Source organism: Lichenostomus cassidix, chromosome 11 (genome assembly GCF_008360975.1).
Source record: "Lichenostomus cassidix isolate B80296 chromosome 11, HeHo_3.0, whole genome shotgun sequence".
In the NCBI taxonomy this organism is placed as follows: domain Eukaryota; kingdom Metazoa; phylum Chordata; class Aves; order Passeriformes; family Meliphagidae; genus Lichenostomus; species Lichenostomus cassidix.
The window spans coordinates 16,169,024-16,313,202 of NC_139492.1; the positions used below are offsets into that span (position 1 = coordinate 16,169,024).

General features: G+C 41.8%; 1 protein-coding gene across 4 annotated transcripts; it reads left to right on the plus strand.

Annotated features, from left to right (window-relative positions):
• The first annotated feature begins 2,418 nt into the window (after positions 1–2,418).
• Positions 2,419–79,084, plus strand: ADAMTS18 (ADAM metallopeptidase with thrombospondin type 1 motif 18). Of its 4 annotated transcripts, none has more exons than XM_085071996.1 (23): positions 2,419–2,681; positions 2,840–2,918; positions 4,761–5,077; positions 30,451–30,733; positions 34,349–34,548; positions 35,284–35,367; positions 36,234–36,393; positions 36,909–37,014; positions 39,706–39,843; positions 41,142–41,295; positions 42,324–42,419; positions 43,376–43,524; positions 48,876–49,048; positions 51,005–51,135; positions 51,275–51,398; positions 52,472–52,716; positions 62,820–62,961; positions 64,348–64,474; positions 68,947–69,151; positions 71,579–71,770; positions 72,120–72,332; positions 73,332–73,479; positions 77,087–79,084. In XM_085071996.1, the coding sequence occupies exons 1-23, from the start codon at positions 2,580–2,582 to the stop codon at positions 77,200–77,202; spliced, it is 3,684 nt and encodes a 1,227-aa protein (XP_084928122.1). In that variant the 5' UTR covers positions 2,419–2,579; the 3' UTR covers positions 77,203–79,084. The 4 variants fall into 4 exon arrangements, with proteins under 4 accessions (XP_084928122.1, XP_084928125.1, XP_084928123.1 ...); XM_085071997.1 differs by having other exon boundaries at positions 2,559–2,685; XM_085071998.1 differs by lacking the exon at positions 2,419–2,681 and having other exon boundaries at positions 4,958–5,077.
• Positions 79,085–144,179: the final 65,095 nt, after the last annotated feature.

A 144,179-nucleotide genomic window follows, 5' to 3' on the forward strand; every position in this document is an offset into this window, starting at 1 on the left:
AGAGCTTAGGGAGGATAGAGCCCAATGAGACTGCAGTGTGGCAATGGCTGTCTCTGAGGGAATCTGTGCCTGTGCTCATCTGAGGTGGGGCTTGCTCAGGAGAGGGGGGAGGAAAGCTCCCCTCTGACTGCATTGTTTACTCCACTGCTGGCTGTGGAGCTTTGGTTTTCTCTGATGTTTTGCATGGTGTGTTTGCACATGGAACGAGCTGCCTTGCAGGATTCTCTGATGTTTATGACCATCACTGCTGGGATCTTGATTGACTCGGGGAGCAAAGGATGATGTTGTCTGAGCATGTTAACTGATCAGTGTTGCTGCCCACAGGCCAGGAAAGCTTGGGGTCCCCTGCCTAATGCCAACTCAAATTTAGATGCATGTCATTTATAGTCATGCAAAGCAGTGTCACATTTTTTTCTTCTTCTTTGATCATACCCAGGAACTATAAATCCCCAGGATGAAATCTTAACTCTACAGAAACCCAGAGCAAACCTCCTTTTCGTGGTGCAAGGTTTATGGTGAAAGTTGTGTTTTTATTTCTTATACAATTCTTGTAGTTGCTAGAGAATTGTATTTATTTCTCTCCTCTCACAGCAAATTAAATGTCAGTCCATCTGGTCAGATAGTCTACTGAAAACAGTCAGGTCTGTCTGTTCAGGGTGTTGAGGGCTGATAACAAAATTACAGCCCAGTAATTTTATATTTTTCTCCTATTATCTGCCATGCACAGCATGTTTTATGTGTTCTGCTCCACTGGGACCCTCATAAACCTCTGGCCAGCTCTTTCATTGGAATATACTCCGTGGGAGGTGGCAGGTGCACTATTAAAAAAAATCTTGAAACTTTATCATAATATATTCAGCAAGGTGATAATGTAAAACCTGCTGGGAAATAGAGAGAGGTGGAGTAGAAATTCCCCGCCTGGGAACTTTAATTTAATGTTTAAAGACAGGAAATGCTTTCGAAGGGAAAATCTCTCAGATCTGTCTAATCCACTGCCCCAGACTAGTTACCATGAAACCTCTGGTGAAGGAGACAGGTAGAGGGGATGACCTCCATCTCACCTCAGCTTCCATCGTGCTCTGCAAGCTCCTGGGCCAACTGGAGCAAAGAGGCACCTTAAACTGACACAGTTACTGTTTATTTTCACCGTGTGACTGGGACAGGGGAGATTTTGAGTGAGATTGAACTGAGACACATACTGGAAAACTCTGTGGCACAAAAGGGGGATCATGAGGTGAGGGACACTTCTCCAAGTGCAGTCAAAATGATAAGAAAGAAGTTCTGTGTTGATTTCCAGCCTGGACATGTTCCATCCACTTCAATACTTGTTGGTTTTTAGATTATTTAGATCTTTGATCCTTTATTGGCATTTTCTGTAGACGGGAGTGTGTAATAGCACAACTGTATTGGTTGGGACCAGAACCTGGTGCTGTGTTTGACTCAATACTTGTGAACCCCTGTGTGGAAGGCAGCTCCTTGATGGACATCAGTGTTCAGTACCTGCACACAGCTGTGTTTGTTTCACAGGCAACATTTTGTGATTTTTGTAACCGTTAACATTTTTGTGATCTGTTTCTTTGTCTTCCTTAAGATGGGACTTTAAAAAATAATAGAAAATAACAGCACATTCTCTCCAAGTGAGTGGTGGAAGCTGCATAGCTGGTCCTGGACAGGGCTCCTTCTCCCAGCATCCTCACAGAACTGTGGTCTTTGCAAAGAGAGAGGATCTCGTCAGTGTATGAAGGTGTAGTGCCGAGTGTCTGAAGGAGCAGTGCCAAAGGGAGGGAGCCAGGCGCTACCTGGTGGTGCCTGGCAATGGGATAAGAGGCTATGGCCAGAAACTGATGCTCAGAAGTTCCACGTCGGCATGAGGCAGAACCTTTTCCCCAGGCAGTGACTGAGCACGGGAAAAGATTGTCCAGAGAGGATGGACTGTCTCTCACTGGGAGTATTCCAGAACTGTTCCACTGAGACAACTCCGTGCTCTGGGATGACCATGGTTGGATCAGCTGGTCCACCGAGGTCCCTTCCAGCCTGACCATCCTGTGACCACCCCCTGCGGGCGTGGCCCCCCTTCTGCCCCGCAGCGCAGCTCCGCCGCTCCCCGCACACCCCCGCAGGTGCTCCCGCCTTACCGTGCCGTGCCGTGCCGTGCCGTGCCGTGCCGTGCCGTGCCCGGCTCCCCCCGCCCGCCGCTCGCCGTGCCCGGCCCCAGGTGCCTCCCGCCCGCCGTCCCGCCCGGCCCGGCCCCGCTCCGCCCCGTCGGTCCCGCCCGCCCCGCGTCGCCCCCCGGGTGCGGCCGCGCCAGACGCGGCGCCGGAGGCAGCGCTGCCCCGCGGCGGCGGCGGCGGGGCTTAAAGCGCGCTCGGGCGGCCGGGGCCGCGCTCACCTGGGGCCGCGCTCACCTGGGGCCGCTCCCCGCTCCGCCGGCCGGGGCCGCACTCACCTGGGGCCGCTCTCCCGCTCCGCCGGCCGCCGCAGCGGCTGCGGGGAGCGCCCAGGTGACCATGCGGGGCGGGCGGGCGCTGCCGCCGCACGCTCCGGGGAGCAGGTAGCACCCGCCAGGTGCGCGGCGGAACATGGACTGTCTCCTGCTGGCCGTCTGGACTTTACCTGCTGCGATCCTCGGCGGCAGCTCCATGCAATTCCAGACTCTCCCGTGGCTTGGAAGCACTGTAAAGGCAGGTCGAGAGCACTTTCTTTTGCAGTCGCCTAGTGTGCTTTCATACCAGGTTACTGCACTTTCTGGTGCCTTGTCTTTCTGCCTTGCCTTGTCGAGGAAATCTCGCCCAATACTCCTTTTCTCTCTCTCTCTTTTTTATTTTTTTTTCTCTTGCAGACCCTTCAGCTGTGCTGCCTCTGTTGCATGTCTCATGCAGCAACTTTAACCAGTGACAGCATCAGTGAATTGACTCATGGTTTGTATAGCTCTTTCTGTGTCTGTGTATGTGAAGATTTGCATGGATGCTTTTTTTTTTTTTTTTTTTTGGTGGACTGAATGTTTAGAGGGAAGAAGTCACAGTGTTTGGGGAGCATAAAGTGCAAGCAGGCTGGCTACTGTGGGATGGTGAACTATGGGCAGGGATTAACTTGTTAAGCCCTGTGTGCTAAAGCTGAAAGGAACAATATGTAGCAGCAAAGCAAATGAATGAGATGGTAAATACATCCACGTTTCCATGTGCGATTAGAAAGATGAACGTGTGTGTAGCCACAACAGCAAAACCTTATGTGTCTGTTGTGGAAGCAGTGAGACAAAAGTAATGCAAAGATTTGTGTGGGACAGGGGAAAAAACCTGGAGTGAAAGGGCTTGTGTGAGTGGGAGCTCAGGAGCTGTTTGTTCCCAGGTTGCAGGGACTAACACATAGATGCTGATGACTTTGGGACTTTTGAAGTGCAGTGTATGCTGTGTATTGTGTGTGAGTAGAAACAAAGTACAATAGAGAACCACACCAGGGTGCAGAAAGGAAAACCCTCTTGCACCCCATGGTCTGCTCACTGGGGGATTCCCTCTCTCTAGCAGCTGCTTGCATTTTTTGGCCACCAGCCTGCTTAGCGTCCTCAACTTCTGCCGTTGATTAACACCACTCGAGGAAAGTGAAAGTTCTTGATGTATTGTTTCCACTGTCTAAGGAAAAGCAACCTATCAGTGGTTATGTTTTCAGCCTAATGTGTGTTCAATAAAGTCTATTCAGGCATAGAGATTGATTGAGAGTATTTGCAACATCTGTTACAATACAATAAGGAGGGGGTTTCTTTTTGAATGGTGCTCTCTCAATTTAGGAAGAGCAATGAATTGTTTTGTCAAGTGTATGGACACCTATAGGTATCCACAGAGAAACACAGCTCAAATGAAATGGGGTTGGGAAGCAGTTCATGCAGCATAATTACTCAGGTAACCAGGGATAGGTGCAAAGGTCCTAGTTCAGGAAACAGCTAAAATTCAGACCCTGGTTCTGGGACACAGGTAATCCTTGATTAGGTCAACACCAATGGCAAAATACCACAAGTGAAGCACCTGCTTATACAGCCAGATGAATTATGGCTTCTTACCCCGCCTTTTTTAGGTGGTTCTGAGTAGATTTCGGTGTTCTCGTCAAAAATAGTTCTTTAATTTTTTGCATATTTTATCCAAAAGAATAAATTTCTTTGACATGCAATTAGCGATGGCTAAGGAAAGGTTATTAGGTAGGATGTAATCTCTTTCTGCTGAAGGTCAGTTACAATTTGAAACCCAGTCTAATCAAGTCACTACAAAGAGATGAGATCTCACTCAGTTAAGGCATTAATAAATTAATCCTTTAATCCATTTGAACAAGTGGTACAGTTCTGCAAAGTCTCGGTCATGGCTAGCCCTACAGTGATACAATATTTGCTGCATTCTTAGGGAAGGGAAAAACCTCTCAAAGCAGAGCAGCCTTCACATTTGACAGCAATTAATACAGGGGGAGGGGAAAATCTACAGATCTGCTGGTGATGACAAATGTCTTCTGAGGAGCAGTTGTGGGAATGTTCACAGCTATGCTAGTTAGTCTGTGCCTCTCAGTGGGGCACAAAGGAAACAAACACAGGCTCAGAGCCTGTGTGACTTACGGGGCTGAATTTATGCAGGCGAGACAACACACACAGAGCCTGCAGAGCCTGCAGGCCAGCCCCAAAACGAGGGAAAGCTCCATGCCATGGGGAATGAATGCCTGATACCGTGTCAGAGTGCCTTGTTTGTGGGATGCAGGAGCTGATGGCCAACTCTTTATCGTTGCAGATTATGTGTTTGTGACACCTGTCAGAGTGGATGCCAGTGGATCGTACATTTCACATGATGTTTTGCACAGTACTAGGAGAAAGAGATCAACTCAGAGTTCAAAGAGTTCCTTGCACTACAAATTTTCAGCATTTGGACAGGAACTTCACTTAGAGCTTAAACCTTCGACCATTTTAAGCAACAGTTTTATTGTCCAGGTACTCGGGAAAGATGGAGTGTCAAATTCTCAGGAACATGAAATTGAGCAGTGTTTCTACCAGGGATTTATAAGGAATGATAGCACCTCTTCGGTAGCAATATCTACGTGTGTAGGCTTGGTAAGTGTCTATTTAAAACAAATCAGCCTTAAAAGTGTTTTCATATGTGGAATAGTAGCTGAAGGTATGTAATTCCTATGATATTCAGGGTGCTATACACCATTTGCAGATTTTTCTAGTGTCACTAGTTGCTATTGTATTTAACAGAAGAGATTTGGTTACAGCCAATGAACTGCATCAACACCTTTGTACTTTTTGATTACAGTCTTTCAGGAAAAAAACAGAATACTGGCTTGTAGTCCTAGTAATTATCCCATAGCAATTTGTTACAGTTTGTGATAGTTTATACATTTCTGCTTACTCTTAAGTAAAAGTTCTTCCTGCCTTTGTGAACTTCTATGAATAAAGGAAAAAAAAATCAATCCAGAATCTTGTGAAAAAATATTATATCTAGGTTTGTCAGCTACTTTAAGGAAGGGTGAATTTCCTTGCTTGGCAGGAGTTATGAACCAATTTCCCTTTGTTTCCTTTGATAATTCAAGCCTTATTTGGGTTTAAAAGTCTTGATGAGTTGGTCTCTTATGAGTGTGTTAAATATTATCATTGTGCATTTTCCATTTATGGCTGTCAGCAAAGTTCATGAAAAATCATTATTCACAGGTGATTTTTTTTGAAATACGTTTGACAGTGCTCATTGCCTGCAGAGAAGGCTTTACCGATGTAATTTAGGAGAATCATCTACAGAATTAATAGTTAAGGATGTTTTTTGGGCTTAATCCCTTGCACTTGCAAAGCAGTCTGCTGTGGCTGCAGAGGAAGGCAGTGACATTTAGTGGGAAGTATATGAAGTCATCTGTGTGCTTTGTGGTTGACGAAAGGTCCAGAGGATATGTTGGGTCACCCTCTAGAAATCTGTTTTGCAAAGGTACTTGTCTCTAAGGGCTATTAAATTGTGTGACAGGACCAAAGAAGGAGCACTTGAGACAGCCAGTGTTTCCTTTGAAACTGGAATCAGTGACTTGAGAAGCCTGTTCATTAGGAAGGGCTGTTGATAACTGTTTGAAGTAGTCTGGGTTATATTTTGAATGCTGTACTCTTTTTTTTTTTCTTTTTTTTTTTTTTCTTTTCCTCTCAGCAAGTTGGAGGATTTTTACAGTTCATTTGAACAGTTGCAAATGTGAGTTTAGAGCAGGTGCCAGGAACTGGATTGAAGCTTTCTTTTGCTTTTAAAGTTGTGTTTCTAATGCTGAACTGTTAATATCCAAATATTAATATCCAATATGCTTAGTTGTATTCATGGAAGCCTCATGTTCACAATTGCTTGTGAACAATCAAAATCTTCTACCAGATTTACTCAGAAAAATACCCTGTTTTCACTCATTGCAGTGTTTTGTCTTTTTGCTATGGGAAGTGCTCTACCTACACACAGCAGGTACAGTTTGGGAGATCTCCCCTGTTTGGCCATGTCTGGGTTTTTAACATGCTTTCTGAGCTAAGTGAAGTTGGGCTTGTCAAGTCTTGTCTGGAGAAGGAAGGTTCAAGCCTGCCTCAGGTCACAGAGGAACAGAATGTGGTGATCTTAACTGAGAATGAAATGGATCTTTTACCACTGTCTCGACACAGAGGTTGTTATGACTGGTAAGCTTCACTTAGAGAAGATCCAGAAACTGATCAAAAGAGAATAAATATTGTGGTATGAACAAACTTATGGAAGGACCTGGATTATCAATAAGTAGAATCTCTTTAATTAATTCCAAGGTTCAATAGATTTTTACCTTAAATTGTTATTTTAAACTGGTAAATGAAGCAAACCTTTGCTTACAATAATCTCCTGTAGGGTATGTACCCTAAAGTATAATTGTTCCTTTCGTTCCCTATCCATCTATTAATTTCAGTGCACCTAATGAATCCCAGGCAAATTACCAACAGGATCCTGAGTCTTTCAGTTTACAAGGCTGCCCTCTTAAAGATGTCGTCAGCTGTCTGTAATGACACCCACGTCACTTTTCACTGGGATCCAAATTCAGTAATCATATGTTAAGTCTGGACGCTGTGCTCTGATCAAGAGAACCTTGTGAATAGCTTCTATATCCTTTTTCACCAACTACTTTTGTCACTTGGTTGCCCTTCTTTCCTATTTTCTTTGTTCACTGCAATTAAACCGAAAGTGGTGTTTCTTCTATATGGTTGGTAGCACTAATCTTTCCATTGTTCCTTTCATTAGCAATAGCTTCTCTACAATAAAGCTGCAGTGACCCATTCTTTCAAGCCTGGAACACCACAATGTGATTTGGAAGCAATTGCATTTCAATAGACTACGGGGACTCTTTGATCTAATTTTTTGGATGACCTAGAGTATTCAGTCATTCAGCTGTCTGTTATCTGCCAGTGCCTGCAGAGGAGACTTTGGGGAGAGTCTATATGAAATGGTTTGTTAGGCAGGGTGACCTTAACTTAACACTGGAAAGGAGCAAGAATTTGTTGCTTTGGTCTAGATCTGTTAAGAGATGTGTGTATATTACTTTTTAATGGCTTAGTTGACAGGAAGGCCCCACGTTTTTATGCTGATTTGTTGATTTGAGACCAAATGTTTCCATCAGTCAACACAATTTTCTTGGTGTGTCAGAAAGCAGAACTGGATCTTTATCTGAACAAGTCTCTGGGACAGTAAGTGAGCGTTTCAGGAGACTGTGCACAAGTTTTCTGTGAGTACTGCCTCTTTTCATCATCAAAGTGTTTAGGTGCTTTGGCTTTCAGCTGGAAACTTGCCTGTTTCTGTCCTCTCACCTTTTCTGCTTCAGTCAGCAACCTCTGCTTGCTGGAGCATTTGTTATACAGCAAAAAAGTGGTGCTTTTACTTGTTTTTTAAATGAAAACTCTGTTCTGGACCTTCTGTGGAGAACATGATACATTCCTTCCACAGAAGTTATGACAATTTTTTCACCTATTTTGCTAATGCATTCTTACAGGTCATTTTTTAACTCTTAACAACTTTGGGACAGTGAGTTTGGTTAGTAAATGCAAAGCTAGTTTCTCTCTTTAGCATCATCTTAATGTGTCCCAAATGGAAATTAATGCAAAATTTTTTACATTTTTCTCCACTGATATTCAGTATTGTTTTAATAAACCTGCTGTGTTATTCCTGCATGACTTTTTGGAGTTTCCTTCAGTGCCTTGTGCTCTCCCAACTGGTATTTACAGGCTACTCTTATATGTTGCTACTTCATCCCATTTACATTCTCCAGTTTAAACTGTTTGTTCTTTCCAAATTCAACTTTTTTCCCCAAATCCTGATTTGAGCTAATTCTTACTTATTCTATTTTTATTTCTATTATTATTTACTAATTTATTATTACTTATTAGTTATAATTGCTTTTAGCTATCTTATTGGGTGGCAGACTATATCAAATCCACAGAATACGGTGTTATTTTAGTTTTCCTGAATGAGATGATGCTGGCCACTGTTAGAAGAAGAAATTGGTTTTTTTAGAACCTGATCAGTGTGTGTCTATATTCCTTCCTGTTTTCTCTTTCCCTCTTTTCCATTCTCATCCATGTTGTGCTGTTTAATCTGCATTAAAAATGATCTCTTGTAGGTTCACCATTTTTAACTCCACTTCCATGATGACATCAAAGTTTTACTGCTGCCTGCCTAGTCTGTAATGCTGTGTGGTGTTTGTTTCTCTTTATAGGGCAGTTTTTGTCCCCTTCCTGTCTCCTTACCTTAGGTTTATGTGTACAGAATCTCCTGTATAATGTGAGTTGTTTGCAGTCCCACAGTAAATCAGGACAGAATACAAGAGAACCTTAGAGGTCTCCAGTTGTATTGCAGAGACATTCTCAAAAGTAATTTATAACTGTGCTTTGGAGAGCAGAAGTTCATTCTCCTCGTGAACACGAACTCTTGCAAAGTCCACCAAGTTTATAATCCAACACAACAGAGGAATTTGGTGACCATAAGGAATGAGTGGTTTGTTGTGCAGCAAGTGTTGGGTACAGGACACAGGTGAAGGCCTGGAGCAAATACAAAATGTGTGCTCAGAGGAAAGAACTGTTTATACAACACGAGGAACTCCTTCCATTCCATCACAGAGAAGATGTGTTTGTATTTTGGGTCAGAAAAAGCAAGTACAGTTCAGTGGAACAGTTCAGGTCCTTTAAAGCTATATGATACACAGTTTGACCATCCAGGTCAAATTTAGCCCTAGCATGGAGGCCTGAGGGGCTGTGCCTGCTCACAGCAGAGGTGGGTGTGGGCCACTCTCTCCCTTTGATTTACATACCTCAGTTAAAGGAGTAGTGATGCCCTCCTCTGATTTTGGCAAGATGTGCTTCAATGTGTCATTATAAGGAGCCTCTTTCTCTTGTCTCCAGGCTTGTTATGTTTATTAGTGTCTAGTCAAGGGAAGAGAAAGAGGAGGGAAGGATGAATCATGTTACACTCGTGGAGCTGTCAGAGGATTCTAGACAGGAAGGGTTATAGATGTAGCACTGAGAGATAGACAGGAGATGTATTAATTCAGTGGAGGGTGTGTGTGTGTGTGTCTGAGGGCAGGGCTTTGCTCAAAGTATCAAAGAAGCCACAAAATTAAAGCTTTTTAATGCAGTCTGACCACCTAAGAGGCAGGCAGGCCAGGCAACTCATGTACCCCTCTTTGTAGTCATTTAATTGCACCTGGTATTAGCATTATTTAAGGTGATGCTAACAGCAGCCTCCTATTCCTAGAGCTCACACTTTAAGTCCAGTTAAATGTGTTGAGACAAATCCCAAGGTTCTTACACAGACAAACTGCCATCAACTCAGTGAGCCAGGCTGCTGGTGAAAGGACAGAATAATTGCTGTTTGCAATGAGGGTCCTTTAGAAAGCAACAGCTATAAAAATACAACAACATTTGGCTCAGTGGGACCTTGAGGAGAAGCTAAGTACAGAGCTGGTGATTTTTCTCATTCTTAAGGATGTTTTTATTCCACCCAAAAGTCAATGCACCAATCCTGTACTTTCTGCCACTGTACCAGCACAACATGAACAGCATCTTGCATGGGAGTTCTGTGACTTTGTTTATAGTCACAAACCATTGCATCTCTGCTCTTTATAAAACACAAACTGTTAAAACATAAACTTTTGTCCACTGTTTTGATGAATATTTTTCCATTATTATTCCATTACTCCATAATATGGTAGATACGAAAATAAGAAAAATATATACAGGAAAATGAGGTGACAATGGTAAAAAGTCATATTCTTGAGGATATTGAAACTTATACTAGAAAAATACAAGACACTGTGTTTCTGGTGTCTGCACTGACCTGACTGGTGATGACCTGTGTCATTAGGTTATTGATCAACCTTCTCCATATCTATCTGATAAGCTTTCTGTTTAACTCTGCCTTTAGCTCTGCCAGACAAAGGCAGTGTTATCCCAGGTGTTTTGGCACTACTGATTCCTGATAGGTAAGAAGTGGAATTAAAGAGGATTAATGTGAGAAAAAAATCTCCTTCTGCTTGGCAGAACAAGTAATAGAGGTTTTCATTTCTTTCTGGTTTTATATTAAAAAACCTGGAGTGTTAAAAAACATAGAGGAAACTGAACAGAGTTGGCTGTGGCTGCACAAAAGCTCTTGAGTGCCCAAAGGAGCTGTTCCTGTGTCACTTGTGCCTGCCCTGTTATTGCTCAGTTGGCAGCAGAGCATGGAAATGGTTCATTGGTGTATTTCCAGCCAAACTTCAGGCTGCTGTGGGCACCTCTGCTTGCATCCTTGCAGTGGTTTTCCAGAACCAAGGAGCCACCCATTTGTACAGAGACAGGCAGCTCATCCTGGCCCTTCTTGTTAAGCAGCAGTCTTACCATCATTTCCAAAGGAATCAGGGGTCTCTGTCTAAGCTTAAAACAGCAGTGTTTTTCTTGCTCTAGCAAAGCCTTTCCACTAACTCTAGTTCCCACACTTCCCCTAGTCCATTAGAGAGAAGCTTATAGACAAATGCCCTCGTGAGGGTCAGGAGAGGATGACCTGCCTGCACAGACTTGACCCCTTCATAACAGGATGTCTTTGATGTCGTGAGGATTTTTATTTTCAGCGCCACTATTTCCATGTGGGCTGTACCATCTCTGCTGCTGGGAGGCAGTGTATTCTCTTCTGCACAGCTGGGAACTGCTGCACATCAGAAATAGGTCTCTTTTTAGGGGCAGATTTCAATAACTAATGGCAGCTTTAAGTCATTAATTAACCTAAACGAGGTTTTATTTCTGTCTTTCCCCCTTTTCTTCCTCCACTTCAGAAGTGTTTGAGGAAGATACCAGGTTGGCAGACCTGCTGTGTAAAGGCTTTTGTTTACCCAAAACACAATGGCAGTCTGTGAAACTGGAGTTCAAGTCCAGCTCAAGCAGCCCACTCCTGGAGATCTGTACCTGACTCATGGAAGAGGAGTGGGAAGCACAGAAGTGTCTTGGTTGTGCCTTGGCCTCCACACAGTCCACTTAATTTGAGCAAATAGTGGTATCAGAACTGTCCTTAAACATTGCTTTTCCCCCAAGTTTATTCTCTCCTTACCCTCTCTGCAGAACCAGAGCCCTGATCATGATGACAGCTTTGTGATTTGTACACTTCCACTCAGCTGGGAGCTTGACTTTGATTCATTGTGGTCTGCTCAGTGTCTGGATGGTCACTGGGAGTTCTGTCACCAGCTCCATAAGTCCCTCCAATGTTTTGGCACCTAAAGGTTTTGTTTGTTGTGGATATTGTGTTTAAGTCCATGAAATATTTATGATAATATTTTCTAATTTGCATGTTCTTAGGGATGGGTTTGTCTTTCTGCTGTACAGCATGTTCTTTACGCTTTGAAAGAGAGGATCCCTGGGACTGCTGTCTGCTACTGCAAACAGGAGGGAAGACTGGAGGTCTAAAGACCTGTGGTTTGGGAATTCACAGCCCATGGAACCAGATAAATGCTGGAGCTGTGCCAGACAAAGGCATCCAGAGTAGTGATGCCCATAATATATCAGTCAGTTCTCATTTCGGAGCAATTTGCTTCTGATTTCATTCTTTCCTGAGCATGAGCACTGTTGTTGACTTACAGAGATCTAGCCTGCTAGGGATTTTCTAGAAAATACCTGCTTTCCAGGAACTCTGTGTGTCTCACTTTGTCATGGTCTTCTCCCAGTGAGCTGGCAGGAGAGGGGTTAAACTTAGTTATCTCTGCAGTGAGAGCTGGCAGTGGACCTACAGTGAGTTTTAGCAGCTGAAACTCAGGCTTCAATATATTTTTTTTCCTAAAAAACACTCATTTTGTGTTAGGAAGGCTCTGACTAGCCCTTAAGTGGTATCTGAATTGAATTTTAATGGATAATTCCATTGCAAACAAGGTTTTCTCCTGTCTTTTTGATCATGTCACTGGGAGCAGAAATGTTGGTTCTTTCTTGCCTTTTCTTATCCCATTTTAATCCCAATTCTGTTGCTGCAGGTCTACCATAAATTACAGTATGCTAAAGGAATTTCCTATTGATTTGCTCTGACAGTGATTTGACCAGCTATGTGAATAGCTGATGGAAGCAGAACTTATCTTGGGTTCAGACAGTGGAGCATTGACTAAAGCTCTGAGGTAAACATTTACAGAAGAAACCTGAAATCATAATGCCTTGCAGCTCAGCACAGTTTACAAACATGTATTAATTAAGCTTCAGTGCTGGCTCTACTCTGTGTTAGATGAGAACAACATCCTGGCACACAATAGGTTGACATCAGTAACCTTTTATTGTTTATCATGCTCGGAAGTCACCAAGAATGAGGGTGAAGAAATGTCAAATAATCAGGTCAGATGCAAGTGAATGAGTCTTGATGGTTGAAGCTTGGTACCGTGGGAACCATTATTGTCCAGAGTAATTTCTGGAACATGCAAGTTAATTTCTTTTTTTACAATGTTAATTCATAAGCTGGGGAAATCTGCAAACAACTTCGACAGTCAGATGAAAATTCTTTTCCTGAATCTTCTGTGTGGCTGCCTAGCTAGTTCCTGCCAAAAAATGGTAAATACAAGAGTTTGATGGCAAAGTTAATAGGTCTTGAAGTTATTCCTACAGCAATAACAAGGCCCAGCACAAACCTGCTTAATAGAAGAGGAAGCTGAGGCAATAAAGTGATATTTGCTTGCAGAGACAATGGGGTGTTGCCTTTTCACTCCCCTGGGCATTCGCATTTCAGGCTGCCCCACTCTGTACACAGCACACTCAGGGCTTTATTCTTTGAGGGTTGGATCCTTGCTGTTCACAGTGGGATCACTTGAATGCTTGTGCCTGCCTGCCTGCCTAATATATGTTAATTGAAGGACTTTTGTGTCTCAACATCTTTATTAATATTAATGGCATGAGATTTTTAATGGACCTCTACAAAATATGCTTGACCTAGCTTGAGCTCTCACTTTTGTTTTTATACTCTGCAGCACAGTGTGGCTTCCAACTAATTTAAGAACGTAGTATTATATTCTGTGGCAGAGTACACAAACTAATGAAACATGGATTACTCTTCAGACCTGCAGTTTCTTTGCCATGAGATATAGAATTTATAGAACACCAGAATATGATTAGTTCTTTTTAAATAATGAAATTAAAAATAGGTTTTCTTTGTGCAAATTCTTGCACTTCAGTGAAAAGACTGAACGTTTAAAAATAATTCTGTCTTGACCAGGCCTGTCTTGTGCCACACACTCATTCTGTTTTTGTTTTTCAGGAAGAAGTCATCAAATTAGTATGCCTTAAAATTAGGCTAGACTTAACCTCAAGAAATATTTCAAGTTAGTATTGCTGCTAAAGTATAAGCTGGTCATGGTGAGGGATAGGTAAAAATGGTGTAATGCAGCATTGGACAAGAAAGTTTAAACTTCCTTAAACATATGGCTACCCAGTGTCATTTCTTGTTAACACTTGACAGAAGGTTATATTACTTGTTTTGTTAGATGCAGGTACAAATTAAATGTTAAAATTGTAGTCTTGGGCTAGGGCAGAGATGGTTTGTTTTTTTTTTTTGCAGTCCACTGTGGATGATTATGGCATAGAAAAATGCTTCTGTCACATTTGTACTTTCTTGCTGCTTTTTCTGATAAAGGATATTTTTGTAGTCTGCTACACATTTTGTTGTTTGTAATAAACATCTCTGCAACCACGGTAGAGACCAGTCTGCCACCAACAGGAGCTCCAGGCTTTCCCTGTCAGCTGCTTCTCTTCATGCTGGAGGCCATATGGATATTTTTTACACTACTGACATCACATACTGGTGATTGGATTGTTACCCTGCCCCAAGCAGCAAAAGCTTGAGGAAAGGGGCAGGAAAAAGATAATTTCTGGTCTGAGACAGCAGTGAGCTGCTGTTATCTGCTGATTCCTGCAGCCCAGTTTGTCCACTCTCATTGGCAGGTGTTTGCTGGTTTATGGACTTCATCTAAAGCTTCTTTTGGTGAGTAAAAAAGTTTTTTGCTGGCTGCTTCGGATCTGAACCTGGCCTCGGGAGAGGTGTCTTTTCTTCCTCCCTACATCATCTTGGCCCTTGAGCCAATCCCACTCTTTTGGGACGCATTGCTCCAATTGCTGTTTGGTTTAGGAGGATAGTTTGAAAAGGGGAGGCACCACTGGCTCATCGAGACACTGAAGCATGTCTGTTGCTCCTGGCAGATCCCAAAATGCATGTTGGATGTAACCCAGGGTGGTGCTGTATAATCAGATTTCACTGGATCAGAAGTTAGATGGAAGGAAACTGTGTTGAAGGGCAAAACCCAACTGCAGGCTGAGCCTTGCTGCTTTCATGGACTGCTCAGAGCAGCACAGCCAGGAGTGAGATGAGGCAGGAGCTCAGGCAGTATCCCAGAGAAGCAGCTGCTGCTACTGCTGCTAGAAATGCACCCAAGAGCTTGGCATGCAGTGCCTGCAGCTGGCAGATAGGTTTCAGTGCACTGGAGGCAAGGGTTGTCATTCCACTCTGCTGCCAGAGCATCCTCACAATGAAGGAGCAAAGGAAGTGCAATGGCCACCAAAATACAAAGCCACGAGTCAAAGGAAAGGATTTGGTGTAATCCAAATCAAGCCCTGATGAAGTCAGGCCTGGTGAAGGGAATGAAAGAGGATGGTAGCTTTTGAGGCCTGTTGTCCTTGTTAGACAGGAGATGGACCTGGCAGGTTCTGAGCTGTGAAAATGTGCAGGGATGTCATCAGATGGCATCACAGAACACCTGCAGGGGACAAGACCTCCTTCATCTCCTGCTCATGGTAGGAGAGCTGAGTAATGGCAGAAAGGGGAACAGCTTACAGCAATGGTTAATTGATTCCTGTGTTTGCCAGAGAGAGCTGGGTGGTCATTTGAGCTGCCTGAGGCACAGAGCCCTGCAGGTCCTGCTCAATGAAGACTGTGTGATCCCAAGGACAGAACAGGGTGCAGGTGGTGCCATGTGCAGTGAATGTCAGGATAATGCTGTGGTGACAAAGGCTTGTGTTCTCCAGCAGCCTGTGGGACAGATGAAATAGCAAGGAAAGGGCAATTTTAACCAGCAGCTGAATCAGAGAGAGAAGCTGATATATTAGCATATATTACCAGTTGAAGCTAGGAACAAAAATGTGCCAGACTGTGGTCTTGGCCTGGTATTGCATTGGTTCTATTTACAGGTTCTCAGCTTTTGGGTTATAGTGCCATCAGAAGTTTATTTTTGTTGTAATTTCCCAAGCATTTCTTTGAAAATTAGCTTGCACAGAACAGCACCACAACACTTAATTAGTTGCAAATAGCTCGAGGGCTGAGGGAATAGAATATTTCTTTTTTCATGGCTGTTCACACAATTTACTTAGTCATTTGAAAGACTGCAGTTTGGGAAAGTCAGGAACTCACTCTAATGTGAGAAACAAAACAGAAGGGAATGTTATTCACCCAGAATGAAGGTCTGTCTTTTGCAAACTAGCATTTGTGCATAGCCAGGGTTGCTCTGCCTCCACAGCCCTACTCCTGTGTTAGGATTAACAGAAGATGGGGAGTATTTCTCATTGGGAATGTTTCCTGCCCACTATCAGCCTGCTCAGAACAGTGCCCATATACTCCAAAATACCTCCATGGTTATTCCACATCTTTTAAGGACACCTTAGCCCTGACAGCTTAGCCTAATTGCCTGTAAAAAGGAAGAGGAATTTATATATCCATACATACTTTCTATACCAATGCACTGAATTGGTACCTACCTATACTTTTTAAAATCTTTGTCTTGCAAAGAACAGTGCAGTTCAGCCTCCATGGTCTGTGAAATATGAATGTATTTGTATTTCCATAGAGTTTCACAAGGCAATGCCCTTTATGGCTGTAGTCTCTTCTGCTGTTCAGTAACTGCATTGTGATGATTTAAATCAACACCTTCGTACTTCTTCCAGGAGAGGACTTGCATTTTAAAGTGAAGGTTGTTGTAATTTGCCTTTATTTTTTGCAGTAAGTGGAGGGGTATTGGTTTATTGCAAAAAATAATGATGTGGAGGATGTCTACAAATCAGTCTCACATGACTTTATTATTTGTTAAAATATGTTAAAGAAGTAACTAAATCTATAAAGCATTTTATAACATTTATTTGCTATTGAAAACAAAATCAAATTTATTTCAGATTGGTGAAATTTGTAAGAATTCATATAAATAATTTGAAAAACAATGATATTTCAGTGTCCTATTCCAGTCCTTTGGAGGGACTCAGTGGAGGTGTATAAAGAGAATCCCTGGAGAGGGGTGATCAAATGTGAAATCTTGGGCTGAAACTATTCTGACAGGATGGGGAGTGTAGCTTCAACCCTCTTATCTTGCCAGTGTTCTTGTGTGTACTACCTCTCCCCAGCAAGATCCCTGACTGATTCACAGCAACTGATGGGCAGTTTAAAATTACAAAGCTTTCGGTTTCCTTGTTCCTAACAGAGAAAGAGGGTGGGCATTTCCTGATTAGATGGTATACACTCAAAATATTTAAGTTCCCCATGGTGCTGTTTGTGCCTAATTTACTTCCCTAGCACATTAACACTGCTGGTTTTCTGCAGTGGGAGGAGTGTGTGGTGTAACATGCTGTGAAGAGAGGAAATGTTTCACGAGAGCTCCTTCTGGCTTTTCCTCTGTTTGCGTTACCACCTGGAAAGAAGAAAAGGTGGAGGGACTGAGTGATGATCCAGATGGATTGCAGGAACAGTCTCGTCTGGTCAGATGGGTTAAACTGGGCAAATTCACCCTGGGAAGTGGCAGGATTGCACTTCAGCTGCTGAAGCACGTGGAACCTCCTGTAGGAAAGTGTGGAGGCACAGAGAGTGCTGAGCTGCCATCATCCAGTAATCCTGGGGCAGGCAGTGCCCCTTTGGAGGCCACTGAGCAGTCAGATTATTTTGGGGAAAAGTCAGGGATATGCTACTGTGAGGGCTGGGGGTTGAGGACAGGCTCCAGCAGAGCAGATATCATCTGAGTATAATAAATCAGGGGCTGTGCAGGTCACACAGAGCTTCAGAGAGACTTGGAGTGGGAGGACCACATTTATCACTTTTCATGTTCACTTTTCTAGTTCTTGCCTATGAAAGCAGGCAAATTATCTCTTGTTTATGGGAGTTGGTGTTCTTTGATGTACTAATTATTTGACTCATGCAGTAGTTCTCAGCAGCCCAAGTGTGTCCTGATCCCTAGGCAAGGGCTAAGATGTGAGAGCAGCTGAGCTGTGGTGTGGAGCCTGCTGAGGTCCCATGTCCTGTGGTGCCAGGATGGAGCAGAGAGCACTCCCAGGCCCTGGGAGAAGGAGCTGCCTTGGAGACTGCAGTGTCTGTGACTCTCACACACTCCCCTGATATCCCAGAGCCTCTGTGACCCTGGCAGCACATTCCTCTTCTTGGAGCTTTTTTCTTAACCTGTGCTTAACCTGACCTTTGCTTAACCTACTGTTCAGTAGATTCATTGCAGAAAGAAGGTCAGGCTGCTTAGGAAATTTTGCCTCCTAAATCTTCTGCTGGTCTAACTTTTTGCCATCCCTTTATAACTTTGCAGCATGCTGAGCTGTCAGCAAATATCTCCCTTGTCCTATTGCATCTTTATTTCAATAAGAAGGCCTGTAGTGTTTAACATAGTGGCAACATCTGTGCAATAGATATCTGGATATCTTGTACCAATTTAATATAAAGAATATCTCATAGAACACAAAGTTGCTTTCAGACACTACCTGCCTTTTGCTACTTAAATTTTCCTGTTTCCTGAGATCTCAGAGAACATTACAGGGTTACTTTGAGCTGTGCTCCGCAGACTATATTTGAGAGCCTGATATGTAAGGTAGTGTGCTGAAAACACTCTTGTGTACGATGCTTTTATGAAGAAATGCTGTTCACTTGCATGAAAACCATGGCAAATGGTGCTTGCTGACTTAACACTTAATTGAACTGATTTCTTTAATGAAAAGACAAAAGTAAATGCTCCACACTATCTTTTTTTTCTTACTCTTTTATTGACTCATCCCTGCTAAACAGTTGCATAATACAGTTGCCTGTACTAAAATCTGGTGCTGGCAAAATCAGTTTAGCCTTTCATGCCCAGTTTAATTCTGCAGGCCTGTTCAGGGGTACAAGTCAAACATGGGTCTGAATACCTGGAAACCATTGGTTAACACTCCAAATACTGTGTTGGGCTCTGATCTCGTCACAGACAGGATGTCAGGAGATGTAAATTGATGCATTGGGTTGAAGAGTGGATTTACTTCACCTCACCACAACCTGGACCAATATTAAGGTAGTATTTCTGTGTCCACTTTAGACAGTTGTGGCATTATGTTTTATTTTGTACCAAACCAGGACCTCTTTGTGGCAGGTTTTGCATGTCATCACAGTTATTTCTGCCACAGAGATTTAGAAAATAGTACCAACAATTATTTTTCATCAAACTTTTCTTTACAATATTATTAGAAGCAGGAAACCTGTCTGGATTTGTCATAGATTGTAAAAGATTTTAATTTACTCCACTGGATCAGTGGAGCATGCTCACATTTGGGCATCATTCCCTTAAAATAGAAGTTAAGGCTAATTTGTGGCAGAGGAGTGAGTAAGTGTGCACAGCTTTAAAGCAGGACCACGATGGGTGTAGAATGGCTGAGCAGTGCAGGTTGGTGGCATTTGGCTTCCAGGAGGAAAACAAAGACTCTCTGGACTCAGGGTACACCTGCCTATGGTGAAGGCAGACTTTGTTCCTGTAAACAGGGCCTGCAAATATGAGGCTTTTTCGTGACATGGGATGTAGATGTAAGTTATTACATTTATCTTAGTAAATAACTATTCAAATATCCATGTGAAATAAGCTCTAGATGCTGAGGATGTTTGTATGGTCATTGCAGTGTTATGTGGAGTTGCCATTGTACAGGTTTCTTAATGTTATGGAAAACTGAGAAAAGGAGGAGATTTCAGTTCAGCTTGGTGGGATGCTGCTGCTGTATTTTGGGTTTAATCATATGAATTGCAGTCAAGGTTTCACTCTTTTACCTTTTCTTGGGGATGGGGGGGAAGAGATTCAGATACACCTAGGCTGCTGTCCTGCTTCAAAGAGAATAATTACATCAAAATTACATCAAAATTACAGAATAATTACAAAATTATTATTAGTAATAATTACAGCAAAAGAACAGAGGATGACATTTGTTCTTCATTGCTCTGCCTTTCACACTGATGCCACCCCGGTGCAGAGGGGTGGGTGAGGGAGTGGCTGTGTGGTGTTTCATCTCCAGCTGGCCTTAAAACCATGACACCAAGTAACACTCCTTCCCTAAAGGCATGTGAAAAATAGGAATTCTTATAGCACAGGAATTCCCAGTGATGAGCAAACTTGCCAGCCTTCTCCAGCTGGATGCAGTGTGTGTTCCTGGGTCAGTGGTGTTTGCCTGTCAGTGGGGCCACCTGGCACTGGCCAGGGATGTGCTGAGGGACAGAGCCATGTTTGAGCATGGTGGCTTTGAACAGGACCCTGGCCAGCAGGGACCCTGGGTGGTGCCACACACTCTATCCTGAGTCCCTGCTCAGTGCAGCTGCTCGCTGGGTGACAGCTCAGGCTCTGGGGTGGCATCCTCAAGGCTGGGGCTGCAGCATAAAGTGGGGAAGGTGGAAGCACTTTACCACAACAACCCAGCCAGGGTCAGATGTGAGCCTTCACAAGTCTCCCATGAGCATTTTCTGTGTTGATTACAAAATCCTGCCTATAAAACTGAGACCTAAGGAACAGAGAAGCTGTAATGCTGAAGAGCAGGGAGTTTAATCCAGATAACCCGGGCGCCAGCCTGACATTCTCACTCTTGGGCCATCTTTGCTTCTTGTTTTCCATTCCCTTAATGGCCTAAGCTCTTTTGTTCCACTCCCTTTCTCCTTCCCACGTAGATATTTCAACATATGCATATGTCTGTGTATGTGGAGTATCAGCAAAGCTGATACTCTGCTCCCTGCAGAGTTCCTTGTGACCACTCTCTCATGTAACTAATCCACAGCAATGTATACTCCAACAAGGAAAAAATTAAAAGGTTGGGAACCACTGACCTAACTTCTTAGTAAGCAATACAGCTGGCAATCAGATGTAACCCGAGCTCCTCGTTATTGGAGCTGCCTGAGCTATTCATAGCAAAGCAAAATTGCTATGGGAATTGAGCTGGATTTATTTTGTTTGAATGCAAATTACCCCAGGTCAGACAGGCTCAGATCTTCTGCCCCCTCAAATTCATTTGCATCAGCTCTGGCAGGGTGAAGCTCGTATCTGGAGGATCTTCACTGGGGAAATGTGGGTATGGGTAGGGAAGCAGCAGATGTGGAGAGCATTTGCTTGGGGCTGTGATGCAGTTGGCTGTAGGTCACTGTGCAGCCCAGGCTCCTGACCAGAGTGAAGGCTCTGCCATCAGGTAGCTCCAAGTGGAGTCCCAGTGCTTGGGCAAGTGTCTCTCTCTATTGTCTGCAGCCTCAACAGGGTGTCCTGTGAGAGAGTATGAAGCCTCGCCTAATTCTCACTTGCAATATGAAATGTTGAAGGGTCCAGCTGCCAAAGTCCCATCATCACAGGAAAAGCTGTGTTTTCACTAAAAAAAAAAAAAAAAAAAAACACTCAACTGATTCTAGTATATGTGATTATAAAGGGTAAAAAAAGCCTCTTAAAAACTCAGCTGAAAATGGTTCAAGAAATCAAAAAGAAAAGAAAACACTGAAACCCTTTGTCATTATTTTTAAAAATCTCATAATTTATGGTGTTTCCTGCAAGGCCTGATTCATGACTTCTAATGTTTGGAGCTGCCTGTCTGATAGGGAGGAATGCTGCTGATCAGAAACACTCAAGCAAGCATCTGTTAATGCTAAGTACCTATGGAAAAGGAATTTCCAAGCACTGATTTTAGTTATCTATCATCAGTTATTTTTTTCTTAAGCTGTTCATTTTCTGTGTCACTCTGCCCTAATCTTACTGCTTTTGCCTTTATTACCACACTAGGAGCAGCAGCTTCATTAGGAAGGCATGCACTTTCCCTAGAATATTGGTACATCTGAACTGCAGCCACAGAAAATTGATTAGCTGTACACAAAAGGGGAGGAGAATCTTGCCAGAACATTTTTATTTCACCTAATCCTTTCAGCAGCATAAATAATTCATAGCAAACCAACTTCAGGGTGAAACTCTGCCCTGTCTGAAGATCTGGGCACCTTGAAGGCACATTTCAGATATTTTAGAGGGATGTAAATGGTGCTTTTGTTTTGTGATCATACAGACAATGACAGCACAGGGAGAGCTGCCTTTCCTATGCTTTTGGAGGTTTCTGAAGGTACAGCTCCTCTCACTTGTGGTGTTCTCTGAAGCTGTACACCCAGTTACATGGGATGTTAGACCAGGGGACACACAGCTACCCTCTGGTCAGTTTTTCTGTTATTCTTGATGTACCCTAAATAAGTAATCAACTGTCAGCACATGACAAATAGTGGGCTGCCTCTTTTCAGGAAAAGTGAAGCATAAATGCACTCATTAAATAATCCTGCTGTTTCCTGTTTGCTTTGTGATGGATTTCAGAACTGTCATAACTATAAAAGCTCTAGATTTTATCTTACAGTTGCAGGGATTTGCTTAAACAGGCCATACCCAAGTGCTTGTACAGCTACCAAGGCTAAATTGGAGCCGTTGGTTTTAGCTGATTGCCTTCCAGAACCTTTCTAGGGAGCCAAAGAGCCCTACTGATGGAATTGTAAATGAAGTGATCCTGAGTGTAATTTGGTAGACCTCTGGCACTTCACTTAAATATTATTGGTGGTTATGCTGTAGTTGGCATTAGTATTTTTCTTCTATTCATTTATCATGCCTACTTCTGGTTGTTTTGGGGTTTTTTGGTGCTTTTTTTCTTTTTTAAACACAAAACATGAGAAATGGGTGAGCTCACGTACTGACAAGCAAGCATTTAATCTGTGGCAAAGCAATCAACTGTGTGTTAGTTCTAGAATATCTCATTACCCTGCAATAAATACCATTTTAATACATTGAAATACCTATGTGACTGGTTCAATTACCTTAAGTGGAGGAACAAAGAAGAATATTTCCTTATTTGCCATACACTGACAGGGGGTTGCATAAAGATGTTTGAAACAAGCTCAGTCAACTGCAGAAATACAAAGGCACCATTCAGAGATAACTCTGGCTTTGTTCATATAGGAATAATTAAAGACATGCAATTTTGTTACCTTGTTTTAATTGCTGAATGTTCTGCATAACACTTCTTTTGAGCCAGCAGAGTAACCTTTCATGCCTAAGTTAGACTGGCAGTTTGAACCTTGTGCTCTCCTTCTGTCAGATCGTCAGGTAATAAAATGCTATATTGCTAAGAACCCTTAATGTTTTACACTTGCAAGAAATCTATATTATGTTAGGAAACAGAATAATTGAGTTATTTTTCTGAGTCAGATTCTAAATAAAAATGCTATCTGCTGACAATTCTCAAGTCAGAATAGGTAACCATGATTCTAACACTTCTTTCATGATAAAAAATATTTTAGTGTGTATAAAGGCAATTAACTTAACTTAAACATTTGCTGTGGTACAGAGCCAGGTATTCCAGTCTGGTGAACATCAGTAAAGGTCTGCTGAGGTTATTCTTGTCAGCCAAGTACCCAGTCCTATAAAACATCACTTTGTACTTCCCTGGCTCTGGGGTCACTGTCAGGAACTGCCCATTTACAGGCTCGATACTTTTCTGAAGGATGGGTGAATTTTTTGGCAAACATAAAAGCCAGGGAAAAATTTAGTTCACTTAAATTCTCTCTTTCCTTTAGTGTGTTCACATGCCTTTGTGCTGCCTGGTTTGGGATAGGATCAAAAATGAACATGCTCTGAGTTTTACTCGTGGGATTTCTGACTTCAATAATACATGTGTATTATTGGAAACCTCATGAGAGTCCATTCTCACTAGTTTCCCAGAACATTTTCTTTCCCAAATTGGTATAAAAGCACTCTGGAAATGCTTGCACAGACAATGTTCAGCTCAATGGGAGCTCCTGGGTGCTTAACACTCTGTAAAAAGTCTGTCATTAATTTAACAATCTGTGTATGGATTTAGGGCCCAGACTTTTCACTTTTTGTTGGTGGCTCATGGATCGTGTCCCTGTCACGGTGTCTCAAAGCTTCTTCCATTCACCCAGTGCTCCAGCAAGGTGGGTGCAGTGTGCAAGTGTCCTTCTCAGGGGGACAGAAGGAGGCAAAATGCCCCTTAGCCCTGTAGCTGCTGCTGTCCCCTCTGCAGCTTCCTCCCAGAAAAGGGGCTATGGGTCAGAGTGGAGAGGGAAGGAACTCACTCCCTTAATTACCATGATTTACTGCCATTGGCTTGGCTGTTTGCTCCTGATGCTTCCCGAGGGTAAAAATATCTTTCACCTCAGCAACACTTTCTGCAATTCAGCCCCTTTCTCCTTTCCAGATATGCTGCTTGTCTTTTTTTTTTTCCTACTTAATTTCACATCTTAATTTGCTCATTCTGACTATATTTTCCAGAGCATTGACATTTTGACCCTAACTTGAGAGGGGCTCAGTAAGCCATCTCTCAAAAAGTCAGTCAGTGCTATCGGGTATCTGCAGTTCCAGGTCAGGCTGTACTATCCTGCTGGCTATAATTCTTGGAAGTAGTTTTGCTTATGACTGTAGTAAGGTTATAGTCTCACATATTTTTCAGACTACCAACTTAACCCATCCCAAGAGGTGAGTCTACTTCATTACACATTCCCTAAAGAAACAATAATTTATTTAAACTGCTTACATGATGCAGGATTGCTTTGAACGGCCTCGTGATGGTATTGGTTGAATACCCTTGGTTTGGAGGAAAGAGGAGTTTGTAAGATGAATGTTGGCAAACTAAATAGGACTTTATTCTTCCTGGGATTCCTTGGCATGTGTGAGAAAATGATACATTTACCGCATTTTCAAGGCTTAACCCAAAACCCATTCTAAGCAGCTGGCACTTTTCCTGCTGTCTTGGTGGGATTTTGTCTCTGCTGGTGCACAGGGACTGCCACCTCCACACTGGTTTCTGCTAGGGGACATTTGGAATGCCTCTGAAACCTTTGCTACCATGAATTCAGTATTATGAAATGCTGTGCCCACACATGGATGTTGTGATGTGTTTCACATTAATGCCCAGGCTCTGAGCCGACCTGTGGCTTCTGGGCTGGGCTGGCTTGCTCTGGCTGCCTTGGAGTGTGTGTTCCAGGCAGGAACGGAGGGATGGTGCCAAATGGGAAGGTGGTTTCTGTACTTTGTGAGGGCACTGCCATGATTTGCATCTTTGGAAGGGCCTCATCTCCCCTTGGTCTGGGCTGGAGTCTGAGCAGAGGCACAGGAGTTATGGGAGACCTTGCTCCCCCTGCAGCACATTGCTGTATGGTGGTGTTTAAAAATTGACATCTGCCCAGTTCCAGAGCCCAGTCTGGGCCAAAAGGCAGCTCCTGGCTGTAGTAAGGGAGCTCCAAGCTGTGTGAACAGCTTTGTGTTCTCTGGATCTCTATCCTCCCCTCTCCTGGCTTCCCAGCTGCCTGTGGTTCCATGTGGGAAATGGTCAGGCTGGCAGAAGCCCCAGTGGGGCAGCTGGGTGAGGGCAGCCTCTCTCCTCCAGCAAGGGACAGCTTTGGAGCACAGCTGGGTCTCTTGTGCACCAGAGACTTAACAGAGCATTGGCGCAGGAAATACCAGTTTGATGATAATGAACTGTAGATAAGGTAATTTCATGAGCTTTCACTGCAAAGTGAACGAGAAAAGACTGCATTATCCTGTAACATGAGATGGTCCCAACCACACTGTGATGTGCATACTAGATTTCTAGGAATCTTTGGCCTCAGATGATTTTAAACAATCAGCAACTGTAGCTCATAGGTCATCTGTTCTCCTTATTCTTTGTTTTTCAGGGAAGTTCTTAGTTTACATTTATATGTGTTTTAAGTAGAACTAAAAACTTTACTTTGTCTCTGTACTTTATGTTCCATAACTCTTCTTGGGATGTGTTTGAATCAATGATTTGGGGTTTTTTAGGAGCTGAACATTTGGGAAATAACACAGCAGAAGTCTTGGATCAATGTCCACTGAAGTCGGTGGAAAGCTTTATGCCAATTTCAGTTGGCCTTTTGTCAAGTCTTTTAAAACTGTTCACGAATATTTGGAACTATTTTAATGGGTGTGAAATGACATTTAACTCTTCCTTTTTAGTGATTTTTCATCTTGAGCACACTCACACCCACATAATGGTATAGATTTCATTGATTTCTTTGGCCATTGTTTTAGTTAAGACACAGTGGGTTTTTAACACCTTATTTTATGTATATGCTCTTAACACTGAATCAGGCATTCTGGATATAAGTAGTATTCCTTAGGAAATATGTGCATACATTTTAGTACTTCATTTAGCTGAGATACTCTTGTTCTTGTGCAAACTGTAATTTAACTTTATATCAGTCAGAATTAAGTAGTTCTGTTTAGCAGAGACACTGCAGTTCAATTATTCATCTGTTTTAATTCCCAGTTTCATTTTGTTATGCTTCTTACCTCATTATTTACATCTGGTTTCTGAAACTCCTCTGACTTTAATATGCATAAAGCTGTTGCCTTCAGTTTAATTAGCATGTAATGAAAATGCCTTGTATGCAAACAGAGAACCCACAGCCACGAGGCCCTTCTAGCCTAGAGTGAGGATTTGTCTGCTCTCTCAGCACTCAGCTTTGTTAAATTATGGGGGAGAAATGCAAGTTCTGCAAATCCTTCACTCACTGTCACTGCTCTGGTTTTTATGGAGGGTCTGGTTTTTCAGGAGATGCTGAAACCCCAAAATGAATTAGGTTTACAGGCTGGTAAGCTGCCAAAGGCTTCGCTCTAAGAGCACAGGGGAGCAAATGGGAGCAGCCTCTGCTCTTCCATTAAGAAGTCAATGAGACCTGTTAGGAACAGATATATTAGTGTGTTACTCTCAAAATTCTTCTGTGTGAGTTGAAAATCAGTGGAAGGTCTACCTGAATTTGTGTAGTTAAGATGGTCTTTTTTAGTGGTTTAAACAAATTCTCTTATTTTTCAATTTATAATCTACGTTAAATTTAAAAAATCTTGAAGCAGATACCATGTTATCCTTGCACTTGTCCAAATCTCATTTTGAGATTCTTCTTCCTTTTGAAACACACCAAGAAAACAGAACAAGTGCCTTACCTTGGTGATTACATCCAGATCCTGAGGAATTTCACAGAGGCATATTGGATCTGAAAATTCCTTTAAGCCAGAGCTAAGCAAATGCTTTGTAACAAATAATGAGAGGAGAGGAATGTTGCCTTTATATGTCTTCTCAACTTTCCTGCAAACAAACTGCAAGTTCCTCTAATTTATTGATTCAAAATTATTTGCTAACCACACAGGTCAATGCATGTCCTTCCATTTTCTTTCTGATGGTGTGGAATATCCCTTCCAGAAGGATAGCAGATATGTGTTGTGAGAGAAGAAGAAAACAGCACATTCCAGCTGAGCGATCTCTTGGGTGTTCTTTCCCACCATATTCTCACAATTATTGCTATTATTAGTGATAGCCACAGTGGGATACAGAAGGAATAGAGAGGAGTCCCTGGCCTTTTTCATGCTGTTTTGTCTAGACTTACAAGAATGTTAGATTTTGTCATCCTGCTTCCTCTCATGGTGTTACAATTGCAGGGAATCTGAAATAAAAATGGAATTTTGACTTATCTGACCCTCTCCTCATTGTGTCCTAAACCCATCAGGGTTAATGGAAAGACATCATTGATTCAAGGGAAATCACATGTAATACATAAAGCTGTACTGAAGGTAGGAAGCCCCAATGCATAAACTTCCATGACAGTTTTGACAGTATTTGTTCTGAAGTATTTGAGCTGGATAAATACATTGCATCTAACTCACAATTATGGAGATATTTCATGTATTTGTAGAGGAAATTCCCAGTTCACCCAGGACTACACAGTAGCCAAAATCTGGCCTTCAAGAAACTGGAATTCCTTCATGGTGAAAGGTTAGAAAAGATGATTCTGTGCCAGTCTCCTGCCTCTGTGCTGTGGAGTTTCTCAGCTGGAATGTTTGCCAGCCAACACAATGGAGCCATAGGCACTTTGATTTACCCAACACTACAATTCAACAACCTGCAGGAAAAGTACTTGGCAGTTGTTGTCCCACTGCCCCCTTTGCAGTGCTCCAGTTGACTGCAGCTCTTTCTGAAGCCAGGTCAGCATTCTCTGCACTGCTTTGGAATTCCCAAAGCAATTATTTCAATATGAATCCTTGAAACCATCCCATAGCTGGAAGAAATGGAAAATGGTGTGTGATTGAATGAGTGTCCAGACTTCATTGTGGCACTTCCCTTTTCTTCTTGACAACTTCATGAAACTGGATGTTATCAAAAAGAAGGTATCTTTCATTCACACAGCATTTTTCAATTTGGAGGATGAGTCTGATGTAAAATCCAAAGGGAAAAAAGTCTTACTGGAGATTTAGGGTCATTTCTGTTGGAAAAAAGTGACTACATTTGTAAGGCACTCAGCTACAGCCTCTGTAAAGGTGCAGCAAATACATGCAGGGCCCAGAATTCAGTCACTTCTTCCCCCACCATGAATTCTCAATCCACCCTTATAATGTTAAATATAGAAATGATGTTTGGGGCTGAGACTTCATGTACATCAGGGACAGTTTCTTACAGGAAAATGTAGAACCCCCTTTTTTTTTCCATATGGTTTGAATCATTTACAAAATGAATCCTACAGGAATAATTTCAGATGTGGAAACCTTTAAAATGGGGAAATAAGAACCAGATTCACTACATTTCTCTTTTCCAGCTGAAAAAAAAAATCACTGAGCAAGGCCCAATTATCAGTGCATTCTAGATAAAGATTGCCTCTCAGAACCACTTGTAAATTGTGTGATGACACACATCATAAGGATTAAAATATTAGTTATCTTCCCTACAGGAAAGTACTTTGTCATGACCAAATGTGATCTGACATTTGAAATATGCCAATTTATTGCAGTGAACAGGCGAGTTAAATTCCTGTCACTTATTTAAAACCTGTCTTTTATTGATGGAGGCAATTTTAACCTTCTTTTAGGATGTTAAGTTGATACAGGCTGAGATATGTAATTATGAATTCATGTTAAAGAGAGGAGAATGGGCAAATTGTTAATCAGAGTATAATTTGTTTGTATTATTATTATTATTATTATTATTATTATTATTCAGAGGGCAATTAGACCCTCTCAGTTCATAATGTGGAATCTCTTCTATTGCCAAAATTGAGATCACAGTGTGATTTTATGAGCACTGTTATTGGGCCCCTGTGAAAGGTGCTTATATTGGGCAGTACTGCAAAGCTGCCTTTGATTTGGATCAACAGAAGAGAATTTCCATGGAAAGAGCACAGTGTACGACTGTAGACTGTTGAGGACCTGTAGATCTTTGATAAATCTTTCCAGCTGGAATAGACTTAAAATCAATTTCAGCATTAGCTTAGTAAACAGTTAAAGCTGTGAAGATTCATGTGTAACTTTCAATTTTCACTTGCTTTTCACTTTGAGTTTTCCTCACGGGAAACAGTTCTTAAAGCACACAAAATTCCACAGATCCTTAAAAATTACAATACTTACATTAGGCATTCAAACTGCTCTCCTTGTGCTACCCATGGCATTCCGGCCCTGGGAGGTTGTGCTGAAGAAGAACATCCATTTCAGAAGGGAGGAGGTGATATGTGTGTCATGTCTGCATTTTCAAATACTTTTTTGAGGAAGTAGGGGGAATCATGGTCTTGGAGGACTCGAGATGTGGGGCAAGATGGTTTGCAATTGACATTTGTTTGTCTGCACATATTTTTCTGAAGCCTAAAAGATATGTAGTCCTCGTGGGATGTCAGTTTTGGCAGGAGGGTGTTGGCACATGGTAGAGTCTCACTGATCCAAACCAAAAATCTGTATCTAGTATTACGTATATAATGTAATAGAATTACCTGATGAAACTTCTTGGTTTTTGACTTGGTAAAAAGGGGTGTTTATTACAACATGTTTTACAAAACCAAGAAATGAAATAAAATCATAACTGATTAATGAGCTGCATGGAAATACTTCCTCAGTGCCACCCACATTTCCCTGGCCCTGATCCTGGAAACACTTCATCACATGTGCAGTTTTATGCACAGATACTATGTGAAAACTACAGTGTAGTTTTCCCATACTTCTGTCTTTCAGGGATCCAAGAAGGAAACAATCAGATACTTGCTTTCACTGATTAGCTTTGCCTTGTAGGAGGGTATGCATTTTAAACTGTCTTCAAATTATGATTAAAGTGTGAGGAGTTGATTAATGAATGATGGTGCTTAAATGTTCAGATGCTTCACCTTTTTGCTGCTGACCTATAATATAATTTTCTATTTAGAGTGCCCTTAAGTCTGGGATTTCTGTTTGGTAATACCTTGTTCTGAAAAAGCCGTGAACCTTCATTCAAATATTTTATTTTGCTAATGCGTGCACTTAGGAGAAGTTGTATTTTCCAAAAGTGTTTCCTTTGTATGTATGTATAGTCTACAGACACCCACACAAACAAACCTGTGCTGTGGAGAATGGGTTAATATTGCATATTAATTAATACGGAACCATCCATTCTATTGCATGAAGTCCCACAACATTCCTGCTTTTGTGTTTTACCAGATGTGAAAACTGGTCATCTCCAAAGTGAAACGACGTATATTTAAATGGGAAGAATCTCCAGATCGTAATTTGACTAATAACAACTTGACATATAACTTGAGTAATAATAAGTCGAGTAGCTAAGCAGTGTAGAGATGCACATTGCAGCCAGTGTAGCTTTGCAGGAGGTCACTGCACGTTCCAGCTGTGAGCCGCGACAGCCGCGTGTCTAACTCGCGTTGCCCTTTCTTTTTCTAGTCAGGTTTGATAAGGACGCGGCAGATCGAGTTCCTGATCTCTCCACTGCCCCAGCAGCTGGCTCAGCAGCACAACTACACGTCCCCCGCCGGCCACCACCCGCACGTGCTGTACAAGCGGACTGCCGAGGGGAAGGTGCACCCCTACACCCCAGAGCCCCATCCCAAATCCTCCCCTTTTGGCCAGGACAGAATGCACACTTCCCACAAGCACCACGCGCGAGCGGACGCTTACCGCCGGGGAAGGTTTCAAAAGCAGCATTTTTGTGGACGTCGCAAGAAATGTATGTAAGGAAACTTTCTCTCCTTTTTTGAGGCAGTGGCTGTTACAGGCTGTGTGGTGGTCCTGGGGTGTGTTTCACACCTCTTCGCATCCCTTTGGGATGGAGATGTAATAACTTTAAATTATAGATTTCTAACGTGAAGCACGTATGAGAAACTTGAGTTTTCCTCTAAGTTCATAGAATCATCTCTTTTATTAAGCCATCAGAATCACTGTTTAGTTTTCTTGTGCTTTGCCTAGATTAAAAGATCCCAATGGTGATTTTTTTTTACATTGACATAGTTTTCAGTAAGCAGTTCTGCACAGTGATGGATGCCAAGTCCCTGAACCTCGCTCTGTTAGACTGAGGATAAAAAATTAATTAGGCTTGCAGATGGAGAAAAAAAAGCTTCAAAATCATTACTTTCTGAAAGGATAGGGAAAAGTCTTTCAGAACTCACCATTTGATAATGAAATTTTCAGCAACTGAGACCTTCAAAAAGAACCACCCATGTAAATTGTTTAAATAAGATTTTGGAGCCATGTCTTAAAAATATATTGAAATGTATGATCCTGCCAAGATCCATTCTGAGTCCTTCATTAGGCCCTCGAATTGCAGAACATTTTAGAGCCCCCTTGGACCCTATATCTGTACTTTTAGCATTCAGTTGAGTCTTTTTGAAAGCTGATCAGCTTCTGAGCTGAGTTTCTTAATGAGGGTCTCCAGGACTGCAAACAGTATTGAAAACAGTGCCTCAGTCCACTTATATTCTTCCAACTTCCTACTGAAGTTCTGAGAAAATGAGCAGCTTCCTTTCCCAAAGGTGTGTAAGGAAAAAAGAGAAAATAAATAGAAGGGAGGGAATGAGAAAGGAGTTAGTGGGAAAGGTGGCTGGCTGAGACTGAGGCCTGAAAACAAATGGCTTGTTAAAAATTCAAAAATCCTTCCCCCCAGGTTTGAAAGCCAGCCCTCAAATGCCAGATGCATGAGCCTGTGATTCAACCTGTAAATATTTGTCTTCTAGTGCACTCCAAAACTGCCCCACTGCAGCCTCCCTTTCCCTCCTGTCTGGTTTTCCTGCTGCAGAGCAGGGCTGATGGTGCTCTCTTACCTCCTCAGCTCTGCACTACCTCCTTTTGTTTGGATTGTCCACTCTGAGTTTGTGCCTTATTTGCTGTTCCTCCTGTGACTGCTTGTCCAAATTCAGCATTATTCATGTCCTCTTGAGCTTTTACACAGTGCTAATCCCTATAAGAGATGAGAGCACTATTTTGAACACTGTATTTGCATGACCTCCTGGGATGTGAGAAGATGTTGTTACTCCTGTCTAATAAATGGGACTCAGAGACACAGGAGTGGTCAGAAATTACTGTTGCTTCTGGGGACTGAATTGAGAAACTGAATTTTTATTTAAAATACTTTTCAAAGAGGTGGTTTTGTAATTCTACATGTATATCTATTTATTCGATAATTTCACTTACACCTCTGAGCTCTTGGCTGCGTATTCAAGCTGGGTTTATGTTAAGTGAAAAACATGCAATTGGCATCCAACTGTGATGAGTTTAGTTAAAGTGATTTACCCATCATTGTTTAGGAGCTTGATGTCAGATACACGCTTAGGATCCAGTTTAGCAAGATGGCATTTGAATACCTTACCCACAAAAGTCTTCCTTTTCACATCCTGTGGTCTTTCACCTTGTGCAGTTCATACCTGTAACCTTCTAAGAGAAAGGAAGGAGTTAAAAAAAAATAACAACTCATTTCCAAACCCAGCCTTAGTTAACTTATAGAACAAATCAATCTCATGTTCACTGAATGAAATACAAATAAAATCACATGTTTAATTGAGTAGAGGAAAGTACAATATGCAGAAGAAATTACTGCAGTAAAGGGAGCACTTTTTCTGTGAGTATTTGGTACTTTTTCCTTGCTCCCCCCCCTTTTTTTTTTTAAAGTTTTTACATTGTTTTCCTGGTGTTGTTCTGAGATCTGGATTCATATGAGGTGGAAATTTTCAGTGAAATCCAGTTTGGCCACCTGGAATAGAACATTTCAGCTTGAATGACCAAAGGGATGGAGAATTCAGGCTGACGGAAGGCGGTCCTCTGCTATTAACCCTGCCTAGTCAAGGTTAATTTATCCTAACCTAAAAAATGAAACCAAACTTGCTGAGCAGTAAGAGGGAGGACCACATTGCCATAAAAATCTGCTAATTTTGGGTGTCATTAAAATAGCTTGTCCCACTCACCATCTTTTAAAATTTCAAGTGCAGGCAGTTTGTAAGCACTAGAAAAGCCAGTTAATAATCTTCCAAACTCTTCTTCTCAAACTAAATGCTTTTAGATCATGAGAATCAACTGGACTGTAGTTAGTAAAACATGCATGAAACAGTGCTGCTGCTGCTGCTTAGGTTTTATGAGTAGCAGTGAAGTAAATTCAAGAGCAAAACTCATGGATATATGTATGCACTGAAGTTGTATTGCTTTCAGTGCAGTACCTGGGCACTGATGTGCCTTGAACTGAGCACTTCCCTCTGGAATGAGGCCTGTCCTTGTGTCTAGATGTGCTTCCAGAAGAGAAAAGTTCTTTGAGCTTGTGAAGGACAGTTTTGTGTAATGAGTGATACATTTGAAAATTACAGGAAGATGTCCTTTATATGTTAAATGCACTTTGGATTGCTGTGATGTTCTTGATTTCCCAGTTTGGCATGGAAGAAAGTAGGGTCTGTTTTAGCTCTTTGGAATAACTTCCTGATGAGGCACAGGCAGGATTTTTTTCATTACCTGAGGCTCCCTCACTTTTGTTGTTACATCCTGTGTCAAAAAAAATCCCATTGTTATCCAAAGAATTTGTTAAAGTGGCCTTTGAGTTAACTCTTGATGCAAAGGCAGTGCAGGTTTATGCAGAAGAAGCTGTGGACAGCAGGGGCACAGCTGTGGACAACAGGGAGATGGATTTCTTTTCCTGTTTTCTGAGGAACTGGAGTAGAGACCATTGTCCAGCTGTGCCATTGGCTGTGCTTCAGCAGCACAGAGGCAGAAAATGCACCCTGGCACTGGGAAATGCACTGCCTGTTGTCAAGCCCTCCTTGCTGTTGCCTGACATTTCTCTATACCGAATAAATGTATTCCCAGCAGGAATAATCTCAGTGGCAGTTTGGCATGGAAGGCCAATGGCAGTCCCAGCAGCAGGCTGGCAGGAATTTACTTGTGGTGTGTATCTGATTTCTGTCCTGACCATGGACATCTGTTGTGGAAAGGACTTTCTTGCCAACTGCAACGTAAGTAGCACATGCCAAACACCTCAGGAAGTTATCAAAAGGACAGGAAAAATGCAGATACTCTGTTAAAAATTCTGTTGTGTTTTTTTGCACAGATGCTACCATTTTATGAGATTAATTCCTTACTTTAAGCTGCATACAAATGTGGTTCTCCCGTTTCCATCTCTCCCTGTAGCTGTCCTTCCCTCAGGAATGAATCAGGTCTTTTTTAATAAATATGGAAGAACTTAGCCAGAAGTATTAAATCACATGCTATAAAAATAATCTAAGCCTTTAAACCTGTGATACTTCATTTTCTGATGAAACTGTTCATGGGTGATCTGAACTCTTTCCAAAACAGTTTTATTTCCTTCTAGATGCACCCAAGCCACCCACAGAAGAGACCTACATTCGCTCAGATGAATATGGGACTTCTGCGAGGTTCAAAAGATCATCTGCTAAAATCCAGAAAAATGGAAGTCTAAATGTTGAAACCCTTGTTGTGGCAGATAAAAAAATGTTGGAGAAACATGGCAAGGAAAATGTAACAACATACATCTTAACAGTCATGAACATGGTAAGGTGTGGTGTTGCTAAAGTGTCTTTTCTCTGGGGAATGTTGTTGTGGCAGAGTAGGATCTTTCATTAGACAAATACCAATACCAAAAAGAGGAGAGGCACCTTATGCAAGCCTTTCTTCAACCCTCATCTAATGTATTATTTATGTAAAAAAGTCTTTAAATACACATCTTTAGACCATCACAGCTCTGGCAAAAGTACTGTAGAGTAAAAAAAAAATAGAAAGTTCTTAAAATGTTAAACTTTTAAATACTTCCTGTGTAGTACAAAAAAGGCAGATACTCTGAAATTGAAACTTTCATTTAGTATCATGATGCTTTGTCTGTCTTACCTTATGTCTCCTAGAAACAAACATTTATTTGAGAAAGCACAAATCTGTTTCCATAAAATTGATATCATTTGACTAGAAATATGCTATCCTGCATGGCTTTACTCTTTACTTTTGTACTGCAAAACCTGATCTTGAGCTTTGGCCTTGATTACACTTGATCCCGGAGACCAAGGACAGATCAAAGCCCATTGAAGTCAATTCAAGGTTTTCAAGGTTTTGACTGAGTGTAGTGGTTTGGGGCATAATTCTTCTGATTTGAGCTCTTTTGGATTAATCCTAAAAGGTGTATAACTCATTAGTATTGAAAATTGAAGTCCAAGGCAATAACTCGATACATATGTTTAATCTATTAAAAAGGGATTATGCATGTAGGTGATATTTCCTCTCCAATAATCGTTGCAGGTCTCTAGTCTGTTTAAAGATGGAACAATTGGAAGTGATATAAATATTATTGTTGTCAGCCTCCTTCTTTTGGAACAAGAGCCTGTAAGTTGTGTCAGAATTTTTGTCTGAGCTACTTCATTTGCTGCTGCTCAATGGGAGCACTGGGTGCTCCCATCTTACATGCAGGGAGGTTTCTTAAGACACAGAGTGTGAGAAGAAGGTTAAAACTGCAAAAATCTCCAAAATGACACTTTCTGCTTTTCACTGCTTCTTGGGTTTTGAGTCTGAATTCTTAATTTCATACAAATATTCTTTAAAAACATTGAAATTATTCCAGTAAGATAAAACTTAATAATGTCCAGTGTTTCTTTGAGGAGAAATGGCTGGAATGAGAAATTCACTTTCTAAGTACTTAAATAAATAGAGAAATTTTGAATTAGGCTTTCCAGGATGTGATGATCAGAAGTGGTAAGGAGTCAGAAGTCCCAAACTGAAGCAAGCATGTAACAAAAGGTGGGAGTGGAGCCAATTCTTTTGTCTAGGGTGCTGAGACAAAAGAAGACAGAATCTCTTCTGCTGAAAAGAGATTTGGGATGGGTTGATCTCCTTGAATAATACTTTTCCTCCCCAGAAATCACAATACATTTTAATCACAATATTGAATGTGGCTTGGTGTTCAGCATTCTCAGGAATCAAATGTATTTGTACACTGTAATTCCAGCCACCAACTTTGGAAATATCTGTGTGCCTGGGGAGTGGTCCAGTTTTATTTTACAGCTGTGAGAGATTCACTCCTCAGCTGACTCAGTCATCACTGACAGTTAACATGGGAATACACAAGTTGATGTAGAACAAATATGAAATATTAACTCCCTTTTCCCTAAGACTAAGCAACTCTTAGTCTTTCAATCTTCTTTCTCAAGTCCTGATGGAAGCACCTTGTCTGTGTGTGTGTGCACTCCCTGCAGGGTGGGCTACTGATCAACCACCATGCTGATCAGTCCCTGAACAGCTTCTGTCAGTGGCAGTCTGCCCTGGTGGGGAAGAATGGGAAGCGCCACGACCATGCCATCCTCCTGACAGGCTTTGACATCTGCTCTTGGAAGAACGAGCCCTGTGATACTTTAGGTATGACACCAGAACACAGGCTGAGAAACTCAGGGGTGTCCACAGCAGAAACTGAATTATTTTCAGATGAAAAAACCCATTTTTGCACATGCTGTTAATCTTCTTGAAGAGGCTAGGACAGTATTATTTTGGATTGTCACCTCTTCAAGGAGTATTTTTGATTTTGACAATATTTCTGAGCCACTCTGTTTTTATTTTCTTTTTGTGATTGCTTGCCCTTTTTGGATGGGATTCCTCCCTAATTTGAGAGCAGTAGAGGCATGGGGGGTGGGTTGGGGGGAGAATAATCTTCACAAATAAAGTGTGGTTGGAGAGGTTATGTTTGATTTATACTTATATAGGAGTTCCTTTATTGTCAAATAAAAGTCTGCTGTAATTTCTCCATGATAAACCTGATGAGGTAGACAAGTGTCCCCGTGTGCCAAAATAAACTGCCTCATTAAGACCAGTGCAGATGATACGTGTATTTGGAATTCTGTAGAAGAAAAAGCTATTTTACTGCTTCCTTCCTTCAGGATTTGCACCCATCAGTGGCATGTGCAGCAAATACCGCAGTTGCACCATTAATGAAGATACAGGCCTTGGACTGGCTTTTACAATTGCTCATGAATCTGGACACAAGTAAGTTTCTTCTTGTATAAACAAGTATGTAAGTGAATGGAAACATGGCGCATTTAATATAAAATGGTTAAATATAGATCATTTGGATTGGCTAGTTCTAAATATAAGTTATTTGAAGCCAAGAGAGTGGAGGTAGAGAGAGTTCCATCCATCTGATGACCAGTGGTGCTCTGCAGGACTTTGTACTGGCAAGTCCTGTTTAACCCCTTTAAGCTTCCCACACTGTTCCCATCTTCTGGTAGAGAAATTCCTTTTGGTATCTGTGTGGTTGCTCCAAAAAGAGAGGGGTCACTGCATCTCCACTGGAGAGGTGATCTCTCTGAGTCTCTTAGAGGTCTCCTTTCCCCAAAGACCCAGTGTTTCATAGGAGACACTCAACCTGTCCTTTGTGCTCTGCCTGTTTAATGTACTATTTGGGTAAAACCCACCTTGGCAGTGGTTTCTGCCTTTCTGTATTTATATCCATTGCATTTCCATTTGATTTCTACTGTAGAAAGACTAATTTTCTTAGAACCTGCTGTATCTCATACAAAACCGGGAATAATCTTTCATGGAGCTTCAGCTATTCTTCAAATTGTTGAATTAAATCTACAGAGGATGATTAGGTTTTGTTCTGCTGCTTTTTTCCCCAATAATTTTGAATTATTTCTCCAAAACTTTGTGCATGGTTTTGATTTCCAGTTTTAGCACAGTTCAACCTGGAATCTGTATCACCACTGGCAGCTGAAGAGCATAGTTCCTGTGTGTGCTACAAACCTGACATCAAGGGTTAGTTTAAAGATTTTGTGCAGCAACATTAATGCACAGGAAACCTTTGGAAAGCAGTGCTTCTGTATTCTGCTGATTGGTTAAGGCATGAAGCCTTCCCATTCTGCCTGACTGCATCAGGACTATTTAGTTTTCATGGCACAAATGTGCTCTGCAGTGCATACTGTGACCTAATGTCTACACGAGTGACCCTTTCACAGGTTGCTGTACATCTGAAGGGAAGCAAGGAATTAAAGTGTAATCCAGCTACCAGTGAGGCCCGTGGGAATTGGGCCAAAGCATTCAAAGGGACCAAATATGGAATAGGAGTACTGTTTGATCCTCCTGTCACACTAATGCAGTTTCACTGACCTCAGTACATTTTTAATGCCCTTCCATCAGTATTAGGAGAGAATCAGGCCTATAGTTTATTTTTCAAGAATTATCCCATTTAATCTCTTAATGTTCTTCTCTCCTCTTATTTTCTTATTTGCTTTGAGAAATTCTACTTGGAATTTTTAATTTTTTTTTCCCCTTTTCCACTGCTGCCTTTGATTCACATAATATTCAGCTCTTCTTTGGTGTACTTCCATACTCCTAATAAAATGCTTCTTACCTCCTGGGAAAAGCCTGTGCCAGGCACAAAATGTCTTTATGATCATTTGTCATGTTCATGGTCCTGAGACTACTTAATATGTGATGTAAGACAACAGAACTTGGTTTCTGTGATGCAGAGATCCCTAGGAGGGAAAAAACCTGTGACAGCCTTGGGGGTGCTGAGGTCCACTGTGAATGTATTAACCAAAGGTTTCACAGGAGGGGAATATCACACTCTGTGATCCACTGAAAGCTGCAGTGGTTAGATATTTAAGTGTTCTGTTAGACATTTTAATGATTTTCTGAAGTTTGTGTTTTTACCTGAAACCTTAACAATCCCTCTGAGTGTTCAGAGCCCATTGTGTCAGTGGGATACAAACTGGGGATTCTCTGCCTGCAGTGCAGGGGAACAAAGTATTTTATGAAGGATTCTAAAACACTGGCTCAGTTGGTACTTTTTGTCCATTTATACAAAGAGCCATGTATTTGGGAAAGTTTGGAGCCTCAGCTGGTGGCAACACATGCAGTAACTCTGATGAGCCTGTAATGATTTATAGCAGTAGAGGCTTGGGTCCAGTGAATTAGATATTCCCTGCACATGCACAAATTACATTTATAAAGTTGCCAATGTACTACAATATTGAAGTAACAGATGATGAAATTTCTATCCAAAACACACTGAAATTCACAGATGTCCCATACAGTGACTAAATACAGAACAGTGAAAGGAAAACCTCTAAAAATTATCTTTATTATATCAATAAAATCCCCATAGTTTGTAATTACAATGCAATTTTTTTATTATTGCATATTATTCTTTATATCATCCTAACACCTCTCCTAGTGAAAGCAAAGCCTCCTGATGCTCAGACTGAGCAAAGCATCCCATAAGAGGCACTATTCCCATTAAAGTTACAGTCTAGACAAAATGACACTGTGTAACAAAGGTGAGGAAACTAGTGTGATTTGTCTGAGATAATACAGCAAGTTAGTGGCCAAAATTAGAAAAATAATCATGTTTTATATTTGTACTTTGTATTCTATCCATTCCTGGCCATTCCTTTTGCTACAAGTAGAGCTCTGTAGCTCTCCCCTCCTATTAGAGGGGCACTTACGCTGTATTCCTGTGGGTGGTAACAAAAATTTGCTACTAATTGGAGCTTGTTTCATACCAGTACTATTTTGTATGGTGCATAAGTATTCATCCCTTTGGAATGAAATGGATGAATTCCACATTGCCTGTGGAGTTCAAGCATAGAGCTGTTACCCAGAATGTGTTTCTTTCCCCCCCGATGTTGTCTTCCGTTTAATCTAGACTTTCACTCTCCCACCTTTTTCTCTTTTCAGCTTTGGTATGATTCACGATGGAGAAGGAAATGCTTGTAGAAAAGCTGAGGGAAATATTATGTCTCCCACACTCACTGGAAACAATGGAGTGTTTTCTTGGTCTGTGTGCAGCAGGCAGTATCTCAACAAATTTCTCAGGTAGGTCAGATGTAAATCTGGGCTGGTGCCAGGGAATGCAGCTTTAGTAACTGGGCTTGAATTCTTGAACAGCATAAAAATTACTAAAGTGTGAAATTCTCCTCCTTTAAAATGTGCTCCAACCCTTGCAGTGTGTGAGCTGCTGGAGCATTGAGGTGGTGTGGCCTGGAAGGGCTTTTGTCCTGCCTGGTTTCAAAAGCATGGATTTCACCCTCCAGGAATACCCTGCAGTAATGACTGGCATGTCATTCTTTCCCAGGCATTCCTGTCAGCAGCTGGGTTTGGTAGAGAATTGGTAGGAAGTGTACACAAAAGAGGGCAGACACAGTGGTACCAAAGTCATTGCAGAATGTAAATTAACATCGGTGGCCTTTCTCACTCGAGTTTCTCTCTTGATCTTGCTTATATCATGAGTAAAGGACACTTACACATTTTTCACATCTTGTTTCTGGGAGAAAGGAAAAAAGGGAAAGATGTCAGTTATTTTTCCAGCATGTTGTCATTACTCAGTGATGCCTTTAGAGGAACTGTTTTTCAGTCACTGTTTAATTCATCATTACCTTAGTCTTTCCCTCATTTTTTTGGCACCTTTGGTCCTTGAATTCCCAGTCAATATTTTCCAGTAGCAGCCAGAAAACATAATGGAGTTCTGGGGGTTTTTAAATGCTGCAGTGATGCAGTATTTTTTGTGTACAGATGCAAATTCCAAGCTAAAAAAGTCACGTGAGCCTTTTGACCTGCAATATGGTCCCAGAGACTGACACTTGGAAGATAAATCCAGCATTAAGTGACCTTCTGTGAGCACAGATTCTGAGGCAGAGACAAAGGGGAAAAGGTGGAGCTGGGAGCTGTGGTCTGGACACAGCAGCCCCAAGCACACACCCTGCAGCAGCCTCCTGTCAGCTCCACTCAGGGCAGATGCTGGCATGGGACACTGTGCTGCTCCTGTTGATTCCTGATTTGGGGAATCCACGTAAGGGAAAGAAGCAGATGAGGTCACTTTGCTCTTGGTTACCCAGGAATACAGGGAAGAAGACAATTTGACATCATTCTTTCTTCCTGTCACAGCAGTTCCAAAGCCTGGAAATTCCTGCTTCCTTAAAACTTTGCAGGTCAGGTTACCAACAAGATGTGCAGATCTTTTGGTTCCTGCACACAGATACTCTCTTTTCAGAGCATACCTCTAAAACTAGTTAAAGGTACTGTATACCATACCATGCATTTGTGCTGGTCTGTAGCTAATTAAAATATTTCGATGTAAAGATCATAGTCCTGATTAATTTACCTTCTCATTATAGTACAGCTCAAGCTGCCTGCCTGATTGATGAACCGAAGCAAACAGGACAGTATAAATACCCTGACAAGCTGCCAGGGCAGATCTATGATGCTGATACCCAGTGCAAATGGCAATTTGGAATGAAAGCAAAACTGTGCAACCTCAGCTTCGTGAAGGTACCTATTGATGCACTTTTGGGAAGTTACAATGGTGGGAAAGGACTGCAGGGCACTGAATGAGTGCAGCTAATATGGGGTTCTTCAGAGGTCTGGGCTATTTCTCTGCCTTATCTTGCTTGGCAATGTGCTTTGAAGGTACTGGTCTCTTCTGAGGAATATCCCAGTCCCAGGGGAGTTTCAGAATGAAATGTGTTCTTTCTGGGAGTCAAAAGAAGTGCACTTGAATCCACATGAGCCATGAGCCCTTGCCTGCTATGCTAGGCAGGCAGTAGAGTTCTGATCAAAGCTTGTGTGGGGTGTGGGGTAAGAAGGACTCAGTTTCTTGTGTTCTACTTTTATGCATTGACAGCAGAAAGTCCGGGAGAGATCTATGGGGTTATTTTAGAGCAATGAAATGTAACTTTTAACTTCATGATGGATGATTAATTTAGATTAAGCTATTGTTTTAATGACTGTTACACTCCTTACTGGTCTCTTCAGAGAAGGCATTTTTAAAAATAATCTGGAGTGCTCATTCTAAAAAAAGTATGGTAATTTCTTTAACTCCTGTTATTATCCTGGAGTATTTTGATTTATTGTACACTAACCACATTATTCAAGTGATGGCAGCTGTGTTTCTTCCACAGCTAATAGACAAGGAAGGGGGAGTGAACAGCACTGTGCACAGACTGCCTTTCCAGATATCTTCTGTGGTTTAGAAAAATCTTGTCTCTTCACAGTATTATAGTCACTGCAGACATGATGAAATTTTAGCCATGAACGTTTTAACACTGTTTTTGTTCTATTATAATCTCACACTCAATATAATTTTAAGAAATATATAGTGAAATGGTGCATAAACAAGAAGGCAATATACAGGGTATGACTTTGCTAGGAAACTTAAACCCTGGCTTTTCTAAATTCAGAAATGAGTTTATTTATATCTCTTTTAAGGTAGCAAAAGCATGTATCATTTACTATTCTTTATAAACAGGAGGAAATAATGGAACATACTAGTTTTTTAATGAGAACTGTTTCCTTTTCAGGATATCTGCAAATCTCTGTGGTGTCACAAAGTGGGTCACAGGTGTGAGACAAAGTTCATGCCTGCAGCAGAAGGAACAGCTTGTGGTGTAAGTATGGTAAGTTGCTTTATAAATAAGACATTGTCATTCCAACTTGATTTTAGGCTGTGTTTGGTCAAATACAAGCTCCTATCAAAACCATCCAGATTTGCCATCCTGGACTTTGAGATGGTGTTGTGAATGATTCCATGCGATGCATGGTCAGGATGTGTCCCCCCAGTGGTACCTGTCTGATGGCAGGGCTGATGCCTCTCTTCTTGAGCTGTGAGATCGGATATCTCTGGCAAATGTAAATCTGTAAGAAATACATGAATCATAACAGGAGTTAGATCAGTGCTTCAAATTCCACTCTGATAGGATCATACATTAAGCTATAATATTTGCTATACAGACTAAGGCCAGCATGTGTATTGTCATCAGACATCACCACTAAAAGAGCTTATTTGTTTGAGTCAAACCTTCTCATTTACTTTCATCTTATTTGTTTGTGTTTACCTTCATTTGAGTTTATTTGAGTTGAACCTTTCTAATTTACTATCATCTGTAGTTACACATAATATTTTCTTTTCCTATAACGTTTCTTCCAGCAGAACATTGCTTTAAAGTTACTGACAAACATTTTGTTTTGTCTCTTCTCTTTGTGCAGTATTTCTTAATTGAATCATAAAGAAAATATTTTAGCGGAATTCTAGCAGGCTGTTTGTAAATTACATGGGAAGTGTTGAGGCTCTGCAGTACAGGACCATAGACTAACGTGAATTTTTTGGAGAAGAGTAAGCTAAAAAAGCAGTCTTCGGGAAAACAGTTTTGAAAATTTGTACCTCAGAGACCTTCAACTCAGAACTTGCAAATTTTTGTACATTATTTATCCATGCTGTGAGGTGTTCATTGAGTTCAGAGGGCGACCTTACATTTATCAGAATCAAGCACTGGAGCTTTTAAATGTGGGGTTTTTTTAATCATTTTGCATCTCTGAGGTAGTGCTAACTGTGTTTTCTGGCATTGTTTTGCAGTGGTGTCGAAGAGGCCAGTGTGTCAGGTATGGTGACCACGGGCCCAAGCCTGTCAATGGCCAGTGGTCAGCCTGGGCTGAGTGGTCAGAGTGCACTCGCTCCTGCGGAGGGGGAGTCACCTATCAAGAGAGACACTGCAATAATCCCAAGTAAGGCATAGCTCTGGAAAGGGATTCTTCTTATATTATTGGTGTTACTAGAACAAACAATTAACAGAGTCCATTTAGGGAAATAATGTATAGTAATGTTTGTAAGAGTTTATTCCATGCCTGGTATGACCAGTCAGGGTGAGAGGCAGAACTACATCCTGACACCAGAAAGCAGTGGCTGTCTGCAGACTGCTGCAGTACCAGAACATTCCCTTTGTCCATTTATTTTGGGACACTACAGTTTATCAAATACCTGCAGAAGCAAGGAAGCATCATACAGACATTTTTACACCTACCAGTCTAAAAGCAGGACAAAAAAAGACTTTAAAAGCTATTAGAACTTCTACTGGCATCATATTATCCAGAATAATAAGGCAGATGTCTTTGTATGTCTGTCTTGTTCTTTGCATTCTTTTATATTTCATGAGTCAAACTAAAGTTGCTGAACTCTAGAATTGTGTGCTAACTTATGAAACATTTTTGTTATTTCCCTCTAATTAATGTCTTATCTGTAAATACCACTAGTCATTGTAATAAGGATTTCAAAGTAGAAGTAAAGTGTTACCTGCCCAGTCTCTTTCCCAAGTACTCAATTCACTGCAACTTACAAGAAAAAAAAGATTTCCCTGTTTAATTCCATACACAAATTCAGCAGGCATAGACACATGTATTCCTCATTGCACACCATTTAAACTGCAGTAATAAAAAACAGAGAAAATATGACACAGTTTATATGAGGCTGTAAAGAAGCCTCTCATCTACTATACAGCACTGCAGTAATAATATCCACGCTTCATATACTATGTTATAGGAGAATGTGAGTTAGTTAAAATAGTCTTTATTACCCTCAGTCAAGCCAATTTTTGCAGATCCATAGCAGAGCATTTTCTCAACCTTTTCTGTTGTTTCTCAGTTCATTTTCATAAATAAAATTACTTGGATAGTTTCCTTTGTTAAATGGTTTAGCAAAAGAATGCAGTGTTTCAATTAGAGGCCATGTACATATTTTGGTTTTCCTACTGTGGTCCCTGCTTTCCTTGCTAAATTTATATTTATTCTCTGCATTTATTCGTAAGCTCCCCCTTGCACTCCCTGTGTGACAGGAAAACGTCCAGTAGTGAAATGGTTTGGTTTGGGGCACTGCTGTAATTGATAAAGATTTCCAACAGAAGCTCTTTAAGAGCTGCTGTAGCATTTAGAATTTTCCTTCAGAGTGACGTCTGTTCAAATAAAATAATATTTGATGTAACCAAGTCATACTTGATACCAGAGCTGGATCATGTTTACACTAGATATAATTCCATTGTGTTAGTGGTAATCCAGTTAGAGCAAAGAGAAGAGATGGTTTAATTCTCTCTCAGAGGTACACTGATGGAATGACAGGAGTATAAATAAGCCACACAACAGTTCACAAATGTCCAGGTAGCTGTATTTACCATCACAGCATTTTGTATGAATGTGGAATCATAAGAAAAATAATATCATCCATTTTCAATGTTACACCACACAGAATGATTGAAAAACTAGTCCCTGTTCAGTGTTCACTTCTATAAATACACAGAAACTCATAATAATGATTAATTTATTTTTGAATTTTTGCAACATATTTCATATGTTTATATATGTTTCAGTACACATATGTACATTATTTTATTCGTGGTATGTTTATTTCACTTTTCCTAATCCAGATTTGTGTAGGAGCTAATGTTTATTTTGTTCAAAAGCTTGCTAGATGGGTAGGAAAATTTTGAAAATGACCAAGAGTGAAATTCCTGTAAGAGATTGGAACAGGGGATGTGGATCTACAAAGAACTGACTGGACTCTAAAATGAAGTCAAAATAATTGACTTCTTATGAACATTGAGGGAAATGTCTCAGTTTCGGGTGATTTTAAAGGTGACCCACTGTACCAGAAACTTAAGGACAAGTGAAGAGCACAGAACCAGCCTGCTGCATGTGAAAGTCTTGTTACTTGTGTGTGTTTGTGAAAATCTCCTCTTGCAAATAATATCCAACCAATTCCATTCCCCTCCTCTTGCCAATTTTCAGGCAGCCCTTGTGACCACAGCCAAACAGCTCTGGGTATGGCTTTGGAATTCCCACCAGAGCTGAGCGCAAATTCACCCTGACAAACACCCATGGGGATCACCTGTAGTCCACAGACTAAATCATTGCTAAAATAATTGCTAAGTCATTGCTAAAATCATTATGTCCCTGTAAATTGTCACAGTGTAATTTCATGGGTCTGGTTTTCATACACCACAGCACTTTACAGTTGAGGTACTTTTCCAAGATAGAAATTGATTGCATAATTTAATAGTTTAGCTGGGAAAGAACCCGAAGAGTGCCCGAGAGATTTAAATTAATACCTAAATCATATCTGAGGGACTGCATCCTACACTTCACGATAGTGCATTGTTCAGCAAGAGCAGAATGGAGTTTTAGGCATGCAGTCAAAAGACTGAATGCAGTCAAAAGACTGAATCAAAACTGCTTGAACACACTTTTTAAAATCTTCTGTGTACAGGATCTGTAGCAGTGATTACAGAAAATGCAGGATGTAAACGGAGGCAAATTAATGATGCCATTTTAAATACTTCTGAAAAACAAAGACTGGGAAAGATCTTGTAGACCTTTCAGATTTGTGCAGAATGAACTAGCTTTGTGATACTATCATAATGTGGCCACAAGATGAGCAGAAGTGTTCATATGTGAAATTAAATTATTACAAACCAGGGAAAAATAGGAGTCCAGAATTTCAGAGTCTTAAATCATTTGGTATTGCATAAAATACTTTCCTTCATCAGATGAACTCCAGGATTTCTCACTCTCTGTGTTGTGTTGCAGGGAATATAATGGTTTAGGAAATCTACCCTTAAAAGGGCACTGCAGAATTAATTTAAGCTACTCTTGTAGCATTTTAATATTTGAATCTTACGTGAAGTGCAGCACTTACATCTTTGCACTTAGACTCCTTTTCCAAATCCATCTTTGGAGACTTCTTTTTTCTGGCCTTTCTCCCCAAATTTCTCCCTTTTCCAATAATCCTCAGCGAGGCCTCATGCAAGTCAGCCTGTTTCTGTCAGTGCTGGGGGGTCACAGAGGGATGAAAGCTTTAGGCTGTATCTGTACTGGGGACACTGTTCCACAACAGAAATATTGGAAATATTGGAATATCCTCTGTGCAAGGCATGCCACTGTAAGTGTGGATACACCAAAAGCTTCTGGGGGCAGTCTGCCTGATTTTCTCAATGTGGATAATGGTGTTTCCACAGAAATTTGCTTTTGTAGATCTCCCTCTTTTCCTGTGAACTACTTAATTCCTACTGACATCTTGTTGGTAAAAATGAAGGTGGGGAAGTTTCCATCACTCTCCGGCCAATGGTTTCAGTAATGGGAATGTACTGCAATATTAAAATGCTGTAATGGAGCTGGGAAACAGAATGCTTCTTTCAGAGCTCCCTTAGTTTGGAGGAATTTTATCCCATCCTCAAATGCAAGAGTGTGGCTGGAAATCACGATCTAGCCATAAATAATTCTATTATATTGTTTATTTGGTGGCATTTACTTGGAAGGAGGCTGCTTCTTTTCCTTACACTAAACCAGATCTGTTCTCTGGGGCTGAAGGAGGTCAAAAATCCTCCATGTGCTGAAGCTGTAAAGAAAGTCTGCAGGGAATTGAGTCAGCACCCAACAGTTTGGCTGCCTTAACTCAAAGCTCTCACCAATTGCACAAAGTCAACATAAACACTCCCTCATTTCACTGATGTTCCACCTCCTCCCTGCCCTTCACAGGCTGGATTGCCACCAACTAGGACAGAAAATCTGACTTTAAGACCTTCACCATTGTATCAGTGTATTCACCCAATATCAGTGTAGCTAACAGGTGACCTCAAGAAAAGTCACTTGAAGTTGTGTTTTTTTCCACTGCATATTTCACTGGTGCTTTAACCCAGTTTTAAATACAGTAGCAGGTGGGTTTCCATCTCTTCTGCTGAAAGACTGCTTTGCAGACCAGAATTCTGGAAAAGGCAGCTATTGTGTAAATAAAACATATAAAAGGCAAATCCCAGCTTGGTTAGGTGGTTAGACATATGGCATTTAAAATTTATAACAAACAGAAGTAGCACCTGGATTTTCTCCTCCATGTTGCACTGAGCTGTCTCCGTGTTACTCCAGGCATGAGCAGGTCAGGAGCTGCATTGGATCATTGGATGTGGGAAATTGTTATAGCATAGGGTTTAGGGATTTAAACCAACAGTATATTTCAACTGTATGTTCCATACTCTTATATTTTTACATTTTTGTTGTTAGTTAATATATTTCTGTCATTCAGTATCTTTTATATTATTCTGGGCTTTTTCCTTAATGTGTGTGTAATATGGGCAAAGCTGTCCACTGAAAGTTTATAGCTTGTTTTTCAAGTATTGCAGTTCCCTAATTTAAAGAAAAATATCATTATATATGTGAATGCAAGTGCAGCATTGGTACATTTCATTTTGCTTGATGCAAGAATTGTATAATACAACAAAGAGTTCTTAGAATTCATTGTTTTGAAGACTTGGCTCAGTAGTTACAGATGTGTATGTGAGCATTGTGAAGCTGTACCAATGACATCAGTGAATTGCTGAGTTAAAAAGGGCAACTCTTGCATTTTTCATTGTTTACAATGACTGTGCACAGAACAAATAGTTAAAAAAAAATAATATTCTGTTAAAGTGAGGTATTAGCAAAGCAATGGAATATGCTGTTTCCATTCTAGCCACAATGAAGGGAAATGCCCAGGTAAGGTTTGCTGAAGTGGATGTGACATGTTTAAAATTACCCCTGAATTGCAGCATTTTCCTAAAGCAGGACAACTATGCACAGTCCCTGTTTCCTCTGACTATTTAAAAGCACATTTTTTCCAAATGATTTACAAAAGAAATGAACAAGCAAATGTAATCATTCATTCTCTTTTTGTTTGATCAGTGTTATGTTATCCTTTATTAACTCTAATTGTGATAGGTAATTCTTTGCACATGTTCATTCCTTGGTTGCAGCAGGGTAAAAATAGCTTTATAACAAGGTTGAACTCGGCCAATACCAAATAGCCCAATAAATTTAAATTAGTGCAAACATGACTCACCTCTAGATGGTTGCATCTTTGCTGAGTCTGCAGTGATCCAAGCAGATAACTCATGTCAGCTGCTTTGCTTGGTTTTAGGAGCCATGAGAATTAATGGCCCACGTAAGAAATACTGATCTCCCAGGGCAGGACGTTGTCTCCTGTTCCCTCTATTCTCATACAAGTGTAGCATGTCAATCACACGAAAAGGAGATTTTGCAAAATCATCTTTTTTTCTTTGCAGGCCCCAGTATGGTGGGAAGTTCTGCCAAGGTTCCAGCCGTGTGTATCAGCTGTGCAACAAGCAGCCCTGCCCAGCAAACAGCCTGGACTTCCGAGCCCAGCAGTGTGCAGAGTACAACAGCAAGCCCTTCCGGGGCTGGTTCTACAAGTGGAAGCCTTACACCAAGGTGGAAGGTGAGAGTGGCCTTGCTGGGGGACAGGCAGCCAGGGAGAGGCTCTGGGCACTAATTCACCCCTGTGCCCTGGGCAAGCATCCCCCCATCTGAGCAAATACAGGGCTTGGGTGGGATGGGTTTGCTTTCCAGCAGAGCTGGACCCAAGCTCCTGTGTGATCCTGCCTGAGTGGACATGCAGGATTGATTTGGGTTGGGAATTTGAGTCCTTGTCCTCACCATGACTCCCTGGCTATTGCCACCCCCTCTCTCTCTCATTTTATGTTCCATATTGCTTAGTCTGAAACCCAAGCAAAACAATTTCCACGGAATTTTCAGCATGGGAAATGTAAGCTTCCACAATAACACCACCAGAATCTTCCTTCCTTTGGAATGTTCTCAGATTTCGAAACGTAACAGTAAATCAACCTTTTGACTTTTCTGCTGGTATGGTCCCATGAGAAGTGGAAATGCAAACAATGTACTGGCATACATTTTTTAAAGTCATCTTTTACTAAGAGATCTTTATCAAGTTCAGGTCTCAATAACTATTTCTGTTATTTTGCACAAGCGAGTTTATTTTTATTTTATGCATCTTAATTTTGCAAATATTTTGAATCAGTATTCACTTTTATCAGATAAAACAAATATTTTCTGTGGTTTGAAAGCACAGATTGTAGCTGAAAATACTTGCCTAAAAGTGTCTGGATTTTCTCACATCATAGCTGCTTTGTTTAGCACATGTACAAAGTTGCTTTTGATGATAATAAATCTATAATTAAATATATATATATATACACACACATACCTGTAACTTTCATTCATAGCCTGATTATATTTTCTTCAAAAGTCTTTGTGGATATTTTCATGGTACTTAGAAATGTCCTAAAAGGCCACTGCGGTAGAAATGTCCTAACAGGCCAGAAGGAAGAAGTAATACTGTTTCACAGCATGTAACAGTAGATATTGTATAATAGGGAGAAAAACAAATCTTGTTTAATAGAAATTAAGGTGACCTACCTTGGTTTTAAAGGGAAGGGCTGTGTTTAGTAAAAGCTTAACATTAGGGACAAGGAGCATTATTTTCAAAAGCAAGATGTCCCCAGGTGACTCTGAAGTTGAAAATGCCCATCCTTACTCTCAGCTGCTTTGTAAAGGTTCCTTCAGGATCTACAGTTATAGTCTTGAAAACAAGATCTGGTTTGCAAAATATCTACAGATGCTTTGCCTCTGTAGAAAGGGCTACTGGAAATCCAGCTGCTGATTTAACAATAAAAGGATACTATTTTGAATCCAATTTCATGTTCTTCAAAACTTGGTTGTGCTGTTTTATTTGTTGCCCTTAAATTTGTATTAGAACTGTGCATTTCAGCAAATGTGATAATATTTACAATTTCATGACTGCTTTTGTCTATGCAGAATTAATCAGCCCTTTATAAGCATAAAACACCACCCATGTGTAAGGAGAAATTTGACAATGGTTGGGATTTGTTGGAGGAAAAATACTTTTGTTAGAGGGAAGTCTGGCTGCAGTTCTAGCTCTCAGCTGAACTGATCATGTTATCCCTTTCCCAAATTTTAAATAAACTTCAAATAAAATTATTACAATCTCCCATTTCTCCTAATAAAAATGAAATTTGAGACTGTGAAGCAGTGGAACTGCAATCAGGGTGCAGCAGCAGAGCTATGGCAATGCACATGCTTTTACAGTGGGTTTGAATTCTTAGTTCTCTGTGTGGATAAGCAAACCCACATGTGCTTTTAAAAAACATAAACTATTTAGTTGTATTTCTGTTTAGCTACATTCTGGTGTCCTAAGTTGTCACCATGCACAGTTCATCCTTGTAGCTTCTCCTACAGAATACAGGAAGAAATGGTAGCCAAAGTGCTTTTTATCTCTTTAACACCGTGCTGCAGGTCTGCTAATGCTTCCTTGTTCTTTTTTGTTTGTTTGTTTGTTTGTTTGTTTTTTCTCCAGAGGAAGACAGATGTAAATTGTACTGCACAGCTGAAGACTTTGACTTTTTCTTTGCAATGTCCAGCAAAGTGAAGGATGGAACTCTGTGTTCTCCAAATAGTTATGATGTTTGTATTGATGGAATATGTGAAGTAAGATAAAATTAAGTTTCTTACAATCCTAATGTCTATATTTTTTTTTAACTGGGCAATTGACTCCTTTAGGGAAAATGCAGCTGTTTCTTCAAATTCCCTTTTGTCTGAGTCCTTCACTTGTGCCTTTTGGTTGCAGCAAGTAGGGTGTGATCATGGACTTGGTTCCAAAGCTGTGCTGGATGCTTGTGGAGTTTGTAAAGGAGACAATTCAACGTGCAAGTTCTTTAAAGGCCAATACTTGATCCAGCACAAAGCTAATGGTAAGGAAAACTGTTCCCCATGATCATCAACTCACTGCTGTGTCCCCATGTAATATATATGACTCCTTGCTCATTCAGGCAGTGGCTTAGGGTCCAGATGTGAGCTGAAAATCACAGGGAGAGTGAGAGGAGAGTTCACATTTCTCCTGTTTCTTGGTAACAAGAAAGCTGTGAGCATAAGTCTTGGTCAGTTAAGCAATCTTCTTGTTTCTTAAGCCACATTTTCCCTTTACATGTGAATTTCCTCTTAAAAGAGATTTTAGGATTCAGGCAAGTGAAAAAATAGCTGTCAGCAGCTCTGACTGGAATGGGACTGTAGAATACATAAAAAGCAATATGTAGCATAATGCCAAACATGACAGTATTTCCATGTCCATTTTCAAATTAAGTTGGCTGGAAGCTGTCCAGCTGTTTCAGTGGAAGATCCAGTCACTGGGAGGTGGACTTTTCCTTGGTGGACTGTCACAGGCTTTTGGGAAATAATCTCACTGTGCTGCAGTTTCTCAGGCATGAAGTGCAGATAAGATTTCTGTACCCACAGGGGTATTTTGAGGATCTGTTTGCTGTTGATCACATGTCATTACTGCAGTACTATGGGCCAGGAGTTTGTCCAGAATATCTTAATACAGCCCTGGCTGGCAGCAGGGAGATCCTGAGTTATCCAGGGCTTTGTGAAGACTCTGCATCCCAGTGGATCTCACCTGCCCTTGTGGTTGGCAGTAGGGACTGTAGGGAGCTACAGGGAAAACTACAGTGGAGCCACCATTAGTGTCTTCTGCATTTTTCTGAGGCGAACTTGCTTTTTCTTGCCTTTAATCACAAGGAAAAATGTCAGGAATTGAAATACCTCAGAGTCACTCTGATTACATGCATGGAGCAGGGGGCTAGAATCAGGACTGGCTTTTCCCAGTAAAAACAATGAAAACAGAGTAAAAATTTTCCTGGTGAAAACTCGGTGGGTCAGAAGAGCTGTGTATCTTTTGAGCTGTGCCAACTGCCCATGGGCTCGGGGAGCTGAGGCAGCTCTGTCCGTGTGGCAGCTGCCCACACCCTGCTCCTGTCTCTCCTCGCAGACTACTACGCGGTGGTGACGGTGCCGGCCGGGGCGCGCTCCATCCAGCTCCACGAGATGCACATCTCCTCCAGCTACCTGGCCGTGCGCAGCCTGAGCAACAAGTACTACCTGACAGGAGACTGGACCATCGACTGGCCAGGGAAGTTCCCTTTCGCCGGCACGGTGTTTGATTACCGCCGCTCCTTTGAGCATCCCGAGAGTCTCTACGCGGCAGGACCCACTAATGAGACGCTGGTCTTTGAAGTAAGCCTGCCTTCTGTTTGTTCTTGCCCTGATGTGCATTGCTGAATTGGGAGCGACAGCTTTGCCTCTGTGCTGGGGCTCTCAGCAAGATTAAAGAGTAGTGTTGAGTCACGATAGCGTTCAGACTTAATTGTGTGGTGGTGCTGGACTGAAGGGCCTTTCACCGCTTTAGCAGGGTCTGAAGTGCAGTAAACTGTCACAAATTCAGTGAAAAGGAAGGTGCATAAAACACACCCTGTGGCAGCATTTCTCAGTTGCTGCACGGCGGTGATGGAGATTATAAATGCCTCCCATACACAGTATGCAATAAAATCCAATAATGTAGAAATTAAACATACCATTGTGTCAATGCTCAGTGGCTACAAGTTCAAATAATGCTTCTGAAACTGCAGGTGAGTGGAGCCATTTTCACATCCCCCTTGGAACACAGTCAAAATGCCACACACAGGGTCCTGTAGAATGAATTTCTGTTGGTTCAGTTGTTCTATTATATATGTTTATCTCACAATCAAATTTGTATCACCCACTTTGTTTGCCAGATGTCCTGTGTTGAAATTATTGTTAACAAAAAGGAAACTTGGTACTTATATGGTTAGCTCCAGTTTCACAATTCTGAAATTCGCCTCTGCTACTGCTGTTCAAAGAAGAATCTCCTTCTTGGTTGCTTAGCCAAGATTTTTTTTTTTAAATGCATCAGAACATCTGTGGGTCCATTTCTGGCTGAATCACTGAAGTCTTTGCTTCCTGTTAGCTCCATCAGTTTGCCTTTGTTAGCTCTGGCAGGTCTTGGGCTTTGTAACTCAGCTGTTAAGTCTGTTTTGTTGAATCCTTCACTCCCCGTGGAGAAGGAAGGATCCCTCCCCAGCAGGGATTCAGTTCCTTCCCAACCTTCCAGCAGCACTCTGGTGATCTCTAACACCTGTAGTGCCCCAGGGGAGCATGGCAGTGAGTGCTGTTCCCCTGCTGAGGCAGCACCCTGCTGTCCTTCCCCCATCCCACATCCCTGTTTCTGGAATCTGCTCCCTGCAGCCACAGCTCTGCATCTGCTCTCTTGCCCAGCTCGGTCCTGTTGACCCAAGAAAGAGCAAGCACGGACTGGGACATGAAGGATATTGTTCAAGGGTTATTTAAACTTTCACAAGTATCCAGTGAAGTGTTTATTTGGAATACTGAAGAGCTCTGCTGCTATTCCTGCAGCTGAGTAATGGACTGAAACATGTCCTTAAGAGCCACTGAAGCCCATGGAGCACGAGCACATGGTAAAGCTCTTTAGGCTGAGCACATGTTTTAGAACAGGCAGTTGGACATGGACTGAGGACATGTCTTTCCCCAAATGCCATCACAATTCACATGCCTTTTTGCAACATCTTTCTCCACAGAAGAATTTTCATTTTGGGTTTGTGTGTTCATAGGGATCTTCCTTTTTTCCAAAGATCAGTTTGCTCCACAAGACACAGACATGCTTCCCTCTCTGCAAGTCATCTGCCTTAGACCAAATCAGCCACACTTACAAACACTGGGAAATGTTAAGCTGAACTCCCAGGAATCTTGGTCATCATAACCCAAAGTAGATTTAAGCTGTATTATTGTAGAGCTGAAGTATGAATAATAAATTGCCTGCAAGAAGACTTGGCTGCATATTGTGTACATACTTTGCAGAATAAAGATTAAAGAAAAGAAATTAATGCCAAATAACCCTTCTATATCCATCCTTTCAAATGATGCTAAACAGTTTTATTAAGATGTAACATTTAACTGGAGGCTATTGCTCCTTTCAGAGCTTATTTAAACTTCCCATGTATTTTTACTGAAATACCTACACCACTGGCATTGGTAGCTGGGGATTCTAATGGCTGAAAATGTTATGTATTCCCCAATTAAACATATCTAAGAACTGGATTTAAGGTTTTTTTTCTCTTTTAATAATTTAAGCATCATTCAACATGCTGAGTTCTGAAAAAAATGCAGAATTTTCTGTTCAGAGATCTGCATTATTTATAACTTACCAGTAACTCTAAGAAGCAAAAATGCCAATGAAAACTGAAGAAATATGTTTTGAGGGAACACACATATTGCTGAATGTCTGCTTGCAGCCATAATAGAGAAACAAATCCTACTTCAGCTCTAAATACCAGAAACTGATAGAAGACTGAGAAAAAGGAGCATACTACAGTGTAGCTTTGTTTTCATTGTTATCTCACCTGTAATTTTCAAAGAAGCACACAAAAATGTCCTGCTGCAATTTTTTATTCAACAAACTTAGTTTTAGAAAGATAAGGTTTTACAATGTTTGGACCTCAACTTCTTCCTGTAATCTTTAGATTCTCTTTTTTCATTCTTTAAATTAGGCTGTATGAAAAAGATATTTAATACTTCTTTTCTAGATTAGGTTTGTTGTTTTACTTCTAGAATAAAATAGCTTGAGCCCTTGTAAAAATGTGCACTGCAGGTATTGAGGATTTGGATAAATCCTATGTATAAATACAGGAGCTTTTATTACTCAGGTAGGCAGAAAATAAAAGGTTTTGCAGCTATATTTATTGCCATTCACCTATAATTGAAAGCCAGATTAACACAGCTTGTGCCCATTTCATTCTGTAGTTACAATTTTGGTAGACAATGTGTGGTGACTGAAATGGTCCAGGTTTTTGCCTTTGTTTCTGCATCCAGAGCAGTGTGAAGTTATCCAGAAAGCTCAGGCTGTGCACATCGTCTGAGCAACATTCCCAGCAGAGGATGGGACCAGACAGGTCTGGCAGGTCTGTGCTCAAGGCAATCACTTCCTTTGAAATGCAGTCATCCTCCAAAATATTTTCTTGAAAGAGACATCTGAAGCTTGTATTAAGAGAGAAGGAGATGCAAATAAGGAAAAAAATCCTTACATTCCCTATTGTCTTGCACGCCACAAGTTCAGCCTTGCAGTTCTGTGAGATGTGTTATATTTTTGTTTTATTGAACACTTTGTTCCTATGCATCTGCTTTGCTGTCAGGCTTTTCAGTAGTTCAGCTGAGCACGTATCATTCCATCAGACACTGCAGTCCTCAACACTATTCAAAAATGGGTGAGAGACCAGAAAAAGACATAGAAAGTGCTTTTCTTATTTACCCTAGAATTTCAGCAAACCCTCCCCTCCATATCTATACTTTTATGTATTATATGTAATTATGGGTATGAATCACACAGAAAAAGACAAAGAGTAGTGAATCTGTAATTTAACTGGGTTGTGGGAGAAAAAGTACAAACTGTAGTGGCCAAATATTTTCTGAAGAGGAGAACATTGTGAGATGAATGTGGAATTAATATGTATGACTAGTATTTCCTGAGCAGAGCTACTGGAAGGGTGAATGCATGGTGAGGTTTTAGGATTCATCAGGATCCCTTCTGGATTGTTCAGGAATTGATTTTGCAGATGGAGGGAAAACTCAGTGGACTGGTGTCCCTCAGAATTTAGGTATCAGTGTCCTTCTGGAGTTAATATTACTGATACTTTGGTGAGAATGGGTTTTCAAAAACCAATAAAAGCTGAAATGAAAAATATTAATTGATTCAGAAGACAGTTGATGAAATGGCCCAATTCAGATTACATTAAATAATGGTCCATGGTCAGAGGGGTAGAAATATGATATTTAGATGCTAATATAGGATGAGAAAGTGATACCAGGTTTTTAAAATATAATTGTTGTAGCACATTTGTCTCAAATAGAAACATGCTGGATTTTTTTTTAATATAGCTGAATACCTTCAGCTCATTTATCTGTTATTTGGACATAGGTAATGCCAGGTCAGCTCTTCCAATTTAAAGACCTTGTTAATGTTTTTCTGTGAACTGAAAGATACTTGAGGAGAAAGAGTCAGTATATTTATCATTAATTATCTAGCTGTGCAAACAAGGACTGCTAGTGGTCACCACCAGCTGCTGACAATCCTCTGGAGAAGGAGAACCTTCCCAGGGCTCTGTCCCATGTGAGGCTCACTGGGGACATCCAGTTGGTGAAATACTCAGTCACCTCCATGACTCACTCCAATGCTGATAAAGATTCTGAATGGGCACAAGAAACAAAATGTTACATGGACATGAAAAAGGCTGCATGGTCAGGAGTTGATGAATTAACTTAAAAATGTGAGAGTTTTATAGTTTGGTTTTCCATTCTGTCAATAAACAGATGAATTGACTGATTTGAGAAGTCAAATACAATTTGAGAAAGCAAAGTTTTCCAGGATGAGATAGGATCAGTATCCTCACTGAAGTTTACCTCAAACTTGGGGAAACATTGAATCAAGAAATTGAGAAATCTTTGTGGAAAAAAAAAAAAGAGAGTTTATTTTGACATTAAGAAGTAACAGATGGAAAGGATGCTTTGTAAAGAGGCAGACATCCACAGGAAGAGAAGGTGAATGGTGCTTCAAGGCAGGAATATGTCTAATTAAATCCAGTAAATCACTTCCTCTTTATCAATAGGGGCAAACAGGAGAAGGGAGGCCAGGTGGAATGGCTTTACTGATGATGTAGCTGCCACTGGGAGAAAGCCAAGTTGCAGTTATAAAGGATTACATTTATTATTAGCTACTAGATGATAAATTTGTACTGATTTCCCCTGAAGAGAAAGTAGGCTAAAGAGACCTAAGATGTACTTATAAGATACAGATGTTGACTCAATACAATGGATAAAAGGGTTCTCCTGTAGTGAGGAGAGATTAGCTGGACAGCATCCCTGAAGGTTGTACATTTAGCATGTGAACAGGGGAAAAATGGAGCACAATAACAATGGAAGATAAATTTGAAACAGCTGAAGTAGAAATGAGATCATATAGGATCCTTTCAAGGATACTTCTCTTTTTTTTCCTTTTAATGACCTTAGTGGACTCTCTTGAAAAACAGTAGTTTGTCATAAGCTTTTAGTTAGGACTGTGTTTAAAGTTATTTTAGAAGTATTGAAGAGATAAAACCCCTTTTGTTTTAAGGTTTGGCTTATGTACCCAGTGGGTAATTCTTCCTTTACTGCTTTCCAAACAGGTGTTCTCCCACTTCCCTTTGAAGCCCTGGTGTTGCCACTGTCAAGGATTTCATCCAGTAACTGCCCATCCAGGACAACAGCCCTATTTTAAAACTTGTTTTTAATACTTTTCCACCAGAACCATATGCTGCATGCTTAGATTTACCAGAATAAATTCACAGAAGTCAATGGAATTAATCTTGATTGAACAGAGAAATCAGAATCTGGTTTGGGATGTTGGATGTTACACTATTTATTAAACAACATATAGATAGATCCCCAGGGGGTAAAAGTGGCAGGTCTCAAGCAGAGCACAGCCAGGCCCTTGCCTTCACACAAACTCCTCTGTCTGCCTTCTCTGCACATTGTTACATCCTACTAAAAAAATTATCAGACTTCCCAAGCATGGGAATGACTCAGGAAATGTAGATAATGTTTGCAGTGTAGATGCAGCTTGAGGATGCAGATCAAAGGCACCATGGATGCTGGGATGGGCTCACACCCATTTTGTGAATTGGACACATGCAGAATGTGTGCAGGTGAAAATAGTCCTTTACCTGGCTTTTTCCTCTGTGCTCAGCTTCACTCTGTAAGTGATTTGTAAATGTCTGTTAGTCCTCCATAGAGAAAATGAGTCTTTTTCTCAGCATGCTACAAGCCTGGCATTAATATTCTTTCCTATACATTGGGAAAAACATTGTGGAAGAAATAGGAATTTAGCTTGTATAAATTAATTACTCTTAATTCAGTGTGCTGCAAGTAACTTGCATATGCATCTTACAATAAAAAATACTGAAAAGCACTGAGTCAATCATAACAAAGCAATGTTAGTAGACTTTAAAAATTTGTCATGCAAAATAGAGTAGTATATTGGAAACTTAGGATGGCCATGAGTAAAAAAAAGTCTCAAACAAAGGAGCAGATGCACAGCTAGTTTAGAGAATTTATTAGTTTAGCTTTCACATCAAAATTAGCAGCAAAAGGAAAAGGTTCTTTACTCAGGAGAGTTCAATTTATCCATTGTTTTAACAGTTTGTGCCCTAAGCTAAAGCCACAGTTCTTTCTCTTCGGAATAGCTCCAGCAGATTCCAGCCGTAGAGCCTGTGGTTTTCGAGCTCCAGAAGCTGTAAATTTTATAACTCTGCGCCCTGCGGTCAGAGCTGCTGAGTGCTGTGTCTGAAGTCAGGTGGTTGGTGTGTTAAAGGTAGACATTAAACAGTTCTGTTGAGGAACTGGAAATGTTTAAGGAGGTTGTTTGCCAGCTGTAAATTTGGGAGCAAATGCCAGTTGGCTGAAAAGATGCTGGAATGCATCCAGTTAAGTAGACTAGCACTGGAGGTCTTTCCAAATTTGTAGGTCTGATAACTTGGCTGAATATGCAGACTTCAGTTATTGGGTTGTTAAGAAAGGGCTTTATAATGAATGCTTGAAAATACGATAGAAAACTTTTTATATGCTCATTACTTTGGCATGAGCCAAATTGCAACTTTGCACTAGTATTGCATTCCTGATGAAAACTCAGTCGAACATTATACATCTTGTACTATTTTTCAGCTGAGTGCCAGGAACTTCAAAGCATATGGTTTTGTGCCCTGCAATATTTTTGTCTCCCATACTATTCCACAGTTTCATTTTGCCCTGTTTCTATGTAGCTGGGATGATACAGGAGGAGAGACACCTGACTGTGGTGCAGCTCCTGCTTGGTAAACATTCCCTCTTGCAGCCTGCTGGGTAGGAAAGGGCTCTGGCTTTGGCTGCTGGCCAGGAAATGGAGAGGAAGTTCCCTTCTCCTTCCTATTAGAATTGTAGCTACTTCCCAGTGTGCAAGGAGGGGGTGCAGCCCAAGGTTTTAAAATGTAGATGGCCCACCTTGCCTGGTGTGCAGGATTTACCCCCAAACACTCACCCAGCTGTGAGTTCTGCACCATTGCATGGTTGTTCTCTGAAGAATGAATTCTCATGGGTCTTGTTCTGACTCATCCCAGATCATTCCCTTCATGCTGCTGAAGCACCAGGAGAATATTGCTCTCACAGGAGTAAAACTGCCAGTCTTACCTTCTCCTCCTCCCCTTTCCTGTTCTGAACTCTGTGTTCAGAATGCATTCTGTCTGCTCCTTGCCTCCACTGTCACAAAGAGCACTTTCAGAAGATGAATGTTCAGTCTAATGCTTCAAGATATTTTTATTAGAAAAGTTTTAAACTTTGCTGCTTTTTGGCCACTGGCACAGCACAGTTTTATGACAGTTGTCAGAATCAAATGAAATGAGGACTAACCCTTACTCAAGGGTTTGTGGTACAGACAAAACCTCCTCCTCCTTTGACACAACTTATTAAAAGGCCAGACAGAATTTCAGCCTCTGCACTTGAAGGAACACAGAGCACCTCTGAAAAGGGAGAAAGTGTTTCTGGCTGCCTGAGATGCTGAGATCTGTACTAATATCTTGGGCTTGTAGGATGAGGAGAAGTAAATGAAAACATTTTGAGGTCTGGTCTGTAAGAAGAACCAGGGAAAGAATTCTTTTAATTGAAGAATAGTTCTTGCTAGAGTTAACACACTGCATTTTTTTTCCCGAAGCACGTATTGGGAAGCTTTACACTTTAGATATTTGTCTCAATTTGTTCTTAAGAGAAGAACAGTGGAGTGGGCACATTATTGTGACCTGTTTTATCTGGAAATTCTAATGCCCATGGACGTGGGATTCAATATTCAAAGTGACTGTGCAACAGGTGTTACAACAGAGTTGACTTTTTGCTATCAACAGTCAGATTTTTAAAAATAAAAACTTACATAGAAGAGATGATTTACTTCATCCAAAGAGGCTGTTAAATCTTGTAAAATATTTAGATCAGATTATGATGAATAACCAAGGGAAAAAGAAAAGCACTGAAGAAAGTGACACTGGGAATGGTTTGAATAGAGTACAGCAAATAGGGCACAGACCCACACCTTGAGGAAGGAGCCTAAAGTGAAATACAGGAGCTCTTTGAGATGCTCATTAGTGAGCCCCATGTGCTGGGAGCACTGAACATGGTGGAGGTTTGCTGGGAAGCAGTAAGAGATCCAGAGATCTGGGGTGCATCTGTGCTGGGCAGACAGGAGTTGGACAGCAGGCTCTATTCTCATGTTTCCTAATTTCAGAGTATTCCATTTTAATCCTCTCCTTGTAAAATAGTTGATATATACTTGCATCTATGACTCACCCCTAAAGCAGATCTGGTGATCCTATTTCTACCAAGAATTTTCAGTCAAAGTAGAGGTCAGTAATTACTCTGAGATCTATTTTTTTCTGTAACCTCACAGGTATTCTAAGGTGCTCATGAATTGAGCTTGGATGGGTGAAAAAATTCACGTGAAATACTTCATTTACCTGTGCTTGAAGGAGTTTCTAATCTGAATCCTCCCAAGAGAATGCACATACTCCACAATTCATTTGGAAATATTTGCCTTTTCCTGGCCTAATTGCTGTATTCTCAGTTTGGATCATTATTGAGGTTCCCTGACTGAAATAAAATCTTTGGCTACTAAGAATGGAAACTATAGCATCCGCTTTTCTTTCTTCTAGAAAAGTAAACACTGTGCAGTCCAGCTCCTTCATGTGTTCAACATTACTGAGCTGGAGGTCATGTAAATTTGGTCTGAATTTTCACTGTCATGGGCAATTTCTGTTTTCCAATAGGTACATTTTCAGAATACCTTAAACCCCTTGGCTACATTTCAAAATGTTATTATATTCCCTGGTCTTAAACAACATAAATGCAAGTTTGTTGCTATTTTATGAAACAAGTCTACACAGAGATCAGTTCTACTTATGAATTGCTTAAGTGCTTAACTGATAAGTTATTAATATTTTGAATGGCTGTCATTTACATAGATAAGGATTGTATTTCAAATGCCAATGCTTATCAAAAAGCATATTCAGGAACTGAGGTTAACTGCACCTGCTCTTTATATTACTATGACAAGATCCATATTGGTGAGGAGCTAAAACTTACTAGAACTCTGTAACTGTAAACTCCAGCACTGTTTCTATTAAGTGTGGATATAAATGCATTTTGCTGCCAAAAGTTTCTAAAAGAAATGTTGTTAAGTAGAAGTTTCTCCCCCAAGTTAGGTATGTGTCAGATGTTCATGCATCTTGCAGTGATTATAATTCAGTCTTGAAATGAATACAGTGAATGAAAAGTGCAATATAATTCACCACTAAAATAGGACACCCTTGAGAGCTGGGCTCCCTGAGTTAAATGACAAAGATTGTTATTATAGTCAGTAATCGCACTTTCTATAAATTTTCGAACACATTATGCTGAAATAGTGAATAAAAGATTTTTCCAATCCTTTTTTCCTCTGTAGACACCCAAGGACAGGTTCTGTCCTACACTGAAGCTTTATCAGCTGCCATCACCATGAGAAAAAATCCAGCTGAGGGTCTTACAAACAAAATTTATCACCAGTCTGCATAGAAAAGAGTTTTGTACAAGCAAGAAACTTGTGTTTTATACCCTCAGCCTGAAGAACTGAGGAAGCCAAGCCCAGCCACCCTTATTGTGTGCAGCTGTGCTGCTGCTTGGCTCAAGCTTCTGCCAGGAGAGCATTGGGGTCCTGCTCAGTGGGCAAAGGCTTCCTCCTTGCTAAAGGATCAGCCTGGCCTTGGCTTCTAAAAGAGAGGAAATATCTTCCATCCCCAGCTCCCGAATCCATGCCCTGCAGTGCCCCAGGCAGAGTGCAGCTCTCCCACTGAGTGCAGGGCCAGCTGGGTCAGGGCCAGAGCAGGAGGTCTTGGGGTGATTTTCCACCTCTGCTGAAGGCAGAGCTGCCTCCCTGACCCACTCAGATGGCCCTGATTTTCAGGAGGGGGCTGTGTGTTTCTGCACCCCTCTGTTACAGACCCTGCAGGTGTTGGTCCAGGCAATGCTGTGCTCTTTAGGAATTGCTTTGGTGGTTTTTCCTGTGGGTCTGCTGAAAATCCTCTCACAAGCATGCTGTGTATACATATATTTTGTGTGTATCTTGTTTAGTTCACCTTCCTTCAGACTGACAGAATCCCTTTTTTATTACCTCCTCCTCCCCTCCCTTTTTTTAAAAACAACCCCCAAATTTCCCTCTATAGATCCTGTTACAAGGCAAAAATCCTGGGATTGCTTGGGAATATACATTTGCCAAAACCAACCTTGAAAACAAGACATCTGTCAGAAAACACAGCTACTCCTGGGTGACAGTGCAGTCTGAGTGCTCAGCAACCTGTGCTGGTGGTAGGTAACTTCCCAATTTCCAAGCCTCTTCTCTTTCTTTTTTTTTTTTTAAAGCACCTCAAATCTTTTCAGCTGCCTTTGATTTTGCAAACATATATTGATACATACAGGGGGTTACACTGAACACCTGGTCTTTGGGTTTTTTTTATCTGATAACTTAGCACACAGAGGAAGTACCTTTGTACTGCCTTTCTAGTAAAAAAGAATTCATGCTAGTGACTCAATATTTCTTGTTTAGATCAATCCATATGCATATGATATCTTGCTGTTGAAGGAATATGGGAATTTATTATGTACTTTGATGTTGTAATTGGGGAACAGAAAAAGGCACCAAATAATTAGGAAAATTTTTCCTATCTGTAGAGAGTAACCAAATATTAAAATATTTTTAAGACCTCCACTGACAGTAACACCCCCATCCTCTCATTGTTTAATTATCAATGTTTTAATGTTGCCAGGTCAAAGTCTGAAATTCCATGTCAGATGAGGATGTCTTGAGGATATTCCTCTTACCTTGCACCATCTTTTTGTTGTTCTAAATCCTGCCTGCTCTGTCCGTGGAAGCAATTCTGGGATGTAATGAAAGTAGAAAACTGGAGTGTGGGAAGTCTGTAATACCAAAGGCTATGATTGGGTACTGAAGGAAATATTCCTATAATGGCAAAAAGTTCAGGTGAAATTCAGGGATACCCTGCTGGTGTGTAGTCAGAACTTCACAGCAGCTCAGTCAATGGTTTATGGAGGAAAGATGCACCAGGAGCATTGTAGCCATAAAACATGACAGCTGTATTTTCTTCCTTCCCTTTAAAAGGTTGCAGCATGGGTATAGAAATGATAGAAACAACTGTGTTTCCAAATTTGATTCACTGTGCCCAGTGAGCCATGGGTGAGGTGAATGATAGATCTCAGCTGAAAGATGAATCTATAAAATCACTTCAGGCATTTCTGTAACTCCTGCTGCTGACAGTTGATTGAGTTTGAGGTACTCCTGCAGAACTCTGGAGTCTGCAGAGATGTAAAAAGTTTGCGGAATGTTTATCTGCAGTTTTTCAAGTGCATGAGGAGGGCTCTAAGCAAGCACTGCTAGTGTCTGCAGGGAATTGGGATTTGAATAATTACTAATTTTTGCTGGGGGAAGAGTCTGCAAATCTGCTGTTTATAACTAAACTGTTTTATCTGACTTTGATAGTATCTGTGCTACAGAGAAGGAAATCAATGTTAAAAACATGTTGCCACATAAACCCTTATTTTATCTAGTTCAAGTTAGTGGATTTGTGGCGAGGATGAGTTTAGGCTTGTTTAGTTAAAATCATTCCCTACTCCTTTTTCCTCTTACATTCAGAATAAATGTTTATTATAGTGTATTCTTTTCTGATACTTCCATAGGACACGTTACAGCAAAAGCAATTTGTTTGGAAGATCATCGTGCACGAGTCAACACCTCCTTTTGTGGCCCAAGGACAAAGCCTTTAACTGAAACAAAACTCTGCAACACGAATCCCTGCCCAGCACTGTGAGTTCCCTGGGGTTTTGTGCCTGCTGTGCCATGAAGGGAATCCTCCTGGGGGCAAAGGGAATTGTGTCCTGCTGGAGGAACCCCTTGTGCTCTGCAGTGTGCACCAGCAATTGTTTAAGGTGCTCTGCCCAAGGCTCCCAATGGGGTTTGGGGTCTGATGCCTGAAGCAGGGGCTCCTGAGGGCTCTGTCCCCATGCTGGGGTGACACAGAGCAAATCCAGCTTTCTCAGGGGCTCCTTCTGCCACCTTTCCTCATCTTGAATCACTAAGCCCATTTCCTGAGTAAAGTGCTACTCCCTGCGAGGAGGCTTGGCCCCCTGACTCACATTCCACACATTAGATTAGGTTAAAAGAGTCTTGTGAAGTGTAATTAGTGATTTTTGGACAAAATGTCACACAGAGTAATGTGATGCCATGAAGAGGACTATCTAAACCAAACAAGTTGTCAGCAAAGCTCCTGGTGCCCACAGGAATATGATTGAAGGCATTGCCTGTGTGAAAAATCCTATTTTCTAAAGGTTGTAGGGAAGGTGAGATGCAAAGGAAGACATTGACACACAGATAAGCACTTAGAACCCAGCTGGTCTAAATCAATTTAAAAACCAAGGGAGTTACACTGATTTATAGTAGCTGAAGTAGGGGTCCTTTGGAAAAAAATGTTGTGTGCTCATATAATTAAACACAGTATTATGTGGCTTAGGATATAAATGGATAGATTAAAGGACACATCTTTCTTCTGCTGTTTTTTTCACTTTTGGATTCCTGACTTTGCAACCTCAGCATTATTTTAGTTTTGTAGTAAAGATCAGAAAAGCTGTACTGTGTTGGGCAAGACATTTCAACCTCCAGAACAGGAGATTTTCTAAGGTGACATGTTGAAGAAATTCAGAGCGTTTCAGTCAGTGGGATATAAACACACTTGAAGATGCATTGAAGCAGAAGAAATGGAGGAAAGGTCTAGACCTGGCGTCATCTGCTGGTTTTGCTCTGGGGTGATAAAAGCAACAGTAAAAGCAGTTGGCTAAGTCTGCTCCCATACTTCATAAAATAACCCATTTAATGATGTTTAATAGGAAGCATTCCTCATCTCCCTCGTCCAGGAGAGGATGGTGGGGCAAAGCAAAGAGATGCATATGTTCTACAGTGACTTTGGTTTTACTTAAAAATCCATACTTTGCAATATGTTGAACATACTGAAAAATAGTGCAGTAATAGTTTGGAATTTCCTGCAAATTTAGAGAGTGCAGCAGAGTACACAAAATCCAAATGCCAAATTACACACTATGACCACAAGAGGATAGAGATAAGGTTTAAATGATGGTGCCATGTGACACAAGAGCCCCATGTTCCTGCTTCAGCAGTTTCTCTAGATTGCGTTTAGCCACATGATTTTCTCAATACCAATTTGAAGTAATCTTTGTAGCCAAACACAATCTTTTCATATGCAACTTATCTCCTGCCAGGACTATTTTTATCCAATGAACTCAGTATTGTGCACACAGAAATGTGTTGTCTGTGATGTCTCCAGGAGCCTTTGTAAGCTTTCTGCTTACCTTTGGTTTGATGGGGTCTCGTTAGGCTATAAAGCTCCACCCAAATCACATTTATTTATATTGCCCACACACAAAATAGCTGTTTCTATTAACCTGAAATCCTGATGTATTTTGAGCATCCAGTGATACACACTTACCACTGAAAATGCTGAATATCCATTTTGACACACAGTGCAATGTTTTCATACTGAAATCACAGCTATTCTATGATTTACTACTTTAAAACGAAATTAATGACTTGAACCCTAAAAAACGTACAAAAAGAAAAGATGTAAACGCCCCAAGCACCTCTAGGGAAAAATAGTTCAACTCACAAATTAATAATTCTTCAAATCCTTAGGATATATTAATGCATGGAGGATCTACAAGTAGGACCATGCCTTAAATTAACAGGTTGCCATTCAGATGAGTGAAACTGTGCCAGGATATCTCTGCTGAGGAATCTGCCCAAAAACTCACAGTGTGCAATATTTCCCATAAACCCAAGACTGCCAGCAGAGGAAGAAAAAGTAGAATTAATAAATTCCATGGAGGAAACAAAAGAATACTTAGTAGCCAGCAAATAAAACAAACCCAAATACACCAGGCAGAACAGGCAAGGTGACAGATGAGATACAAATGTGTCAGTTTGGGGACATAAAAGGGCTCCAGATTTGTAAAGGTCAGTGAGGAATAATTGCTGCATAAGAACAAAGGCTGATTAGTCTGAGTGGGACTTTTTTCTGTCCCCCACAGAAAGGCACCAGCACTGCACACTGTTGCTGTTGGATTTCAGAGCTGCCAAATCTGGTCATAATTATTTAGTTATTTGAGCTAATGAAAGATACTCTTGGATCACAGCCCAGATAATCTTGGAAAATGGAAGTTTACTAGAGGACATTAAAGTAGGTTTATTGCCCACTCCTCTGTGAAGAGGGGAACTTTCTGGGCAGTTTTGGTGAATAAACTCTTAAATGAACACTTTTGGTCACTTTACCAATGACCATTGTCAGAAATATCAAGGCTAACTAATTAAAAGTTGTAAAATGGATTAAAACTCTTTTCCCAGAAGTTCGTAGTTCAATGGCCCAAATATTTATAAATCAGACAAAAGGGAAACTTCTGACGTGTTCTGGAATTACATAACTCCTGACTTTTCACATTAATATTTCTTTGTCTTCAAATTAGTGCCTTTTATATTTCTCACTACTTTTGGCAGTTACTGAAGTTGCTAGACACTGAGAGCTGGGATTTTCTTCTGTTCCCAAAGATATTTTTCAAAAATAGGCTTTTTATAAATTTTTTATGAGTTTAAATCAGCTTTTTTTTCTGGCAGATATGAACAGACAGGCAAATGGGATGCTGTGCATCTTTCACACAGGACAAAAAAGCTTTCTTGTCATTAAAACTGTATGTAAACAGCTATTCCAGTGGTCACAGGATTGATGCTGTGAGAAACTGTGGAAGCAGGATAGGCAAAGTGGTCAGATGTGAGACAAGAACCTTTTCCATGCTTTCCACATAAATTATTAAAAATCTGTCAAACTGTTTAAAAACCTTCAGCTTAATTTCAGTGCTGAGTCTTTGAATAAGAGTTCTCAATGAGTAATCATTTAGTCATTCATAATTTCTGCTGTTTCTTCACTTTTGTTTTCCTGTCTGGCTGTGATTTATGGTCTTGCATTGGAAGCCTTCAAGGACAAAGGCACTTGGTTGCATTTTTGCAAAGTGTCCCACGAGGGCTGAGGACCCACTCAGTGCTTCAAGAATAGAAATACAGAGCAGCTCCTGGCATTTCTAAACTGAACTCAACCAAGCAATTGGCAATAACCCCTCAGACTTTGTGTCACTTGAGGGACATGACGTGGAGCTGCAGCATCCCTGTGCCTCGAGCACACTTTGCCCAACAGCTTGTGCTGGTTAAGTTGCCTCTGTTTTATTTAGATTCTACATCAACTGTCTGCCAGATTTATTAGTCTGAGGACATTTAAATCATTGAGTCAGAGAATCATAAGGTCACAGAATGGTTTGGCTTGGAAGGGACCTTAAATCCCATCCAGTGCCACCCCAGCCCTGGCAGGGACACCTTGCACTGTCCCAGGCTGCTCCAAGCCCCAATGGCCAAGCTGCCCTTGGACACTGCCAGGGATCCAGGGGCAGCCACAGCTTCTCTGGGCACCCTGTGCCAGGGCCTGCCCACCCTGCCAGGGAACAATTCCTTCCTTCTGTCTAATCTAAACCTGCCCTCCTTCAGCTTAAAGCCATTTTCACTTGTCCTTGTGCATTCCCTTGTGAAAAGTCCCCCTCCAGCTCTCTTCCAGACTCTCCTCAGGTCCTGGAAGGTACTTAATTCACCCTGGAGCTTTCTCTTCTCCAGGCTGAGCAGCCCCAACTCTCTCAGCCTTTCAGAACCTTTTCATTCCCTCAGGATACTGGTGACAGAGCTGCTGCTTTTAGCAAGCAAATTTGTTTTTGATGAATACAGGCCAGTAAGGTTTGACAGAAATGCCAACATTTGTCACCCTGTGTGAGTGTACCTCAGCACAAACGCACTTGGTGTTTACTCAGCTAAATTCTATCTTATCTAATTATATCTTCTAATTTTATCTCCTAAATCCTCCACCAGCCTCAACGGCAGCATCTCCCTCAGTCCCTGTGGAATTCCAGATTCCAGGTCAGATTCATAGGCAAGCTGGTTCTAGTAGGTGAGAGCTATAAATAAACACTCCTTGTTTTTCTAGCTGTGTGACTTATATTTCATCCCTAGCTTTGAAGATAGATTATGTAACTACAGCTTTTTGATTGCTTGAGCAGATACCAATCTGTCAGGAGATAGGCTGAGCACGACCCCTGGATAAGTCACATTTGATAGGTTTACACTGGTTTTCCAAATCTAATCGCTCTCCTGTGTTTCTGACACACATTTCCTCCTTCCAGCTGGTCAGCAGGTGAATGGAGCACGTGCAGCAAATCTTGTGGAGGGGGACAGCAAAGTCGTGTCATTCAGTGTGTCCAGAAAAGGGCTTTCCAAAGAGAGGAGGTGGTGGCCCACTCGCTGTGTCCCGTCAGCACCCCAGCACAGGTGCAGGTGTGCAACAGTCAGGACTGCCCACCCGAATGGAGCCCTGGCCCCTGGTCTCAGGTAAAGTTGAGAAAAACTTCCCTTTTTGTCTGCTGGCATAATGGAAATATTGCAAAAAGCTCTCCTCAAAAAGGATAGTGCAAACTTCATGCAAGTGGCTTTTTTCTTGAAGATGAGATGTGAACTGTGTTTGCATAAACACGTGAACCATATGTGCATTGTGCCCATCCTTCAGGAGTGCTGGCATACGAGGCCTTGCCAGAAGTGGGCATGTGGTGTTCTATTAGATACATCCAAGTAGATGGATAATTCTTTCTGGATTCATTACTTTAGGCTCTATGAGTTCCTCAGACCAACAACCCAATAGGAGTTTACTTCCCCAGCAATATTAACTTCTCTCAGAGTTGACAGGCAGTCCAGGAATGATGAAATACTTGGTGTTGGAGTTGCATATTGATGCACATGGATTGTGGGTCGATAAATTTGTGATTTACACATTCACTGCTCACTCCTGTGCTTTTGCCTTGGAGTAACTCTGCTGCAAGCTGCAGGGGGAGATTCCTGTGTGCACACTGCTTTACACACCTGCCTGACACTGAGCCACCTGAGCTAAAAACACACACAAATCAGCTCTGCTCCATCTTTCACTGCTATTGATGCTGTTCATGGAAGGATAAATGAAGTACTGACAAATCTGGGGTTTGAGAGAGAGCTGAGAGCACCCTAATAAAAAGAGCCACATTAATTTAATTTTTCCATCCTAATTTGGTGTGATTCAAGATGAACTTCAATTAGATGGAAAAAATTATTACTTATGTGTTCTGTTCTTGGTACTGCTACCCTGTAGGTGTTCAAGAACATCTTGACCTCAGCACTCCCAGCTGAGCCTGAAGTGCCCCTCCAGGGAGTGCCCTGGAATGTATTATAACAGATGAGTAACCACTCAATAGTCCATCACAACACTCAAAAAAGAACTCTTTCTTCCGGTATCTGAAGGAAGCCTGAGTGTGGCAGAGGATTAAATAATGCATTCACACATACAAATTTTCTTTCCTCTAAGATAAACGAATAAATAAATAAAACAATTATGAAAAATCCGTTTTCCTCCTCTTTAAGAGGTGTAAAATTCAGGCTGGGGTTTTCAAATTAGCCCATAACAATTCAGTTCACCTGTCCTGCTGAAATGTAGTGAACAGACCTACTGAACAAGTTAGTAAAGATCTTAACATTCAGCTGAAAACTGTTATATTGCAGACTTAAAGGTGTTAAATGAAAAAAAATGCAAACTCACAGAATCACAGAATGGTTTGGGATGGAGGACACATAAAGCTCATCCTGTTTTTTCCCCCAGCCCTGGCAGGGACACCTTGCACTGTCCCAGGCTGCTCCAAGCCCCAGTGGCCAAGCTGGCCTTGGACACTGCCAGGGATCCAGGGGCAGCCACAGCTTCTCTGGGCACCCTGTGCCAGGGCCTGCCCACCCTGCCAGGGAACAATTTGTTCCCAATATCCAGTCTAAACCCAGCCTCTCTGCACCAGTCAGTGCCATTTTAATGAAAAGATCATTTTCTTTGTTTGGGGGAGGATTAAACCCACAGATTTTCAGCGTGCAGGTATCTCTGTTACATCTTCAGCACAACTGTGCTTTCATGAAGTCTTTTAAAAGCATTTGTAATTTGATCCAAGGAGTGATTCTACCTTGGAACATGCCCCATACTTATTAGTAGAAAGAGCAATTAGAAGAGGATGCAAGAAGGTAGGAACCTGGCAGCATTATTTCAGGGCTCTTTACTTCTTCATTTCATCACAAATGGCTCATTCAGGCATTTTGTTTTATGCTAAGGCAATGAAAATTGCAGAATGTCTGTTCCACTGAACCATGGCTCAGCAGTGTATATTTATTCTGGTGACTCGTGCTAAGCTGCAGCTGGCAATTAAAATATCTCCTTAACCATTGTCTGTATCAGATTCTGTGCTATGGTGAGATTCCTTTGGTGAAGGAGTTCTGTATCCATTCCCTGGGCAGTTTTCTCTGCCTCAACCTCATCCCTCTAGGCCAAGGTGAGGACAAAATGACAAATAGCTGAGAGCATCTTGCCATGGGAAATTCTGTGATGGGAGCTTAGGACCAACTTTCAACTGTGCTGAGCAGGGAAAAAAGCATTTTGCTCACAAAAGCATTTTGCTCACAAAAGCGTTTTGCTCACAAGTCCAACTTACCTCATCCACAGAAGAGAGATATTACTTGTCTGTTCTGCAAGGGGGCTGAGAGAGTTCACAGCTTACATTGAGAAGTACTTAGGACAATGTTTCAGAAGTGACACACAGATGTTACTGTTACTTATTTACCAACAGAATTTCAAGTTTACTTGTATTAGGATGGCAGCTGCACAGCACATTAGCCATGCTTTCTATGCCCTACTGTAAAATGCAAATAATGCAAATTTTCATTTCCTCCAGTTCAAATAAGTGTTTCTTTCCATCACAGTGCTCCAAGACTTGTGGGAGAGGTCTTAAGAAACGGGATGTCTACTGCAAGAGTACTGGTTCTCCCAAGGTGAAAATCTTGCCTGAAAGCATGTGCAGCTCAGACCACAAGCCTGAGTCCCAGCAGACCTGTGTGCTCGGACGCTGTCCCAAAAATGACCGGCTCCAGTGGGTGATTTCTTCCTGGAGTGAGGTAAAGTGGTGCACTTTCATGGCTCACTGCCTGCCCTTGCTGCCCTGGGAAATGTTGGCTCAGGGACACACACAAACCACGGGGAGGAAAGAAAGCTGAGCTGTCCTTTGAAAATCAGGTGTTTTAGGCAAGCTGCTACAAACCCCAGATGTAGAAGGATGTACCCCAATGTCTCTGTTAGCTATTGATTCAGGTTCATATTTCAGTTTACCCTTTACAGACTGTGGGCTTTGTGGGATTAGTTTTATGATGCTTTTATAGTGCACAGTTTGGGGTGCCTGCCACATCAGCCACTGCCCTTTACCTGCCTGTGTTTGTGAGGCTGCAGAAGCTGTGCTTTGCCCTGCAGTGCTCAGTCTCCTGTGGGCCTGGCCTGCGACAGCGAGAGCTCAAGTGCGGCGAGAAAAGCGTCCACGGGAAGCTGGTCACCTTCCCTCAGAGGAGATGCAGGAACATCAAGAAACCAAACACCAACCTGGAGGAAGCTTGTAACAAGGGAGCCTGCCCATCCCAGATGTTGTACAACATGGTGTCTGGCTGGTACTCCTCGCCCTGGCAGCAGGTAGGAATGGGGAATCAGAGCTGGGATGGCACAGGGGAGCTGCTGCCAGTGCTGCCAGTCCCCACGTGTCCTGCACAGAGCCATTCCCTAGGGAAGACACAGCACTCAGCCACTGACATGGCATGCAGCTGGTCCACATCCATCATGTGCTTCGGTGCAGCTCATTTCTTTGTCCTCAAACTGAAGAATGTCACCTGAAAATGTTATTCATGCTTCAGAGGCATTACATTCCACACTCGTTTTCCAACACTTGCTTCTCAGTCTCCTTCAAAGTGCACTGTGGTTGAACTATTGTATATCTTTGTGCACAATGTATTTGAGCATCTGCACAGTTTGCCTGGAATTCCCTAAATACTATGATTAATTGTGGGATCAGTCTGTATTTGTTTCTACATTCTTGCAAACAAGCTTCTGTATTTCTGGAACTTATCTACTTTATGAGCCATATATCAATGAGACACACACTCATTTAATAATATTTACATGAAACAATGTATGCCTGACAATTGCAATCAGATGAAAATGATCACATTTATCTTAAAGACAACTTTTCATGAAACACATACAAGTAAAAGGCTTATTAATTTTAAAATACTTCATAGCTCTTCCTGCAAACACATAATGGTTTTCCCCAGATACTGCCATAATGATGGTTCCAATGGGAGTTTTATCTGTGTTCAGGCAGCAGGGTTGGGCCCAGAGGCTCAGAGATCAAAAGAAATCAGTGCAGACAATCAGGAACAGGTTTCTAAAATGTTCAGTTTCTGTCTCGATGCCTAAGTAAGGAACCAGATTTTCAGCTGGGTCCTTAAATAACCAAAAGACACACAGGTCTTTGAAAAGTTGCTCCTGACGGGGATTGCTGAACAGCAGCACATCTGATCCTGACCTCTCTTGCTTTGAAAGTCTCACCCAAGGCCCTTGAAAGTTGCCCCTTTGGCTTCCACGGGCTCCCTGAGCAGTGCAATGGTAGCCAAGGTGTGTTTGTGCTCTGCGCAGTGCACGGTGACCTGCGGCGGGGGAGTGCAGAGCCGGAGCGTGCAGTGCCTGCGCCAGGGCAGACCAGCTGCTGGCTGCCTGCCCCAGCAGAAACCAGCTGTCCTGAGAGCCTGCAACACCAACTTCTGCCCAGTCCCTGTGAAAAGAGGTAAAACAGCTCCCCATCCTGCAGCAGGCTTGCTTGCTTAGAGTTCTGTATCCGGCAAACATCACCTTTTTGCTGTACCACTGACTTGGCCTGTTCCTCCCTCAATGGTTTTTTCCCAGACTTGCAGATTTACAGTAACTCTCTGACATTAACAGCATCTCTCTTCACCAACTGAGCCCTCTTAAAGGGCACAACTGGCACTGGAGGTTTTAAAAAAAGGGATATGTTAAAAAAGTAGGTTAAAAAGCTATGCTGTTTGGTTCTGAGCTGCACCTTTATACTCTCTTGTTGAGTGACACAAGCATTCTATGCTGGTACTGCTTTGTGATTAATAATAGCAACTTTGGAACTAAGTAATAATAATTTGCCATTTACTTTTAATCTTTCAAAGTCAGCCCAAGCTTCAGGTTGCCCCCAGATCCTGGGATTTCAAAATTGCTTTGCCTAGAATGCCCTTCTTTTCTTATTGCTTCTGATAAGTGCCTACTATGCAGTCAGGGAACATAGAGTTAAGGTCTGTCTCCATTTGGATGTCTACTCTATCCCTCCACCTCTTCAGTGTGAGGAGAAGGGAGAGGGGGTCAAGAGGTTTTGTGCCACCTGGAATGACAGGAGGGGAATTCTCTCAGCACCACCACAGACAGAGTGGTGCATTACCCCATTCCATAGCTTAGCTTACAGGGTGGTCACTATTTGGGACTCCTTCCTAGCAGTATGAAAAAAGCTCGTGGAGGTCCAGGTTTGTCCCATATAATCTGGTTATCTAGGTATGCTAAAACCCTTCAAACAGTAACTTTCAAAATACTGTGCATTAATTGACTTTGTTACCTTTTTAAGACTGGGAGCTGAAAGCAACCTCTATAAAACCTAGGCTGGACTGCAAGAGAAAGGTGGTAATGGGGTTGGGAGCAGAGGTCAAGCTCTGGCCCTGCATCTTGTAAACTGACATTAGCCAACCACCCCCAGGTCTGCCCCAGTTCCTGGCATTCCCTGTGCACAAACCCCCCGTGAAACCCAGTGAGACCCTAACAGACCATGCTGCTGCATCAGCTCAAGACATGCAGGGCATCAGCCTCATCTATCAGGGGCCTGAATCCAAACAAGGATAAGGAGATGAAATGGTCCTAAAAGGGAGAAGTGAATAGTTCTGCTGTTTTTATCAGTAAATGTTCCTAACACTTCAGATTAACATTCCTAAAAGGTTCTGCTGTACTTCGGGCTGTGTAACTTCCTTTGCTGTTAGGATATAGCAAGAACTTTTCTTTCACCCCTGTTTTCCCCTTCTATATTTCATGTCTGAAGCACTGTCTGTTATTAATTTTGGCCTTGGCCTGTTTCTCTCTCTCCTCACATCTGCAGGAGCCCTTTCCCCTTTATTATACCTGGGTCGTCAGGCTCTAGAGATCAATTATCTCCTCACTGCTCTCTAGCTTTCTGTCTAAAGCAGCAAAAAGAGAGGAAACCAGCTGTGCTGGAATCACACTGAAGCAAATCAGTCTCTATTATCAGCCATGCAGCTCCAGCTCAGTGATCACAGGCAAGAAATTAATGTTTCAGGGAGAGTTTGCACACTTTCTTAGACCAACTGGGTCATTTCCATCCCTCTCTAGATGCAGTTACGGTCACTGTGACTCATAATAAATCCAGCTGCTTCAAATGAATGAAAATCTGAGCAACTTATAAATACTTGGGTAAATAGAAATGAGGAGCTGACTGCCTGATCCCCATTGACTGAATTTTGTGGGACTCTTTGTGTTCCTTCCAATAGTCCTTGGCTGAGGTCCCAATTTTGGCCATATCTCTGCAATATTAGCATTGCCCTCTGATCTTCAAAGGGGGCATAAAAATTTATTAACGTGGGCTCCTCAGCGCTTAAACTTTTCTTTTAAATTTAAACAGCAATTTGTAATTTTTTTCAAATTTACCCTTTCATGGCAGGAGAGCTCCTTCCTGTCTTCATCAGAGCAGCTTCCCTTCTTTTGTGTGGCATGTCCTTTCCATCTGTTGTCTGATTTGGGTCTTCCCAAGTTCTGTCTGGTGGCAGCAGGTGGAGGAATGGGAAGGCTGGTGCTGAACTCCCAGCTGGATGCTTCCTGACACTCCATGAAGAGCAGAAGGGCAGTGCTGTGGAGTGGGAAGGCTGCAGTTCAGTGCTGAGCTCCCAGTTCCTGTCCAAGAATAGTATTTCATTCCATAGCATAAGAATTTTAAGATAAGCTTATGTTTTTTAAAACTGAGGGGGAAAATGGCATATTTTAAAATTATTATTATTATTAAATTATTTTATTTTTCATTCAAATAAATTTGAGGGTGATTAAGGCATACAAAATCATCTTTGCTGTCATATAAAAGGGAATAAAAAAGAGCAGAGGTGATTAAACCAAAGGAGTTCCTGTAGAGAGATGGAGATGACTCCTGGCCCATGGAACATGCAGAAATTGTCTGTGCTATGTGAGGAAGCATTTATCTGCTGTGACTCAGTAACTGATCTGAGAATGCAGACAGTGGTGGCTAGATTTTTGTTCAGTCTCCTTGTAAATTCCTTTTATTGACCATGTAAACAGTAGTTCTGAGAGCTGAATGAAATCTTTTCCCATGCTCGCAGGAGATTTCAGTTCAGCTATAAATTTTGCTAAACCCCATTGAGTCTTACTGCTCTCTCAGACATGGTGAATTTGTTTATAAATCAACCATATGAATCATCACCCTGCTCTTTTAGAGAAGCATAAAGCATCCACTGCAAAACTGGAGAGAGGAGCAGCTATGAGGAGTTTTTAAAGCAATGGAGCTGTGTGTATAAATGATATCTGTATCACTTATACATCATCACAAACTGAAGAGAAGATTTTAATTGAAAAATATCATTTGTCAGTATTTGTAATTAAAAGCTGGGCTTATGAGAACTAACCATGGTCAGCCAGTCTCTTCTCCCACTGCAGTTAATTGAGATTTTGCCAACATGGCATAGTCAAATTCCCAAAAGCCTGACTCATGACACCTGACTGAGAAAAGAGATTTCTGGGGTTCCCTGCAGAGTGGAAGGGAGAGAAAGAAGTCCCTCCAGAAAGTGCTGGAATGGAAGCATGGAGCAGAGCACTTTGTGTTGGTCCCAGGCATTCTGAGTTCCATGAGTTCTGTTCTTTGGTAAATTCCACGTGATGCTGATGATGATGGCACCAGCAGCTGGCATCAAGCATGCAGTAGGTTCCTCTGTACGAGTACCTGGCTTTAGAACAACATTTCTAATCAGAGACATAAACACAGATGACTTTTTATCCTCTAACTCTAGAGGGGCTTCCTCTTGTTTTCCTGAGCTACAGAGTGTGCTCTAAATTTTTTAATTCCTTCAGCTTTTGACCCTTCTGTGACATTAGCTCTGTCTCAATCAAGTTAACAAATCTCATAACAAAAATCTAATGGCTCTTAACAAATTAAAGCAAGAACCTAGTATTTTTGAGATGAAAGCTCTTTCATGTTTCCTCTCCTTTGAATTGAGTCACCCATCGTGTTTTTAATATTACCAAATGCAAATGTATGGGACTATTGCTCGACTTGCAGACTTGCTAAAACACAGCCTGACCATATTGCTTGGGTTTCTCTCCTTCAGATGATCCTTCTTGTGTGGATTTCTTCACTTGGTGTCATCTGGTGCCCCAGCATGGTGTCTGTAACCACAAGTTTTATGGCAAGCAATGCTGTAAGTCATGCACAAAGAAGAACTGATAGCAGCGTGTTATCTGAACCCTTCAGTGCCAGGATTCTCTTCATCAATTTATGTTGGAATTATTTCTGCTTTGAGGCAAGACATGGTGCCACATAAACCACTCATGGAAGAGACATTTTTTCTAAGGGAATGTCTGAGGTACAGTAATTGTTGGATATATGTTGAAAAAGGAATGTTTCTTTCTTTTTTTTTAATACTTTATTTGCTGACCTCACTAAAGCACAGGGTACTATGGATCACTTGAACACTGAGACTCGAGAGGAAGTTCTTCTTTCTTTAAAAGTGTCATTTTGCACTGTCACATGTTACGAGGAAGAAGTTAAGGCAAGGGAGCCTTTTCTGGCTGATTTACCAGAGTGCAAAGCAGGAGAGCTGGGGAGCTGGAGGAGAAAGGCTGCAGGGTGGCAGCAGGACAGATCCCACCAGCAGCAGCGTGTCCTTTCCTATTTTTTGGTGCCTGGTGTCCCAGGGTGAGGAAGCTGCCCAGAGGGACATCCCGATGGCCATGGGCTGGAGAAGGCAGCGTCACTCCTGTGGCCACCAGAAGTACATAGTGCACTACAAAGATATATGGTGCTTCTCTACCAGACTTGCTGCTGGAAAAGCAAGTTTTTTTGCATCATGCTAATGTTTTTTATAATTTTGAAGAATTCGTTTTCTGCTTCATGTAGAAACTCAGAGGTGGTTAACTAGTAACTTGAAATGTATTCCTAGAAATATGCAGCGTTAGAATATTTGGACTTTTAATATTGCTATGTTACAAGTAAAATAGAATTTCATATTTCAACTAACTCAAGGAACTCGGATCAATTGAGCTCAATGGTTGTGTTTTCAACTTTCTAAGCTCATTAGATATGTAATTTTAAAATTTAAACTTGATATTTTTAAGTAGTTTTGTTTCAGAAGCTAGATTGTTTGAATGCCAAGATACTGAAGAATGTCTTCCTTCTAATCTCAAATCTCTCTGCAAATTTTGATTCATCCATTACCCAAATGAAATAACAAGAATATTACAGTCCATTAATTCATGCTGAACTTCTCCAAATAGTTATTTATTCATGTTACGAAAAAAAAAAAGGCATGAAAAGATAAGTGGATTATTTACTCTTACCAAATAAAAGTCAATTCTATTTTTATACACTCTCCTAATACTTGTTTTTAGTTCAGAATGCACCAGCAAACAGAAGAATTGTAAACATGGTGATATTTGTAGCCGTTCAGTATCGAGATGTTTGATGGCACCACATATCAAATGGTGCCATTCAAAAGGTTTCTGCTTTGAAAAAACCCCAACCCATTTGCCAAACCCATCTGAGACAGAGCTGTGTCCTACTGTAATTTTCTGGGGAGTGCCTATGAGGGACATATTTATCTAATTCCACCCAATCCCACAACTTTGTTTGATGAATGTAGTTCAGTTTGACTGTTTTTTTAAAGTATGGTTTCAGTGTAGGATTAGCCAGCTCAGCACTAATGCCAGACAGTGGTCACTTAAAATTAGCAGTTCCTTCTGAAACAATTTAAATTAAAAACATGCATTCTGTGATACTCTAGGAAATAATGATTGGAAACATAACTCAACCTACACTGCTCTGTCTTGATGTTGGTCATTGTAATTATAACCTTTTTTCTAGGAAAACTACAAGGTTGTTTTTGTTTTGTTTTTATAATTGTGTCCTTTTTATTATTTGATGTAAAATAATTAATTTATTAATGCATAGCTTTTCCTATATATTTCTTTGCTCACTTCCTTAAGTGACAACCGAGGAAAGAAAGTGGTAGCGTCACAAAGTATGACATTATGGTGTAAAAAAAGCAAAAAACTATAAGTGTAATATTTAATTATTTTATAAGCTTTGTAATAAAATACTCTAACTGTTTCATTATATTTGGAATTGTAAAATTCATGAATAAAATATGGAGGTTATAAGTAAAATATGGAGGTTATAAGTAAATATTGAGTGTTAGCAGTGCTGTGATAAGTGTTATAAGGGTGTTCAGCAGGGTGAACATTCTGGAGGTGCTTTTTGGAAAACAGCTGGTGTGGCTGGGCCCACTGCAGGCCCAAAAAGGCAAAATGGGAAAAAATCTGTGGTTTTATTTGCATGACAACAATACATGCGCAAGCCAAAGATGACCTGTTGCTGCTCTCACCAATGACAGAGGAAACTTTTGCATCCCAGGACCAGAAGGATTCTTCCTGCAAGTCTTTGTCTGCAAGGTGTTCAAGGTGAGGAGCCTCACTCTACACAGCAGGAGGTTTTACAGCCTCTCCCATCTGCCTGGGGATACTTGATTTTGATAAAAATGGCTAAGAGGGTTCCAAGCCAGTCCCTAGGAGGGACTGTATCAATCCACTGGATCATTTCACATCTATTCCCCAACATATATTGGTGTTTTTCCCCTCATTCGCAGTCACTCAGTGCTCTCACAAGAGCCAGATATCCAGAGGGCTGTTGATAGAAATACTGAGATGCCTCTGACACACAGTGCAATCCAGTAGGCAATAATAGATAGTCTGCTCCTGAAGGACTCCCAGCAAGAGCTCTTTGGAATGGGATTTGGACCAGTGATTTAAATAATTAATATGCCCACACAGGAATTCAGACTCTATAAACTGCTTAGTGTTCTGGGCTAGAATTTTGGAATGAAAATGAACCAACGGTTGTCAGTGAATTACAGTGTTGGAGGGGGATGTTGAAAGAGGAAATATTGCATAAAGATGTGCTATTGTGTGCTTGGATCACCCCCAAGTCCACAACTGTTTTATTGCTGATCCCTTACAACGGTATTTGGTACACAAAGCTTGGCAGTTTTCTAGAAGTGTATTGCTGCAAGGCTCACTTTATAAAGCAGAATGGGGTCTTTTCACAAAGGAGTAGCTCCATTTCCTGTAGTCAGATTTCATCACTCAGGTAAAGGATGCATCTGCCTAAAACTCAAACAGATATTTAATGAATAGCTTGATTGTGTAAATCAAACTCAGCTCTGTCAGATGCCCAGAAGACATGAAATGCTGGAGACAGATGAATGTTTCACTGCATGTGGTTTTATGGTAACATGAGCCATATCCCATATTTCCTTTATTTTTCAGCAAATCCTATTCAAAAGCATCAAGAAAATGAATTAACATCATTATTTCTATTGCAATTGAAGTGCAGCCCTACTGAGTCACTGGGATGGCATTGTGTTCAGGGCTGTGTGCACATGTCATGAGGGGCTCAGAATGCTGAGTGTGCCACCAGAAACGAAGGAAAAGAACTCATTATCAGGGAGCTGATGAGGAGAAGTGCTGCTGGTGGCTCAGGGTCTGTGTGGACAGTGCAGGGTGTCTCCGAGGCAGCTCTGTGCAGATAAGGGCTGAAGGAGCAATGCTGAAAAACTTCATCCTCACCCTGCTTTGAGATCAGACCCTGAGCATTGCTGAGGGCACAGAAATGGGGTGTGTTCAGTGCTGAGTCCTAACCAAGATAGGGACTGTCCTGAGAGGAGGGAAATGCACGTGGATCATTCCCCTGCCACTCAGTGGAGACTGAGAAGTGAGGGTTTGCTGAGGCATTAAGCCTCCTTCTTGTCAGAAAGGTCCTGAAATAAGGAGGTGCAGCTTCCAGGAGATCTTTAAATTCCTCCCCAGGCACTGCTGTATGAACATCAGCCAAGTCAAGCTGACCTCCCTGCCTGCTTCTGCACACTGTGCACCACCACTGCAGATGTTCTCTGTCCCCTGCTCTTCAGGACAAACCCAGCTCCAGGCTGTGTCCTCTGATGTAGATGACACTCCCAAGTCCTTCAGCTGGAGCTTCCCACGAGCACTGGCAGTGGCAGAGGGGCTGAATTGATCCCCAGCCCTGCAAAGGGCACTGATGCAGGTGGTTATTGCCAGCATGTCCCTCACAGAGGAGCCACATCTGCCTGGAGCAGAGGGATCAGAAACACAGTCTGGCCTTCTAGCACACACCAGGCAGGGATAAAGGAAGGGATGCAGACATCTGACAGCTGGGCTGAACTAGAGACAAATCTGAATTCCTCAATTCACAGTATAGTGTAGTAACATCAAAAGCACTTTTCCTTCTGTTTCCTGAAGAAAAACATCTATTAAGGGACCTATGTTTCAAGCTACTAAACACTTTATGTTCTTTTTGTTCAATAATAAGTATTATTCAGTCAAGAACAGAATCTGTTTTAATTTCTTGATTCTGCCAGTGGAGGCAGGAACCTTCAGCTAAGTTCTAACTTCCAGGCTTTCTTTGTAAGTATTAAATCAAGCTACTGTCACCATACATGTCAGCCTCAACACTGCAGTGTGCCTGCTGCAATGAAATACAAATCTTTAGTATTCCTTGGGCTGCCAAGCATTAATTTACTATGCTCTGTTTTGATAATGTTCACTAATCCTTTCACAGTAACAGCAGAGCTGATAAAGAAGCTCATTTAGGAGGAATATGAAAGGGATTTTGTGGGAAATGTTTACCTGTGAAGGTCTTACCTGTGGAGACCAGAGAGATTTTGGAGGAAAGCATACACAAGGACTTCCTTTCTTGGGATCTTCACCTTCTCAAATCACCACCACATCTGAATTTGGTCTGTCTGATAGGACAACCTGAAGGGATTCTCCCCAAAGCAGGAATGCCCTAACAACACTCTACTTCCATGGAAATAATGGTCCTCTACTGTCTCTGTTTAGACTGGCTGAAGACATGCAGGATATCTATTAAAGGAATTTTCACTTTCAAAGACTATAACTGTACAGCTCTCTCCATTGATAATATTTTAAGTGGATCAGAACATTTCATTTTGAAAGAGAGATATTGCCTGTCAGCAGAGGGCTCATCAGCTCAGGTTTTGTAAAAATAAACTGCAGATTCCAAGTTGCCCAGAACTGCCATGACTTACTCTGGACTTTGCTGGTGTGTGGGGAAAAAAATCAACCAACACAGACAATAACAGGCTGTAAACACAGCTCTCTCCCATTAAATATAGGATATGTTTCTTCAAACTGTATCATTTCCCACAATTTCATTCGGAGGGGTTTGGTGTCCACTTCTAAAATACCAGTTGCAAACCCAAAATTGTGTATAAGTAAACTGGAACATCTCACTTGAAAAGCATCCAGCTGTTGACTGAGGCTGTCAGGCAGTGAGGGCTGCTGTGATATCCACTGACCACACTGCACAAACCTGAGCTGCCCTCGTGTCCTGGGGACACCTAACAGCTAACGCTGACTTTTTCTGTTGTTGTTTCTCAGTTGCAATGGAACTTGCCATGAAAATCACGAACCTGCAGTAAGGCTATTGCTGAGGTAAGATCAAGTGTCAGGATGAGGCTGGTGATGTGCAGAGCTGTTTGCCATTTGGCTCGTGGGCTGGGGAGCAGAGCAGTGCAAACACTGAGCTCACTGTGACATGCTGTACCTCTGTCCCACTCAGGCCATTTCCTTCTTAGCACAGCAATTCTACCTCAGAACTTGCACAGCATTGAGAATTCTGCCCAGTTTCACCAGCCAGGCTACTAGAGAGTAAGGGAATAGTAAGGTAGTGCTATAAACAGTGAGGCAGAGCTACAGCCCCTGCATGCCTCAGTGCATCTTGGGTGAGAGCACTGGGGAAAAACTTCATCTGAGGATGCAGAAGGTCACAGAACTGCTAACCCTGCCCTCTGGCAGTGGGAAGCCATTCCTGTATGTCCTGTCACTCCAGGCCCTTGTCCATAGCCCCCCTCCAGCTCTCTAGGAGCCCTTAGGTACTGGAAAGCAGCAATAAGATCACCCCAGAGAGATTTGGGGTATTGGTGCATGTATTTGAGCCTCTTCTACAATCTTCTGTGAATTACCAGTTTGGAATTTTTGACCTTCTGTATGGAGTCTGCTGTAAGGTGTTTCTGTATGGACTCTGCAGATGGTGTCTCTTCAAGTTCTTCACTGGGGCTGAGGAAGGAAAAGGAGAACTGGAACAAAAATTGGATCCTATTTGAATTCGTTGTTGATTTTTCACCTGTGCCATAGCAGCCTGCTGTGCTCAGACTGGATTTGCTAAAACAAGTGATCACTTTCAGCCCTTGGACCAGCTCTCCCAGATCACTGTATCCAGTACCCCCTTAGCTTGGTGAAATGGTTCATTTTATTTAGGGCACAACTCACACCTCATGTCTGTGCAAAAGCAAGTGCTGTGGGGTTCTGTGTTAATGTGTCATGGTGCTGATAACTACCCTGATCTGCTGACAAATTGTGACTTAGAGGGAGACTAAAATTCTTCATTTATTTCAGAGATTCCTCTAATAACACCAGTTTTAGAAACTGCTACCCAAACTCTTCTAACCCACATATATACAATATGTATGGTAAACTTACAAGCTGTTCATCCATATTTTTTTTTAATATAAGGAACTTAATTAAGGTGGAAAAACCACCCAAACTATTCCATATGTGCTATGTTTTCTTGTCAGGAAACAGCCAGACTGAAGTAATTCCCCAGCTTCCTAGATTGCACAATCCCACTTTGCCTAGGAAGAGAGTGCTGCAAGAACTGGGTTGTTCTTGGTGCTGGCTTTTGTAAATGCTCTTCCCTGAACTTCTCATTAACCTCCTGAACCTCATGCCTACTGGATGGATCCCAGCCAGCATCCTCCACTTCCAAAGGACTCTTTGAAAGGAGAGTTTACACCTCAGGTTCCAAATTGATTTACTGGGGCACACTAACTCCATAGAAGAGGAAGGCAAACAGTGGATTTGCCTTTTTGAAAACAGCAGTTGATTAAAAAATAAAGCACCAATAATGTGAGAATCATACAGTCCTGAAACCTTCAGACATTTTGGCACATAGCTCTGTCTCTCTCGGACAATTGCATCGCCTTTTTCACTGCTTCCCTCCTTCTGTTCCAGAGCTCCCCCCGAAGCTGTCGGGGGGTGGGAGCAGAGTGGGTTGTGAAGTGTCCTGGGATAATCCACTTTGACAGGGAGCTGCACTGATTAAAAGTTATGGCTTTGGAACAGCAGAGCTCCCACTGCTGTCCACGTACGAGTTGCTGCTTTCTATTTAAACCTTAACAGTCAGATCTAATCAAGAGAAAATAAGGACGTTTTTATGAATTCCATGAGAAAAATTCCCCTCAGGTGTAGGTTGCACGGTTTGATCAGCTCCAGTATCATGTTTTAGCGTTTCATATTAATCCAGCCCGTTCTGAGCCAAGAATTCAGCTTTCAAACTTGCCTGACGGCCAGGCAAAAACATTTTGGCAATTTGTTATTATTTCAGCTAAACTTGCATTATGCAAATTAAGATTTATGGCAATTTAGGGCTGAAAACTATGCATTTATCTCCACGTGGAAAAGGTATTGTGCAGTTGCGAGGTGCCAAAAAATACCAGAGCTGGGCAGAGAACAGGAGAATTACAGCTCCCAGGAGGCACTGGGGAGCTGTACATCAGCATTTGGTGTCCTGATGACAGGAAACAAACTATTTCACAGTCTGAGATTTTCTGGAAGATATGGAGTTGACCCAGCCCTCAGACTAAGTATCTCATTTCACTGTTTCCAACTGAAAACTGTTAAAGTGTCAGGTAAACCTGGGTTTTTCAACAAGGCTGAGCTAAAAGAAAAATTACTGTTTAGTGGAATGCAAGTATCCTGTTGAAAACACAGTGATGGGAAAAAACTGATTAAGTACAGATAACATTTATATTCCTTTCTATTCTCCCATCCTCTCCCTCGTTCCTCCATACATAAGCAATTAAGATCATTCCCAGCCATGTGCCAATTCAGCTTTGCTGCAATCCCAGCAAGGCAAGGAGACAAGATACTGCCAATTCCCTGCCTCCTCTTCCTGGGGTAGTCCAGAGCAGCACAACCCATGCAAGTCAGATCCAGAGGTGCTCTGGAGAGATGCATTCACTGCTGTGTGGTCTAATTCCCTGCTCTATATTCTGCAGAACAGAAGACAATAGGATGACACATGGACTGGAGATAGATCCATGCATACTTTCCTTCCTAAGTCAGGGTTTCCAATGAAAAGCTTTGGAAAACTGAGATACATGCCCAAAGTTCAGCTCAGCCCGAGCCTTGGGGTCCAATTTTCATCTCAATCAGAAATAATTTCCCTTAAGTTAAAGGACTCATAACCACACAACAGCAGTGCACACAGGCCAGACTCAAGCCACATCTGGCAACGAGACCTTGAACACGAAGAATGTTCAGTGAACAGCACAGATTTTTTCTCAGTCTGCCCCCTCACATGCAAACCAGGATTTCCAGATTCTGGAAGCTGCTTTGCCTCACTGCTCTAGTTTTTTTTTAAGAAAGAGGCAGCCTTCATTATGTACCTTGCTCCCTATTTTTGCCTAACTCCTCGGAATGCCTCATAGAATTTGAAAAACTGGTTGTGAGTGAGTCAATCAAGCAAGGCTTGGACTCGGGTGATAAAGACACCTAATGCTGACTAGGAGAACACAGCTGGTTCAATGGCAGGGATGTGGTGCTCAGGGCGTGTGGGGCTGGCTGTCCCCAGCCTGCCCTGCAGTGTCCCTGCTGTGCTGGGCACAGGCTGTTCCCAGTGCCAGAGCAGAGCACAGCAGAGTACAGCACAGCACAGCACAGCACAGCTCAGCACAGAGAGCAAGCACAGAGCAGCAACAGCCCGAGCGTGTTCCTAGACAGCCACCTAGTGAGCTCAGGCAGGAATCAAGAGCTCCAAGGAAATTCGGGGAATTCTCAGAGGCTGGAGTTACACTACAAAAACAGTGCTAAAACAGTGCTAAAAGGGTGCCAAATTCAGTGGGCAGGGCAGAGAGGCTTTGCCTCAGGCCGGGCAGTGGCAAAGCAAAAGGGCTCTTCCATTCCTGGGCTGTGAGACAAGGTTGATCATCCCCCTGTGATTCTTCAAGATAATATTTGGGGGAGAGTTCAAGTATTGGAAAGGATGTCTGAGGTCCAAGTGAATTTCAGAATTTTGTTCAGGAATAACTATATGTGTATGGTTTTATTTATATACATACACACACATTATATATATATATATATATATATATATATACACACACCTCTCACCTTTTTCTTGGATACACATTGCTAAATCAAAACACTCCTGTTGACTGAAAACACAGACATCATGCAATATTAAAAAAGTGGCAAAGTCCAGAGGAAGGGAGAGAACCATAGAATCACTGAAGCTGGAAAAGACCTCTAGGAACACCAAATCGAACTGTGAGCCCAGCAGCACCACCATGTTCACCATTAAACCATGTCCTCAAGTGCTGTATCCACCAGTTTTTGAACTCTTCCAGGGATGGTGATTCCAGCAGTGTCCCAGGGGATTGGCACAGAGGTCCTGCTTCACTGCTGTGGTGTCTCATGCCATTCCTGCCAACCCAAATTTGGCTGTGGTTGTGAAAGTAGCAAGAAATCATTTCAGAAAGAAAAGAGAACCTGTGACCCAGTTCACCTCACAAGTAGCACTTGCATTTGCTAGCTGTGTGTGCTGATATCCAGCTCTGTGAACAAAAAGGGGGGGAAAAGCTCACAACCATACGGATCTACAGAAAAAAAAACCACTGAGGTATGATTTTTGGAGTTTGCCTTTGCAAAGTTACCCCAGGAGGGTGTCTGATAAGTCTACACACTTACTGTCTCATGCTCTGGGTTCTCACAGAGCCACAACATGCAACTTTATCCCTGTGCTAGAAGGACATAGAATGTGTGGAATTATAATGAAGCAGCCCCAGTCAGCACCTCATCAGTCTAGGGGTTACCTATTAACCACTGCTCACTAAACTGCCTTTTGCTGTGAAGTTCCCAGATGGTCTCTCATTATAACTGTGATCACTCAAAGGAAAATTTTAAAAAAAAGGTAATCTGAAACAAAAAATTAAGATACTGGCAGAAAACCTTATCAGAACCGTGGTTCTCCAAAGTTCCATCCAGTTTCAATATGCCACAGATTGGCTGCAGGGGGATGAGCAGGTCATGGAAGAGACAATTAAACCCTGATGATGATACTCTTTTTGGGATGATGTAGAATTTGTGCTTAGATATTTATTGCCTCCCAAAACAGAGACCTGCCTGCGCTGCAGCTCATGGCAGTCCTGATCCACTTGGCCATAGTTTCTTTGTTCTTATGGACTTGCAGTGTTTGTAATCCCCAAGTCTAACAATGTAATAACATCCTAAAAATAACTACGAATGTGCTTTGAATTCCTCTTAGAAACATCAGATCTACATGCCTAATTAAATATCCTTGACACACACCAAAAATAATTGCAAGGAAAAGAAACCTCTCTCATGAGGGCCAGATGATTTTAATTAGGTCTCACTCAAAATCTTCCTTGGCTCACATGGCTCAGCTCTCGACAAAACACTTGGTCACACTGAGATGCCATGCTGTGCTTCTTTCCCTTTCCCTTTCACACTGCTTGCTGCTCCTCTGTCCCAGTTTCTCCCTCTTCCTTAAGAATTTGCTGTCCTCCATCCCTCAGAGCTCCAGTTCTGAATGCCCCAGAAGGGTGGGGCTGAGGCCATTTAGAGATTTCTTCCTTTCCACACCCCTGGAGAGCCTCTCTGCACATATGGTGTGATTCTGTGTGGAAGGTGAACATTGGCACAAATGTTTCACATTGAATCTGTGGAGGACCAGAAGCAGTATTTATTTCTTTATTCCAGAGGAGAGTTACAGCCCCCTTGCCCTCCCACAGCCAGGTCTGCTGTTAGCCCAGCAACTGCAGTGTGAGCTCAGATCTCTCTGCCTTCCTCGGAGGGAAAAAGGGCTTAAACCCTGCTGGCAGCTCAGCAGAACCTGGAGCATTCCCTGAGGGCAGCTGGGTGCCACCCCAGCAGCAGAGATCCTGACAAATTCATGCTGCTGCCTCCACAAACCTCCTTTTTCTCTCCTTTGTACCCAGGGCAGATTTGCTGCTGTGTTCTGTGACAGAGCCCAGAGGAGAAAGACAGGCAATTTCTAGGGTCTGAGCTACAGCTCAGGTATTTAAGGCTTTGGCACTAAAGAACTGGGGCATCTCTACAGCACAATCTTCCATCTCCTCAGTTCCCAGCTACTGTTATTAACAGTAAATAGTAAAATTTATACTTGGTGAGAATTGGAATGATACAGATACCCAGTTTGCTCTGAGTTATTTACAAATAATAGAGTATTTATCCACTTCAGCATAACAGATATTGGTTGCCATAGTTAGCAAAGTCCTGCAATTCTTTCTTGTGGGTAAGAATCTCCTTTCCTGGCCCTGAGCATTTTTAAGCCTGGGCTTTTGATTTGATATTTTTTATGTGTGTGCTATGAGTTTAAACAGCTTTAAGTGTCACAAGCCTCAGCCTCTGGCCCTGAATGGCTTTTGTTGACTGCAGGGTTTCATCTGACATCTCCAGGGGTCATTCCAGATCTTGCAATGACTTTTGAATGTTTTATTTTTTTGGTTGGTTGGGTTTTAAATGCCATTCTAGAGAGTCTGGCAAATTGTAACTTACAATATTAAGTTCCAGCTGTTGGAAAGACTTTCAACACACTGCACAGACCTTCTGAAACTTCTCCACTGCACTGTCACCCTTCTGCTGCACCTGAGGTCACCCAGGAGTGTCCCCCAAATGGCCACTGGTTCCCAGCACTTCCCTGCTGCTGGAATTCAGCACCTGCAGGTGCTGCCTGTGGCATTTGGGCCTCAACTTCCACAGCTTCTAAGGTTTCCAGCTCTGTCTTGGGCGTTTTCTTCCCCTGTACTGGGTCTTTTTCCTTGTTTTTGGTCTTACTTCTCGAACAGCAAGGAATTTTATCCAGAAATCTGCATCCAGCTGTTTAGTTCCACACAAGGTTCTTTAAATGGACAATCTCCACAGCCTCCATGGTTCCTCTGGGTTCTTCTCCAGCTCAGTACAGATACCCACACAGAATATAATAGCAAAATTCAGAAGTCTTTCTCCTGATTTATGAGAGAAGCAATGACATCAGATGAAGAGTTGTATTTAATTTGCCCAAAGAGAGAGAGCTGCTCAGGGCTGTGGTGTTAAGGCAGTGTTACTCAAGTGATCACAGCTCTCAAAGCTCTAACCTGAAGCCCTGGCTGTACTGAGATTCCTTCCCACATGGATCATTCTTGCTGTTATTCACCTGAAGCACAAGGAAAATTCAGCCCTGTCAGACCATGCAGAAGGTATTGCTGCTTGGGGATGTACAAAACATATTTTCTCTACATGAAACATGCAAATATGTTTCTCTCTCAGGCAATACCTGTATGACACTAATTTCTACACTGTGTGTTCAAAATCTTTTCAGTGATGATCCCAAAAAAAGCCTTTCCAAGTGCCTGAGCTCCCAGGAGCAGTGTGTCTGTGTGTTCCCACTGTATGTCTGGAGGTCTCTGAAAGTGTGTGCCTCCTGTTCCTCTTTGCAGAGCTCTGCTCTGCTGGGACACCTCTCTGATTCAGAGTCTGTTGGGGGTTTTTCCTCCATGACTTTCTGCTCTGACACAGCTTTGTCACCAGAATCACCTCATGGAGTGCCCATTAATAGCCATGAGACATTTCAAAATTGCAGAATTTAAGACAATTTGCAAGACTCTGCAGAACTGAAGCTTGTGGAAACAATGGCGAATATATAGGTAAGTTCAAACAGCTGCAGTTTTGTTCTAAAGCTTCTGTTCATGCATTTGACAATTTGTTCAATACCATTGCTCTGCTATATGAGGTGAAAGGTCTCATCAAGGAGGGAAAGGATCCAAGGAACTGACAGCAGACCAACCTTCTGTACCCCTGGAAAAATAGCAGACTTCTGTTATGAATAGCCATTAAGCTGTATCCATCTTTCTGTGGTTTGAAAATAAGGGCAGGACTTGATTGAATATCTTTGTTATTACGGGTTTAACCTTTAATGATTCAGAGCAAAAATATCTCTCCAGGGTCTTCTAATTTAGAAAGAAATGCTCCATCATCTCTGTGAACAACCCCTATAAAGTGAAATTTGGTATCCCCCAAAGCCTCTGGAAAATACCCTGAGCAGACTGGCAAAACTGCAGCCATGAATTCTCTTGCAGAGGACAGTCTGGTGGATTTTTATTGCTTCCCAGTTCTTTAACTACAGAAACCTTCCTTTATAAGTCCTCACAAACCCTTCATAACCCTGAATTTGGATTGTGTTGTTGTTTCTATACCTGATTAACTAACTGCAGGTTTATTCTTTAATTTTAAGGGCAAGCAAGAACATGAAAATACAGCTGAAGCTGCTGGGAACTTGAAGCATGGAAATACTAGAAGCTCACCTCTGATGTCAGGGTGAAGCCATTTTCCAGGAGTCTCACTGTACATTGACAGAACACTCCCAGGCCTATGAAATTAAACATCTACTGGGAATTCTTCTACTCTGCTTTTAATTTTTCAAATCTGACATGCTGACAGCATGTGGCAGATAACCAATGGTAGTAGGAAAGCACATGGTTAAACTTTTTATGTTTGTATGGTCCGGTGAATGTGAGATACATAAACAAAAAATTAATTATTAAGATTTGCCCAAGTTTTTTTGCAAATTCAGCTGAGCTGCACCAACCACAGCAATGCAACATGTGCTGGCAAGAGGTGCTCTACAGGCAGGACTTGCCTGAGGAGCAGTTTCAAAGTCACAGCAAGAACACAAGGAACAAACCCTTACATTTGCTGGATGACTTGCTAGAAAAAAACCTGATTTATTCCATTTTCATGAAAACAACCTCAGAGACACGAAGTTGTCACAGTTTTTGTAAAACAGGAGGGAGGCTGACCCACCTGAGAAGCTGAGACAGAGCTGCTGTTCACTCCCACTGATAAAAATTCAATGCTCAGAGGACAATTAGCTCCACTGCTGAGCCTGCAGAGAGCATTTCTCTCTGTCAGTGATGCTCAATGCTGAGCCTATCTAATTTTGAAGAAAGTCTCATGTTTTTGAAGTGAAAGAGGTAAAAAGAGCCCAACCTCCGTCTCTGTTTTCACAGATTTAGGAGATATAAATTCAGTCTGTGAAACTTCACAGAAGAAAAAACTTCCCACAGCTCATCTGGAACTTAAAAGAGGTATTTGCTCATTCCACTGATGTTTTACACTCTCTGAGACATTTCCCTGCACTGATCTCCCCAGTGGTCCCAATTTCAGCAGTGAATTGCTGGATCTCAGAAGGTGACTGCATGGGGAGATGGCACAATAACTCTGGAGAAAGTCTTATGTCATATGGAAAATCTTTGAAAGCAAATGACAGGTGTTTAGGTTATTACAAAATGAATGAGAAGCCCTTCCGTTATTCATTTTTTGACGCCATTAGAAGAAATGCCATAAACAATCATCCTCAGAATTGTGCCAAACTGGCTGCTAAGTCACAGTTACCTGGAAAGTTTTGCTTTTTTCCCCCTGGTTCCTATAATTGCACATCAGGAGGGCTGTGGAGCAGAGCTGCAAAAGGCTGCCACTAACAGGCCCTGAAAATAGGGGAACAAAGACCTTGTTGAGGTCCTGTGTCTGGAGCTTGCTGCTCTGTAAGAGGAGCTGGTGCAAGGTGGGGCTGGAAAAGCACTTCGTGGGACATGAGGGAGGTGTGGCACCAGGAGACAACTGTTCAGGTAGATGTGAGGGGCTGGAGCTGCCTGCTGGATTACAATGTGACAGGGAAAGCCCAGCAGTGAAGAGTCCATGCCATGCACACCAGCAGGGCTGGCTTTGCTTCTGGCTGGAGAGGAGATGCTCTGGTTACAGTCAGACACTTCTGGGGAAGCTTTGCTCAAGGGCAAATACACACCAGAAGCACCTTTGGTTTAACTCAGGTCACTGTGGAATCATCAGGATGATACCTGGGAGAATCCTGGTGTGAAGGATGGCACAATTCTTCAATGAATGGCTTTCTATTTCCTCCTGTGAGTTCACTGTGGTTCTGCCTGAGCCTTTTGGAAGCACCACAGATGTATATACAGCTCACTGCTACAAGGAGCAGGATCCTTGCCTCCTTCCATGGGCAAAGTCTGCATAAACACAGCTCAAATCTTTCCAGCAATTGATAAAACTCTGCAAGAAACCCTTTAACTCAACTCTAATATAAACTGTATTAAGCTATATCACTATTATAAATTCTAATATGATAGCTGTGTATTTGTGAGCTGCCTTCACCAGCAGCACCCTCTCTGAGTTAACCAAAATTGAAGCAAATTTGTAAGTGTTGTACCTGTTCCTTTAATGCACACCTCCAAAAGCTGTTTAATGAGAGTGCTTTTCCCAGCCTGTGACCAATCCTACTAATCCCACTGCTTCCCTGGACCAGGCCCTGCAAAATGCATAAATGAGCAATTGCATTCCCACTGTATGCCTGAAGGTTTTCAGCATGTGTGCATCTACTCGTGTGTCTTAAGAAAAAATGCTCCAGCAAGTAAAAACATGAATGTGTCCTTAAAACTGCCCTTCTGGAATTAGCTCAGCCTATTTGTAAGAATTCTTGCAACTTAGCACATGCTTCATCTTCAGCTCAGAGTGTTAGCCAAGTAATAATCAGCACTCAGCAAGAATTAGAAAGCCAGTTTGTCACAGTGAGGTCATGGGGAAGATTATTCCTGCTTTATGTCTCCATTTATAATAAATATTCCATAGCCTGTCATGGAAAGGATGTAGAACATATTTGTACTTCCAACCTCCCTTTTCACATAAAATTTATCAACTTGTCTGGTAAATTCAATAGGAGCCCATTCCCTTTTGTCACTTTTTACATGCCTCCTGGCTCAGGAGAGCCAATAATCCACCTTAAAGTGCAACAGAGATCTTGTCTGCCTTTGAAAGTTAATGTGGCACAGATCTAGATTAGCAAAGCTATTTAGGTATTTCCTTTTCAGGTAGAATATAACTATATAAATCTTCTTCTCAGAGTCAAGTCAGACATCTGATGCACTCACCTCATATTTAGGCTGTTTATTACCATCTGTTGAGGCATCAAGATTCAATTTCACAACATCATCTTGCTCCTATCCAAGTATTTATTGCCAGATAAGCGTGGGCTTGGGCAATCAGCCTGCATGACAGTGTAATGCCTTTGTCCTCCTCTTTCAGGAACACTTGAAGGAAAATCCAGTGCATTTCTCAGAACAGAAACATTTCCTTCTCTGAAGAAGGGAACAGGAAACGTGAGCTGTGTCTCCCTGCACGGCAATGAGATGTTGGAGATCTGACAGGGAGGGAGCCAAAGCAGCCAGCCTAACCCACAGCTGGTGGCTCCAGCAGGACATCTCCTCCCCACATGGTCAGAGTGCAGCAGGATTTAGACCAAATTTCCCTATGTCCTCAGATTCCCCAAGGGAATATGGCAAAGGAGCTGCTGTGGTATTTTTACACAGGCCAGGGACTTCTCACAGGGATACCTGGAGAATATTTGGAGCACAGCACCTGCCAATGCCAATTTGCAGCCTGGTGTTGCCAAGTTTGCAAAACAGGTTGGAGAAAAGCTCTAGGTTCCTTTCCTTTTCACTCCTTTTCACACATTAGCAGCACTGTGGTGATAACACGGCTTTAAAAATAAAATAACAAAATAAATCAGAGTGAGGAATGTGCTGTAATTCAGGGTCCAGAGCACTGAAATGTTATAAAAAGGCAGGAAGGAAAACATGCCAGCTGAGATTGCAGCAGGATGGTATCTCAGAAAGGCTTAGAGCATGGAACTGGCCCGAAAACAGGAAAAGCATTTATTCACAAGACATAGAGACACATGTTGTATCTGTGTCCACTCTAAAGATATAACAAATATTTAAATGCATATTGTTGAAACAAATTGAGTACAGACAGCTTTATTTATTTATTTATTTATTTATTTATTTTTACCTTTTTTAAATTATTTTTTAAAGTTTTTTTTACAAAACACAGGAATGATCATGATGGAATTACTCTTTCTAGAAGGAAGTTTTGAGGAGCTTCCAGTTGTATTCCAACAAAATAATTGCTTGGAGAGAAAAAAAAATAACCAAACCATCAACTTTTTCTAGTAAGAAAATTTCTAAGCCTACATTTTTTGATCCCATAATTCTTACACAAATGGCTTTCACTGAAGTCTGCTGCATGAAGAAGCCTTCTCAAGTGAGTGAAAAATGATGTTAAAAAAGCTAGCAACATAACTGAAGCTTCACGAAGGAACAGATTTTTCTTGAGATGGTAAACGAGAGGTTTGTCTTGAGACAAACCTGAGAAATAACTTGCATATGAATTTTTTTCCACAGCAGCATAGCAGCTGCTGCAAGGGTTGTGTGGCACATCAGAGGTGAGCTGAGTCAATGCCTGGAGCCTTTAACTGCTTCACAAAAAGAGCTACCAGAGGATATGAGTGCAGCTGCCCTTGAGGGCAGAGAGGACAAGGATGATGGAAACAGAGAGGAAGAAGGATTCCACCCCCCAAGGCTGAGAATCTGTTAAAATCTCCTATCACTTCGAGGAGCCAATTCACACGATTGTTATTTCAGGACAATGAATCAGAGAAAGGCTGAATGAATGGACGGACAGTTGGAAAAGAGCCACACTGGGAACAAACCAGTAACCACATCTAGGTGTTGAAAGGTGTCAGGATTTGTGTTTTAAGTCTTTAAAATGACCGTCTTTTCCTGGCCATGGGAAGATAAGCGCCCTTATCTCCATCTCCCGATCTTTTGTCAAGCACACATCGCCTCTCAGTTGCAGAGCTGACCTGGGTCATTTTCCACAGCCTCTCCTAAAAGCTCCTGACACCAGCACCTGCTCACCCCCGCAGGCTGTCTTGCCTTCCCAGCAGTCATACCTCTCTTTCCATGTGCAGGAATTGTTAGCATCACTGGACCTTTCCATCATTATTCTGAGCAGGATTCTATGACATTTTAGTGGTTTTGCTTTGGGCCATTCCAGTCCTCTAACCTCAGGCTGCCAGTAAATCAAGCTTTGCATTCTGGTTTATGCACCCCATACACGGATTTTCCCCTTGCGTGGAAAATTCCGGTGATTATGTGAAAAAATTTCAAGTGAGCTTAAACCCACCAGTTTTATATGTCTTTAAAAGTCTCAGTGTGGTGTGTAAACCAGTCAGCAGCTCTTGCTGTTTAACTGTCCTTGTCCCCAGCCACTTGCAGTCACGAGGGCAGCACTGGCATCTCTGTGCCCTGGCTGGAGGTTTATGTCTCTCCTGAAGTAACATCTGCTTTAGGATAAGATCTGCTTACAACTCAGGAAAGTCACCTTAAAACCTGTCTACAATCCTATTAAGGAAAATAATGAAAAAGCAGCAAGAGGCAAGCCAGCTGGAAAGTGAGAATAAGGATTAAAAACTTGCAAAACATAAAGATGTGAGCACTGAAGAAAGAACCCTCTGAAGCAGGCAGTAGGTAACATATCCTCAGTTAAGATGGACTAGACAGTAAACCTGTCATAGAAGCCTTCTGCAGACCCATGAACAACTATATTTTAAAAAAATCCAATAAGAAACACTGAACACAAGCCCAATCCAGTATAACTAAATACTATTTCTTGTTGATGTAAGCTCTGTAGCCAACTGAGTGTGGTGCTCAGTTAAATCTCTGGCACTTAGCAGCAGTGAGAGAAGTGCACAATGCAATCTTGGAAGGCAGGCAAAGACAGATGGAAAGGGACAATAAATGAGACAGTGACTAGACAGACAGAAAATCTCACCCAACATTTTATCTTCCATCTGCTTCTCCTCATAACTGTACCTTTACAAATCAGATCTCCCTTCCTGACACTGAAAATGGCACAGGGAGTGTTTATGACAGGGGGAATGTGTTTAAACACACAAAAAGCCAAAACAACAAAATGGAAACCTGAAGGTAAGTATTTGAAAGCAGACACTCTTGAGAAAGATTTCTTTAAAATAAAACATTCTTGTGTTTCCTGTGTTTTCTCATCTTGTACTTTAATCTGCCCCCTAAAGGGGGGTCTGAAGAACCTTGAGAGATAAGCAGAGAAGAGATGAAAGAAGGAAAGATGCAGCTTTGAAACAATAAAATGTGGTTTTTTGTCCCACTCTCCAGCAGCCCTGCAGCAACAGGGGGAGCAGTAGGGAGTGTGATGGACAGGGTGTTTGGCTGCAAGTCTCTGTCCCAAACTGTACATTTTTGCATGGCACAGAGTACAAGGCTTTTTATCCTTCCCATCAGGCCTGGTTATATTTAACACTTACACATTTTCATATAGCATGTTATTTTGAAACCTTGGAAACCATCTTTCATTTAAATTTGAGTTGCTCCTGAGGGGCAGAAGGGAGGACAAAACACCCCAGGTGGTTAAAAGTTTGGTACTTAGTGAAGGAGTCTCCAGGCTCCACAGCCTGCAAGAGTCAGTGAAATTCTGTGACAGTTTTTCTGTGTTCCACACCACCACAGATATTGCAGATACAGAGGGTTAATATTTGCCTCTGTTATCAAATGTGCAGGGATAGCATGAGCCCAGAACTTTATCTTCCTCTGCATAGGAAGAAAGAGTTTGCTGCTAAATATAAGTTAGTTCTTCAAATGATAAGTGACGGACAAAGCATCCTTGGGGCTGAAGGTACATTTACAATGCAGCTCTGGATTTCTTCTGCAAAACCAAACAACCCCAATATGCTGGACTTGAGGAGATGTGGCTCTCCATCAGCACCACTCTGTGACTCTCACCTTCCATCCCATTTACCAGACTCAGCAAGAGTATGAGAAAACCTTTTCCAGCAGGATTAGCAAATTTAGAATCAATGGGTTTTATTGATGCAAAGGACAGAAGGATTTCTGGTAGCAAAAGAAAACATACACCTCCACATCAAGCTCCCACTAATTTCGATTTCTTACTTAAAAGCAGCAAAACACTTCTGAGTTGTCCCTGGTGAGCAATTCCTAATGAGAATGGAGTTGGCATGGAGTACTAAATCAGTGCAACAAAGGACACTATTCCCTGGCACTGACGTAGAGGTTTTTTATGGCAAAACCATACTGATTTCCAGAGCATTCTGTACTCAAGCATTTCAGACTTTGAAAGAATTGCAGCACTGAATTTTATCAGTTATGTCAGTTTGATTGGGCTGTATTCCAGCTCCAGAGGTGCCAGCTATACAGTAATATTTTATTGCTTGTATTGCTGACAAAGACTGCATCATCTAGCTCTGGAAATGTACTTAGAGGGCTGTAAATAAAAAAGCAAAATTTTGCAGAACTGTTATTGCAGGCTGTGAATGGCAAGAGGGCACATTTACAATAGAACTCTGATAGCACTTTCTGGCTATTTTAGCAATTGGATAATGATGGATGGAGCTACAGCATCTCTGCCTTGGGTCTCCAGGGAGATCAGTGCATATCCTAGGGAGCACACTGTTCAGTAACTATAAAATAAAGCCTTTTGATTAAATATCAAAATTAAATATGGAAGACAGTAATTCTGCTGAGCAGGAACTTTGCAAAGAGCACATCACAGCACCTCTGCAGCACAGGGATGGTGCTTCTGAAGAGATGTCCTGAGCTGCATTTGCTGCCCACAGCCACCCTTCAGCACATGGCTTGTCTGGCAGGATCCTTGATGTGTTTGGTGGCACAGATGACAAAACCAAGCCAGGCAGTGCAGAGTTTGTCCAGCTGACACAGTGAAGAGCTCCTCAGAGAGCCAGGGCTGGAGTGTGTGCATTTCTGTGATGTGCTGAGCCTGCCCCAACCCCATCCCAGCTGATGGAGGGAGTCCTTTGGGCTCAGCACTCTCTGGATTAGGCTCTTGGTGCAGTGACAGTGTCTGACCACTGCAGTTCTTCAGCCATGTGGATGTTTCACAACTTAAGGAACACATAAAAGACAGAGCTATTTCCCCTCCCTTGCAGTGCTCATTTTGTAGTCTATGACAAAAAAAGCCCCACTACTCCAAGCCATTGAGCAACCTTCCTTGCTTTTATATTCTTTTGTTCCTGGAAAAAAAGCCAGACAAAAATATCAGCTGCGTTGTCTCAATGTTAAACAGCTACTTCAGACAAGGACTGTCTTATTTTTTTTCCAATATTTAGCACTTCAGAAGTGGATTGTTTTGAGAGATGAAAAGAATCAACCATTTTATTTAGTCAATGACAAAATCCTAGTTAAAACCTGCTTCCATTTCAGTCTTGTCCCTGGATCACACAAGGCCATGCCCTGCCTTGATCATGGACCAAGAGAAGCAGTTCCCTCCAGAGACTTGGCTGAAAATGTCCCAAATATCACCTCATTTTAAATACCTTTATTCTTGCTAAATGCTGAATACTTTAAAACCAGTTTCAACAGACTGAATTCCCACCACCAAGACATGTGCCTAACATTGTTATTGCTTCTAAAGTAGGCATGATACAAGTGGGACTGATTCCTTTTGTGAGTGCAGTTTTCTGAGCTGGTCATACCAGCTGTGATTAAATACATTATGTCTGAGCAGGAACTCCTACTGAGAGGTCAGCAAGGACTGGAAGTGCTCAGGAGGCAAGAGGCTCTGTATGCCAACAGGATTTTCCATGTCTTCAATATTTTTTCTGTTTGTATGTCCCTGCATACTATGAGATAACATGAGAAATTTAAGTTACACTGTATTTTTTGTCCCTTCCAGCAGCCAATCTTTCCCTTATTGTTCAGCAGAGCAATGCCTACATTTGGTGACAGTGCTGCAACCAAAGCTTGCCACGTTTTGAGCCATTCAGATTTGAAATGAAGGAGAATTCCATGGCTACAAGAGCAAATTTTATTTGGGGATTTGGTTTTTTTTATTGCCTTTATTTTTTTTAAACTTAAGATGGCATCATCATGAGAATGACATATCCTGGAAGATTGTTTCAGAAGAATGAGGGTTACAGGCTTCCTATGGAAACAATCTACTTGAGGTGTTTCCTAGAGATCTTATCACTGTCATAGCAAAATTTCAATGTGTGAGGCAGATAAATATGGATGGCAACTGAGCTGCAAATTGACCTTGTAGGCTTGGGATAGATTTAGCCACTGCTGCCAAAAAAATTTTCAGGTACATCAGAGATTTGTGCCCAGGGGTCCTCTTCTTACCCAACTAACTTGTAATCACAACTGTCAGCTTCAGAGCATTTATATGACCCTGTGGAGTGTAATGTGCCTCAACCGTCTGAATGTGAAATTTGTTAGACAACTGCAGCATGCTCAGTGGGAGCAGCTTGTGAGACAACAGTGATGGGTAAAAGAGGATGAAAGAACAGGTTAAAGGGCTCCTGCAGTGGTTTTGCAGCTTTGGGAATAGGTGTGCACATATTAAGTGCCAATGTGGCTCCTCACACACCTCCAACGAGACCATTTGGGTGCTGTGAAAGCTTCAGCACTAACAGAAGCTGACACCTATCTCTTCCACTATCAGGCTACAACAATGATCGGGCTGCACTCTAATCAGCCTTGCCATTCCTTGTTTATCAAGGACATCAGGCTTTGAAAGAACAACTTGCTTGATTATAGTCTGGCGGTGAGAGGTGTGAGCAGCCCTCAGCACAGCACTTTACCCATTACCCACACAGCTCTCAGCCCATGCCAATCACTCTCCTGTGAATCATTCTAATTGTGTAAAGGGGGTTTGAATGCTCCCAACCTGTGTCTGGTACAACCAGGGTTGATTTATTAGCCCTCTCCCACTTATGCTTGTTTTCACCTCCAGTAGTCCAAAAGGAATCTATTGATCTAGTTAAGGGCTCTATGTAAAACTGAACCCTTAGGCAATGAGACTCCTTGGCAGTCTCTCACTGAGTTATCAGTTACACTTTTTTTTAAATTTAAGTCTAATTTTACTTCCCCTGTCCATTTGCCCCCATAATTTCTTCTTGCTGAGGTGGGCACTTAGAGGGAAAGGCAGTGCTGCTGCTGAGACAATCAATACTTCCATTGCATGGTACTTACAGTGCTTCATTCTCTTTGCATCCTGTGCCCTTCACATGTCAGGGACAGGGATCAATTATGAAGATCTGTCAGGTTTGTTATTACATGAGAACATTTATTCTGTTAAGAGGATAAAGCAAAGTCAGCAAGCCAAGAACATTTCAACTACAGTTTCCAAGCCTACAGTTACAGCCTGTTCGAAAGACAAGAATATTTCCTTTATTCTAAACTCAGAGAACAAAGGGACAATTCTCTTCAGCCTGACCACTGAAGAAATGTAATTGACAATCACAACACAGAGCTTGAAAATATCTGGAAAACTTTTTCTAATGGTGTTTTTGCCTAAAGGCTTTCCCCCAAAGCCTCTCCTCCATCACAAAAAGTGCAGACTGGTGGAGCACTTATCAGATCCCCTTTTTGTACTGGACCAAGTGCATTTCTTCATTTTCCATAGCTGGCCCAGCTCAGGTTCACAGGGAATTACCACCAGGGCATGCAGCTGAGGTCTTCTCTTGCCTCTCTCAGACAGTGTCAACTTGAATTTACCAAAACTAGCAGATGTCCACGTGCACTGTAAGAGATAAAAAGCAAAGCAGCAAATATGAGCAGAACCTGGCTTCCAGACCTCTTAGACTTGTTATTAGTGTGATAAGCTGTAGTGCTGTAATTGAATAGGCTGAGCACATTAAACTTGCAAGCACATTCAGTTGCTGACTAACAAAACTCTTGTTCCACACGTGTACACCTGATCCAGGCAAGGGCAAGGGCAGAGATGGGCTTTGTTCCTTAAGGTTTTATGCTTTTGCTTTTCTTCACAAGATAAAAGGCAAAGACAAGAGCTGAATTTCTTATAGTGATTTTCAGCTAATGCTTTGAAGGTGAATTCTGAATATTTAAACTTTTCCTCACAGTGGGAATTCTGATATTTGTAGCCACTGCCAAGGAAGGATCTTTTACTATTAAAGTGGTCGAAAATGAAAGTGAACATACTGCAGAATCCGGGAGAGATGCCAGAACTGCACGTTCTCTGCATAGCTAAGAACAGAAGTAGTGCAAGTGCTGCATGGTGAAGATATTATCTGCCCTCAGCAAGCATCTCAGCCTAATTTGGAAAGGACCATGTTGAGGGGAAAATGGTTTTTCACTCTGCACTTCCATTCAGCAGTGATTTAAGGAGATAATTAGTGCCAACCTTTGAGGTCCAGATCCTAAATGAGCTTGAGTGCCAATTAGCTATTGCATCTCCTGCCAGCTGCAAGTCACATCCCTTGGAGGATGTGAACCCTGAGTGCTGGGAGAGGAACATCCCTACATGTGGAGCCTTTGCTTGCTGTCCAGAGAGAGGAAACTCAGTCCCTGCAGAGCAATTCACACCTGAGCTCAGCCCTTGCAGCCAGCAAGAACAGATATGACTGAGAACATGAAGAGGAATTTGACTTCAAGTACCAAACCCAGGAAGGTTTAAGTTATTTCAAAGCTCTAAATCAGCCATCACTGAACATTTAAAGTCCTGAATCAGAATGTTTCCATTAAAATGCATTAGGTGCTAAGGATCTGCTTGGAGTTATACCTAATGCCACCACCACCCTTCAGACATTAGCTCCTGAGCTAAAGAATGACTCTTGACATAGGCTTTTCTCTGTCATGGGATTCAAGGCACCAATTATCATCTCAGACCACATAGGCCCAATACCCCTTCTAGCCCAGCATGCTGCTGGCTGGACCTAAACACCCCTCTGTGCTATTTCCAGGGCCAAATTTTCTTCTCAGTACAAATTTAAACTCCACATAATGCAGCAAACATTTTCCAGACGTAGCGGTCAGAATGCGTTTAAAGTTGAACTTGTTTCGTGTTATTCTCCCATATGTCTCACACACAGCTTTCTTTCAAAATGTGAACAGTCCTAAAATACATATTTGCATGTATGAGAGCAGAATTGGCATCCTGCTCTGGCTGTGACCCTGTGGCACTCGTGGTGCTGAGCCTGCTGCTGGGTTACACCAGTAATGACAAGCTGCAGGGAAACAATTTCGGAGGGAAAACAATGCAATTCTAAATGTTTCATGCTTATCTACTTTTATAATTCCAGTCATGGATCCTATCTGTTTGTAAATTCTGAAGCAAAATACCTCTGAACTTGCTAAGTCAGTGTGGATATGCTCATCTTTTCCTTGCTACAGAAAATTAGACACATACTAGGCAACTGTGGACTGATTAAGAGTCTCTCCAGCAAAATAAAAGAAGATAGGTCTTGTTATCAACTTGGCTGCTGACTTCTGACAGAGGCAGGAGTGTAAGGTGCATTGAGATGCTTATGAGATTCCTCCCCACTATTATGAGAACTTTCAGCAGTGGTTTCATGCTGAAAAGTGACTCTGAATAAATAGCATTGTGAAGTTCCAAATTTATTTTCTCTCAAAGTCTTACAGAATAATTTTGCCCACTTTACAGGAGAAGAGGCATTTTCTCTGGCTGACATCCCTGCAAACTCTGAAAGTCACAGCTGTATTCTCCTTTCATTGCTGCTCTCCTGAAGTGGTGTCTTAGTTAAAACTCTATTTTTAATGTAAGAGAGAAAAATATATCAATATCTTTAGACTAAATCCTTTTGAAAAGTTTTGAATAAAAAAACAACCAGTGCATATCCTAAGAGTACTATAAAGCTATATCCACATCTAAAGGGGGAGGGACGCAAATCACTCTGGGATTTGATTTCTCTGAATCATAAAAATTCACCATAAAAATCTAGTTATGAAGATCGTTAAAAAAATGAGCTTCAGAGCATGAAATGTTACAGACATTTGCAATCTTCTAGTAAAATAGTGTCTCGTTCAAGATCAGATTTTAAATCACATTCTCTAAGTTGTCTGAATGCCAACTTCTTGCAGGCAGGTCAAGTAGATGTGAAGAAATGTTGGCAAATGTGTTTCAAAAGTGTGATGTAACACAGCCAGTGCTGGCATGTCATGGCCTTCTCCTCTCAGAAGGGGATTAGGGTCACACTTTGATTGACATTTCATTTTTAAAGATGCAGATAAATACCTATTGATAGTTTTGAAAAACTTTATTTTCTCACTCTTGTCAAAATCCTTTTAAACCCAGAAGCATCTCAGCTGTTTTGAAAATTCCAGGGGTTACTGAGCATGGCAAATGCCCAAATGAGTTTAAAAGTCTAATCATCAGTGCCTGTAAATGGCTGACAAAAGGACATGCAGAACAGACCCCTTCCAGATTTAAAGCAACAGATAAATAGATCATCAAATGTATTGGGATATTTTGCACTGCTCTGACTCTGCTGCTTTTATTAGGATAGACGAGGTTATGTGATCAGAGCTGACTTCAGAATTCAGATGTGAAATCAGGATGAGACAAAAATCAGGCCCAACATGAATATGTAAGAGCCATAGTAACATATCTTGTTTGTAAACTTGCTGGGATGTCATGATCCACCTTTCGTTGGGGATTTCAGGGTTTTGAAGAAGCACTGAGCAGAGTTATTTGCTGGATCTCTTCAGCATATTCCCAGATAAATCTTTTCCAGAGGTGCACATGAGGTCCTGCTTGGGAACAGGATGAAAGCACCTGGGAGAGAACTAACTGGATGTTTTATTTTCCATGGATCCCTTCAGGACTCTTGGTTTGAGTTCTCTGGGTTTTTCCCTCAAACTACCCCTAAATGGCAGTACAATGAATGTGGTTTGAGGAAAGTGCATTTACCTGCTGATCTGGGCTCTAGACTTTCTCTACACTTTCAGGAAGTTGAGAGAACTTTTCTGTAAAGCTAATGTGAGTTTGGAGAGGATTAAAAACATCAATCTATCCTATTGTAACAGATCAAACTCCAATTTGTTCATGCCATTCTACAGCAATGCTGTTTTGAACTTACACTGCCATGTATTTTATTTTTATTGGTCCATTGCTAAACCAAACATTTTAAACTCCCTGAGAAACTTTCAGCCACAGGAAAACTGGGATTAGACCAGAATGTCCATATGGCACCAGGGGCATCTTTGCTGGAATACAAATTGGGATGTGGAGAGCAAAGCTCCCTGTGCTCTCCCCACTCCCTTGGTGTGGAAATGAATATTCCGAGCACTGGTTATCAGCAAAGCCCTTGGAAAAGTCAAGGGACTGCAAAATGCCTCTTTTCATGGATGTATGGTCACTTCTTCTCAGGGTCAGCTCTGCCCTGGCTCTGTGAAACATTCATTTGTTGTTCAGTTTTACAGAAGGATCTTCTCCATAGATTCTGAAGTAACACTAGAGGGCAATCATGCATGAGATATTCAGGATTTCTGAGCCTGAGACTGACATGGGTGGTTTCCATTTGTAAATTCATCATTTTTTTCTGTGTGTTTGCTTTAATTTAGGAAGGACTTGTGTGGGAATAGGAAAAGAAAAAAAAAAAAGCTTCACAGGAAAACAAAAATTATCAATCACCTGCTTTCACAGTATTGTGGTGTTCTTAAAGGAAAGTGAGAAACCCTTTTGGGAAGGTGATCTGCATACAGCAAAGGGGTGTCTCTTCTAAACAAAATACTAAATGACGTTTTGAAATCCCTAATTTTTTTTTGTATTTTATTAAAGCACTGACAGCAAAAAATCTCTCAAAAAGGAAAGGACAGAAGAGGAAAAAGGGAAAACAGTTTTAAAAACAAGGGAAAGAAAGGGGGGAAGATAAGAGAAAAAATACAAATTTTATACAGATAAGTAGAATTAAAAAAAAATTATCTCTCCATTAGAGGTATCTTACCTGCACAACAAAAAGATTGTACTTTCCCTTACTGTGGATTTCCCCCATAAGTTTTCTTTAAAGCCAGTTGATCTGCAAAGTGAGACTTTGGCAAGGGAGGGGAGGAAGGGTTGGGTTTGGTTCTCAGTCTGCTCTATCACACTTTCAGAGTGTCTTGTGGTCACACACTATTTTAACAACTACTCTTCCTCAGATTGGTGTCAGAAAAGGATTTTATCTAAAGTTTGGGCATTTTATGATGCTGGAAAACAAACTAAAAATCTTCACATCTTGCTGCTTTCAAGTCTCAATAAACCCAAGGAACCTGGATGGCTTTTTGGCTTGAGTGTACATCTCTGGTGATTAACATCTTCAGGGTGCACTCAGACATCACGAGAAGGTTTTGCTTCAGAAAAAGCTTTCTTTTAGGGATGCCAAGTGCAAAATTAATGATTCAGGATTGAGGCTGGAAGAAAGAGATGTAAGTGTGAAGTGAACCTTTAATGGTTTGCAAGAGGGAGTGACTGCTTAGAAGAGTTTTTATAGCACTGCACTTCCTGCTACTTGGGTAATAATAACAGCAGTAACAGTAATAATGCTGCCTCTGATAGCTCCCTTCCCATCAGCAGAGCAGCAGTAATTATGTTCATTTCTTATCTTAAAGCAAGTGTTATCGAGGAGAGGAGTGTGATCATGTGGTGTTTGCTGCTATCTGTGTTTTTAAGCAAAGTATCAGGGTTTGTCTCCTGTACAGAGGCAGGGAAGGACCAAGTATCAGACAAAGCTATTCTTGAGCACCCATGTTTCACACAGATCACTGTGATTTAAGGGTGAGGTGGAGGTCACAGCATGGCCACTCAGGGTGTTTGGCTCCTTTGAGTGGAGAAAGAGTGTGTTTGTGACATTTAAAAGCCTCACCATTTCTGCTGTCAGCTCTGCAGCACTGGACTGGCACGAGGCCACCTTGGAACAGCTTGGTATTGATGGGTGATGTATCAAGTTCAGTTCAAGCCAGGAACTTTGAAAACAGAAGATTATATTCTTTTTAAGAACAGGAATTTAGGAGAAATGTTAAAATGCTCACCAGCCTGAGCAGGCTTAATTTTTTTCCCTCCTGCAGCCAATAGGAAATGATCGTGCCATAGCAAATTAATTCAGGTCGTGGTAGTGCAGTGGTGAAGCCAGAGGCCAATTCGTGGAGATTGCTCAGAACAGCCTCTCTTGTTTTCATGTTTCATTTAATGAGCCTTTTGGTTGAAAAATTTGTTATTCTGCCCTTGGATCCCAGCATAAGATGAATATGGCTCCTGTGTTTTTGAGCTTCTCCAAGACAATGTCTGTGATCCCATTGTTTCTCATTGCTACACCTGTGCTCACAGGGCTGCACTCTCTGTCTCTGGCAATATGAAAGGGAACACTGAGGACATTCACACAGGTCAGGTTTCCCTGCAGAGACCCTGCCTCTCCTATCTGAGCTCCTTCTGCTAATCCAAACGTAAAGATGAATAGTTACAATTCATTCCAGCCATGTATTATTAATTTTAAGCAGTCTGGTTTTTCTTTCAGCCACTTTCTATTACCCACGTGTAATGACCCTTGCCCACATAAATCAGCCAGGAAGATTTAATTTGCTTACTGATGAACCCAGGTCTGTTCATTTCCAGCCTCTTCCTACAAAACTCGGACCAGAATGCTCAGGTTTTTTCTTGGACTTCTTGAAGAAGTAATGCACAACTAAACCCTTCAGTAAAACTTGGAAAATTGCCCTTCAGTGCCTAAATGCTGACTATTAACTGCAGGAATTCAAAGTGTTTTGCTCTATTGTATTTTAGCTTTGCTCTGCTAGATTATCCCTGATTTTTGCACTGTCCATTTTTGTTGAATGAGGTGATAATTAAACACATGCAGTCTATAGAACAGAAAGTGTTATTCAAAACTAACCAGCAAAGGTCATGGAAAAAATACATTGACAACTTGCTAAGAAAGGAGATTACCCAAAGTCTTGACTTGGTGTTATTTCAAATCCCAAGACACAAGAGAGTTTTTATTCCCTCTCAATTCCTTTGTTGTTTGGGGATTTCTGTGTATTGCTTAGCTTAAATTTCTGTCAGAGCTATCCAATCAACTCTGTTGACTGCTTGGTAAAATTCCCTTCTACACTTGGGTCGGTATGTACTGAAGAAGAAGGTTATCTGCACTATTAAACCTTTGACTCCTTGTCTTTTGAAGAGATCATTTCGCATTTTGCTATGGCAGAGCTGTAATTAGATCTGTTAATTAAGGACAGAATGAACTTTTTAAAAACTCTAAACCCCTTTGCATTTTTGATAAGTTTGCTTGGGTTGCTACTGACCTTCGTACAGGGTTTGCCACTGCTTATTAATTGTTAAATTTTAATTAGGCATGCTGATGAATGTGCTAGCCTTTGCAATAAATAAAAGGTAGCTTCATTTATAATCGGATATTTACCAGTCTACACAGAAATTATCTGCTTTCCTAGAACACAGTTAATTTTAACATATTTTGATAACAGTAATTGGTGGTCTATAAAAACCAGATGCAAACAGATAAATATGATGACTCCCTGGTTCAAGGATTGAATTAGCAGTCCTAACAAACTGAGCTAGGACATCAAGTCTCAAAAACATTCCACAAGCACTTGAACTAAATGACTTCAACAACTGGTCAGATATCTATGGTATTTTTATTAAAATTCCTAAAAAGTTTTCCAGGGAATAATCAACCCTTCTTATAGAAAAAGCAGGTCAGACTGGGGAGAGAGGGGAGTAAAAAGATGAAGGGGATTATCTTTCATGCCTAAGGGAAGTGGGATTTCGCAGCACCAGTGAGCAACCTGCTTTTTGCTTTGCCAATAATTACTGTGTGACCCATCCCAGTGCCTGAGGGATCACCCAGGGACTCCACAGACCAACCCAGCAAGGCTGTAAAACAAAATATCAGGAAATCAGGGGTTACCTAGAACCAAAATAATGGTTTTAGATTGACCAATAGCCCCATATCTGAAAGAAATATCAATTATCTATCCTGTTTGATTGCTCTGGTAGAATTGGTAACTCCACCTTTTAAATTGGACTTCCTGCCACTTTCACCTCCTGCCTCTGTGGAAGATCATCACAGAATCTTCTCATGAGGAATGATATATTGAATTAGCCATGTTCATTGCCATGTAACAGAGTTAACAATCAGCAGCTCCTGCCACAGCACACTCCAGTACGTAAATTTATCCCTGATTTCAGTGCCATTGAGCAGCAAACTGGGAAATGCTGGAGACAGATGCTCAAATCCTGGTTCCTGTAGAGGCAAGTGGCAAAAGTCACCCCAATTCCCACTTAAAGAGTCCCTGCCAAGCTTCAGAGATCCATGGCCAAATGCTTTGCTCTTCTCAGGACCCACCACATCCATAAGGAAATACTGCTGCTTTTTAAAAAAGTAAACTTAGTTTTCAAAGTGGACTAAATGGGGCTCCATACATTCACTTTTCAGCCAGTGCTGATTTTCCAGTTTTCCCACTGTTCATCTCAAGAAAGAGCACAAATGATACACATTTTGCTGGGAAGTTTATCACCTCTCCCTTCCCAAGGGCTGGATAATCAGATAATGATCAGGCTGCCTGTGTTATTAGTGCTGAAATGCTGCCTCCATGTCATTAGGGATGCTCAGACAGCTTCAGCAGGCTGATGGAGTGCTGTGCTCAGAGCTCTGTGTGCAGTGCCAGGGGTTGCTGTCCCCTGACCATCTCAAAGCGTGTGGTCACTGCTGGCTGGTTTGATGCCAGTTCTTCAAGAGCTGAGTGATGCTTTCAAGATTCCCACTGCAAGGAGCAGGGCTGATGATTGACTTGGCAGGGTGATTTCGGGCACTGATGAAAGCAGGGCTTTTCAAAGGCTGGTGCTTTGGGAGCATTCTGTCAGACTGAGGGAATATTTTGCTAGTGGCACACCTAACAGGGCTTAGAGTGAGAATTCAGAGACAGGTAAATTAATTTGCTAGGTTCTAACAAGTATGTCTTCCTAGAAAACAAGTTTCAGCAGACTCCTGACATGGGACTTGGTGATATGTGTTTGAGTATCTCCTGACTCTGAAGAAGAGACCTGAGCCAGTTTTCAGAGTGTTCAAGCAACCTGTCTGTTGTTAACCCTGGTTTATCCACAGATGTTCCTGCAACCTGACTGAGAATCAGCTCTTTTCCTTTTGAAATCAGGTATGACTGCATGGCTGGCTTCACTTCTCCCTGCAATGGAAAAGCAAGAGAAATGTCTGAAAGCTTTCCCCCTTGGGGACATAAAAATGACATTACATCCTCAGCACAGGGTGGGGCACACTCCCCCTGCTCCTTCCAGACACAGCCTGACACATTTTACCTGTGCTGTTGATGTGGGTGAAGAGCAACCCTCTGGAAATACAGTTGTTGCTGCCGTGGAAAATGGGGCATGAAATAGGGGCTGCAGATCAGGCTGTTTAATAATGATCTCCTCAGAGCTGTATTAACGAGCTGGAAGTGAGGAGAGCAGAATTTCTTCCCCTTGAACTTAGACTAGCAGCAGGACATGAAGGAGCTGTAATAGAATGTTATTTTACAAGAAGTAAATAATGTAATAGAGTCTATAAGGATGTCAGCAGGAGAGTTAGAACTGTCATAGCATAATCCTGACTTGAGCAGCAATGTGTGAAAAAGTAGCCTGCAGCAGTTTTTCCAGTACTTCAATAATTTCTGCTTTCTCACTGATCTTTGTTTACTCTACTTACCTTGTCAAAAAATGTTTTACCTTATGTTAAAATGCTAGCTAAAAGAGGAAAATGTATTCCCAGAAATCCCAACTTTTCAAGCACACACGTTTTATTTTCTTTTCTGCTGTTGTTGTTGGGGAAAGGATGGAAGAATTGTATTCCCTTCACTTAAAAAATATGAAGAGTAGTAAAACCATAAATAAAAAGAAGCTGCCTGTGTCTTTGTTGCTCCTTTTTCCTTCAGACTAATGAATAATTCAGAAAATTGGCAGTATTAGACTTCATATCCTTGTGATATGATGGCAGATTTTCCAATGAGGCCTCAAATGTAAGCTCAGGAGGGTCATGAAACTACACAGTTATCATTATTGGAATGCAGCAACAGCTTCCAAGGTACTGCAGCACCTTTATATCATCACTGAGGCAAGGCAGAGAGGACAAGTTTGCAACTAAAGAAAATGATAAGTATTAAACTGAAGCTACAAAAAAGGGGAGGGGGCTGAGTCTCTTTATTCTGTCATTTCTCTTTTCATATGACATCTATTTAAGTTTTTCTAAACCATTATTACAGCAATGCTGTAAAGGCTAGGGGGATAAACTAACCCAAATTTTCAGGATGGTTTTGCTTGTGCCTCGACACTGTGCAAAGAATTCAGAGGATGTATCCCCAGAAGAATACTCTCACAAGCCTTCCCTGGAACAAATTCTACCTGACATTCCCCAGGACCCAGGCTCTTCTACTTTCCTTTAAAAAAAATGTTGCTTCCATTGTTACTTTGCCACTGGTGCTCCTGCAGACCCCAAGCTCCCCTGCAATTCTCTCACCCCATCCCAGCAACACCCTTGGGAATACTAGGCTGTGTTTTAAATTCAAATTGTATTGGCTTCTCTAAGTTTGAGGCAGACCTTTAACATCAGCCTGGTGTAATGTATCTGTATGGTATATTTGTCTTGGCTTTAAGGAAATACATTAAAAACCTTTCACTGAGAATATGAGATATTGCATTGTCCTTGAAATTGTGTTTGGACCTTCAAAGCCATTTAATCTCAATTAAAGCAGAGCATACAAGATAAGGTGCTCTGAAGATGCATTAAAGCGTGTTATGGTGCCAAGGCTGGTGCACTCTGACACATCCTAAAAGCTGTGGCTCTGGTTTGAAGGTACAGCTCAGAGCTCTCCCTGTGCCCCATTATCCATGGATCATTAGCATAACTCCGAGCTCTCCCCGTGCTCTGTGCCAGAGTGTGCTAACAAGTGCTGTTAATGTATGAAGGCTTGACATGATGGATTGTAATGCCTCTGGCTCTGTCATGTCACAGGCAGTTTATGCATTAAATAAAACACACCAGGGGATTACAGAGTTAAGAGACTGGAAATGCACCATAAACCTTTTTGTTCGAAATCACCGTTCGGGATCTGTGCTGGAACCACGAAGAGCAACCAGAAGTTTGAGCTCAGCTGGATGGTCAGGAATTGGTTTGAGATGAGTTTGGGGTTCTCAGTGCAGCCCATCCAGCACGGGAGAGCATCCTGGATATCATTGCTGCTGGGATGCTGAGGGCTGGGAGGAATCCAGCCCAGGCTGCCCTCACAGCTGAGTGAGCAGCAGACATTTCAGGGTGACATGAGCGAGTTTGTGCTGTCATTGATTTTGCTGTACTAATTCAGAGGATAAACAGAGGACTCAATTCTCCAGAGTTATCAATCTGGCACCTCTCAAGCACATTTAGATTGGCATGGGCTTTTGTTTTCTGTTTTCTTTTTCTTTCCCCTTCCCAATTACATGTTAAGTGTAGCAGTGTTAACAGATGTCACTAGAATATAATCTCCAAGGATTTCAAAAGCAAATAACACTGGGAAAAAATTGATTCACAAAGAAATGTTTAGCTATCGTGATCATTGAGAACAAACCACATTATTTTCTTAAATGCCTAGTTCAAATACTGTTTTTAGAGTTATTTTGACAGAAGATTTTGTGAAAGGTGCCAGCAAACAGTGGGGAATGACAATCACACAGGAAGAAGATGGTGCCACAGTCAGAATTCACCAGTGACAAGGATGAAAAGCATTGGATCACAGTTTTTGCAGGAATCTAACCTCCACGCCTACAATATGGTTCATATAGTAGAGTCCTGCTGTGCCAGAAAATACATTTATATTTGTAACATGCTAAAAATACTGTGAGTACAATGATATCCTGGTTCTTTTTCCTACTTGCTTTTTGGGCTTAGAAAACCATTTCTGTATTTCTGTCCTTAACTTGTTAAGTGTTTTTTTTGTTGTTTTTTGTTTTGTTTTGTTTTGGGTTTTTTGTTTGTTTTGGGGTTTTTTTTTTGGTTTTTTTATGCAGGTCACCAGATAAGTCTGTTGTAAATAAATTAATGGGTGTTTTGACTGATAAATTAAAAAAAAAAAAAGTGGAAACCTGAATCGATTAATATACCAGAATGCTTATTTAGATTCCTACAAAATAATGATCTCAGAAGCACAGAGCTCCCATGGCTTCCAAAGAAGAGGTGAAAGCTCTGAAATCAGAGCTGTTTTAGTATCTCTGCCTACATGTGGACATACACACTAAAACTGATGCCCACAAAGTTTATAACCCCTGTCATGATAACTGATTGGTAGTTAAGCTTCTTTTTAGAGTTCATTGCCGTCACCCCTTTATTTTAGACTAATAGACAATAGTAATTTTTAATATGTCTGTTTTGTACAGGGCAAAGCAGATCACAAACAGCTGAGCACACTGACACAAAAATACTCAACACAGACTGTAGCTCGTGCACAAGGACTTCATGTGTGTTTACTGCTGCCCAGCTCTATTGCCACCAGTAACACCAGCAGAACCAGATGAATAATCAGTGGAAATTGATTTCTCTGTAATTGGGAATATCCCTGACCCTTATCAGAACCCTTGTTCACCTTCCTTGGACCCCAGAGCCTGGAGCTGCATCAATGCCTCAAGCTCAGACAAGTGCCTTCAGTGTGTCCTGAGCTGGTGTGAAAGAGGCCTTGCCAGAAAGAAAGCAGCTTGTCTGACCCCTCAAGGCATGGGGAAAGCAGATGTGTATCTGTCTGCAGCTGATCAGAGCTTTGTTCCCACTCTTTTCCCCTCCAGCTTTGCCTCTGGACTCTGGGATGAAATCCACTCCTCCTGCCCATCCTGATTTTGGTCTCAGGGAGTTCATATCCCACCTGGAGAAATCCCACGAGCACCTTCCCACTGGCCCTGCAGTCCCCAAACCCCAGCCAGGCTGCCCCACAGCCACTGCAGAGCAGCTCCAGCTCTGTGTGAAGGGCTCCTTTACGAGGTGCCACCGAAAAGCAGTTCCAGCAAAGCACATCAAAATTGTGCACTTTTACCCTCACACCCCCTGCTGCATTCTCCTCACTGTCCATTGCTTAAAATGTGAACACAATCTGGGTTTTATCTCATCAATGGCCTGGTTCAGGCTCACATTCCCAGTATTTCTGGAACTATTTCAGGGATGAACTGTAGATGGAGTTATTAACCCACCAGAAACATCTGACAGAGGAAAAGGAAAAGGCCCTCAACACATTCTTCTCCAAAACATTTCCAGTCTTTGCGATTGTTTGTACATTTACTAAAAATAGCATATTTAAAAGCACGGAGAGGCAGAAGGCTGGAGTTATTGAGGCATGTGACAGATATGACAGATACCTGGCTTGGAAATGCCACAGGACTTCTTCTCCATATACCATTATTCACCCCTGAACACTTCTTAACAAATTCTACACCTGCAGGAAAAAAGAACAAAAGACATAAATGCAACAGGAAGAGGAAAGATTTCAGGATCAAAAAAATGCAGCCAACCTACCCCTCAAGAAATCACATTCCTAGAAACACAAATAGCCAAATTTACTTGATTACATTTCATTTTAGGAGTAGCAATAGCTCCTCACTCTTCCCCAGCTGTCAGTTCACATCACAGCTCACTCTCTCTCATATTTTGAGCTTGTTTTCAGCTGATCTTCAATGGTGTTTGAAGTTGGGCACAAGTCAACCTCCTGTTCAGTAGCATCTGCATTGGGCTAATGTAAACAAAACCAGGTTCCCTTTCCGAGTCATGCCAACTGCCTACTGAAAGGAGCAAGATGACATTCCCTTTGTAACAGAAGATCTTCTCTCAGTTGTTACAACACTTGCACGTGTCTAAGGAAGCAGAACACCCAGTCTGCAGTGGGTTAAGAAAATCCCTGGAACTGCATCATAAGCAAATTTTATTCCTGTTCAGTGATTTATTTAAATGCAGTTATCTCTGAAGGATAAGAAACAAATCCCCAGGGTGTTCACAGAAGCAGGGAGTTAGGGCACAAGGGGATTTTTCACCTTCAGATCAAATTAAGTGACTTTATTCTAAAATGAGGATGGTCAGCTGGGATGGTCAACCAAGCATTTGCCCAGGACTACAGAACATGACTAGCAGAGGAACTCTGCTGACCTCAAGGGGTTTTGAGTAATCTGAAAGCTCAGCTGTGGGAGCAAGTGAATTTAGAGAGACTGCTGGGGCTGAAAACCAACAGCCACTCCTAAAGAGGATCCTGGAGAGCTGCTTGATTTAAAGGCACTCCTCACCTCCCTCCCTACCCATTCTCTAAGGGTTTGGTATGCATTTTCTCATCACCCTCAGCAGGATGAAGATATCAAGGCAAGGTTTGTAAATTTAGGAAAGCTGGTGTGATCTCTTCTAAGCAGCTGTTCTCAGAACTGCATGCTGAGGCAAACGTGGGAATGTCTTCTCACCCCCAGAGATCCACACTTGGTCAGACCTTTAGTTTACACACAGAGCATTGTAGGGGATGGACTAATTCTGAAAATTGTCTACAAAGACATTCACGATTGTCAGTCTGAGCAAGGTGGTCCTGGTAGCCTCTGCGTAAGCCCATATAATGTTAAATTTTCAAGTTTTCTTAAGCAGGTAATGCCGCAAGACAAACTGCACACAGAAAATTGCTCACATTTCCAGGGAGTGTAAAGATCATGCCTTTTAGCCAGCATAAAAGTATGCAAAGTTACCATTTCAAAATAAAATGCCTTGATAAATGTTTGTTTTCCTCATGATACTGCAATTATATGAACTGGAAAACCTCCACACCTAGCAAGGCAATAATTTGATGGTTTGATGGAATGAACAAGCCATAATAATGTGTTCATGTTAAGATCCCACATTAAATGGAAGAATCACTTGAAAGGATGTATGTCTGATTATCTGTTACCCTGGTTCTCTGCTACCCTAGGACTTCTTCAGTCTGTGATGAAACAGCCTCAGACCATCAGCGCTGTTTGTGCAGGAGAGCAGAAAAGGGAGTTCTGGCGAATAATCGAATAATGGAGAATGTATTGCTGGTTTTTGCTGTATTGCACAGGAGCTAGCATGGAGATAGATGGTGAGAGAGATGTCCCAGGCTGAGGCTGTGGCTGTGGCAGTCAGAGCAGCACTGTCACACTGCTGCCAGGGCACCACTAGATGTCTGTCTCTGCCTGTGCTCACCCTGGCCCTGCTCGCTCCGGGAGGGCTTGGCCACCACCTCACCTTTTGGACCTCAGCTGCTGCTTGTGCCTCAGACAATTTGCCTCACATAACCTGGATGCTGCTAGAGACCACCCACTCATTGAATTAACTCTTTAGCAGGACAATTAACTGAGGCTGTTCCCCTCCATAAGTGCAAGAATGAGATTGTTCTCTTCCCCTCCAAAATATGACACAGTTGCAATGAAAAGTTAAAGCAGGCTGGGTAAAGCAATGTCTCAAGAGTGATCCAAGACATTGCAGGCAGTAGGACTTTTGCCATTGTCTCCAGCTGCATCAGCATTTGCAGAAATCCACTTTCTGACAACAGAGATGTCCATTGTGCTGTGTCATTTTAACAGACTCATCTGTGGCTCCACTCACCAATGTAGGGTCCACCTTTCTGGCTGTGTGTGTTGCATAATCTATCTCGTATTTTGTACTCCTCACCAGCTTTCTCAGCTAGTTGGTCTATTAAACACTTTTCACACTCCTCATGCATTGAGTAAACCTGACTTGCACACCCAGTTTGCACTCCCCAAGCAGCTCCAGAGCTGAGTTCCTGAGGAAACACTTCCAGCAGACACAGTCAGGGTAGCATCTGCTCGGTGAGGCACATAAATTCCTTGCTGTGTGATTCAGAGTCTTTGGCTGACTCCTGCCAGAGAGGCTGCACAGAGATCCACCTCAGCAGCACTGCCATCTCTAAATTAACCTGTGGCAAACGAGGCAGCTACAGCTTCCAGCCATTTGTGCCACTTCTCTGCAGGAATTTGCTGCCTCATGGCAGGATTAAAAGGGCCAGCTCAGGTGTTGAGGTTTGCCATGTGGATTGTTCCTGACAGGGTAACAAAGGGCTCTCCCCTCTTCTCTATCTCCCCCTTCTTTCTTCTCCCCTACTCACCAGTCCTATGAAAGAATTGGAGAATTGTTTAGGATAAGATACCAAAAAACTTTAAAGCTGACTTCAGATCTGTTGTCACAGTCATACAATTTGACTGTACTAAATGGATCAGTGAGCACATCCCTTGCATGTGTTAAAGTCCCTCAAAGTGAAGTTATGCAGTCATCTAGCTTATTTTCCCTTCTAGTAAAAAACAATTTCTTTCTTTTGAGAGTGCATCTGCTATTATCTCAATTTCCATTTGAGAAACTGAGTTTGAGTCTCAGTGGTTTGCTAAAGGACCACTCACAACAATTCTGGCAGACCAGAGTCAAAGCCAGGAATGGAAAAGACAGCTTAAGGCTCAGATCCTCAGTGTTTCATCAAGCTGGCAGCAGGCTCTTGGACAAAATGAAAGTTCTGTTCCACAGAATGCTCAATTACACTACAGAGTTCAGTATCATTAAATGTTATGGAGAATAAAAGTGTAAGTGTGTTCCAGGAAAGAATTAGAAGAGTTGATTCCCATGATGATAGATCTGTTTATCTGTCTAACTGACGGACTTTTTTGTGTTGGACTGAGTACAGAAGTGCTCTTGCAACAGCAACAAGTCCAACCCATGGGATGAGGGGAAAAGGTTCCCTGTTCCATACACATTCCTTAAACACTACTCCCACCTTCCTCCCTGCTCACTCTGGAGAGGGGATGTTTCCCTGAAGAGGATTTGTGTTGAGGTCACAGCTCCAGCCCAGGGCAGAGAGCAAAGCTCTGTTTCATGAGGGAGATATAGCAAGCAAGTGCAGTCATGGCTCTGTAATGCAAACAGCATTTGCAGGGAAGGAAGAGCTGGTTTTGTGACTTTTCTCCAAGGTTTTATTCCTGTACAAAGCATCATGTCTTAGTTCAGGACAGCTGGTTCAGGATACACCATGGAACAAGCTAACAATAACAGCACAGTTTGCATCACGGCCAGAAAACAAAGCTGGTTCAGTCAATCCAAGTGCTTTTCCTCTTCCACAGACAGGAAATGAGGCCTTTCTGCCCTGATCCAAACACCTACTGCACACCATGCTGCCAGCTGTGGGAATCAATATGAGTAAGAGAAGAATCAATAAGAATAAGAGGAGACAAAATTTCGAAGGGAGCCATTCCACCTTTTGGGACCCAAGCATGGCACAATGGTTGTAAGGGTAATTTTGAAACGAAGGGCACTGCAATGCTGTTTTTGCTTTGCAAAGCAAATGCCACTTCTCCAAGTGCAGTGGCAACTGATGGCAGCTCAAGGCTATATCCATTTTTATTCCATGAGTGCACCAGGAACTAGTAGTGCTGGGAGGTGGTTGTGGAAAATGAGGGCATCTAAACAATTACTTGTTTACATAAATATTCTAAATATGCCTTTAGTAAAGCACTGGGGTTATAGAACTAATTACTCTGCTCATCTCTTACTAACTTCCATGGCTCTACCTACTCCCTTTTAGGCTGGATATCTCATTTTTCATATGGATCTGTACATGCCCTGGGTTTTATTGATCATTATGTGAAGGTCAAACCAAATATGTGTTTTGCTCTCCTCAAGATCCTGTTTCCAATGCTACGTTTATTAAACATGTATGTTATTAACAAATATAGCAAAAAAAAAAAAAAAGCAAATCAAAATAAAACCAAATACAATCAGTCTGTTTACATGCTTATTCTTATTTAATGACACACTTCAGTGCACGGCTAGTTAGATACGCTGCCTTGCAGTTAGAGAAGACTGTGCTCAACTCACACCTTTCCCTCTCTTAGCTTAAAGATTCTTTGTTTAGCAGCAATCCCAGTGAAGATCTCCCATACCTGGGCTTTGCCTTTCAAAGGAAGTTGGGCTCCCTTAAAAAACAAATTCTTATCTTCTTATTTTCCCTCTCATTTTCATACTGCTCGGTCATGCTTCTTGCACAGTCTTAAGCTTCCTTTTTCCACCAATAATTTCTTTAAGCTGATAAAATTCTAGCCAAATAGAAATATCCAGTGAGAATGCCTTTCTAGTTTAGTGCAGAACTGTTGGTGTGGGGCTTTTTTCTCAAAATGACAAAATCCTCCTTTATCACCATTTTGTTCATTTCACATCACTAATGTTTCAGGTTGCATTTTCCCTCATAAGTTTCTAAATTACATTTAAGTAAATTCATCTGCATGAAGGATGCTTCTACTGTTGTTTTTCATCTTAGTGGCTGAGCTGCTCTTGTGCTTCCTAAAAGATATGCAGGAAGAATATCTGTGCTAGCCCAGTTCTGATAGGGAATGAAATCCATTTTGGAGCAGCCCTGTGAGAGCTCCACCACAGCCATTCCTCTCCTGCAAAAATAGAGAGACCAACAGTGTCAGCAGCCTCTCCTCTGCTGCTCTTAACTCTGAGTAACTTGGCTTTAAATGGGATACAGTTTGGCTCTGAAGATTCTCATTTAGGCTCTCAGCATTAGACTTCCTGACATGTTGTTAGCATTACCAAACCTTTCAGATACATCGAGGAAACAAAACTGAAAAGCCAGTGAGACAAATCTATGCTCCTAAAGAGATGCTGCACAATCACATGCAGCTCAAGATGCCAGCTCCTAACATCTTATTTCAGCAAGTCCTACAGATAAGAAATTTAACACAATCTCACCAAACACAAGCTGAACCAGCCTGCAGGATTCATGGATCTTGAAGGAAGCAAGGAGAGCTATGACTATCCATGATTTGCATTGCACAGGCCAAGGAATTTCATCCAATAAATCCTGCTATCAAATGAATTATTGCTTCCTTCCATGTAAGCAATCCTTAGATCCAGTAAGTTGTGGCTGAAATATAGCATATCTTGCAGGAGGGCATCCAGCTTCCTTCCATCCCATAATGCTTACAAAGCTGGGCACAGAGCCCAACAACCCATCTCCTTTCCCATTTCCTAGTGCTGGAGCTAAACCCAGCTATGATCTGAAGGTAAACTTCTGTTGTGAATACTATTTCCATACACCACTGGCCTCACTCCAGGCCAGAATTGTACCTTTATCTGGGAAATAAGTGTTTCCTCAGAAATGATGGCTGGGATAATGGGAAGAAATCAATCAACAAGAGGATTGCAATCATCAAAAAAGAAGTACTTCCCATTTGGATTTTATCCCAATTTCTTTCTCAGACTTGGAGAAATTTGAAAGGTAAAGCAGAAGTTGGAAGGGGAAGCGAAGAAGAAAAAATGACACAGGGCATGGATGTGAAAACATCTCAAATTTATCTCATGCCCCTCACTGGATATTTTGGAAAATAAAACCCTGAACTTTAGGAGTGTGTGGTGTGTTAAACCACACTGTCCCTGGCTCACTGTCCCCAACAGGACATGGGAGAGAGTCTGAAGTGAGAAAGTGAAAAAACTCGTGGGTTGAGATGAAGACAGTTTAATAGTAAAGCAAAATCTGAGCACATAAGCAGAGCAAAACAAGGAATTAATTCCCTGCTCCCCATGGGCAGGCAGGATTTTAGCCATCCCCAGAAGAGCAGGGAACATCCCATGGAACGGTGACATGAGATGACAAACACACTCATTCCAAACAGCAGAACTCTATCAAGCAGGCTCTGAATCATTTCTGGGTGCCTCTTTGTATTTACCAACAAACAGCAGCATGCAAAGAGCAGTAAATTCCTTACCTAGTGCTGGTTTTGTGGGGCAAGTTTGGACATAATTCATAGCTAAGTCTAGATGAATGCAGACTGAAAATGATCCTATTTATTCTACTGACAGGCATCTGAAATCAATTTGCAGTTTATTTTGTGTATCTATTACATCATTGCAACAAGGAATATGTTCAATAAGCAGAATCCCAACAAGTCCAGGGTGGAGGAGATATTTTTGTTGGTGTAGGTGTTTGCCATTGGTGACATAAGCAAGTACAAGATGTCCCAGCTGCAGCCCATTCTCCTGCCTGATTCGGGATTTTAATGTGAAAATGGCTATTTTTAGGCTGGAGCTCATTTGAGGTTGCTCTGTGTCCCCAGCATGTAGCTGATTGCTGATAACCTATTTGGGGGAGTGGGGGTGAACCAGTGCAATCTGCAAACATTATGAATCAGATTGACTGAAAAGCAGAGCAAAAGCTGCAGAGACCTTTCTGAGATTCAAGTCCAATCTCTGATACTCTGCCTTCTCTTGAAGATCCACTCTTTAGTTATAAGTGACACTTCTTTCACATTTTAAATAGCTGGCAGAAAATAAAAAGGAAAAGACCCTAAAATGCTTTTGCCAGACTAGTCAATGCATTTAAGATTAAGCTGAACATTTCTATACATCAGTGACCTTTAAAATCTGTTAGGAAGGTGAGATGTTAGGATTTAGTCTCAGCCAGGTGATTGATGTTTTTTTTCAACTGCGAAGCAAAGCTATAGCCTGTAGTCTAAAGCCTATTTATAATCCTCTTTAACAGCACTTGGTATAAAGATACAACTCATTCCTTTGTGAAAATAGCCTCGCTCTGCAATAGTGTGATATATTGAGAGAAAACAAAGTAAGGACCTGGAGCCTGCCTCCAAGAGATATATTAAAGAACTGTCAATAATTGCCCTGCGTTTGAAGGAATTTTGTTAATATGAAAACCTGACAACATTCCTGCAAAGCAGGTGTCAATAAGGGTGTTCATTCATCCACTTACCTTCTGAAACAGATTGGAAATGACTATAAACAACAGAAGCAGCTTTCTGGGTGGGGCATTTGTTTCTCGGAGTGCTCCCAGGGATGTCCCTTTACCCCACCTGCAGTGCCAGCGCAGGCAGAGCAGCCTGAGCACAATGCCTGTGGGCAGCAGTGGTTCATGCAGACCCTGCACTCTTGACCTGCTCTGCTCTGCTGATCTGCTCTTCCTGTGCTCAGAGAAAGGAACATCCAGCTGGAAGTGGACCTGTCCCTTCTTGAGCTTCTGCCATGCAGCTTTTTCATCCTGTCCTCAGAGAGGACATGGAAAGAGGGAGAGAAGTTCTCTTGCTTTCACTGAAGTCAAGAAAATGCTAAAATTCAACCCCTTGGCACCTGAATGTCAAGTTGAAGTCAGGACCTTGTCCTTTAAAACGACCTTCTTTGCTTTTGGTCACCTCATTATCTGACCCTGGATTGTACCTCCCACAGTAAACCAGTGATAAATTCATTTTATACCTCACCAGACATTTGCCTTCCTTCTGGAAGGCCACACTCACATTTTTTTTCCCCTCCTTCATTGTGATTTTTCAATATGCAAGGCTGCAAATGAAGCATCGGAAAAAGCATCAAAAATGGAAAGCAAAATCTATTTGTTTTACTTAAAGGTCTATACCTCAAAGCCTGTCCTAATGCACTTCCAGAGTGTGTCTGCTCTGGGGCTAGAGTATTAAGCACACATTATGCACTCAGGTTTCAACCCTGCCATCACTGAATTGCTTGATTGCAGTGGTTGAGAGGGGAAAACACATCCCTGGTGCCTGAGTTTCCCAGTGAGGGGAAAGGTGGGAGCACAGCCCAAGGTACTCCAGGCTGATCCCCCGAGCATCCAGTGCCTCCCTGCCAGTCAATCCCCATGGATGCTCTCTGCTCCCACTGCCCTTGGTCTCATGAAGTGAAGCATTCCTCACTGCTGGCACTCACTGATGGGGCTGCCTGCTCCCTGCACAGCTGAGCACAGCCCCTGCACTCTGCAGCCACCTGTCCCCATCACTGTTTGCAAGCCTTTTTCATGTTTAGTAACATGGGGAGTTACTAAAGATTACTGAGATTTTGCTCAGGGGAGTTTTAACATGAAAGGGTTGGTATTGAATTTAACAGTGTCACCTTTCTTTTGCAAGGAAACAGCATATTTGTGCAATGGCAGAGCAAAGGATTCCCTGCAGTCACAGGCAGAGCTTTCCAGACTCTGCATGTCCCAAGAACTAGGTGTAAATGAGGTAAAAAATTGAAAAGCACATCAAGGTTTGGGCTCTGAAATGGAGCCTCAGCTGATCTGTCTGAACACCACTGGGACTCGACTGCAGTGCAGACTCTTGAGAAAGCTCAACCAAATATATGCTTGGAAAGGGTCAAAAGCCAAACCTGATGGCAATGTGATCAAACCTAGAGTTTCTTTGGGCAAGGAGAGAGAAATGCTAACCCATGTCTCAAAGGAAATACTGAGTCAACACAGTGGAAGGAATGATTTTATTCTGCGTAGTCAGTCTGGAATTTCCCAGTTCCTCTGAAAGCATTGCTGGAGTTACATGGTGTTTATATTTATTTTACCTGAAAGCAATACAGGAACATTTGCTGTTACATCTTGATATGAAAATGTTAACTGTTAGTTCTGCACTTCTCAGGGAAAGGAGCAGAAAGGAAAGGAAAAATCTCGAGTAGTAAACATCCCTGCTACTGCATCTTTCTCTGCATGTCCAGCCTTTCTATTTTGGTTTTTTGCTGAAAGGAAGTACAGGGCCATACCTAAGAAACATGACTGTCAGCATTCATTAAGACCAATGCTTAATCTCAGCTGACAACATCAATGTCAGAATCGTAGCTGGGAGCTGGCAGCATTTCAATAGAGGATTCTTCTGAGCTCTTACACACTACTTCAATAAATAATCCTACCGGGAAATATGGAGAGGAGCATTTAAAATGATTTTAGTTGGCACGTCACTACAAGGTTGAACCACCATGTAGTGATGTGCCCACTGCCTAATTCCACTGTGAAATGTTGAAATACAGCTTTTAGCTCCACAGAAGCATGTAGGCCTCTATTTACATGCAAATTAATGCTATTCATGTGTGAACTACAGCAGGTACTGATTCTGCCAGATGGAATAATTTGGGGATGGGCCCATTCTCTTTCGCTGAGGGCTGCATGTATTCTCACATGCTGTAGATAATTGTTGGAGTTTCTATGTCACCAGAAGTCCCAATTAAATAGCAATTTAAATAATTTACTTTTTTTTCCAAGTAAAACATGGTCATGCATGCAGTTGGGTAGACTAAAAATAATGATAACAGTAATCACACTCCTAATCCCACTATTAGTAATAACACCATTAGCACTGAGGGAGAAGCAGGTGGCTCAGGGCAGAGTGTCAGGAAACCTGGATGTGTCACTGCCCAGTGATTTTGGATGTGCCATTTTATCCCAAAGAATATGCCCAATTGGAAAGGACCCATCAGGACCAGCGAGTCCTTTTCTCTTTCTTCTCTTTTTTTTTCTCATCAGTAAATTATTCACAGAAGGCTTAATACTTTACTCAGTTCCTGAACTGAAGTAGGCAAAAAACCCCATAAATATTACTGTGACATTTGCATGCATTTTGCTGCATTAGCCCCCACTTGACCTTCACCAGCAGAGAGGGTCACTTGATTTTAATCAATGGCAGCCCCTTTCCACAGAATTAGGATATTGAAAAGCAGTAGGTGGCTAAACTGGCTGATGCAAACAGGCCTGGTTTGGCTGATGGTATTTTATTTGAAGCGCTGATATGCTTAATATTTGTTCAATTATCATCAGCAGAGAAATCAAGAGAGCAGTGTGTGAACCTCCTCAACATGCAGTGGCCAACTTGATACGAGGCAGCAACAAACACAGGACCTGAGAGGAATCAACAACAGGATCTGCTGATCTATTTACAACTGGAAGCTACAAAGGGTTTCTTAGCCAGAGATTTTCATTCTCTTGAAGCTGGAGATGCAGAGACAGATTCTGACAGTTCCACAAAGGCAAGGATTTAATTAAACTGAAGAAAATGAGATAAACTTTGCATGACAAAAGAAAGGAGGAAAATACACCCATCTTGCATAAACAGGCTGGGATGGGATGTGGGGGGCTGTCCTCACCCCCTGCTCTCCTTGAAGCTGCTCCTACCATGTGTGTCCCTGCAGTCACTATGACCTCCCCAGCCCTGCCTGAGTCTGCCCAAAGCCACCTGAGTCTGCAGAGGGATCAGCAGAGCAACCCTGGAAAGCAGGGGAAAGAAGGATCCCAATTCAAGACAACCAGCTGCATATTCACAAATCCACCAACGGAAATGACTGGAAAGATCATAAACAAACAAAAAACCCCAAAGCCACATCAGAAAATCTCTAAATTCAGGCTAAATGTGCAGCCATCAGGAAGGTCAGCAGAGCCCTTTCTTGTCCCAGTTTCTCTTATTCCAGAGCCATGTCATGAACACTCAGTTTCACTCCTCCCAGCCCCTGGAATACTCCCAAATGCCTGTCCATGGCAGGGGCTCTGGGGCCAATGGATGGTTTGCTTCACCTGTCAGTGCTGGTGAGCACTGCATAACACAGACTCACCATGGAATCATTGCAGTGGGAAATTCTGCATCATCTTCCAACCACGGAAAAAAATCCCTTTATGGTAATCCCTAATTCACAGTATTTCTCCCTAAATATGATTTCTGAAAGGCCATTTAAAAATAAGATCTGACAGTCATATATTCCTGCAGAAGGGAAAAGAGAAAACCTAAGGTGTGAGAATCACAGGTGAATGGCACACATTCAAATACTACTGCCTGAATCTCTTTTTCCTTTAACAGAGATAAAACCAAAACAAAACTAAACAGGAAAAGTCCATTCTGGAGTTTTGATTTTCCTGGGAAAAAAAAAAAAAAAAGGAAAATCAAATTTTAGGAGATTAATTTTTTTATCTTTTAAATTTAATCTTTCCTGGTCGAGTCTATGGGATACCAATAAATTCAGAAAGTAAACAAAGGGCAGTGCCATGTAGCTGGTATGCAGATCTGTGCTGTGTTGCACATGTCTGTGAATAGAAAGGCTGGATTTGCTTGCCCAGCCCTCCAGGAGCTCATCAGCACCTGTCTGATATGTGAGACATGGAAAAAAGCCCTAAGAGGAAAAACAATGAGCAGCTAATGTGTGCTGCACCTTTCCCCAGCCACTGAAAACTACTGCAGGAGATGACATGAGAAGCCCACCTAGTTCTGTTCTCAGTCTCTGAGAGCAACAAAAGAGGAGCACAAGCAGTGGGAATACACAGGGAAATGCTCTCCCTGCTGTGCTCAATAATTCAGGCTCTGTGACAAAACATTTGAACAGACTTGCTTTTGGTAGCCACTAGTATGCTTCTCCTTAAGGAGTTTAATCACATTCTGAATCCATGTTTAATTTTATTTTCTAAAAGTCTTTTAACTATGAGCTTCACAGATTAATTTTACAGTTTGTGAAAAAGAACTCCTTCTTCTTTCTGTTAAAGGTGCTCACCAGTAAGATTGCTGGTTTTGTTCCTGCACACCCATCTTGAAAAGCAGTAAAGTAATAATTCCTGGTGCTTTCCCTTTATATTGTTTATGATGTTATCTGCTTCCATCATGTGCAGCCCTTTCATTTATTTTCTAAGCCAAAGACTGCTAATCTGTGTGATCTTTCCTCCTATTTTGAGCATTCTTGTTGCCTTTCTCCTGTTTTAATATTCTGCCCTGAGCATTACTTTGGACTTCTCAGTACCAAATTTTATCTGCTATTTTATTAGTTCTGTGAGTTTAAGGTCTAAGCTTTTCAGTTTTCAGTTTGACTATCTTGATAATTTTTTTTATTGCCACTGCACATGAACCTCCTCCCCAGGATCTCTGATAATGTGCTGATTAGTACAAATCCCAGCTGAAAGCCTTGGAGTGCCTTCTTTCAATAGAAAAGCAGTCCATGTATTCCTACCCTTTATTTCTTATCTTTTAACCAGTTTTTAATACTTTAGAGGACCTTTCCTCTTATGCTTTGACAACTTAGTTTCCATGAGGGTGTCTCATGAGAAACCCTGTCAGGAGTGTTGAATGGGAACCACTTGGATGAAATGTTTGTTATCAGGAATTAGAATATTCATTCAGGATCAGCAACCTGTGGAATGGACTGTCTGATTTCTGGAGAAAAGGAAAAAGAATTGTGAATCATTTATAGGATGTTTCCTGACATCAGATGTCAAAGCAGATGCTGCAGATGACATTAAAATATCGTCATTTCAGTAAGTTAGCTGATGTTTTAGTAATGTCTGGTGAATAATGCAACGGATATTTTTCTCTAAATTCTATATAATCCTGATTTCACTTCTTTTTATTTTAATCTTTTTTAAAAAAAATTAACTGAAAACTAAAATGGAAACAGGGATGACCTGACATTAAAGAGAACAAGCTAAGCTTGCCTTGCAGACAATTTTGGTGAGGCTGAGGAAAAAGCCAGAGCCAATATTCAGCGTTGGAGCCCCTTGGCAGCCTCTGTCAGTCGTGGCTCAGAATGCCAGCCCTGCTGAAGGCTCGGGCAAGCCAGGCTGAGGGAATGGCACAGAAGTGGCAGCCTCTCCCCTCTGCTGTCTGCTCTCTCTCAGTTCTAGGGCCACCAGGCCACCTTCCCTGCCAGCCCTGCCAGCCTCCCTGCAGCTCCAGCCTGGCAGCAGCAGCCACAAGAACCCACTCCAGCCTGGCACTTCTTCCCAAAAAGCCCAGGAAGCACTTCAAATGCAGAGTGGGGCTGCCTCCTTTAAAGCCCAGGGAGGGCAGGGAAGAGAAGCACAAAATCTGGAGGGCAGGTGGGCAGTGAGAGCCCTGCCAGCCCTGCTCCCCAGGCAGAGCCTTCCTGCTGCCCTCTCCTCTCCTCTCCTCTCCTCTCCTCTCCTCTCCTCTCCTCTCCTCTCCTCTCCTCTCCTCTCCTCTCCTCTCCTGTGCCACCAGCCCTGCAGTCTCTGAGCTGACAGACATTCCCAGCTGACATTCCCAGCTCTCCTCCTGCCCAGCTGAGGCTCTGCTGGCATTGCTGCTGCCCAGCACAACCTGCTCTGCCATCCCTGTGGAGCTGCAGAGATGCTCTGCATCCTCCCCACGCTGCTGGGAAGCTGCAGAGCAGCAGACAGTAAATGGAAATTCAGACTGCTGACACTGAGGAGGGCCCTGTCTGTTTGAAATATAAGTTATCCTGGTAATTTGGAGACCTAAGCAAAGTGAGTGGAGAATCTGTACGAGCAGGATTTCACATCCTATTTCCTTCTGGTCAGGGCATGGAGAAAAATAATTTACCAAGGAAATGATCTCACAAAGACATAACGTAAGAATTAGTAATGTCTAAAATAAGAAAAACCTCCCTGTATGTTATATTTTATAATAATTTCATTAAAAGAATCATTTTTCTTCTTGAAAAATCCAAGTTAGCAATTTGATTTTATTTTACTTTATTTTATTTTATTTTATTTTATTTTATTTTATTTTATTTTATTTTATTTTATTTTATCATCTCGTGTTACTTCACAATGAACAATCACGTGGAGATAAAATTCAGATTCATGTGTACCAGGCATTTCAGAACATAAAATGTCATTGTTAATTCCCTAAGCCATACATTGCAAGAATAGCAGCATTAAGGTTACACTCAGAAGAATCTGAAAATACTAAGGACAGTAAGGGTCATTAAATAAAATTAACATTTCCTTGCACTTCAAGTAGAATAAGGAGTATGAATTCCTGCTGTAGATGTCAAGCCCACTCCATTTTGCCTCACCAGTTGTGACCAATTTCATATGGGAAGTTTCATTATAACAGAGAAACTCCCTACAAGGTTTATCTGGAGCTGCACAACAGCTTTAGAATAAAAACTGAACAGGAAATTTTAAGACAGCCTCCCCCCCAAATAATCTAGTTAATGAGGGTGAATTACTGCTCCTTAACAAAATGGAGAAAGATTAGAATGCTTGATGAGAACATTGTTGAAATTTTTCCTTTCTGAGGTGTTCTGTGCTGGCTGGGATCCATTTGCTCCTGCACTGCAATTGAAGAGAACATTTGCCTCCTTGGTTTTCCACTCTAATATCTCATAGCACAAGCAGAGCTTTTGTTATGCATCAGCAGCTGCCAATATTTTAATGAAAGGCTCCAACAAAACCGGTTGTCCTTTTCTTTTCATTTCTTTTAGCTGGCAGCTCTTCAGAGTTTCTTTCACTCCCCAGCTCAAACCCAGTCTGCTGCAATCTCTGTCCACAGTCCTGCAGGATCTCCCAGTATTCTCCCATTACAAACTGATTGACTACGCTGTCAGAACCTCTCAGCAAACTTCCCAGTTTCATTTCGTCTGCAAGACTTTTGTCTTCAGCAAAGCAAATTCCCAATTCTACCCTTATCTCATATTAAACTGGAAGGAATATTTCACATCAGATGGGTTCCTGCTGAATCCAGATATATTTAGCAAAGTCTCTTATTCCATCTCTTCATTTTATGATCTGCTTTTTTTTTTTTCCTCAGGCCTTTCTTTTCCTATTATTTTCATTAGGTTTTAATTTTTGATATGTTATTTTCTTTTTTTAATTCTTGTCTGAGTGTGTATTTCTCTAACCATCTTGGATGCTGTGATAGGCACAAGCAAAAATGTCAGGTACCTAAGTAAGCCTGTGCTTAAGACATATAAATCTGCAGAAGTTAAATACATGTCTCCACGCTCCCTTGAACTCTCACTGACAAAGATCTGTGGGCTTTTTGCACTGGACTCTGCTGATGTCTCTGTTTTATGCTATTGGTAACTACAGCACTTAACCAGCTTCCTTTCTGGTGTGATATTCCAAAGACCTTTCAGTAAATCAGTTGCAATCAGGGGGGAAAAAAAAGAAACCCTTGAAAGATAATAAATGTCAATTCATTTGTACAACAAGAATAATGAAGCTGATTGCAAAACACAGGTTAGAAAAAACCAGTGCTAACGCTATGAATTATATTCCTATTCATGGCACAGAATTTAAAAGCACAGAATTTGCCCAGTTTTAAAAAAGTTCTGGAGAGCTGGTATTTTTTTTACCCATTTCTCCTGGCTTTGCTGATTTCTCTGGCAGTGATATGTCTGTGGAGATGTCACACTGCTTGGCACGCTAAATAGTGTCACTTTCTTCTGATTCTGTCGAGTTTTAATGTTGACTAGCACAAGGAAATGTTCACCTCTCCTGTTCTCACTCTTTCAGCGTGATTTCTAATACTTCTGACACAATCCCTTGCATGTCCTTATTTCTCTGTAATTACATTAACACGATGATGTGCCTTCATCTGGGACTTCCTCAGGATTTCATCTTGTAAAGAAAAAAGAGCCCTAGATCACTGAAGTGCCTTTTTTCTCGTGGAACCGCCTTCAAAGCCTTAACCTCAATGTTTCTAGAGATCTGTCAGCTCAGAAGTAACACCTGACACCGACAAATTATTGCCATTATCACATCCAGGGCAATCGCTTCTCCCTCCCCTGCCATCCCAAGGTTTTCAGAAAACAAAGAGCAGGGTGTTTTTCAACTTTGAGAGTTGTTAGCCACAAGTGTGACTTAGATTCACCGAATTATTGCACGGTGGTGTCCCAGGAAGGCTTGGCAGAGATTGATTCCAGCCCCACCAAGGATGACACATATCAAACTCCTTCACAGATGCTCATTCACCCATCAGATTATATAACTGACCCCGGAATTGCTGAGAACTACAAGGAGTAAAGAGTGTGTGGATGTGTGCTATCTGGATGCCAGGTCATTAGGACTATTCTGGTAAAACAGAACAGAAGGGGATGATGCAGACTTTCCACCTCAGGCTCTGAACTTGTCATCTTGCAAGAGAAGCTAAGCCAGTCTGCCAAACTGCCTGAGCAATAAATAGACCCTCTCTCCTAGCACATAATAAAAGCAATGGACACCTTCTACTTCATTTTTTCTTCTTCATTCTCTCCACTACCATTGCCCTGAGCTCTTCTGGAGTGCTTGTTTAAGAGTGCTCACTGTTGATACCCACAAGCAATTAGTTGTGGTAATGGGGCTATTTTTCGTGCCACAACTGTCATTTTGTGTTTGCAAATGCAACATCAAAACTTCATGAAGTGGTGGGACATGGTTTGTTTTTTGCAATCTGAAACAACATTTAAGATGGGAAAGAAAAATGCTGTAGTTCTTTCCTAAAAATTTCCCTTGGCATGTCATGAAGTAAACTGGAATGTGAGCAAACACAGGAACTGGGTGGTTGCTGTAGAGCTGTTTCTCTGCTGACATAGTCTAATGCTAAATATGTGTTTGATAAGGTGTTCCAGTTCAAGATGGCTTCTTCCCTATGGCAGAAACCTGCCTATGGCACAGGGGACAGACAAGAGAAACTCAGCAAGGATTCTGTTTTGACTCCACTATTATCAAAGCCTGGTTCAGACTGGACTACTGAAAAAGTGTTCTATGGGTGCACAAAAAAAATGTATTTAGGGTTTATTAAAAAGCCTGTATTGCTGAAGGACAGATCCTGCACTATCTGTAACCTCTCCCCACTCTTGATATTCACAGAATTTAGGGTAGCTGGGCCAGTTTGGTCTCCTGTATCTGGCAGAACATTAATTTTAGTTATCTTTCTGTTCAGCCCAATACCCTGTCCTGGCGTGAGGCATTTTAATCCTCGACAAACCTGTGGGGACCACAGGCAGCAGTGGCAAAGCCATGCTTCACACCACAGTGCTGACTGGAGAGGATCTGAAAAAAAAATGGTTTGCATTGGCTCCTTTCCTGTGGAAATACAGGAAAATCACATGTGGAGGCAAATGGCTGTGCTCCTTCTCTGACTGCTGCTTTTGAGTTTTGCCTCAGCTCTGCAGTTATCACAAATTTCTTGCCAGATAGTAAAAACTTCATTCCTGGCCCTTGTGTCATAAAAATTGTTAGGTTTATTTAGAGAAAACATTTGTTAAAGGCTAATATATGAACTTTGGTCTTCTGAGGAGTATGTTTTCCTTCCTATGAGTGGCTTCACATTGACCTGTATAAAACCAGGGCTTGTCCTCAGTGCCCTGGCACAGTCCAGACACTCAGCTGTAACCCTCATTTCCTCAGCTCTTTAGGCTTTGAGTTGGCAGAACTTGTGTCTTCAGTTATTGCAACAAAATGATGCTTACAAACGAGGGAGATAATCAGGTCCCTTTAAAAAACAGGTTTATGGGAACTAATCTAAATGTGAAGTTAACTCATTTTTAAAGCAGCAGCTTAAACTGTCATTAAAGCAACAAAATAAAGGCCTTTAGAGAGAAGGGGACATTAAGAGGAAGGAACAGAGACATCAGGTTACAGATAGAGTTGTTTCCTGCCCAGCAAACAAGTAGTAGAGCTAACCACTTCATCTTCCACCTCCCATAAACAAGTGGTTGATGATACAATAAACACAGCAAAAGTGAATCTCAATACTGCAAATGGCTTTATGCCAAAGCGCAACAGAAATCAGGCGCTGAGGCTGGATGAGCTCTTTACAAACGGGCAAGTTAAGACTGCAATATTGCACAAGATCATTTAAAGCCTCTAAAAACCCTTAAAATTTCTCTCCCTCTTTCACTGGCACTTTAATAAGGCAATTCCCAATATTTGAGTTGTGAAATAGCCTGGAATATAACAGTTGTATCAGCAGCCTGTAGCGAGGCTGCTCCTTATTGGCCCTCTGTGCACATTTGAAAGCCCCTTTGTAACACGATGAAAGCCATACCTATTCCAGGCCTTATTTGCACAGAGGGAGTAGTTAAAAGTTTTGATTATTGGGACTGCAGATGGAGGGGCTGATTCTGGGAGTAGCAGGCTATTCTCCCAGTCCCCAGCATCTGGAGACCACTGGCACCCATTTTTTCTGAACCAAGTCCTTTTCATCTGATAACAAATCTGTGACTCACATTGTTCATTTCAGCAAGCCAGCTCGGTGTCACATCAGCTTTGTCCCCATCTTTAAATATATTCATACCATCTGTCTCTTGGTCTCAACTGGTGAAGCAATTGTAACGTGGGTTACGTACAATCAATTCCCAGTAGTTCTGAACAGCTTGAGATGTCTCACATCTTACTCAGTGGCTTGTGGAAGAGACTGGTAAATGACTTTTTATAAGAAGATGATCGGTTTAGGATTCCCTTTGCAGACATTTCAGATGGCAAGAAGTTCAGATTTTAGCTTGATATCTTTGCACTTTTTCTCCATATGGTTTTGGTTCTTCTTGCAAAGAAATGTGTTTGTCTCCATATGTCTCTTATCTTGAGTTTTCAGTGTCATCTTTAATTAGAAATTGAAAATCAGTTGGTTTGATTTATATCAGTATTTGTCATTGCTGCCATTGTCTTTCAGGCAATCATATTCAGATGGTAATGTCAGATTAAAATTATTCTTTATAGGGTCATAAATATGAAATACGCAATTAAAACGTTGCCATTTAGAAACAACAGGGTGTGTGACAGACCCCTGCTCACGGTGCCTCAGCACTGCCCTTGTGAGAGAGGACTGTGAATCCCTGTCACTCAGACCTACCCCAGCAAAACACAGATTCAATCTGAAACTGCAGGTGCCACACGGTTCCAATTCAGACACCAGGGGAGTTAAATTTGCTCTCAGCTCTTGTGATCATGATGGAATTGTCAAAGTGAGTGCTGACGCACCACCCGAGAGGAGGATGTAGGTGGTCCTTGCTGAAAGCTGGGTGTGAGGAGCCCTTGGGTCTCCTTACATCCCTGGGAACACAGCCCAGCGGGAGCAGAGTGCTGGTCCCTGGCAGGATACAGCTGCTCCCTCCTGGGGATGGAAACCTAACCATCTACAGAGAGAAAAGTGGAGACTGTGGAAAAACAGGCAGGCCAGCACTTGTTACATAGATCTGTAAGCAAAACCACTCTCACTCAAATTCTTTTTCTGGAAGTACATTGTATTTCTAATTTTTTTTTTTTTTTACTTGGAAAACTTCCAGCTTCCTTATGAGGTTACTCCACACTAACCTGTGGGTTCTAATGACAATAGGCAGGTCCTTGTCTCGAAGCCTCTGCAAAGAACTGGGTTTTGTCTTTTTCTTTAAATGAAAGGAGCCTGAACAAATGTACACCTTCATTTTGGTAGGTCCTTTTTTCATCCTGTGCCTGTAGCCAGCATTTCTCTTTCATAAGGAGCCCTCTACGCTAACTTAGGTGACCCTTTTATTCTGTTCCACAGGAGCACGGGTAGCGTGAGAATCTCCAGCATCCCCTCATTACCTCTCCCAGAGGTGGTAATGGGCCCTCAGATAATCCATAAATAGTGCTAAGAACTGTGTGTGAAGAGCTGTACACAAAAGAAGCCTTTTACAATGAGGCATAAACCAGGGTATTTGATTTATCCTGCAAATCACAGGAACAAATGCTGCATACTCCTGCATGCCAGCGACTGACACGCTGCCTTTAAGCTAGCTATTGGAGCCAGTTATTTCCATTATTTCCACATTCCCAGAGAGCATTTTGCCATCAGGAATGGCTGCAGTGTGGATTTTCAGAGCTGTCTCCAGCAGGGAGTAAATCCTTCTTCCCCACAGACCCTCACAGCCTCTAGCAGGGAAAAGGGAACCTCAAGGTTCCTGGAGGAGAAAGGGAAAGCAAGAATTGGACAGAACTGATGGCAGGGAGGACAGACAGGTCCTTATAAGTTATGGAGCATGTACAATACTCATTTCAGCAAACTTCCAGAGTTTTCTTAGCTGCAGAGCAAAGGACACAAGTTCAAGCACAAACTGCCCTACTGGCTCCTCCATCTGAGATCAGCAGTGCTGGAGAGATGATAAATACTTTCCAGAAAGGGCCAGGTTCTATTCTATGGGGATTTTATTCCTGTGTAATATTTTTGATCATTCAGTCCACATTTAAAGTGGAATTTCTTCTTCTCCCAGCCATTTTGGGAAGCCCAGTTTTTGAGGGAAGGTGCTAGGTATCTTGGAAATTGTTCCACCTGAGATGCTTCAGCTCCCTGCAGGGCTTTGGGGACATTGACCATAAAATGATAATAATATCTGAAACCTTGCTTCTGGACACTGACCTGAGTAAAATCAGCCACATTTTTGGAAGGCATCCAAGTAGTTTTAGCCTCCATATTTTCTTCTCTCCTAGTAGGTAAACTGAGAATAAATCAGGCTCTTTTATTGAGGTAGGAAAGAAACAACCTGTTACATTGGGCTTCGTGGGTCAGTGCTTTGATGTCTGTGCCAGCATAAATCTGAGCTAAAATGTATTTCCTAACAACACAGGGAGAGCAATAAAGAACGTGAAAGGAGCTCAGAGGATAAGTAGCCTCAAACATGAATAATGAGATAGGCTTTCAATGGACACTGCAATCATCTGCATGAATAAAATAGGTCTGGTTTGGGTTTTGCTTCCATCCCAGTCACTGTCCTGGGAGGAATGGGAGCTCTCAGAGTCACCTGGAAATGTCTGCTGGAGCAACCTGGTGCACATACAGCATCTCACCCCCTGTCTGGAGCTCCAGTTCCCCTGAGGAAGAGGAAGAGATGATGAGATAACCTAGGAACCACATTCAGGAATTTGTCTAGTGAGCCCCAGGAAGGGTCAGTGAGATTGTGGAGGCATAAAGGTTACTGAGAAGCAAATTAAAATGCAAAATATGGGGGACTCATCCTGCAATGTCTTCAGTGAGAAGTCCAGTGAATATCAATCTAAATTAATTTTGGCCTCTTTAATCAATCATCTCTTTATGAAATACAAACAAAGCCACATCAGTGTGACATGTTATTAAGGAAGAAAAGACACTTGCCCTAAACTTCTGGTGACAATTTACATAAATGTCGTTTGAGGCAGCAAGGTTAAGACCTCAGGCAGAGCATTATAATATTCTAAAGATCATCAGCAACTTCACTGTATACAAACCAGGAAACAAAGAGGACTGGTGCCCTGGAACCAGGGGGTGCTGGGGGAGTAAGAGAGAAGAAATTTAACCTGGCATTTCTGCAAATCTTAGAGAGTTCTTAAAGCATAAAAGGAATGTAAACAAGTCATCAAAATAAAATGGCCTGAAAGAAGAATATTTAGTGCAATTTTTTAAAAAAGAACTATGATCCGCAACACTAACATCAAAGGATCAACAACTAAGATCCTTTATGATCCCAAAAAGATCTGTTTTTGTAAAAGATCTATGTAACTAAGGTCTATGGTTGGTGTATTTATTCTATTATACAGTATTTATTATATTATAGTATTACAGTGACAGTACTTGTATTACTGCAACTCCCAAGTCACCAGATGGAAGTGGGACCCTGTTATGTCACACGTGTTTGCTATAGAGGAATTTCACATGAGGAATTTGATTTTCTACAGAGTGGAGAGATGGAAGGAGACAGATTTCCCAGGGATAGATTGAACATGACTGGTTAAACCCTGATTAAAGCTCAGGAAATGCCATTCACAGCTAGTGCCCAAATAATGCCCAGCCCAGCTCTTGCACCTCTCTGTCTCTCATATTCACCACAGCTTTTCTTCACACAAAGGTCATCGGATCACACCGAACTCTCAGTCGTGGCCAATTTCTCTCGTCAGGTCTCTAATGTGTGTTTTGCTTTCCTTCCCTCCAGCCTGTTTATCATTTATTCCCATTCTCCTGTATAAAAAAATGAACAAAGACACTTTCTAAAGGCCATTTCACAGCTTTAGGGAGCTGCATTCAGGAGAGTAATGTGTGATCTAAGGCAAGCTGAGGAGCATTATTTTCCTATCACCACCCCACAGATGATGGGGAGTGACAGATTACATGTCAGTCACAGCACACTAGGCAAGGGGCCAGGCTGCCAGGAGTTCTGTCCTTTCTGGCTCCAGCCAAAGCATTGTCGAGAATGAAAGAATGATTTATAAATAGCTCCCACTGAAGTCAGTCTATCAGAGAGGCTGCAGATCAGGCTGGTCTTTATTCAGGCTGCTCAAGATGATGTCTGTACGCTCTGTACGTGCAGGTGTTGCAGACAGAGCCTGCAAGGATCATGTCCCAGAGCTATTCCCTTCCTAGCTGTCACCTTTCTTTGCAAGAGAAAGAAAACCTACTGTGAGCACATTTAGCTTCACTGCCTTCATTCCCTTTTAGCTTCCCTCTCATTTGATAGATTCCGCATTAATTTGTACTCTCTTAGAAAGACTTTTCAAAAAAATTAAAAAAAAAAAAATCAAGTATCTGTCCTTTCTCTGAAAAACTGACAAAGGAAAAGGAACAATATCTTATTAGCAATCATGTTAACAGATCTCCCACAGAAAGTGTAATATGGAGTTAGGATTCAGTGACAGAAGTGAGGAGAACCTTCTGCCAAAACTGAACCGAATCAGTCTGGAGCCATCACAAATGAGTCATTATTCGCTAACCTTTCCCTGAATGTTCACACACAAAAACTATAGAGATTTTCGAGACTTTCTGATTATTCCATGCAATGAAATCTATCTAAATCAGAGGATGAGTATGCTCAGTGTGCTGAGAAAATCTGTTAGCAGTCCTAGCAGACCCATGACACCTTCATGCAGACTTACTCCAACTTGCCCTGTGAGCAGACCCCAGAAGACAACCCCAGCCCACCCCAGCAATTTGGGATGAATTTTCAGCCTTTCTGTCCTGTGGCTGAACACAGCTACCAAGAGGTGTCTCCTTCTCCAGGCTGGGACTGGGACACTGGTGTGGAGCCAGCTGCAAGAAATCTGCAGCAAGAGAGCTGCAGCAGCATTCCCTCGTTTGAGTGACCCCTGAATTGCTGTGCTGGGCTGTTTTTACATGAAAAGACCCTAAATGGGACTGAATTTTTAATGTATACCTTCAACGGGTGTATTTTTAAGTAACTTCTCTGAAATTAACTTTCTGCATTGCCCATTAAACTCACTCTTGGCGCTGCCAAGAGGAGGGAAGATGAATAAGGGCTATTTCTTTCAGAAGAGAACTCCTAAGCTACAATAAAATTTTATTGCCAAAAGCAAAACCAGAACAGATTGGAAGAGAATCTGTGCCCACTGAAGATTTTTTTTTAAATTATCACTAAATATCATTTATCCTGTTTTAATCTTATGCACAGAACATCATTGCTCCTGATATATTGACCAAGAATAAAACCTGACAAGTTACTCAGGAGCTGAAGGTGTAAGATGAAGACTAATGAATTATACATATGTTTTGGGCATAGCTGAAATCAAGACAGTGTGGGTCTAAATGGGTACTTACAGCTACCAAAATCATATAATCTGACATTTTCAGCCATGTACCTTCTGTCTGTTCTGCATGTGTGAGCAGTGACTGCCCAGGCTATCAATAATGGTAAAAAAGAGAATTACACTGCAGCTCATCACATTGTTTGTGGACTTACCACTTTGTGGGGAGAGAGGAAGATAGAGGGACAGAGAGACAGAAAGACAGACAGAGAGACAGACAGATGGGATGTAACATTTTTATTCTACCTTCCACAGCCATAAATCACTGACAGACAGTGCCTCTTGGCAAGGTAAGGGCATGAATTGAATTAAACCCTGGCTGCCATGCAATGGAGAGGTCCCCACATTAGCTTCCTTACAGGATTATTTTACCCTAAAAAACCTCCTCCCTACTATCAAAGGCTGCCTCTAATATCTGGCACAGAGGCTTTTATAGTAGCTGTGCCTCTTTGTGCTGCACATTAAATCTATCCCGAGTGGAAAATGGATCCAGCTCCTCTCCAGTATTGCAGAATTCACATTTCGGTGTTTGTGGTGTTTTTCCATTTGGTGTGGGCCTGGCTGTGACAATGCTTCCCAGCAGGAGCAGTGCAGGACACAGACAGGACAGCTCTGTGCTGGCCCTGCCTGCCCTGGCTGCTGCTCTGTGCCTGCTGGGGAATGCTGAGCTGGCAAAGCCCAGGAAGATGGTGACAAGCAGCTCTTTGTGCAACAGCTGAAAATAGATCTGTCTTAAAAGAGAGCCTAAGTGTTATTCATTGATCATGTCTGTTATTGTCTGCATAAATAGAAGCAGCTGATTGCAAAAGTCCTCCACTTTGGGAAAATGAGGATCAGGCTGCCAGTTTAAGGCCAGATTGCACGTGGCTGATCAGCTAACTAAAGGCAGAGGGATGGGAAGAGCTCTGCCCAAGGCAGCAGGATACTACATGAGTTTTGTGGCTGATCCTCTCCTGGGGGGTCTTCAAAGCAACTAAAAGTCTAGGCAAGCTTTTATTTATTAAAAATCTGTGTAGTTCATGAACTTGAACCCTGAGACGCTGATTGACATGGGTAAACAGACATTACATTGAAGTACTGACAGGAAAAACAGAAACTATGTTAGCAAGGACAGCTAAGCCTCAGAAATATGGGCATCAACTTAATCAGCAGCAGAATTCTAAAGCTTCTGTGCTGCCAGGTGTTTATATTGTGTGCAATGGGAGGGACAATGTCCCAAGCCAGGCTGGATGGGGCTTGGAGCAACCTGGGATGGTGGAAGGTGTCCCTGCCATGGCAGGGGGTGGAATGGGATGAGCTTTAAAGTCCCTTCCCACCCACACCATTCCATGATTCTGTGATCCTATGAATACTATTGCAATAACCAGTTACAAATAAAATTATTTCATTACGTTGTTTACCACTCTTGTGGTCATTTTTCTGCCATTGCTCCCCTGGCCTGAGGAGAGACCTATAAAGTTTGGCAGTGATCCTTCATTGTGAAGGCTGAAAATTTAAGTAAAATTCTGCCTGTTTTTTTTCTTTAACCAATAACCTTATTATTAGTTCATCTCAGACAATAGGCCTGCTATGTTCCCTGAATCTTGACACAAGATGAATTCTAAAGGTTGTTAAGTGCCCCTAAAATCACAGCAGGCATTTCTTGCAATGAATCCAAAATAATTATGTTTTACTCTGCTCCTTCAGCCTCTTCAGTGGTGGGAGGTCAGGACCTGCCCTGCCATCAGCTGGAAGTTGCAGAGGATGAACTTGGCTTGCAGAAGGAGAAATGTAGAAAACATTGGGTCAGGCATTTCAGCACTTCTGAGAAGCCCACCAGGGGCTCAGCAACATCATTTGGAGGCAAAACACTTCTCAAAATCTGCCTTCAATGTTTTAGACTCCCTTAAACCCACAGCATAAAGGACCATATTATCAAAGATTAAAACAAATATCTTTCGTCTTAGTGTCCTCTGAGTCAAGCTATTCTTAGAGGAAGCATAAAAAAATGGAAAAGAAAAGAAATAAAAGCTGTACCACTTATCTCTTTAGTGTATAGAAATAGCAATGCTAGGCTAATCCAAATATTACTTCGCCACATCCTGGTTTGATATTCCAGTGGTGCATACAGTCTAAAACAATATTTTAATATTGAATTCCCTAAATAATTATTCACTGTAAAATATATTCAGTCCATAGAATTTTTCCTTTTATTTTCAGGGATTGAATCTGGAAGTCCTTATTAAGGTGAGATGCAGCAGAAATCCACAGGGCTTACCTGAGTTAAGAGCTCAGGAACTGGTCCTGCATATGCACATAAATTGCTTTGGGAGCTGAAGGATTGTAACGTAACAAAAAGAGTCCATAATGCATGCAGGCTTCTGACAGTTTCTGCAAACATCAAGGAATATGACACCTACCCTTAATGTGTTTCTGCTCTGATTATGAAACCCCAACTGCAAGGAGTCCATCTTTGCATATGGCAGATAAATCAGTTTTCCAGCCTGAGCTGTCTGGCATTTCTTTGAGTGGATGATGAACTTGTTAAAAATGAAATAGAGAGTAATGGGTACTTATAATTTAAATGAACCACTGCATGCAAAGTAATTTCTTTAAACTATCTGCCAGGTAAATCTTGAATCACCAGCGTGACACATTTGAAAATTTAAAAATGTGAACATATATTATTTAAATACAGCTACCATTAATTGAGATTCGGAGTACAATTCATTGTTTAAGGGGAAAATCCCAAGATGCCTGTGCAACAAAAACTTCTAAAGCCATGAGAAATCACACCTGCAGGTGGAGACCAGGTTACTAAGGTCCCAGACTTCCCTGTCAGCCAGGCTAACCTAATGTTTACCTTTCCCAAATTGCGAGGAAGAACTTTCAAACTTTGTATGATGGGGGAAAATGTTATCTGCCTCATTATCTGGAGACCTGCTAGCAGGCAGGCTACAAAAGGCTGGGGAAGGTGAGCTCAGGATGTGCTGCTGGTGAGCTGCTGGCAGCACTGCAGGAATGCTCAGAGCTCACAGTGCCAGAGCTGGGTCACTGCAGAGTGATGCTCAAGCACCTCACTCTAAATGCAGCCTGGCAGCTCTGCAACTGCCCACTATTGTTTATTTTTGCTATAGACAGTTCAGATGTAAGAGTTTTCCCTTTGAGAACTGCCCATCCTATTTGGAAGAGGAATTTCTGGGACAGACCATGGGGTGAGGCTGGTTGGCTGGAAGGATTTGAGGTGGGCAGTTTGTGTTTGGGGAGATTTTCTGCAATGTTGTTTTACAATCACATTTTCGTCAGCCCTAGCAGTAAAATTTGGGCATATTTTCTCCACAGCTGAGTGGAACAGCCAAAGCATTATGATGAGCAGCTGTGCAGATTCATCAATCTGTGCTGGTTCTGTGCAGGTCTGCAGTGAGGATGGGTGAGGTGGAGATGAGTTGGTTTTGGCTTGCAGGTTTATTTTCCTTCCCTCTGAAATGGTGAATCAGTGCTTTGCAGTGCCTCAGGTACACTCCTGAGCTCACAGCATGGACTGAGGACACTGGGATGCAGTTCCAGCCTCACAGCTGGATCAGGCTCTGTGAGGCTGATGTGTCACAAATTTATCCTGGTGTGGTCGTTGATTATGTCCAATATTTCGGACATCTTTCCAATACAAGAAAATGCTAAAAATTCAGATTGCTGATAGGTGGATTAACCTAACCCTAACCCAAACAGACTTGTTTTAGAAGTGTTTTTCCATAGACATTCCTTCTCAAAGTGTGAGAGGTTGAGAGCTATCATGGGTTTAGCTCAGGAGCATCACTGAGACTGAAAACAATAATGAGGAAAAGAGAAAAATGCAGTTCGTTCAACACAGCACATTTAGAGTTTTTAAAACTCTGTATTTGCCTTGACCAGACCTAAAGCAAAACAATGTTCTGCTCTGCTGTGCTGTGCTAGTTTGCCTTCATCACTGGGAAAGCAGAGTGGATTTTTAAAGTGCATTAGGCAATAGGATGGGGTCACATGAGGACTGATGCTAAATTGAAGAAAATTGAGAAATCTGTTTTTAACTATGGTTTTGTGTTACATTTGAACTTATTCATCCCATGGTGATTTTGAAAGCCTTGCCTCACACTAAAAATAATTAACCTAACACTCAGTAATGCATTTGAAATCAATGAAGTTAAACAGGTACACAACTGGTGTAACGAGTATCACCTATTAGTGCAAATTCTGAAATTATTTGGGTTGCTTTATGTCAAGGGGGAGCATCTCATCGACTTCAATGAGCTTTGAATAAAGCTCTAAAATTCTCTGTCTCACTGGATTTTGGATTCATTTAATGAGAACAAAACAAGATGGTTCCACTTAAATAAATGGAGCTACACTTGTAGAGAATTAAGGTAGAACCAGAACTGGGATTACTGAAATCATGGTTTTGGCAATCACAATTGAAGGGTTCAAAATCAATTTCCTATTATGGCCATTCTGGAATGGCATTTTCCTTCTGTTTGTTTTTGTAAACATTTTTAATAGAACAAAAGCATTTTACAGGCATCATTCTTATTACCAAAACCAATTGGATTTACAATTTATTTTTATTACCACTGGAAGAACACTAAGTCAAGTTTTAGATGCAGTGTAAGGCCATGGAACAACAATAATCTTATTTTTATAGTCCTAAACATGTAGAATAGCTCAGGCTTTCTTCTGTTAGATGCAGCCAAGGCATTGCACTGGCAAAGGCAGATCACAGCCTTGGTTTGACTTGCTCTTCCCTCCATGGCTCTAAAAACAAGAGATTAGGCCAATTCTTCAGGTTGCACAAACCCCCTGCACTTTCAATGCATTTCAGCTAAAAATCTGTGGCTGTTGTATTCAGCTTTCTCAGGCCCAATTACAATTCTCAGAAACACTGCAAACACGTGTCATCCTGACACAGAACACTGTGATAATATTTAGGTATTTGCCCAGTTCATTGTTTATACTCAATGCTCTTCTTTCTGTTGACTTCAGGAGCGTTTAAACCAACTCTTTGAAGACTACACTAATTCAGACACTGTGGGAAAAATCAATTAGGTCAGGTCAGCTAGGACCCTTTGCTGGAATAAGCTGTTAAATTAAGATTTTCTTGGGAGAAATAATGTTCTTGGTATAAATAACCTGCTGCAAACCCAACATTATTGGAACAAAAGAAGACAAACTGACAAATCAGTAAATTTGAGGCTGAGATTGGATTGCAGGTTGAGTAGGCAGAGCCTTCTATCTTGTCCCAGGAGATGGGAAATGTTTGGAATTGAGAGCTGCAGGGGAGTTTGCACCCCACAAGGCAGTGAGGTGCAGAAAATGAAATGTGGACATGCACAGAGCCTGAACAGCCCCAAATGACACAGCAGCCACCTGAGCAAGATGCTCTGGGCATCATCTGGGCTGCCATCCACCCTCCCTAACACTGCCATCTCCACAGCACAGAGAGTTCTGCAGTTTTGACTGGATGATTGGCATGAGGAAGAGGACATAAGCAAATCAGAATGAGCTCCCAAGGTCACCTGCTGGGAAGGTGTCATCAGGGAAATTGCCACACAGAAGCTGCTGGTGGGCAGCTCAGAGCTTGCTGTCCCTCTGCAAAGGATTGTTAGGCTTGATTGTGTCTTTCCAGGTGATTTCACAATCGAGGGATGGCCCTGATGAGCAGGGAAGGGATTAAATGCAGGGCAGCTGATGAGAGTGGGACCTGATGAAGATGATATTTCTACCAGTCCCTGTATTTGACACGTTTGTTCAAATAGAATTACAGGAGAGAGTTCTACTCTTTTGTAAGCTCTGTTTGATTGGAACAATTTGTGTTTAACATCTGCCTTTGATTTCCTGGCTTTATAAAGTGACTCCCATGGCTCCTATTATCCAGCCCAGGCACACCACTAAGCTAAAACTGGCAAGGTGGGAAGGGCAAGATTGAGGCTAACAGCAGAAAACCCTGCCAGGTACAAACTACCTGAACTTTAAACAAAGAAAGCAGCTGACAATCTTTTATATACATGCTTGCATGTGTATTTTGCCATTAAACTTGATAAAAAGTTTGTCACACAAAGCAAAGAGTGCATGAGCAATGTGCCATTGCTGTATTTTGAAGCTTGTGGGAAGTTGCTGGGAGACAGTAGGGGAATGTCACTGTTGAGAAATGGTTGGCTTTGTTCACAGCTGTGTAATTTCCAAGCTGACTGATAGTCTACATGCAGACAGAGCAAGTATGCGTTGTCCTGAAACCCTGAACTTTTCTTTTGTTTCCCTTTATAATTTTCTTTTCTGGTGCAGAAACAGCAGAGTGCAAATGTAATTTCTCACAGCTAAAGCAGGGCCCCCATAATGTCACTTGTGTCCATCATTCTTACCCAGGAAATGGTTTCTTCAATGGTATTAACAAAATTGACAACTTGAACATTTCCTCAAGTGGCAAAGGGGGATAATTTTGAATATAACTTTTATTTATTATATTATTGTGCTACAGTTTAGCCTTAAGAATCAAATGAAATTTAGATACCTATCGGCTACACTGAAGAAGTTAAACAAACAGGCCTTGGACTCAAATAGTTCTTGAGTCCATGTAAAATGGACAAAAGTACTGCTCTATTTAAGGTGAGCCCCATCATTCTTAGGGACTTGCAGTCCTCTGAATGCCTCAGCTTGTGCTGCTGAGAGGTGTGAGATGGTGACTGAAGCCAGTGTCCGAGGGACAGAAGGAGGAAATGTAGAGTTTAGAAAATGACATGATAGCAAAGTACAGCAAAAAGAGCAGTGAAGGCCTGGAGAATACTTCACAGTGTTCCTCCTGCCCAAGATATTTATGTCCCTAGCAGCAGTTCCTGGTCTCAGTAAAATCACAGCATTGGCCTCAGAGATGGAACTTGAGCAGCAGAGACTGAAGTGATCTCTTGGCCAGATGCCACTCCTGCTCCTGCACATCTGTGCCCATCACTGTGCTCCACTAGAGTGACTAAATCCAGAACAACTCCACTGCCCTATTTCTAATTAAACATTTATTAATAGAAAGTTGTGGATGCTATGGATATATGATGAAAGCAGGGGTGGTCCACTGTACATCATTTTCCACACAGCTGGGTCATTGTATATCATTTTGATAATCTATAAAATGCTCTTTGCAGTTTTTGTTCTGAGGTAATTTATGAAAGAGAATAAATCGTTGCTATGCCATAATTGTATATATCCACTAGGTTTGTGACCTAATCTTCCAGAACTTCTTAAGCAGGCACAACAAACACATAGCTAGTAAAGGTTTAAACTTACAGAAATAGAAAATAATGGAATGGTTTCGGTTGGAAAATCCCATGCAATGCCACCCCAGCCC

Coding starts and splice junctions, on each gene's coding strand:
- ADAMTS18 (XM_085071996.1), top strand. CDS start 2,580: ATGGACTGTCTCCTGCTGGCCGTCTGGACTTTACCTGCTGCGATCCTC. Junction 43,525..48,875: donor AGACACTGCAATAATCCCAA/GTAAGGCATAGC, acceptor TTTTCTTTGCAG/GCCCCAGTATGGTGGGAAGT. Junction 69,152..71,578: donor GCCCTGGCCCCTGGTCTCAG/GTAAAGTTGAGA, acceptor TTTCCATCACAG/TGCTCCAAGACTTGTGGGAG.